We start from the raw sequence: 118,346 nt of genomic DNA, 5'->3' as shown, positions 1-118,346 counted from the left end.
GCCTGGGCCCCTGGCCTCTGTTTTGATCCACCAAGGCAGGGACTGGCACAGAGTTGGGGCTCAGGGCCTGGGGTCTGCTTCAGGTTTGGTGGGAGTTGGTCTTGTGAGAAGAAGACCCAGAAAGTCCCATCCATCCCTGTGGATCTCTGTCCCTTACCCTCCCTTATGTTTGTCTATAGTTCTTATCGCCACCTGACTTGCTGCATATTTGCTCATTAACTAAGATAAATTTGTCTCTCCTGTTAGAATGTAGATGCCATGAGGGCAAGGAGTTTGTTTTGTGCTCCTAGATGCATTGAACATGACCTGCACAGGGAAGGTGCCCAATAAATACTTGTAAAAAAGAAAGAGGAGGAGGACTAATCTTCGGATGGGGAGGGGCTGGCCCAGACCTACCACCGGCTTAAGGCAGAGTCCCCCTGACTGCCTTCTTATCAAACCCAAGCTCATTGTTGGATTGAAGCTAGGGAAGGGGGTTGGCCTGAGCTCAGACTCCCCCCACCAAATCACCCTTAATCTGAAGAGCCATCCTCAGTCCCCTGAGGGAAGCCATGGCATCTGGACCCGTGGGGTGAGGACCAGACAATAGAGCCATTGGTCTCAGGGTCTCCACATCCTTTAATGGACCTTCCAGGCACTGCTGAGAAAACCAGGTTAGTTATTCCCTGGGGTGGCAGTGAGCGGGGCCAGGACTCTCTGCAGACTTGAGAAAGGCTGCAGAGGAGAGGGCTGAGGGGTGGGGTGGAGATGAGGAGAAAAACAGTTATCAGCTGAGTGCCAAGCCCCTGGTCTTTAAATGCCACCTCACTCAGTCCTCCCAGCAGCCGTTGGGGTTGACTTGATGGTACCATTCCAGGGATGATCACACTCAGAGCGTGAAGTGACTGGGCAGTGGCGGGGTCAGCTTTGGCTTTAGGGCCTTGAGCTGGAATGTTCTTGGGATTTGGGTCCCCGCCCTGCTGCTTGCCAGCGCTGGGCTGAGGCAAGTTACTTCCCCTCCTCAATTTCTCGGTTTCCTCATTGGCTGTCTCCGGGGACGACTGTGAGCCGTATATGTGACAGCTGGGGGCACAGGAACTGACCAGAAGGAAGGAGGGACTGCTCCAGGAGTCAGAATTTTCCCAACTCTTGACGGGCCTGCGTGGCGCTCACTGCCTCCTGGGTGAGTGTTCTGGGTCAGTGCCCTGAGGGTGCTGAGTGCCACCCCCTGCCCAGAGCTTGGCACAGGGACCACCTGCAGCCACTTTGGCTCATTGCAGGTCATGAGCCCACTCTCTCATGGAGAGAGAGTGCGAGCGGACTTGGGGGTCTGCCTCCCTTCTTTGGCCTAATTGTGGCTAAAGCTACAGTCTGTGCAGAGCAGAGGGTGGAGGAGACAGCGACGGTGTGGGGACTGGGCTGTGAGGAGGAGTGAACAGTGCGGGCGGGACTGGGGGTCACGCGGGCAGGACTGGGGGTCACACGGGCCTGGTCAGAGGCACTTTCCCTCTCTGGGCCTCAGTTTGTAGAATGGGGGTAACAGTGCTCTCCCCTGAGCTTTGGAAAACTAAGTGTTATATGCTGATGAGCGCCTCTCAGGGCAGAGGCTGTGCCCGCAGGAGTCTGTGGTGGGAAGAGGCTGGGATGGATTAGGACCAGATGGGCATCCACGGAAGAGGCACTTGCCTCCGTGTGACTGGTGAGGAAAGTGAGTCCAGAGTCCTGGTGTGATTTGTTAAAGGGGAGCACAGCAGGGTGAACAAGTGTATCTAGGGGAGCTGGGTTAAAACTTCTCTGGCATTTCTGTTGTCATCCAGCTCCGACAACACCACACGGGGAATGCTGAGCAGCACTGCCCATGGGAAGGGCCCTGGCCTCTGGAAGGTACCAGGGACGCACATCTCTTGGCAGCTCTAGAACGGGTCCGAAGCCAATCCAGGGACAGTCTCTCTACCCGTCTGTATCAGATGATGTGATAAATGAGAAGGCCACTTGCAGACTCTAAAGTGCTGGGCCTCTGATGGTGCATCTGTGTGTGTGTTTGTGCAAGCCCTTGGGTGTGTTTGCATGAGTGAGAATGTGCAGCTTGTGAGTGTGTGTGCACATGTGTGCCTGTACGTGGTCCCCTGACCTGGCTGGGGGGTAACTCCGTGCTGCCCAAGGCTTCCCGTTTGGCTGGCACTTTTCTCCCCTAAACTTTTTCCAGTCTCTTTTTCCATGTTTCCTCATTGCTTTTTAGTTTACTGCCGCCCGTGGTCCAGAAACAGCAGTTGTCTCTGAGCTCACTGACTCTTCTCCCCTCCAGCCCATTCTCATCCCATCCTGCCCCTGGAGGCCCAGCTGCCCAGTCTGGAGGGCTGGCAGCTCACCTGGCTCCTCTGCACAGCCCACCTGCCACCTGCTTTTCCCTCCAAGGCTCTGTGCCAGCCACTCACACATCACTGTCCCTTTGGCTCCTCATAAAACCCCCAGCACCGCCTACCCAGGTACTCTTACTAATTTCATTTTACAGGCAAGGAAATGAAGTCTCAGTGAGGGGAAATGGCTTTCCCAACATTACGCATCCCAACTAGTGGCAACAGGGTTTCAACGCCTACATAACTCCAAAATCTTTATCCTTGACTCTTGCAGCCTACCTAGCAGGAGTGTACTGACTGGTTGACTGAATGAATAAAAGAACAAATGAATAAATCCCTCAGTCAATATTGAGCTGAAAGAGAAGGTTAAGTGGTAATAACAATGGCTATCATTTGTCATGCACCTACTATGTATTAAGTGCTTCACATGAAAGCAAATGCAGCCAAGATTATTGTTACCCCATTCTGAAGTTGAGGAGGCTGAGGTTCAGAGAAATTAAAGTGTCTTGTTCCATGTTGGGCCCAAGATTCTAACTTGTCCTCCCTAGAGGAGGGGTGAGTTAGTGGAGCCTAGTAACAGGTGCCATTACAACAGAGGCCGGTCAAGACTCTCAGGAAGCTGTGTCTGTCGGGCCCTCCCCAGTGACACCCACCCTCACCCCTCTTGTCCTGGAGCCATTTCCCCATTTGTATCTGAAGTGGGTTTCTCTTTCAGTCTGAGGTGGGGATCTGCTGGCTCCGCTCTGACTGTTCCTCTCTGACTGTTGGCACATCTGGTAAGGGCCAGTGCCCTGAGCTGGGCATGTGGAGGTATCTTCCTGTTACCCCTGCCCCAGGTCCAGCCCTGTCGTTAACCACTTCCATGAGAGGGCAGGCCTGGGCAAGATGCAGATATGGGCCTATGGAGATGGCCTAGGCTGGCTCAGTGGCATATGTGCTAAGCCATGTGCTGCATGCCAGGGACCCAAAGGTGAGGAGATCTAGTCTTTGGGTTAAAGAACTCATTGGCTGGGTACTGAAGCCTAGATGAGTTAAATCTGTAGTGGGGGCAGAGCCTGGCATCCTGACTCCTTGTGCAGCACTGATTTTTATGTCCTGGAACAGAGTAGAGGTTGTTCTGTGGCCCCAGGAGAGAGCTGACCTGTGTTGTCTAAGAGGCAGATCTCAGCTCAAAGAGATGACAATAGCTCTGTCAAGTCAGGAGGATGAGAATCAGCCGTTCATTCATTCATAAGTTCTTGAAGGGCCTTCTGTTGGGAGGCAGGGTGGGGGTGGGGGACACTCTGCACAGAGAAAAAAAATCAGATGTTGAAATCAGAGTTGGGTTTGCATCTAGGTACCAGCATTTGCTGGCCATGTGATTTCAGACAAGTCATTTAACTTCTTGGAATCTCAATTTCCCCATTTGTCAAATGGGGGTACTAAAACCTACCTGGCCAGCTCATGGAGTGGACAAAAGAAAATACTGCACATAACATTACTTGTAGGTTCTTAGGGAGATTTGGGGCTTCCCAGGTGATGCTAGTGGTAAAGAACCTGCCTGCCAATGCAGGAGACATAAGAGACACGGGTTCGATCCTTGGGTTGGGAAGATCCCCTGGAAGAGGGCATGGCAACCCACTCCAGTATTCATGCCTGGAGAATCCCATGGACAGAGGAGCCTGCCAGGCTATGGTCCATAGGGTTGCAAAGAGTCAGATACAACTGAAGCGACTTAGCACACACATAGGAAGGTTTAATTCACTTCCTTCCTCATCCTGGAGAGCTCTTTATGAGGGAGGAGATATTCCTTTAAGTAGCAGCGAAACCATCATCAGTCTGATGGTTGAGGCAAGAGACAAGACTTTTAAGGTGTTAGAATGAACCCTCCAGATTGACATACATTGACATTAAGGTGCGCAGTCTCATTTCTCTTGTCACAGAGGGAAAAGAGGAGCACAGAGAGGCTGAGGTTTGAGGCAGCCTAAAATACCTCTGCTGTAGAAAGTAGCTCAAATAAAACAGACAATAGATTAAAAACTGAACAGTCACTAGCCTAGGTCTCCTGACCAACCTGGAAAGCTCCACTGTCAGATTCTCAGACTTAGTGAGTCACTGAGGACCTACTTGTGCCAGGCCCGCACCATGGCTATGTTATAGATTTATCTTTACAGCAACAGCAGCAACCATGAAAGGTTAATACTGTCATCCACATCTAGTCAGTGGGGAAACTGAGACTCAGAGTTTTATATCCCTTGCTCAAGGTCATACAGCTAATATTAATAGAAGCTGAGACAGGATGCAAAACCAGGACAGTCTGGCCCTGAAAACCATGCTTCTCCTACTCTGTGGGGTACTTGTTCCACCAAAGATGTCAGGCCTTAGATCAGAAATACCTGTACTGCAAAGGTAAAATATAAACAATAACCAAAAAGGAGTAATTAGGAAAATGTAAGTCAAGATCACAGTATGAGACTGCTTTATGCCTGCTTGGATGGAAATAAGGAAAAAGACAAGACAGTAACAAGTGTTGGTGAGGACATGGAGAAACTGAAACTCTCATATGTGGCTGATAGGAATGTGAAATGGGGCAGCCACTTTGGAAAATATTATCAGTTCCTCAAAAGTTAGACGTAGGGTTACCGTATGACCCAACAGTTCTCTTCTTAGGTATGTACCCAAGAAAGCAAACATCCACATGGGCACCACCATTGGCTTATCCGTTCTTCCATCCGTGGACATTTAGGCTGTTTCTACCTTTAGGCTGTTGTAAAGAATACTGTTAGGAACACTGGTGTATTGGTATCTGTTTGAGTCTCTGCTTTCCCATCTTTTCACCTAGAAGTGAAACTGCCGGATCTTCTAGTAGTTCTGTGTTTGTTTCTTTCTCTGTTTTGAGGAACTGCCATTACTGTTTTTCACAACTGCACCATTTTACATTCCCACCAGCAATGTCCAGGGGTTCCAGGATCTCCACATCCTTACCAACACTTGCTATTCATGTTTTGTCTTATAATAGCCATCCTGATGGCTGTGAGGTGTGTATCTCCATATGGTTTGCGTTTGCATTTTCCAACTGATTAGTTTTGATGAGCATCTTTTCAAAACACAGGTTTTGAGTGCTTATTAGTCATTTGGATATATTCTTTGGAGAGTATCTATTCAAGTCTTTTACCAATTTTTGAATTGCTTTTTTTTTTGTAGTTGTTGAATTGTAGGAGTGAGTTCTTTATATATTCTGGATACTAATCCCATATCCTATGTATGATTTGCAGTTATTTTCTCCCATTCTATGGGTTGCTTTTTGCTCTGTTGATGGTGTCCTTTAATGCTCAAAAGTTTTCAGTTCTTATGGAATCCAATTTATTTTTCCCTTTGTTGTCTGTGGTTTTGGTGTTACATTGGTTAGGGATGTTTTGATTGCATATGACAAATGCTACCAATTTGAACAGGAACTGTTTTAGTGAATGTAAAGAAAAATTCAGATTCAGAAGTAGACCTAGATCAGATATGGTTAGATCCACCAATTACAATGATGCCATCAGTACTCTCTCTTTTTATATCATTGCTCCTGATTTTCTTTTCTTTTTTAAATTTTTTTTTTTTTGGCTACACCAGGTCTTAGTTGTGACCTGTGGGATCGCAACCCAGACTCCCTGCATTGAGAGTGCAGAGTCTTAACCACTGGACCACCAGGGAAGTTCCTCTCTTGACCTTCTGCTGGATTACTACATTCTCATCCAAGTCCTTTCCAGAAGCACCAGGCTTCCATGGCCCTCATGGCTAATAATCCTGGGAGGGAAACTTTCATGCTGATTCCACCAAAAGCCTGGGGTAGACCCTAATTGGTTCCCCTGAACCAATCACTGGTAAGGGGTCTGGATGGATGCTCTGACTGACCAGCTCTGGGGCAGGTGCCCACTTTGAAAGAACAAGGTTACCATGGAATGGAGGAGGGGGCTCCCCACAGCCAGAGGTGCTTGACAGGCAGGGGGGTCCAGGAATCCAATGCTGGGCTTAGGAGGCTCTGTTTGAAAAGCCATACCTCATCTCTGATTTCCCATGGGGGCTTCTGGAAGTAGAGGGAATCCTTTTAGTTGATTCCTTAAGACTTCCTGGAAGAAGCAGCATTTATGGGGCCCTGTGATTAGTGAGAAGGTGAACCTTAGCAAGCCAGGTTCCAGGCAGGTTGGGCAGAGCAGTGGAGAGGCTGGACTTGCCTGTTACCTGAGAGCCTCCCTACGCCAGCCCTGGTGCACTGTAGGAGCTAAGACTATAGACTCTGATCCATACTGCCTGGGTTCATAGCCCATCACGCCTTCTACCTGTGCTACCTTGGCCAAGTCAACTAACCTCTCTGTGCCTTAGTTTTCCCACTTGAAGTATAAAATGAAAACAATGCCAGTATTGTCTCACAGGTCATGATGAGGATTAAATGGGAGTATTGTGTGTCTGGCACACCGGGCTCAGTGCTCGTATCATTATTGTTATATGTTTGATCCTCTTTTCTGACCACATTTGCTGGTACATTGGCCACTTCAGCTGTGCTCACCGTCCTTCCACGTGCCTCATCCAGTCTCTGCCCTTGCTGTTTTCTCTGTCTGAAACGCCCCGGCCTCTGTGGACACTTGGCCGTTTTGTTGCTGCCTCCTCTATCAAGACTTCCCTACCCCCAGAACCATCCCTTCCTGCCTGGGCTTCCACCAGGCTCTGGAACAGGATGTCTGCCTCGGATTGTGGGTCTTCAGGTACTTGTATGTTCCTTTTCTATGCTGAGCTCCTGAGGGTGGGATCTGGGTCTCCCATGTCATTGAGTTCACAGCCGGAGCCTGCCACCTGCCCTGTGGAGCGACCCAGGGGCACACACAGCACCGACTGGGACACACAGGAGAGCACAGCTGGACTTGGAAGTGAAAATGGGTTGGTGCCCTGTGGGTCATGTGTGAGTGGATGGGCTGCATGTGAGTGCTGAGAACCGAGGGATCAGCAGAGACTAGGCTTGTTCTTATCCTCAGGCACTGGGAAGCCATACAGTGCTTGGACGGAGGAGCCCTGAGGTTAGGTTTTTGCTGAGCAAGGACCTCTCTAGCTGCAGAAAGGGGATGCATTGGCTGGGGAGGTGGAAGACACGGAGCAGGAAGTGGCTGCTGACTAGGCTGAGGCAGGGACCGCAGGATGAGAGGAGGGAACAGCCTGACAGGTGTAAAGATGGAGAACAAGCAGAGCTTGGTGATTAATTTGAAGTGGGGCCTCAGGTTTCCCATCGGGGAAATGCAGTGAGTGGGGCCTTGCCCACCGCCCTCTGCACCAGCCTCTCCTCATGAGACTGGAGGGTAGCCGTCACGTGGCACTGATCACTGTAACCAGTTAGTAACCGTCTCTCCGGTGCAGTCCCATATACCCCCACAGTCCATTCACTGTCCTGGGTAGGGTCAAGGTCAAGCACAAGGCCAGACACGGAGGGGGCTTGGTCAGGTCTGCAGGCTCTAGGGACCAGAGCCAGGCCTCCTCGCCAAGCCCCCAGGAGACCCAGGTGTGCTGATGGGATCATTTGTCCCCTTAGGCAGGGTGGGGCCTGAGATCCTCTGCCAGCCCAGATCCAAACCAGAGACCGCATGGTTTCTTCCCGTTTTGACCTCCTCAGCCGTGCCTCCCAGAGGCTGGTAAGGAAGGGAAGTGCGCCCTAGGAACAGCACTGAAAACAGTGCTGAGCACTGGGGCCAGGCCATAGCCAGGTGCTGTTGCGGGAGGAATTCCACCCCTCCCCAGCTGAGTGTCCTCAGGAATCATGAGTCCAGCCCCTCACAGCAGGGCTGAGACTGGTGGTGATTCAGTTGCTCAGTCGTGTCCGACTCTTGCGAGTCCATGGACTATAGCCCACCAGGCTTCTCTATCCATGAGATTTTCCAGGCAAGAATACTGGAGTGGATTGCCATTTCCTTCTCCAGGACATCTTCCTGACCTAGGGATTGAACCCCGTTCTCCTGCATTGCAGGTGGATTCTTTACCGACTGAGCTTCCAGGGAAGCCCTAGGGCTGAGACTAGGGCCCAGTGTTCAGTCCCCCACATCTGACACTCATTCCAAGGTCCAGAGAGCTGTGTTTATCCCAGGAGATGAATGTCTCTCTTCTCTGGGCCCCAGTTTCCTTAGCTGCCAAAAGGGTGTGAAGGAGAAGAGAGAACTCAGGAAGCTCTAAGACCCCTCTCCCCACTCAGAAATGGGAGGGCCCACATGGGCTGGGCAGTTGTAACAAGTCATCCTTCTGGGCCCCTCTGTGTCCTCATCTACCAAAGCTGCACCCTTGCTTCCCCTGGGAAGAGACTGGGGTGGCAGACTTGGGAACAGGTTCAAGGGCAGAAGACCTCCATAGACTCTACAAGGCTGTAGACCAGGGAAGCCCTAGGGCTGAGCCTAGGGCCCAGTGCTCTGGGCCTTGGGTTCCCATCTGTGATCTGAGGACTGGAATGGGTTATCTCTGAGAACTTAACCCCTCCAGTCTGTCTTCCCATCAAGATGTCTGTCAAAGCTTGTCCAGGGGATGCAGAAGAGGGACGAGAGCCTGCTGTGAGCCAGGCATTCAAGGCCCCTGATTTGGCCCTACCACCAGCTGGCCCTGCAGCCTCCCTTTCCCAGGGCCAGGACCCCTCTTCAGGCCCTGTTGTCTCACATTCAATCCATCCTCCATCCAGCAGCATAAAGAACCTCCTAAATCTCAAATCTGATCACACCTCTGCTCTGCTTTACAAACCATCTAGGGTTCCTTGGTTGGAGCCCATGAGGCAGAGGCCAAATCTATGGCCTGGCAATTGTGTGTTTTTGGTCCCTGTTGGGACCTGGCTCTGATGACCTCTCAGCCTCACCTCCTGCAAACACAAACACTTGTGGATACCTGTGCCTTTATATTGCCAGTAGGTCTCTCGGTGGGGAACACCCTCCCCTTCCTTGTCCATAGTCCACTAAGGAATCACCTCCTCCAGGGAGCCTTCCTTGATAACCCAGGCAGGGATGGGGCCTCCTCTGTCTTCCTAGAGACCCCATCCATCTTTCCATCAGCTGAGGCTTTTCAAGGACAAAAACCAAAGCCCAGTGAAATTCCTGCATATCTTAAGGCTCCCTGCAAATGCATGGCAAATGAATGAGTGAATAAGTGAATGAGTGGGTAGATAAGTAAAGATTGCAAGTGAGGCCATTTCTAAGCTGGCCTGTGATGAAATTATGAGTAAGAAGCACCACTGAGTGAATACCTGCTCGCAGCAGATTCTGGGCTAAGTGTTCTAGACTCATTACTACATTTGAGCCCCAGCAGTGCTGTGAGATGGGCACTGTTGTCTCTATTTTATCATTAAGGACACTGGAGCTCAGAGAGGTAAAGTCACTGTTAATAAGTTGCAGAGCCAGGATGGAAACCAGGTCTGCCAGGTACCAAGATCTGCAGAGGGAGCTGTGATGACTGGCAGAGGGTTGGAGATGCCAGGAATGGACATCTGACTCTAACCTGGACCCCACCCAGGGGTCAGGGTAGGTTTGGCGAAGTATATGGGAGTGATAGGGAGAATCAGAGTAACTGGGCTTGAATAGTTCTGGGTTTTCTAGGGAGCTCTGAGAAGAGACCCATTTGGGATTGGATCCTCGTGTTTTGTATGATCAGGGGTGATACTGGGGGATAGCCGAGTGAGCTTTGTGTCCCCACCCTCACCTGCTCTGTGATCAACAGCCCATCCTAGTCTGTGATACAGACAACTGATGTTTTCTCAAACAAATATCATGAGCTATGTAAAGGTATCAATCCTCTCACCTACCTCCTCCAGAATTCCCCGTTCCCACCTAAACAGACGTTCTGGTCGTACCATGCCTATCCAGAGCCCCACCCCAAATTCCCAGCAGAGTCCAGGCTTTTTCCTGGAAGCCACAGATAAGGCTCCCCTCCCCCCAGCCCTGCACCAGCCTCAGCAGGAGTGACATCAAACAGAAGTCACCTCACAGTGGCCTGTTTTTTCTGAAAGCCTGTGGCATCAAGGTCACTTCTGAGATTGAGATTTCCTTGTGATGGAACTCAGATAGTCACTGGTTCCCAGACCCCGTCTCACCTTGAAAGACAGGGTGCCTACTGCTCTCCCCTGAGCTGGGCCCAAAGACTCCCTGCTTTACCATGCCTGGGGCTCAACTGTATGGGTGTGAGAAATGGGGGCAGAGGGGGCAGAAGTAGAAGCAGGGCAGCAAGGACTCTTCCAGAAGCTTGATTGTGAAGGAGGAAGAAGCACAGCTGGAGAGGCACAGGTCAAGGAAGAGATGTTGCTAAGAGGAGAGCTGAGGATGGAGAGTGTTGTGGGCTGAGGGAAGGAGCTGGCAGGGGTGCAGAAATGCGGTGGTGGGGGGCAGCCTTGTATGTATTTCTGTGACCCAGGGAGTTGAAGGAGGAGCCTCTGAAAGGCGTTCCTTTGCTCTGAAGGATGAGTTGCAGGCTGTTGGGGTTGAGAGAAGGACCAACAAGAAAGATGGGGCGAAGTCTTGGATGAGAAGGGAGAGAGGCTGCTCTGGGACAGGCAGAAGTTTCGGAGCCCAGCCAAGCTGGGTGGCTATCAGTTCCTGGGTCTCAGGGCCCTGGGCTGAGTTACGTCCTTCATCCACATTTGGCTTGGCAATGCGGGGCTGAGCAGGCTGCTTGTGCCAGGGATGAGGGATACAAATGGAGGAGCTGTGATCTCAGGAGTCTGGTGTCCTGCGGTGAAGGGCCAGGCTCGCAGAGGAAGGGAGAGGGGCCAAGAAGATGCTGGCCCAGTGTTGGAGGCCTCCAATTCAGAAGCCCTGGTGCAAAGGGAGCGATGGTGTGTAGGCTGGAGGCTCCTGGGGGAGAGTGGGGTAGAGCTGGGCCAGTGTAGGAGGTGGAGGAGATGGAGACCTTGGACAGGCCGGGAGGAATAAGCAGGCAGCCCAGGCCCACCCAGCCATGTCCTGTTCAGCCTTCTCAGCTGGGATTGCTCACAGCCTGAATCTCAACACACACTGCCAGTTAGGGGCACCTTCATGGGTCTTTATCAGCCCCCAATCCCCAACATACACACACTGCCAAGTACCAACTGCAGCTTGTGATATAAACACAGCCTTGAGTCAAGCTCCCTATGAGCCATCAGATTTCTGTTCCTATGTCTACTCTGTTCTCAAACTAGCCCTAGAAATTCATCCATTCATCCATCCATTCAACAAATATTTGTTGAGTACCTACTATATGTCAGGCACCACCCTAAGCACTGGGGATGCAACAGTGAATAAAACATGAAAATCCCTGCCCTGGTGAAGTTTATGTTCTGATGGGAGGAGATAGACAATAAGCAAACACATAAAATAATACATTTAAAGATAGTATGTGCTCCCCTGTCCAATAAACCATTGATGTCTCAAAAAAAAAAAAAAAAAAAAAAGATGATACACGCCAAGGAGAAAAATACAGCAGGAGAGGAGATGAGTGTGTGCTGGTGGGAGGTTTAGTTTTCACTGGAGTGGAGGGACAGGGCCTCACCAGGAAGATGTCATTTGAGTGACCACCTGAAGGAAGTAAGGTCTGTCCCTATGTTTTTCATGCACACTCCACACACAAAAATGTACTCCACAGCAAGACCCCCTGTGGCACCCAGTGCCCCTCCACTCAATGCCCTGAGCCTGGCAGGTGCCTGACTTTGCTCTCTTCCTCCCAGGCCACCTCTCAGATGCCCACAATGGACTGTTCCTCCCATACTGGGTTGGCCACAGATGGGACCCCAGTCTCACATATGAAGGTGAGGGAAGAGGCCATGCCCCCCTCACAGTCCCCAGGCAGGGAGTGAGACACGATGGAGGCAAAGGGCTTTGTCCTCAGGTTTGGAAATGGTTATGGCCTCCTGACCTCCTGCCTGGTTTCTGGGCTCCACTACTAAGTTCCCTGGGCCTGGACATGAACCCTGGACTTGCTGGTGGGAATGAAGACCAGCTGATGAATAGTCTTGGGACAGTCTCTGCAGGGTGTCCTGAGGGATTGGGGGCAGCCAGCTTCAAGGCCCCAGAGGCAGGTTAGACTGGGGAACGGAAGCAGTGATGGGGGCAGCACTCAGGCTTGGTATGACAAAGCATATGTCTCAGTGAGTTCTCTCAAAGTGAAATGCAGTGACCTGGGAGAACAGGGGGCTTCCTGGTAGCTCAGCTGGTAAAGAATGAGCTCCCTGTCATGGGGAGTATGTGAGCAGGGGCCAGACAAGCCTGTCAAAGAGGCTTCAGGGAGCCCCTTCTCTGATGGGTGGAGGAGAGCTCTGTGTCAGATGCTCTTAAGGCCTCTCTGGCCTAGTGATCCAGAACTCAGAGACTTATCATTGACCCCTGAGCTCTGGGGTCCAGTTGGGTCTTTTGTCTCTGCCAGGTGGGCTCAGGTGCTAGAGATGGTCAGAGTAGGGCCATGCCAGAGGGCTGCCTTTTATGGGTAGTGAGGGGTTCCTCTGAAGTTTTCTCTGCACCCAAACCTTGCCTGTGAGAGTTGGAGACATAGTTACCTACCTTTGGGGCCTCAGTGTCTGTCTGTGAAATGGACAGGACCATAACCTGCAGTAAACATTCAGGCAATGTGGGTGGTCTGCCTTTCCTGAGGGTCAGCGCCTGGGGGACGCAGGTAGGCTCAGAGGTGCTACTCCTGTGGCCATGACCTTAATTCCCCGTGACAAGTCTTCTATGTCATCAGCCAAGATAAAGATTTGATTTGATTGTTTTGTTTTATTTTATTTTGCCAGGCAGCACCAAGGACAGAGCCCTGAGGCTCATCTTTACAGACTGGTCCACTCATCTGACATTTGCCAGTGCCTCTTGGGAGCTGGAGCCTGTGCTAGACTCTGGGGCCACAAAGGGAAAGCAGACCTTGTCCCCAGTTCCTAACGAAGTTAGAGAAATGAGGGTGTCTGGCTAACATTGTCCCTTGAGTTGTTCTTTTCTGCCCTGACTTCCTGGTCTCCATTCCTTTGTCCTATCTCAGGCCACTGAGTTCCCGAGAGACAGGATGGAGTTGTGGATTTACTGTATACTTTGAGAAAATTCCTGATCTCTCTGGCTTCAGTTTTCCTGTAGGGAAAATGTCACCTCTCTTCCTGAGCATAGACTTTATCATTATTCAGATCTGTGTACAACCCCTGGCTCACCTCTGACTCACCATGTCACCTTGGGCAAGTCACCAGTCTTCTCAAAGCCCATTTCCTTGTCTTGTAAAATGTGGATAAACAGCTTACCACACAGGGCTGTCGTAAGAGTGAAAGAGATCCTGCCACAAAAGCACTTAGCTGTGTGGCTGGCACCTTCTGGGTAGCCAAGAAGCTATAGCAGTAAAGTTGTTTGGGAAAATGAGGCTTGGGGAGGTTAAGTGACCTGCCCAGGATCACATAGCAAGTGAGTGATGAGTCTAAGACTAGACCCTGGATTTCTGCCTTTCTAGTTTCCTTCTCAGGAGATATTGAGATGACTGGTCACTCCAGAAGCTGATGGAAGAGGGGCTCTCCTCATGGAAAATGAATTGGGGGGAGCTCCCTGGCTGCCCCCATGGAATCCAAATCCAGGCAGGACCTGACAGTCCCTCAGTCGCTGCCTGCCCCTCTGCTGGTATCCTTCAGGCTCATGGCCAGTTCCAGCCTCCACTGCAGGGATATTAGGATTCTAAGGCCAAAGCTGTAAAGATGGGCTGTTGAGGGCAGCCCATGGGGAGGGGAGGCAGCAGGGTGCAGGACTATAGACTGTAGGTAGGACTCCTGATTTTAAGTAACAATCCTAGGTTAAACAGACTGAAGCATAAAGGGAATGTATTAGCTCATGCCTTCGAAAAGTCAAGTGCAAGGTAAAGCTCCAGGCATAGCTGGAATCAGGTGCTCGATGGTGTTCTCAGGAACACCTCTGTGTGTTCCCACCTCTCAACTCTGTCATCCCTTAGCTTTATTTTGGACAGTCTCCTCCCTAGTAGTAGTATCTTCAGTTTGTAGGATAGTGCCAGGCACATAGCTAACCTGGCTCCAGCAGCTCCAGGCTCACTTCCTACTAGCTTTGCAAACCCACTGGGAGACCTCACTCCTTTCCAGTGTTCTAGCAAACACTCCAGAATTGGAGGCATCCAGTGAAGGTTGCCCATCCACCCCTGAGCTAGTTACAGGGCCTGAGGAGCCCACTCTTGTTTCATTGGCAGATCTAGGTCACAGGCCTTTCACTCCCAGATCCTCAAGGCTCCAGAGAAAGAAGGAGGGGAGGCTGTCATCATGAGAGGGGTCTGGGAATTAGGTGGGAGAAACTACAGAGGGGCAGAACCATGATGGCCTGCAAGACCAGCCAGACAGCTGGACCCGGGCTGTTTCTTCCCCAGTGGACTAGAGCCTGGTGATCTGGGAGGATAAGTGGGTTTTGAAGGTACTAGTGGGGGCTGTCAGCCATGTGCACCTTTGCAGCTGAACAGCAGGGTCCTTCATGAAGGGAGATCCAAGTGGCGCACCTCCATGGGGAGATTTTAAAAGTGGGACAGCCTGGGGGGGTCTAGGCAAGAATAAAAGACACTCCCACACTGGCACTAGGGAAGAGGGCTTACTGAAAGGTCCTGGAATCTCCCAGAACCCTGGTCGGGAGGTGCTGCAGCCCCCATGGGCAAGGACTTGGAAAGTCAGCTGTTATGGACTCTCCTTCTTCTGGCAGGGGTTGTCTGTTGCAGCTGGCTCTCTAGGCTGTGCTCTGTGGCATAGTTCCTCACCCCAAGACTGCCTGTGACTTCTCAGCTCTGTGCCCATCAGGTCACCATGATCTCAGACCTCCTCATACACACACGTGCCTAAGGGAGAACCTCTTGCTAACTTTGCCATGCCTCAGCTTCCTCATCTGCAAAGTGGGGTTGGTAACTGTGAAGAGTAAATGAGATAATGGCATGTGAAGTACTTGTAACTCTGAAGAGTAAATGAGAGAATGGCTTGTGAAGTATTGTTGCACAATAAGAACATCTGTCCAGACTGTGGTGGGGATTACATGAGCTCACTGATGGGCAGCTGGGGCCTGTGCATAGTCGAACTGCAGGAGAGCCAAGTTTCTTCTTTACTCACCCTGTAGAGGCCAGAGAAAGACTAGAAGCAGCAGCTTCAACTCCCCAATTCCCCAAAGCTGTGGCTTCCCCTTCCTTACATTCAAAATGACTATTTCAGTTCCAGCTTTAATCTCTGTTTAGCAGGAGGCGAGAAGGGGAAGTGGGAAAAGAAAAGAGAAATCAAGTTCCCTTCCCTCTGTGTGCCATCCTCCTGACAAGTTTTGCCTGCTTTTAAAGACAGCCTGATCCCACAGGTGAGACCAAAACCCCTCCAGGAGGGGTTGGCTGTGCCCCGGCCCACTGTTCTCTCGGTGCCAGGGAGGAACGGACCTCAGGAACGTAGCCATTTATCTAGTGACAACTCAGGCTCAGAGAGGGTACATGGCTCACTCTGGGTCACACAGCAAGTTGGTGATGGATCCCAGCTTGTCTGACTCCTCAAGGGAAGGAAGCTGGGTCTTGATCTCTGTCATCCTGTGCCCGTGCTGCTAAGCTCACAGACCTGGGGTGGGGGGGACAGGCAGACAAGGGGGGTTTCCAGGTCTTGTTTCCCAGAAGGCAGGCAGGCAGGCCAAGGTTAGGAGGCCTCTTCCCTTGTCCAGCCTGGTCTGAGCTGGCTCCTGGCCGTCTGGCAGGTGGTGACTCAGGCTTCCAGCTCTTGCCTCTGGCCAGCAGGCCGCCTCATCCCTTCCCGATAAGAGGGCCTTGGGGCGAGGTTTGCGATGGGATGAGGCTACAGAGTCATCAAAAGGGGTATCTTGAGACCCCAGGATCCAAGGGGCCCAAGGAGCTTCAACCCACCAGTTTTTTCTTATGTCTAAACTGGATTGCTTCTGCTACAGGCAGAGACCAACCCCAGGCATTGTCGTTTGAACTGAAAGTAGGAAACGGCAGAGATAGTCCCCTCCGAGGGGTGAGGGACTTCAGTGTTTCCACCAATAGCGTACATGGAGTGGAGCTGGGCGGTGAATGCTTGGTGTCTGGGAGACACTCCCTGGGCCTCTTCCTCAGCTGGAGGGCTCAGCCCTGGCCCTGGGCCCTGCCAGTGTCCCCATTGGCTCCTGAGAGTCACCTCACCCAGGTGGGGGATCTGAGAACAAGGCTGGAGCTTGTCCGGGCATGAGTGGGAGAAGGGCTGGGGCATGGGTCAGGAGGAATTGAAGTTGGGAACCAAGTCCTGAGGTTGCTCAGCTCCAGCCCCAGGGGCCAGGCTCCCGCAGTGTGCAGACGTGCCTTCAGCCCTTGTCTTAGGGCAGCTGTCCGAAGGCGGCAGGTTGACTATCCTGGGTAGTCTCCTGGCGCCATCTCCTGGCCAGAGGCCCTCAGTGCTGGGAAGACTGAGGGAATTCTCTGGCGGGACCATCTAAGCCAGGGCTTTGGGCGAACAATGGAAAAGGTGGCTGTATAGTGAGAAAGACCTTGTTGAAATGCCACCAGTCTGGGACATCTTGGAAAACTCACTAGCCTTCCTGAGTCTTAGTTCCTTAATTGGTAAAATGGAGAGAATAATTTTCACCACTACCTGCCCAGAACGGCAGATAGAACATCCAGCACAGGGTGGGCAGTGAAGAAATGAAAGATACCTGGTGCCGATGACCCAGATATCCTTGGAGACTGGGGTGCTCTAAGGGAGCCCAGAGCTGGGCTTGGAATGGATTCATTCCGTTAACAAACGTTTATTAAGTACTTATTGTGTGCTAGGGCCGCTCACATACAGAGTTTCATTTAATTCTTACAACAGCTTGTGTGGTAGGTCCAATGAACACTCCCATTTTACAGATGAGAAAACTATAAGGAAGGATAAGTGGGATGATTCAGAGACAGTGAGTGAAAGTGTCCCAGGCAGAGGAAGCAGCATGCGATGGGCCTAGGGGCTGGAAAGCCTGGTGGGGAAAGCCCTGGTGGTAGCACCTGGGCTCTGCTTGAGGTTTTGTGACAGGCCACCCTTCCTCATTCTTCCCAACTGGTGCCCTCTTCACACAACTTATCCCGTGCTCTGGTTGCAATATTTTTTCTTCATTTCTCACGTCCTGCCTGGGATGCCCTCTTCATTCTGTGTGTCCAGGTCGTCTCCACCCTTTAAAGCCCAGCAGCAGTCATGCCTTCTCCAGAAGCCCTTCCAGGTGGACCCATGACCCCTAAGACCTGAACTCTCCCTCCTAGGCCCACCCAGAGGGCAGGAAGAGACCCAAGCCCTATCCTAGGGCTGACACCTTCAGAAGTCCTTGGAGCTGCTCCCATTCTTGGGACAGACACCCTGGTCTGGGCTGGGGGTGACCGCAGGAGGTCGTCCTGGGAATCCAGCAGTGCTGGACTGAAGGCCAGGCATTGTTACCCTCCTGAGCTCCAGCACAGCACAGATCAGACCAGGACATCCACCCGCTCAGCTGGCACGAGCAACCTCCTAGCACAGACTTGAATAAGCTTGTGCACAACTGACCAAGTGTTTTGTTTTTAAATATCTATTTATTTATTTGGCTGCACTGGGCTTAGTTGCAGTGCGCAGGATCTCCACTGCGGCATGCAGGATCTTTAGCTATGGCACGGGGCTCTCTAGAGCACGCAGGCTCAGTACTTGCTATGCGCCAGCTTAGTTGCCCCATGGCATGTGGAATCTTAGCTCCCCAGTCAGAGGGTCGAACCCACATCCCCTGTGGATTGGAAGGCAGATTCTCAACCACTGGACCACCAGGGAGGTCCCTGAGCAAGTGTTATCGGCAGTTCAAACCTGAATTTCTCCTTTTGGTCTAAACTTTTGGCCCTGCCAGAGTCACACAGTGAATAGGCACCAAGATAGAATGAGAACCTGGACCTCAAACTCCTGAGCAGGGATCGTCCCCTGCACCATTCTGTCCCTGCTCCCCTATTTGCCTCCTCTGCTCCAAATGAAAGCCTGTCTCCTCCAGGTCACCCCCTGAGTACTGTCTCCACCACCAGAGCTGGCCCCCTCGGGACATCAAGGAGCCATAGCTCCTCCTCTGATTGTCCTAATAGCTGGTTCGGTGGTGAGGAGCAGCCAGGGGAGGGCTGGCACAGGCAGGGAGAATGCACCCAGATAAGTTCTTGGGGCATCAACTCTACCCCCACAACCTATACCCCTTACTCCCAAGGAGCTCTGGGCCTATAGTGTTAAAGGGACTAGTGACTGCTACATGGGGGAATGTGGGAGGATCTGATGGCATATAGTCAGTCAATGCATGCTTATGAAGACAGGGAAAGAGGAAGGGAGAAGGTGGCTGAGTAAGTGAGTGCCTAGGTGGATTGTCAGGAGTGAGCTATTGAATGAATGAAGAAAGGGGGGATAAGATTGGGATTGAGCCTATACACTATTGATACTATGTCTAAAATTGGTAACTGATGAGAACATACTGTGTAGCACAAGGAACTCTACCTAACACATTGTGATTACCTGAATGGACGTGAGTCCAAAAGGGAGGAGATACATGTATACATATGGCTGATTCATTTTGCTGTACTGTGGAAACTAACACAACATTGCAAAGCAACTGTACTCTAATAAAAATTAATTTAAAAATCTAAAAATATCACCCCGGCCCCCAAAAAAAAAAGAATGGAGGGATGGGTGGAGGAGTGACCCAAAAGATGAGTCTGGGTATTACAGCTGAAGTGTTAGTCGCTCAGTTGTGTCCAGCTCTTTGCAACCCCATGGACTATAGCCTGCCAGGCTCCTCTGTCCATGGAATTCTCCAGGTAAGAATACCGGAGTGGGTTGCCATGCCCTCCTCCAGGGGGATCTTCCTGACCCAGGAGTTGAACCTGGGTCTCCTGCATTGCAGGCAGACTTTATCTTCTGGGCCAGCAGGGAAACCCCTCTTTAGGGGTTAAAGAGGGCCCGAAAGTTCTGTAATCACTAAACTACTCTTCTGATAGATGAGAAGACTGAGAGAGGGCCGAGGAGAAAGGAAGCTGCCAGATCTGTGGGGCTGGCTTTCCACCAGCAGTCTCTGTCCTCTCCCCCTCTCTCTGCATCCTCATCACCCAGTTTCTTCTGCTGGGGTGAGGAGGGTTCCAGGAAACAGAGCTTTTCTCCGCCTCCCTGCTCCTTAGATTCAGTTTCCATCAGGCTTTGGTGTGGAGGGCGGCAGGGAGGGGGCAGCCCCCGCAGGGGCTATTTCAGTCAGAGACAGACGTGGCAGGAAACAGAGGAAGCTGCCCTTTCGGAGGTGTTACAGCCCAGGCCGAGAGCAGAAGAGTGGAGAGCTTCGTGTCTGGCCTCCCCTTGAGCCAACACACTTGGGGCCACCAAGGCGTGCGTTCAGGGACAGGAGGCTGTATGTGAGTATTGGCACTTCTCAGGGGCCATGGGCCAGGGTGGAGAAGGGAGCGGGCAGGCAGGCTGGGTCCAGCACTGACCTCAAGAAGATCCAAGATTTGGGCAGGGGGGGTGGGCAGAGAGGAAGGGACTCCACCCAACTGGGGGATCAGAAAAAGGAAGAAGTAAGCTTAGATCTGGAGCTTGATGGACACTGGGTTTTGACAGAGATGGGTTAAATGGCATTTTGTGTGGAGGGTACAGCAAAAATGGGGAGGCTGAAGAGGAAGTCTGGATCTGTGGCTGTGGATGGCTATGTGGCGGTCTCGGGCTCTTGAGAACTGTGTGGCAGGAGAGGAAGCCGCAGAGTGAAGCACTTCATCTGGGTGTGGAGGTGAGGTCCTGGTGAGGCTGGAAGGCTCAGCAGGAGCCTAAATGTCAGGACAAGAGCTTGAGTTTTTCTCCAAAGGGCCAAGGGATCCAGAGAAGGCGAGTACCTATTATAAAGCACCACGCACCACACCCCCCCCACACCCCCCCACCCCCCCCCCCCCCGCCACACACACATGTTGCAGACAGAGCAGCTGGAGCCCAGGAAGAGGCTGGGGTGTGGGCTGGTCCAGGGCACACGACCCAAGAGTGAGTGACAGATGTGAGGGCCCAAAAGAGCCTAAGTCAGCCGCTGCCTGGAGGCAGGGACCACACAAGCCCTCCCTGGGGACCAGCTCTTGCCAGGAAGTGGAAGAATCGCTCACCCCGCCCAGGTCCTCAGAGGCCTAGCGGATAAAGAAGCCAAGGTGACAGTCAGGCCCATCTTTCCAGGATCTCCTCAAGCAGCCCCTGCCTCCTTCCAAGAGGACCAGTCTTGCCAGGGAGTGGGAGGCAAAAAACACCCAGAGCAGGAGTGGGATGAACCGGGAGATTGGGACCGACACTACTATATATAAAATAGATAACTACTGAGAACCTACTGTATGACACAGGGAACTCTACTCAGTGCTCTGTGGTGACCTAGATGGGAAGGAAATCCGGAAGAGTAGACTTATGTTTACATATGACTGATTCACTTCACTGTACAGCAAGAAACTAACCCACCATTGTAAAAATTAATTAAACAGGGAAAAAAAACCACGCCTGGAAACTCCAGTCACCTGAGTCAGAAGGCTGTCTCTCAGGGTGGTGTCTGAGGGCAACAGACCTCCCCAAAGAGAGCTCAGGGGCGCAGCACAGTTCCTTCTGCCCAGTTCCTCCTCCTCACCACGACCTTCTGTCCTAGCAGGCTGCCGTCCTCTCGGACTCTGCCTGCTCCCGCTTCCTTCCCACCTAGGGTCACCCCGGGGGCCTCTCACCTCTCTCCACCCATGCAAATCTTCTTCAACCACCAGGGACTTACTCCACCCTTCATCCTTCTCTGGAAATGTCCTCTATCCTATGTCTCACACTGAATCTCCCCCTTCAGATTGATATGTGACTATGAATACGTATATGTGTATGCATGTATCTGTTTCTGTATCCACCTATCTACATCTATACACTGTGCCACATGCAGTGAGCAAGTAGTGAGTACCCATTAAATATCTGGCATGTGAAAACATGAATACTGGAGTGGATAGCCTTTCCCTTCTCCAGGGATCTTCCCAACCCAGGGATCAAACCCGGGTCTCCTGCATTGCAGGCGGATTCTTCACCAGCTGAGCCACAAGGGAAGCCCCATGTGAAAACAGGAGAATGAGAGAATGACCGGAACAAATGAATGAAGAGATGAATGAATGAACTTTCTCTTGCCTGAACTAATCTTGACTTCTTGGCAACAGTGGGGGGACCACTGTACTTTCTCCTCTGGCCTCCGCCTTGTGCTTAACTGGTTAGCTGGGTGCCCCACACTCCCAGCACATGGACTGTAGCCCCAGGAATAATGTTTGATAATTAAAGGTGACGTGGGATACAGACTAGAGAATCCAAGAATCATCATTTTTCAGTTACCCAAAATCTGGGTAACTTTGATTTCATGGAAATCAAATTTTCAGTTCAGTTCAGTCGTTCAGTTGTGTCCGACTCTTTGTGACCCCATGAATCGCAGCATGCCAGGCCTCCCTGTCCATCACCAACTCCCGGAGTTCACTGAGACTCACATCCATCGAGTCAGTGATGCCATCCAGCCATCTCATCCTCTGTCGTCTCCTTCTCCTCCTGCCCCCAATCCCTCCCAGCAAAAGAGTCTTTTCCAATGAGTCAACTCTTCGCATGAGGTGGCCAAAGTACTGGAGTTTCAGCTTTAGCATCATTCCTTACAAAGAAATCCCAGGGCTGATCTCCTTCAGAATGGACTGGTTGGATCTTCTTGCAGTCCAAGGGACTCTAAAGAGTTTTCTCCAACATCACAGTTCAAAAGCATCAATTCTTCGGTGCTCAGCCTTCTTCACTGTCCAACTCTCACATCCATACATCACCACGGGAAAAACCAAAGCCTTGACTAGACGAACCTTTGTGGGCAAAGTAATGTCTCTGCTTTTGAATATGCTATCTAGGTTGGTCATAACTTTCCTTCCAAGGAGTAAGCGTCTTTTAATTTCATGGCTGCAGTCACCATCTGCAGTGATTTTGGAGCCCCCAAAAATAAAGTCTGACACTGTTTCCACTGCTTCCTCATCTATTTCCCATGAAGTGATGGGACCGGATGCCATGATCTTCGTTTTCTGTATGTTGAGCTTTAAGCCAACTTTTTCACTCTCCACTTTCACTTTCATCAAGAGGCTTTTTAGTTCCTCTTCACTTTCTGCCATAAGGGTGGTGTCATCTGCATATCTGAGGTTATTGATATTTCTCCTGGCAATCTTGATTCCAGCTTATGTTTCTTCCAGTCCAGCGTTGGGATAAATTAGTTTGGGGAGTTACATTTTACTCTAATGTAACTTTTAAAAATCTTATAACTTTATTAGGTATATTCACATTAAGAGTAGCTCACACTTACTTGTGCCAGGCACTGATCCTCATGACAAGCCTATGAGGTGGGTCCTGTATTATCCCTTTTTATAGATAGGGAAGCCAAGCACAGGGGTTCACTAATGGGCCTAAGGCCACACAGCTCATATGTGGCAGAGCTTGAATTTGAACCTGGACATCTGGACCAGAGCCCATATGTTTGGCTTCAACCCTCTATTTCTCTCTGAGTGTATTGGCAGGACTTCATGTTTTTTCTGGGCCTCAGTTTCTCTCATCTGTAAAATAGGAAGAGGGGATGATTTGAGTCACTATCCCAAAGGTTTTCCTTTATAGGACCATTGGATTAAAGTTGTGAATTCTCTCTGGACGTCAATAAATATGGAAATGCCATTGGGGAGGTAAGTATCAACAAATCAGACTGATCCCAAAAGGGGACCTCTTAAAACATTTGTGCAGCTGGCTCCCCCAAAACTCAGCCTGAAGGGACGAGTGGAAGGACAAGGTGTAGGATACAAAAGCATGGCATGGCATTTACTAAGCATACCATGTATCAGGTCTATAACAGTTTTACTGACAAGCACACAGGCCCAGCTAAGGCAAGCAACATTCCCTAGGTAGAACAGCATAGAAGTAGAGGAGCCAGGATTTGAACCAGGCCTGCCTATCTCTGAAGCTAGATTTATAAGCTTTCCACTCCACGTCCATGGGTCACGAGAAGTTGCCTCCTCTTAGACAGGCAGTTGGGTTCTGGCTCTGACTCTCCTAACTCTCTGAGATTGAGCAGTCAGTGCCCCTAACTGTGCCTGGGTTTTCCTCTCTGTAAAGTAGCTGTAGACTTGGTAGTTCCCCCAGCCTTTGTGGGGAAGCTCTTTTCTCTGTGGCCACCAGAGGGCACTGTGGCCTCAGTGGCTTCGCCAGACCCACCTTTGTAGCCTCAAGTCCAGTGGAAGGACATAGGGAACTCTTAAATCACCTCCTTTGCGACTGAGCACTCATACACACAGATCACCACCTTCCCCCCCATTTTACAGATAAGTAGACTGCAACCAAAAGAAGGACCATGGATTTGGAAGATGGAGTCCAGCCTGAGAAGGTGAGCACAGCCCTTAGCCCAGAAGTGTGACATTCTGCTAATATTGATTAATTAATTAACAGGGTCTTCCCTGCCCTGGGCCCCAGTTTGGGCTCTCAGACACAGACCTGGCACTTCTCCTCAAGAGCTTTTCAGTCTGTGGGAAAGAGATAGACAGACAGGCCCACCATGACTACCATTCCCAAACTCCAGGGACCCCAGGGAAGCCCTGCCTAGCATGATTTAGCGCCTCTGACTATATGACATCCTGAGAGATGGGTGCGTCATTCCCCCATTTTCAGATGGGAAAACTGAGACTCAGGTAAGGTATTAATATACTGTGTCACTCGACCAAAGTCACATCACTAGTAAGTAGCAGAAAGTGAAAAATGAAAGTGTTAGTCACTCAGTCGTGTCTGACCCTTTGCAACCCCATGGACTATAGCCTGCCAGGCCCCTCTATCCATGGGATTGTTCAGGCAAGGATGGAGTGGGTAGCCATTCCCTTCTCCTGGGGATCTTCCCCACCCAAGGATTGAACCTGAGTCTCCTGAACTGCAAGCGGATTCTTCCCTGTCTGAACCACCAGGGAAGCCCAGTTGGGATTCAAACCAAAGTCTGTTGCTCTCCTCTTACAGAGGAGCCATTTGACTAGCATTTTGAAGGATGAATAGAAAGTCATCAGGAAGGTTGGTGGGAAATGAATATTATGGAAAGAAAATGAATTGGATTTCTCTCAAGTTTGAGCTTTATTGTATTCCGGATTTCATGAAAGTAAGGGCTGTGAGGGGCTTTGGTGGGGTGGTGAGTATCGGAGATGATCCAGGTGGGAAAATCAAGGCCCAGAGAGGGACAGGGGCCTACTGGGTGGTCCACGAGTGTGGTCACTGACCGATCGTGTGTTGCTTCCCCAGCCTCTCTGGATGTAGGAAGCCCAGTTGAACAGGCATGGCATGGGACAATGGCACAGGCCAGGCCCTGGACGCGCCGCCCACCAACTGCGTCTACCGAGAGAACTTCAAGCACCTGCTGCTGCCACCTGTGTACTCGGCGGTGCTGGCAGTGGGCCTGCCCCTGAACGCCTGTGTCATCACCCAGATCTGCACGTCCCGCCGGGCCCTGACCCGCACGGCCGTGTACACCCTGAACCTGGCCCTGGCTGACCTGCTGTATGCCTGCTCCCTGCCCCTGCTCATCTACAACTACGCCCAAGGTGACCATTGGCCCTTCGGAGACCTCACCTGCCGCCTGGTCCGCTTCCTCTTCTATGCCAACCTCCATGGCAGCATCCTCTTTCTCACCTGCATCAGCTTCCAGCGTTACCTAGGCATCTGCCACCCTCTGGCCCCCTGGCACAAGCGTGGGGGCCGCCGGGCTGCCTGGCTAGTGTGTGGAGCTGTATGGCTGGCCGTGACAACCCAGTGCCTGCCCACTGCCCTCTTTGCCTCCACAGGAATCCAGCGGAACCGCACGGTCTGCTATGACCTGAGCCCGCCCGCCCTGGCCACCCGCTACATGCCCTATGGCATGACCCTCACAGTCGTCGGCTTCCTGCTGCCCTTTGTCGCCCTTCTGGCCTGCTACTGCTGCCTGGCCCGTCGTCTGTGCCGCCAGGATGGCCCAGCAGGGCCAGTGGCCCAGGAGCGGCGTGGCAAGGCAGCCCGCATGGCTGTGGTGGTGGCAGCTGCCTTTGCCATCAGCTTCCTGCCTTTCCACATCACCAAGACAGCCTATCTGGCGGTGCGCTCTACACCTGGTGTCTCCTGCCCTGTGCTGGAGGCCTTTGCAGCAGCCTACAAGGGCACACGGCCCTTCGCCAGTGCCAACAGCGTGCTGGATCCCATCCTCTTCTACTTCACCCAGAAGAAGTTCCGCCAGCGGCCACACGAGCTGCTACAGAAACTCACGGCCAAGTGGCAGCGACAGGGTCGCTGAGTCCACCAGGGCAGGACACCTGAGGGCAGGGCAACCATTCTGTTTGCCACTGTGACTGGGGCACCAGAAGCTCCACCAGCTCCAAAGCATGCAGAGAATTAGAGCTTAGCCCAGATGGGCATAGACTGAGGCCCTCACAGACCCCAAAACTTCAACAACTATTTATTAAACCCTTTTGCTGGACCAGGCTCCACGGGTACAGAGAGAGACAAGCCTGGGCCTGGTTCTCCAGAAGGCTCCAAGAAGCCATGGAGAATTCAGAAGTCATGTTAAGCTTCTCACAAAAATACAGTATAACATGTACTATGATTGAGGAGTATGCTGCATACTTTGGAGTCATCAATAAAGGGAGTAAAAGAAGATGGGAGATGGAAGTGAGAGCTTCTGGGAAGGGCCATTTGACTTGGGTTTTGAAGGATGAATATGAGCTCTCTGGGGTATGTGCTATGTTCTATTCATTCAGTATATCTTTACTGACACCTTGTGCTTGGGCCTGATTTGGTTCCAGGCCCCCAGAAGAACCATCTTGAGAAGCTCTCAGTTACTGGAGGTACAGACAGTGATACAGTCATGTCAAGACTGTGACAGAGGGAGGCATGGCTGGGGGGCAGGGGTGCCCAGAAGTTGCCCATGACCCAGTCTAGGAGTCTCTCGAATGGACTTGGGGTGGGGGCATTTGAACCAGATATTGAAGGCTGAGTGGGAGCTCTGAAAATGGAAGTGGGGAGCACTGGTTAGTGCAGCCTGGGCCATCCCTGTGCCAGGCTCTGCCCTGGGCAGATAGGCAGAGAGCTGGAGTGGAGGGCATGTGGCCTCTTGTGTGTGAAGGCTGAGAAAATAAGAGCCGTCTCATGGCCACCCTCCAGACAATGGCAAGAGTGGGGCAAGTGCTCCAGGCTGGGGGGCTCAGCGGAGGAATCAGGGAGCACATTTTAGAAGGGGTGGGGCCTAAACTGGGAGGAATCTAAAAGGCAGAGTGGAGGAGGCTGCATCTGGTAGAAGCACTGTGTCTACAAAACCCAGAGGCAGAGATGTGCCCGGGCCAATTATAAAGTGCCAGTGAGTTGCAGATAAGCCTGGGGTTGGTGTGTGGAGAGGGGTGCCAAGAAATGGAGCTGGGTGGGACTAGGGCATTTAATGAACTCAGATCCCACCTGTCCTACACTCGCCCCTCCAAATGTGCCTCTTTCAGGCTCAGGGTATCCTCGGTGCCTGGGGACACCTCCACCAGGGGCCCCAAGTGAGGGAAAACAGCCCTTAAACACTGCTTCATTCCTTTTTTTTTTCCTGAGCTTTTAATTTTTTTAATTTGTTTTAATTGGAGGCTAATTACTTTACACAGAGAAGGCAATGGCACCCCACTCCAGTACTCTTGCCTGGAAAATCCCATGGATGGAGGAGCCTGGTAGGCTGCAGTCCATGGGGTCGCTAAGAGTCAGACATGACTGAGCAACTTCACTTTCACTTTTCACTTTCATGCATTGGAGAAGGAAATGGCAACCCACTCCAGTATTCTTGCCTGGAGAATCCCAGGGATGAGGGAGCCTGATGGGCTGCCGTCTATGGGGTCGCACAGAGTTGGACACGACTGAATCGACTCAGCAGCAGCAGCAGTACATGTGTTCCCCATCCTGACCCTTCCTCCCACCTCCCTCCCCATCCCATCCCTCGGGGTCATCCCACTGCACCAGCCCTGAGCACCCTGTCTCGTGCATCAAACCTGGACTGGCAATCTATTTCACATATGATAATATACATGTTTCAATGCTATTCTCTCAAATCATCCCACCCTTGCCTTCTCCCACAGAGTCCAAAAGTCTGTTCTTTATATCTGTGTCTCTTTTGCTGTCTCACATATAGGGTCATTGTTACCATCTTTCTAAATTCCATATATATGCATTAACATACTGTATTGGTGTTTTTCTTTCTGACTTACTTTGCTCTGTATGATAGGCTCCAGTTTCATCCAACTCATTAGGACTGATTCAAATGCATTCTTTTTAATAGCTGAGTAATATTCCATTGTGTATATGTACCACAGCTTTCTTATCCATTCGTCTGCTGCTGGATATCTAGGTTGCTTCCATGTCCTGGCTATTATAAACAGTGCTGCGATGAACATTGCGGTACACATGTCTCTTTCAGTTCTGGTTTCCTTGGTGTGTATGCCCAGCAGTGGGATTGCTGGGTCATCAGATCAGATCAGATCAGTCGCTCTGTCGTGTCCAACTCTTTGCGACCCCACGAATTGCAGCACGCCAGGCCTCCCTGTCCATCACCAACTCCCGGAGTTCACTGAGACTCACGTCCATCGAGTCAGTGATGCCATCCAGCCATCTCATCCTCTGTTGTCCCCTTCTCCTCCTGCCCCCAATCCCTCCCAGCATCAGTCTTTTCCAATGAGTCAACTCTTCACATGAGGTGGTCAAAGTACTGGAGTTTCAGCTTTAGCATCAGTCCTTCCAAAGAAATCCCAGGGCTGATCTTCTTCAGAATGGACTGGTTGGACCTCCTTGCAGTCCAAGGGACTCTGAAGAGTCTTCTCCAACACCACAGGTCAAAAGCATCAATTCTTCGGCGCTCAGCCTTCTTCACAGTCCAACTCTCACATCCATACATGACCATAAGGCAGTTCTATTTCCAGGTTTTAAGGTATCTCCACACTGTTCTCCATAGTGGCTGTACTAGTCTGCATTCCCACCAACACTGTAAGAGGGTTCCTTTTTCTCCGCACCCTCTCCAGCATTTGTTTGTAGACTTTTTGATACAACACTACTTCATTCTTAAAGGAGAAGTCAGCAGCTTGAGGAGATGCAGGGCTATCCCCAGGGCCACTAAGAGGCTGCTACATGGAGATTCCGTGACCTGGAGCCTGCAGATCAGCCTTGGGACAGACTGCCTCTTCTAGGTTCTACCCCTGACCTCTCATCTCCATCATTCTGGCCTGTGTGTACCTGGAAGGCTGCCTGGAGGTACCCTCATATCTCAAACACAGAGCCGAGCTTATAAAACCCTGGAAGGGCTTCTGTCTTGCTGTATCTCACTGTTCACTGAACCCAGGGTAGGCAAGGTGGGAGTGGGGAAGCTAGAAGAAAACTCTAGGAGCCATAGGAAGTGCAGGCATTCTTTATTCGCAGCAGCAAGGGAGACCTGCTTCACTCTCTAACGGCTGACACAGCAGCAATGACGACTGTGCAGTTCAACTCCACGTGACTCGCCTCGACTTCACTGGACTCCACTCAACTTGCCCCTGCAAGAGCTTTTCAGGTGGTGCTTATATAGGTTAACAGAACAGAAGTGGCCTGTGGTCAAGGGGGTCACCATGACGTGCATGCACAATGCTATAAGTGATCTCAGCTATTACATAACCATGTATTTACAAACGTGGGGTGAGAGAGCCTGGCCACCGCCATCTTGGCTAATTTGCTCTTTCCCTACAGCATCTTCACTGAAGGTCCCCGAGAAGGCAACAAAGGAGAATTAGACCACACAAAGCCCTTCCAAGTCATCTTCACTTGTTTCCCCCCTGCTCACATCTCTTTCAGGCACTCCTGCTGGCTCCTCATCCTCTCTGCTCCTTGTCCTCATCTCCACAAACACCCACGCTCCACCCCCATTACTCCTCTAGTCCTTATTCCTTTCTCCCAGATCTTAGTTTTCCTCCCATAGAACAGCCTGGCTGGCCCATAGCTGCTGGTACATCACACAGACCCAGTACTGACAGAACTGGTCATGGCAAAGGAAGTGTTCTGCCTTAGAAGGTAGAATGGGGAGAAGGAAGGGCAGAGGGTCAGGCAGGGAGGGGAAGGATGGAATAACTTCTTCAGTATTTTTCCTTTCACCCTAATTTCCAAGGCTGTTCAGCCACAGGGACATTTAGAGAAGGGCTCTGCAGGGGTGAAATGCCACAGTAATGTCAGAGGTGTTCTTACAGCTGGTGGAGGAAGTAGCCCAACCCATCTTGGGAATCCATTCAAAGTGCCCTTGCTGGAGAGGCTGACAGTTTGGACAGAAGGCAGTTTGATTCTTTGGGTCATGGTGAGATGGATGTATGGGGACATCAGAAGACAGAGACTGGTTCTTAGTCCCTATATAATGCAGAGCTGTGCCAAGCAGGCCAGGTGTTATCCATCTTGCTTCTGAGTCTAGGCTCTTCAGCTGCCTGTCACGGGGGGTAGGAGATGGAAGAGCAGAAGGCAGAGGGCCTCCACCAACAGCCAATCCAGTGAGTCCCAGAGGATTGTTCCAGCAACCCACAAGAACTGTGACCCCCTGGTTACTTTTTCAAGAGTGAAAATTGTGGGCCACAGGTAAATCCCATTCCTAGTTTTCCTTGTAAGGCAGAATAGCATAAGGGTTCAGACCCCAGAGCTAGATCGCCTGGGTGTGTATCCTGGCTCTCATTTACTAGCTGTATTACTCTGGACAGGTTATTTAACTTCTTTATACCTTAACTTCCCTAACTGTAAAATGGGAGTAATAATGGCACCTATTTCATAAAACTGTTGTGAGGATTAAATTAACTAATACATGCAAAGCACTTAGAATGACGCCTGGAACACAGTAGGCATGCAGTGAATGTTACTGTATAGTGGTTTCACCTTTTGTGCACACAGCTTCCTCTAGGGTCCATCTCTAAGAATAGGCATAGCAGGTTTCGAAACAAGGAGCTTTAAGCAGAAGATTGCAAGGGTTTTTCTTTCTCCTTTACTAGAAGGCAGCCAGTCTTTAAGGGGAAAAAAAAACCAGCACACTTTTTTGAGAACAAGAGCCATAATCCATGAGCCCTATCTGTTGCTGTAAGAAGGAAAAATCATTCATTACATGCCAGGACTGGGATTCCAAGCACCATTTGGGGGCTTGAATTCCTCCTTCTCTTCTGCTTTTTTTCTTTTTCCTCTTCCCTATCCCCCTTCTTCCCCCTCATTTTAACCCAGAGCATTCTTAGTGATGGAGGGTAGGGGTCAGCATAGGGGCTTACCCTGGGCATGTCTACTCGCTGGAATGGGGACAGAGAAGACACAGACAGGGGTGGAGTGCAGTGAGGGGCATGAGGGACCATGCTGGTTCAGAGGGGTCCAAGGATTCTTCTGTGGGTTAGGGAAGATTTTCTGGGGTTGAAGCAGTGCAGCTGGGTCTTGGGTAGTTGTAATTAGACTGAAGGAAAGGGGATAAGAGTGTTGCTGGTGTAGGGAACAACACAAAGGTATGGAGGCTGCTGGAGGAGGGATAGGAAGGGCTGTGGCCTGATACGAAGCTGGAGAGAAAAAGGCTGCTGGCCAGGGAAGCACTGGGGGCCATGAAGACAGTAATGCACACTGCCGGGATTCCAGGTACCATCAATGTGTTGTACACTCAGTTTCTCGTTTAATCCTTATAATACCTCCTGTTACAGATGGGGAAGCTGGGACTTGAATGTGGGAACTGACTTATGCAGGTCACATAGCCTCTCTCTAACCCAGATACTAGATCCTCCCCAGCTTCACCCTCCCTCCCCTCCCCTTTCCTCTCTTCACCTGCCTTCCAAGTGCCCACTTGCCCCATCCAGTCCTAGTAAGTGGGGACCCCGAGGAAGTTGTGCCAACTATAATGTCAAATCTGTTTTAGTTAGGCACAGTCTCCTAGGGGGCTTCCCAGGTGGTGCTAGTGGTAAAGAACAATGCAGGAGACCCAAGAGATGTGGGTTCCATCCCTGTGCCGGGAAGAGTCCCAGAGGAGGAAATGGCACCCCACTGCAGTATCGAGGTGGGCTGGCTAGAGCCTTTGGACCAGGAATCCCCTTGGTGGAGAGGGAGGGTATTTAAGGATCTAAACTGGGCCTCCACCCAGTGGGAAGCTCACCAATCAGAGAATGGCTTGCCTGCTCACAGCATCTCATGAGTGCTCCATGGACACCTCAAGGCCAAGCTGCACGGTGCTGGAACCTGTGACCTGAGTCTCTGCTCTCCTCCATCAGCTTCCTCATCTGTGATTTGGGAATAAAAACCTCTATCCTCTAATCCAGAAGTGACGTGAAGACAAAACAGGACCAGGTGTGAAAGAGCTTGGAAAATTACAAATTTCAGGACTTTCTTGGGGTCCAGTGGTTAAGTATCCACCTGCCAATGCAGGCGACATAGATTTAATACCTGGTCCAGGAAGATTTCACATGCCGTGGGTCAACAAGCCTGCGAGTCGCAACTGTTGAGCCCTCGACCAACTACTGAAGCCCATGTGCCCTAGAGCCCGTGCTCCTGCAGCAAAAGGAGCCACTGCAAATGAAGCCCACACACCACAACTAGAGAGGAGCCCCCACTCGCTGCAACTAGAGAAAGCCCGCAAGCAGCAACAAAGACCCAGTGCAGCCAAAAATAAGTAAATAAATATATAAAAATGAAATTTAAAAAAATAAAATCACAAATTTCAGATGGCAGGGGCCATCATTATTATTGGAGAGGAGCAGTGACTTCCAGGAAGACGATCCCCGCACCATACCAAAATTTCCTCAAAAGAGTAGAAAGAAAACAATCTACAGGAGACAAGAGTCTGATTTCAAATAGAGACAGAGAAAGGCACCCTTGGGGAAACTTAAACCCACTCCATACTTTTCAGATGAGGCCCAGGGAAGTGAAAGGATTTACCCAACGTCACACAGCAAGGAAAAGGCAGAGAGGTAATAGGCCAGGCAGAGCTCTCTTCCTTACTATCAATTTCCCATTGAAGAGGGAGAGATATGCTGGCCGCTTTGAGGCAGAGCTGAGACAAGGTTGAGGTGAGGGACTTACTGGAGACTGGTCTCAACTCAAAGGGGAAGAGCTTTCTCCCTACAGCCATTTCCTGTAATCCAAGGGAAGCAGCAAGCAGGGCCCTGAGGTCCTCCCAGTCTCATGAGGTAGTCAGGCCATCCCTGAGTGTCTCCCATCCTACACTATGTCCAGCCATACCTGCTCATCTGGATGCACGGGGTGAGCGGTGTGTGTTTGGGGGTGGAGGGGGTTGATGGCAGCCACAGTCCTCTTGGGCTAAGGGGAACATGAGTATCCTCTCTTTCTAGGAAGGCAGAACCCAAGCCCAAGGAGGAGGACAATACTGCTGAGGGCTCATCAGGGATCTGGAATTAGCAAAGGCTGTCTGGAGGAGCATGGTGTCTGAAGCTCCTGAAATCTGAATTCGCCATTGCCATTGCCATTGGCATCCTGAATTTGCCAAGGCTATGGTTTTCCCAGTGGTCATGTATGGAACTGAGAGTTGGACTGTGAAGAAAGCTGAGCGCCGAAGAATTGATGCTTTTGAACTGTGGTGTTGGAGAAGACTCTTGAGAGTCCCTTGGACTGCAAGGAGGTCCAACCAGTCCATTCTGAAGGAGATCAGCCCTGGGATTTCTTTGGAAGGAATAATGCTAAAGCTGAAACTCCAGTACTTTGGCCACCTCATGCGAAGAGTTAACTCACTGGAAAAGACTCTGATGCTGGGAGAGATTGGGGGCAGGAGGAGAAGGAGACGACAGAGGATGAGATGGCTGGATGGCATCACCGACTCGATGGACGTGAGTTTGAGTGAACTCCAGGAGTTGGTGATAGGGAGGCCTGGCGTGCTGCAATTCATGGGGTCGCAGAGTCGAGCATGACTGAGCGACTGAACTGAACTGAACTGAACCATTTCCTGACTTTGACACTGGTCAAAGTTACTTTGCCTTCATGACCCATAGAGAAGGCACAGTGAGATCCACCTTCAAGGGGCGGAGTGAAACAGTAGAAGCCACCCACACCTTGCCTATCAGGAGGGCAGATCGGCCTCAGGTAGGAGTGTAGGTTTTGCAATGGTAAATTGAGGACGTTCCGTCAAAGCGCCTAGTGTGAGTGAAGTCGAAGGAGGGGCAGTGCACTCTGCGAAGGGAATAGGTTTGAAACGGCTCCTGAAAGGACTAGATAACAAGAAGGAAGTAAAGGAAGTGAAGTCTTAATCAGTTCTCGGGGTCTTTTTGTGGTGGGTGTTGCTTTATTCGTTCAAGGTTCCACATGGGTTGAGAGGAGCGGGGTGGGGGGGATTGGGGAAAACCGGCCAGAAGAGGGCGCAAGAACCCCGTACCCCAGAGCGCCGCAGGAGAAGGAGGGGACAAAGGGGCGCAGGGCGTGCCTCTGGAAACGTGGGGGCGTAGTCACAAAGGGTGGGGCTCCTGGAGCTGCTTGGGGCGGATTGGGGGGGCGGTCAGAACTGGATTGGCTACAGAAGTGGGAGGGGCGGGGCGTTTGGGGGCGCCAGGGGCTGGACCCGGTCGTAGTTACAATGGGATTCGCCGCGATAGACCTGATAGGAGGCGTGGCCTGGGGGGGGTTAAGGGGCGGGACGGAGAGCAGCGAGCGCCCAGGTTGGCCTGAGGCGCGCACTGCTCCCCCTGGTGGCGGGTCTCTCGGCTGGCAGAGTGTTTCTCAGAATACCTGTGTCAGTGGTGTTTGTGGGTCTGAGGTTGCCATGTTGGGGGTCCCTGGGGCAGGAGGCGTTTCTGCTCGAAAGCAGTGGGTGCGCCACCCTGACTGTATGCCCGCGGAGCTGACCACACTCGGACGATTCGTGTTGCAGCGAGTTCTGGGGGAGGTAGCTCTGCCCGCCGAGCTCCCAAGGGGCTCATCTGGAGGGCTGCTTCAGCCAGCCTCTGCTCCAGCGGTCTGTCGGCTCCTCCCCGATTCCCTCCCCTCCCCCCCCCCCAACTCCCGATTCCCAGCCTAGCGTGCTCCCGGAGCCCACCCCCTCTTTTGGGCGCGAGGCCCCGCCCCCCACCCCCTTTCCTCTGCCACAAAGTTTATTTGCAACAAAAGGGAGCTAGGAGAGAGCAGCTCAGAGGGAGGGAGCGGGAGCAGAAGCTCAAGGAGAGGCAGGCCGGCCGGCTGAGGAGGGGGCGCAGAGCCGAGGAACTAAGCGTCGGGATCCTGCCGGGACCGGGTTGGGTCGAGATGCTCCGGGCCGCACCGGGCGAGGCGGGGGCTGGGCCCAGGAGTCGACGCTGAGGCGGGAGGGGTCGCGTGGGATGGAGCCGAGGCGGCCCGCGCGCCCAGAAACTTGAGCCGCCGCAGCTAAACCTCTGCTTGGGTCTCTGCACCCTTACCCCGCTAATTGCCTCGCACTGCGACTTGCGAGACCCCGGCCTTGGGACCCCGGCCGCTGCGCTTCTTCGGGACGGGGGCGCAGGGGGGGTTGGCCGCGGCTCCCCGAGGCCAGCCCCCCCAGAGTGAGTCCCGCCACCATGGCGGACGGGGCGCCCCGGCCCCAGCTATATCGCAGCGTCTCGTTCAAGCTCCTGGAGCGCTGGAGCGGCGGGCCCGGGCAGAGGGAAGAGGCCACGGACGCTCCGGGACTGCGGCGCCGCTCCTCGTGCCGACCGGTCGCGGCCGTCCCGGCCCAGCCCTCCCGGCGCGTGTCCAAGCTGGCGTCGGGGCCCCCGGCCGCCCCCGCGCAGCCGCGCCCGCTCCGCAGCCTCTCGCCGTCGGTGCGCCAGCTCTCCCGGCGCTTCGACGCACAGCGTCTGGACGACAACTCCACCGGGGCCCGAGACGGGGGCGTTTCCCCGGCGGCAGCAGAAGAAGCGGCAGAGGGAGCCGCGCGCGGAGCCTGGCCCAGCGTCACGGAGATGCGCAAGCTCTTCGGGGGCCCTGGCTCCAGGCGGCCCAGTGCCGACTCAGAGGCCTCGGGGACGCCCAGCCCTGACGGGGCCGCGTGGGAGCCCGCGACCCGGGAACCCCGACAGCCCCCGACGCCACCTCCTCGGACGTGCTTCCCTTTGGCGGGCCTGCGTTCGGCGCGGCCGCTGCCCGGCCCGGGGATCGAGGGGAGGAGGCGGCGGCAGCAACTGGAGCGAGCGCAGCGTCCGGCGGATGGTTTACATTCTTGGCATAGCTTCTCCCAACCGCAGGCCTGGGCCCGGGCCTCCTCCTCCTCCTCCTCCTCCATCGTTTCCTCCTATCCTGTCAGCCGCAGCCGGGCTGCCAGCTCCAGCGAGGAGGAAGAGGAGGGCCCGCCGCCGCCGCTGCCCGGGGCGCAGAGTCCGGCCTACCACGGCGGCCACTCCTCAGGCAGTGACGAGGACCAAGACGGTGAGGGTGGCCACTGCCGGGGAGGGAGGACGGGACCCAGGCCTGGAAGCTCCTCTTTGGATAAGGACTGTAGGCCGGACAGTTATGGGTTAAATCCGAGCAGCATGGACTCGGCAGGGGGATCTGGGAGCCCCGATCCTCCAACTCCTCCAAGAGCTCCTAGCGAGGAAGGACCCCAAGAGTGGGGTGCTGGCTCTTCCCCCTATGTACCAGGCCCCCAGGAAGGACTTCGGCCCTTGTCAGACACTGTGGGGGGAACGTTCCGCGTGGCCAAGGTGAGCTTTCCCGCGTACCTGGCCAGCCCTGCAGGCTCCCGCGGTAGCAGCCGTTATTCCAGCACAGAGACTCTCAAGGATGAGGAGCTGTGGGCTAGCCGGGGTTCTGGGAACTGGGGTGTGTATCGCTCCCCCAGCTTTGGAGCCGGGGAAGGGCTCGTCAGGCCCCAGGTGCGAAGCCGCACCAAGGGACCTGTGGGCACCATGAGGGTATCGAGGGATGGCGGATTGGACCTAGACAAGAGCCGGCAACGGAAGTCCCTGTCGAATCCAGATATTGCCTCGGAGACCCTGACGCTACTCAGTTTTCTACGTTCAGACCTTTCAGAGCTGAGGATCCGAAAGCCTGGTGGGCGACCTGGAGACCTTGGAAGTGGCCCGGTAGATGGCAGAGATTCACCATCAGCAGATAGCTCGGTGGGGCAACTTGGGCCCATGCCTGCCCCAGCCCCAGCATCATCTGGCACCCGCCCCACACTGAAGGACTTGACAGCCACCCTCCGAAGGGCAAAGTCCTTTACCTGCTCTGAGAAGCCCATGGCCCGCCGCCTATCCCGCACTGGTGTCCTGAAGCCCAGCTCCTCTGAACTCCTGCTGGCAGGCCCAGGTGCCGAGGAGGATCCACTGCCCCTCGTCGTCCAGGATCAGTATGTTCAAGAGGCCCGTCAGGTTTTTGAGAAGATCCAGCGCATGGGTGCCCAGCAGGATGATGGCAATGATGTCCCCTCTGGGAGTCCTGACTGGGCAGGAGACATGACCGGAGGGCAGCGGTCTCAAGAAGAACTCTCCGGCCCTGAGTCGAGTCTAACAGATGAGGGCATTGGAGCGGACCCTGAGCCTTCTGTTTCAGCATTTTGCAGCCTGGGTCCCACAGGAGTTTGGCGACCCCTCTCCTCATCCTCAGCCCAGACCAACCACCATGGCCCTGGGGCTGAAGAGAGTCTGGGAGGGTGGGCCCTGGTGTCCCCTGATACCCCTCCCACACCTGGTGCCCTCCGCCGCAGACGCAAAATCCCACCTTCAGGCCCTGGTGGGACTGAACTGAGCAATGGGGAGGCAGGTGAGGCCTACCGGTCTCTGAGTGACCCAATTCCACAGCGCCACCGGGCCGCCGCCTCTGAGGAGCCCTCTGGGTTCTCTGTGGATAGCAACCTCCTGGGTTCACTGAGCCCCAAGACAGGGCTTCCGACAGCCCTAGCTATGGATGAGGGCTTGACCAGTGGCCACAGTGACTGGTCTGTAGGCAGTGAAGAGAGCAAGGGATACCCCGAGGTTATTCAGAGCATTGTTCAGGGGCCAGGTGCCTTAGGGTATGTGGTGGATGACAGGGTTGCTGGCAAAGCCCCCAAGAAGAAATCTCTGAGTGACCCCAGCCGCCGTGGGGAGCTGGCTGGGCCTGGATTCGAGGGTCCTGGAGGGGAGCCCATCAGAGAGGTCGAGCCCATGTTGCCTCCGTCCAGCAGCGAGCCCATCCTGGCTGAGCGGCGGGCAGAACCAGAAGAGCCCAGTCCTGCCAGGGGCCGGGCACAGTCTGAGAGGGCCCTACCTGAGGCCCCACATGCTTCTTCCACTGCCCACCATGATTTCCACCTTGACCCGAAACTTGCTAACATTCTGTCCCCACGGCTCATTCGCCGTGGTTCCAAGAAGCGCCCAGCCCGGAGCAGTCATCAGGAGCTCTCAAGAGAGGAGGGCAATCAGGACCAGGCTGGCAGCCTGTCTCTGGCCCGACCCTCCTCCAAACACATTCGCCATGCTAGTGTGCCTGCCACCTTCACACCCATCGTGGTGCCTGAGACCCCGACTTCCGTTGGCCCCGCTGTGGCTGTGCCAGAGCCCATGGGCTTCCCTGCCAAAGCCCACCCCACGATGCAGGCACCATCTCTTGAGGACGTCACTAAGCAGTACATGCTGACCCTCCACTCCAGTGGGGTCCCTGCCCCAGTGCCTGTGGATATGCCCTGCCTGACTCCCACCGCACCACCGACTGCGGAGGTCAAGCCCCCTGAGGCAGCCCGGGCTCCAGATGAGCCTGCCCCAGCCAGCAAGTGCTGCAGCAAGCCACAAGTGGTGAGTCTTAGTGGGGGGCCTTCGGGGCAGGGCCGAAAGAGGGCCGTGGTTATGACTTCTGCAGGAGTCTCTTGAGTGTGCTCCTTGGGCAGGTGCCCAGGTGTGAGGGAGCTTCTCAGGTCCTGGAAGTGCCCAGGCGGTTTTAAGAGTGTTAATGACACATGGGTCCTGTCTACTCAGGCCCCAGAGGCTTCTGCTGGTGCTAACTCAGAGGTTCTTATCTGCTCCAGTGTATTCTGGGTGATAATTACAAAGGGTTCTAATCTGGTCCTTTATATGTTTTTCAGGGAATAGTTTTAAAGATTCATATTTGTTTTTTTAATCAATACATGAGGAGCTGTGAGGGTGGTGGAACTTTCTCATGCGCCTCGCTGACCTTCTGTAGGATATTTGAGTTCGGAGGCCCACAGATGACATGGGTTTGCCCTTCCTCATGTGGCTTGCCTGTGGTAGATCAAAATCTGGGTCTCAGCCTGGGCCTGGGAGAATTGAAGAGGTACAAGGCATGACTTTATCTCCATAAAGTGGAGAGGGCTTCATAAGGTACATTGGCAGCCCTGGCTTTTCTCTGTAACTCAACCTCCCCATTCGTAAAAATCGGGGGTTTTGGACAAAGTGGTGCCTCTATCTCCTTCCAGCTGTGCTATACAGATTTGTGGGGAGTCTGTGGCTTGGCACACTCTTTGGACCTGAAATCTGCCAAAGCCTCCTCCAATTAGAATGAGGACCTCTCGGGGAGGGCAGGGTCAACGGAAGGGCTGTCAGCAGACAAGACTTGGGAGCACTTGTCCCCTCATCGTGCAGGTTTGTATCTTCTCCCTGCGCCCCCATTCTGGTGACTCTGAGATGCTTCCTCCTTCCTCTGCCAGACCCCAGGCGCTGGGACTCATTCTCCCAGAGACTACCTCTCTGCCTTCTGTCTAGCTGTTTCTGGAGTTTGGGCTGTTGGGTTCACTTGGGTTCTAGGCAGTGTGATGGCCTGGCATCTCAGTTGGAAGCTAGATTTGAGGCTCTGGCTTTGAGTCTGGAGTGGAAATGGCCTGGGGTTATTTCAACCATGGCTCACAAACCCACTGTGTTCCCTGCAGAGTGAGGAACCTAAAAACCCTGAACCTTGGACTAATTTGGTCACTGCTGGTTCTCAGTGCTCTCACGGCCCACTCTGAACTCTCTCTCTTTGTTTCTCCCTCCTGTCTGTAGTTTTTTCTAGTCCTGGCTCTGGTGTCTCTCACAGAGGCTGCAGTCAGTGGGCAGGGAGAGGGAACATTTGGGCCCTGTCCTTTCTTCTCAGAGCTTGGTAGGGTAGCTCAGGTACCTGTTGTCTTTGTGGGGGTGGGGAGGGATGACAGCAGGGGCAGCTCCTGCCAGGGACCCCCTCCCCAGATTCTTTTCCCATGAAATTATCTCATCTGGGAGCCTTGAGGAGTAAGTTAGGGGAGTGAATCGAGGGACTTGGGGAGACTGCGGGGAGGGGGCCCTACTCCTAGGAAGAGGCAGTGAGAGGAGGTGGGAGTTTTTGCGGAATTGACTCCAGGTCTACTCTCATCACATTGTCCCCCTGCTCTGCCTGGTTTCAGGGAGAAGCTTAACCCCCCTCAGCGCCCCACACGCCCCAAGCTGCCCCCAGAGGTGTATGAGGTGGGACATACCTGCTCATAGCACAGGCTGCTCCCTGTGCTCGGTGGAGGCTCTCTCCAGCCTCCAAGCCTTTGCTCGCTCCAGTCCCCTTCTCTCTCCAGGCCCAGCGTAGTGTCTCCTCTTACCCCTTAGAGAACTGGTGAGTCTGTCGTTGGAAGAGCAGCATTTGAACCCCTGCTCCAGATCCCTGTGTGGCCTAGGGTCAGTCATGTCCCTGATTTTTGCCTCACCTTCGCCTTCTGTTAAGTAATGGTCTCTACCTGGCAGGCTTGTGTATACTGTGCGTGGGTGGTATGATCACACCCTTCCTGGGGGCAGGAGAAAGGGGAAAAAAACAGGGTTCACTGTCCCAGCTGCTTCTCGGTGACCAGCCTTGGCCCCTCCTCCCTGCGCCCTACTGCTTTCTGAGCACAGGACTGGGCATTCTGGCCTCAGTATAACCTGGTGGACTTCAGTCAGCTCAAAAGAGATTCACCATCCCCTGACTCCCCACTCACTCATAAAGCCTGGAAGTTCTCCCATCTGCTAGCCCAAATCCCTCCTGCTGTCCCCTTCCTTCTGGCTCCAGGAAGATGGGGAGCAGCTGTCCAGCCCTCCTTCTGGCCTCCGTGGAGGAGACAAGGTCCCTTTGTTTCAGGCCTGGGGTTCCAGTCACGCTCCCTGGGCTGTGGGTAGAGATGGTGTGATGTGGGCTCCAGAATAAAAAGGGAAGAGGCTGTCATGCTTTGCTGATGAGGCAGAAACCAGTGTGAGCCCAACCAGGGGGCTGGCAGGAGAGGCTCCGGGAACGGAGGGGGCTCCTACCTGACCCTTGGGCTATGAGGAGTCCCTCAAAGTCAGGTCTCTCCCACCCCAAAGTCCGTTTCTGCCTTCTGCTTGGTGCTGCCCCCTCAGCTCCGCTGAGACCTGAACAGAGTCATCTTGGATTTCACAGTTTTCCCATCTGTACAGTGGGCGGTTAGACTGCCTGGTCTTTGAAAGTCTATAGGATGGACTCAGCCTGTAGGGTGGTCAAGGGAAACAGAAGGAGTCAGGATATGGCTGGAAAGGAGAGAAAGGCAGCTCTATGCAACAGCTGTAAGGACCTAGGATCCCAGGGAATAAGGGATCACTCATGGTCACTTTCCATGAACACCTGCTTGCAGATGTACTGGGTGGAGGAGGCCCAGCTGTGGAGCATTTCTGCCCTGCCCCCTTCCACATGCCTTGTCATTTCCATTTAGGCCCACAGTAACCTGAAAGATCAGCAGTTCATCCCAAGGCTGCCCTGTCCTGGCCCTAAAGTACAGAGTTGATCCAACCTTCTGTCCTCAAGTACCTGATACCCATTTAAGAGAAGAGGCAACTCTAGTCCAGAAACAGGAAGTGACTTGTGTCTCAGAATCAGATGGATGGACTCAGAGAACTTTAGCATATTGAAATGGCAGTAACAGCCGCTGACATTTATCAAGTGCATACTATAAAGAATCCGCCTGCCAATGCAGGAGAGGCGGGTTCGATCCCTGGGTCAGGAAGATCCCCTGGAGAAGGAAATGGCAACCCACTCCAGTATTCTTGCCTGGGAAATTCCATGGACAGAGGAACTTGGCGGCTAGAGCCCATGGGGTTGCAAGAGTTGGATATGACTTAGCAACTAAACCACCACCACCATATGCCAGACTCTCTGAATTTTTCAGTCTTCAAAAATCAAAGCTGTGAGACTCTCACAAGGCTGAATTCTTAGAATTGCAGGCTCTTGGATTCCCACTGAATCCTAATTTTGGAGGTGAAGGGGCTTGAGCGTCCCTGTTTCTTTTCTTGATGGAATTGGCCTGCCATCTGAGTAATGGGGTAGGGTCAACGGTTAGTGGGGGCCTTTCCTGCACTCCCAACTGTCTGAACACTTTCATGGTAGTTATTTAATGCTTTGGGGCCAGGGTTTGTGGTGGGAAGAACTTCAAGACTCAGGAGAACGCTGACTTTAAGGTCACGTAGTATGGCAGGGCAGAGCTGGGCTCATGCACCAGCCTGGCCTTGCCCGCACCCCCTGCCCCCAGCAGACATGGCCCCTATCCCCCTCTTGCCCAGATAGCCCCCTACCTTGCAGAGGACTGCCTGGCTACAGCTCTTTGTCACCTTTCTTCTCTCTGTCTCTCCTTGGCAGGGAACCCACAGGGTGGGGGTTCTCTCCTTTCCCTCCTTGGCTCTTCACTCTGATTTTTCCATGGAAACTGCTCTGGGAGGGGAGGCGATTAGGACATTTGGAATTCTGAGCAGTACCAAATATCTATAATTAAATGTCTTGTCACCCAGCAGGAGGAGGTTGGGAAGGGGAGGACAGGCAGAGGGCTGTCCCTTTTGTCTGTTTATTCCCTGTCTTCCCCTCCCCCCCACCCGCAGTACTTTCTAACCGTCCTGGGCTCTTAGGGGAGTGTGGCCCAGGAATGGGTCGTCCAACCCCCACCACAGGGAAGAGCTGGGGGATGGACCAGAGTTGCGTCTGACATTTTCCAGCCTTGAATTTTCAGGACCAGCTGGATTTGGGAGGCTGGGAAGCTGCTGCTAATCCTGTCCCCAGCCCCCTCCCAGTGCCAGGACTTGCCCCTCCTGCTTCCTTCCCGCCCATCTGTGATCTCTCAGGCTACACGTGCTGCCCCGCAGTGGGGTGGAGGCACCGCCAGGCTGCCGAAGCACTCAGAGAAGTCAGGATCTAGTAGCTGACTGGAAGGGGCTGTGGGATGTTGAGGGACTGGCCTGGGTGCTGGCAGGAGACGCTCCCTGGAGGAGGCTCTGTCTGGAGCTTGGCTTTGAATATCCAGAGAAGAAAGGGAGAGGTTCTAGGAGGAGGGCACAGCATGGGCAGAGGCTAGTAGGTAGGAAAGAACAGATTAAACTGTGTGTCCTAGGCATTTGTTTCAGAGACTTGGGTGAACTTTAATAAGGCAATGCATCCACCCTTGCAACAAATGCCTCTGAACCCCTGGATACTCGGGCACTCTTCTAGGCCCTGGGATACAGCTGCAAACAAAACAAAGGCCTGACCTCATGGAGTTTCCAGACTAGTGAGGAGACCGGTCTGTAAATGGATACCTTGTGCTTCAGAGAGAGATGAGGGCTGGGAAGCACAAGAAACCAGGATAAGGGACTAGAGGTTGACAAGAGGAGGGGGGAGGGATATATAAAATTAAGAAATCTGAATAAGGTCTCACTGAGGAGGTGAGACTGGAGAGCAGAGGCTTGCGGGGAGCAAGACAGGCGGCTATCTTTTGGGGAAGAGAGGAACAGCAAGTGCAGAGGCCCTGGGGTAAAAGTCAAGAGGACAGTGTGAATGGAGTTAAGTGGAGATGAGGTCAGAGTTAAGGAAGGGTGGAAGTGGGCTGGGGCCAGATGAGGTAGATTTCAGAGACCAATAGGAGGTCTTCCGTGTTTACTTGAGGTGAGATAGCAGGCCATATTTTGAGGTTCTGAGTTAGAGTAGTGACCTAATCTGACTTAGGCTTTCACAAGTCTGCTGTAGCTACTCTATGGGGGTAGACTGCAGAGGCCCAGGGGAAGGGGCATCAAGAGGCCACTGGAACAGTCTGGGGAAGAGATAAGGGGGCTTGGGCTAGGGCAGAGGCAACAGAGTAGGGGGTTTCTGCTGCAGCTCCTTGTGGCTGTGAGGGGTCACTTAGAGTGGGGAGGGGGAGACTGACAAAGCCCCCGGGGTCACCTGGAGCTGTCGGCTGCACCAGACGCCCCTGTCGACCTCTGTTGGTGTGGCTCAAAGGCTAGGAGGGTGAGGTTCTCAGGGCCCCAGTGGGGCAGGTGACAGTGCCTTATCCCACTGGTGGCTCCTCTGCAGCCGCTGTGACACCTGTCAGCTCCAGCTTGCGTGTTACCTGAGACAGGGAGCTCGCGCCACCCACAGGCAGTGCTGGTCGCCCCTCCCCTCTGGGATGCTAGGGGGGCATCCCAGTACATAGATGAAGCAGGCCCAGGATGGGCAGAGACTTGCCCCAGCTCCTGGGTCTCGAGTGGAATTGGGCCCAAGGTGTCCTGACTCCCAGGCCATACGTTGGCCCCACAGAGTTCCCACTAAGCAGAGCTGGCAGGGATGATGGTAGTAGGGCGGGGGGAAGGGGGAGTCCATGTTTCCCAGAAAGGCTTGCAGCCCTGGCGCACTTATTGGGAAACGTGCCCAGGCTGCCTGGCGCCTTGGCTGGCAGGCCCTGAAACGGGGGCGCTGGGTCTCTTGGGAAGCAGGAGCCTGTTAGGACCATGCTCCCCCATGGGAGTTGATCCTCCAGGCAACCCCCACCCCCACTCCCAGGCCTCTGGGGCATTCCAGGGGTGGACAGAGGCAGAGGAAGACTGCCAGGCTGCCATACTCTGAGCTGAGACTGAGCCCCAGCCCATCACAGGCAGGGGCCTAGGGCCCCAGCCAGGGTATCTGAGCCCCCTCCAGTAGCTTTGGGGCTTATGAGGGATGTCGTGGTATGACATGTGAAAGTTGGCACTAGGCATCAGGAGACCTGGGTTCTAGGCTTGGTCTCTCTGTTTTCCTGCTGTGTGGCCTTAAGTAAGTCCCTTCCCTTCTCTGAGCCATAGATTCCTTCATGTTCTTGGGCACCAGGAAGAACTCCCACTCCTGCTGGGAGAGGTAGCAGCTGTCCTTAGGAGGATCCCAGCTTGTATTAATAGACTGAAGTGCTGGTGGGTGGGATTCACAGTCCCCTTTAGCTTGCTGAGGAGACTGAGGCTCAGAGTGGGGCTGGAACTCACCCAGGCTTGGCCCCCAGGGACCCTATTCCCTACCACCAGCAGCTGCTCTGCACCCTTCCACACATATAGAGGGGGCCTGTCCCCCACACTGGTGGCAGATTGTGGGGCTCACTCTGGGGCCGGCACACAGAAGTGTTGATGCTGCTGCTGTGTGATGTTAGTACTTTCTTTGGGGTTTGGGGCAGTTGTGGAGCTCTGAAATACTCCCGGGGCAGGGAAAAGGGGAGAGGGGAGTCTCCAGAGGTACCTGAGGTGGGAGGAACATGAGCTAATTCCAGGGTCTAGGCTGGCAGATGGGTGGTGTATTAGTTTCCTATTGCTGCTGTAGCAAATTACTACGTATTTAGTGACTTAATACAAGTCTTATTTTATAGTTCTGGAGGTCAGAAAAAATGGGCTTCACTGAGCTAAAATTATGATGTTAGCAGGGCTGAATTCCTTCTGAAACCTTTAGGGAAAAACTGCCCTTTGTCTTCTCCATCACTGGAGGCTGTTGGCTCTTACTGGCTCCTGGCCCCTTCCTCCATTCTCAGAGCTGTCAGTCAGGTGGCACAGTGGTAAAGAATCCACTTGCCAATGCAGGAGACATAAGAGATGTGGGTTCGATCTCTGGGTCGGGAAGATCCCTTGGAGTAGGAAATGGCAACTCGCTCCAGTATTCTTGCTGGGAAAACCCCATGGACAGAGGAGCCTGGCGGCTATAGTGCATGGGGTCACAAAGAGCCAGACACGAATGAGCGGCTCAACAGCAACGTAGTGTCTTCAGATCTCTCTCTCACACTGAACTGAACCTCTTTCCTCCCTTGTAAGGACCGTTGTCATTACTCTGGGCCTATTTGGATCATCCAAGGTAATCTTCCCATCTCAGAATCTGTAATTACGTCCGCAAAGTCCTTCTTGCCATGTAGGATTACATTCACAGGTCCTGGGGATTCAGACCATGTAGGATAACATAGTCACAGGCCTTGGGGATTCAGACGCAGACATCTTTGGCCTTTATTCTGCTTTTGACAGGTGGGCAGATGGGTCAGGCTGTCAACTTCTGGGAGCCAGAGCTCCCAGTAGGTGCTGGTCACTGGGTAGAGCTGGTGAACTCAGGCCCCCTGCATTTATCCTGCACTCATTTCTTTCCCTGATCATTTGTCACTTTCATTTCTCCATTCATTCAACAGTCATTTGTTGAGCCCTTGATGGGCAATAAGAACACACAGGGAAAGTTTGGACATCATCCCTGCTTGTCAGGGGTTCTCAACAAGAGTCTTAGCCTGCTGATGTGGGTGGGGTCCAGAGGGTGGCTGAGCCCTGCTCTGGTGGGAGAGGGACAGAAGAGCCAACGTGTCCCCTGTGGATGGGTTTGGCTTCTAGAGTGGCTGCGTAAAAATTGGGATGAAGTAGCTCCCAAGAAGGCAGTTGGCAGGAGAATGTAGAGCCAGGGCAGAGAGAGAAGAGTGGGATTTAGGGTGGAAATCACATCTCTGCTGGACTGGCCTGGGCTGGCTCAGGGCAGATGGCCAGGAGCTACCCCTCTGCCTGTGCTGGGAGCTCTGTGTCGGGCATTAGAGACCCTGGTACTGTTGGACCAGAGTCAGGCCCTGAAGGGCTGAGGTGCTGTCTGAGGTGGCCCTGAAGGGTGGCACATGGAGGATAAGGAGCATGGTCCGTGTCCCTTCTCAGGCTGGCTTTGGGACCCAGGGCAAGCATTTTCAGACCCCTCTGAATCTGTAAAACAGGTGAATTATCCCCTCACTCCATGAAAGATTATGATTAAGATTGAATGAAATCATGCCAGGAGGGTTTCCTCAAGAAATGTTAGCTCCTCCCCTTGTAACTGAGATGCTAGGATTCTGTGATCCTAAGAGACCCTGATTCCAAAATGCTCAGGTTCTCAGCATCTCTTTCCAGCCATGAGGCAGAGGACAGAGCTCCAGATAGGAGGGGTTGTGGGTTCCAGGCTACGTCCGTAGGGTGGGTGACCCAGCAGCCTGGGCCTTTGGAGGTGGGCAGAGGGGCTGGGCGGTGAGGTGGAGCCAATGCCCACTGACCTGGCTCCTGGCTCCCGCCCCCTCACCCGTTTTGTCACCACCAGCCCCAGTCTAGAAGCCGAGCAAGGTCCCAGACCCATTCGAACCGGCCTGTGAAGTGGATCTCAATCCCCTCTGCTACCCATCCCGGGCTGAGAGACCCTTCAAGGTGGGAAGTCTGAGGTCCATGTGCCTGGTGGGCTTTGGGGTTAGACAGATGAGGGTTGACATCTCAGACCTGACCCTTGTCACACAGCTGGGTGGTATCTAACAAGTCGTTGCACCTCAGCTCTGAGCCACAGTTTGCTGCTCTGCAAAGTGGGAATGCTAAGGAGTTACTGTGAAGGCCAAGAGAAAACTTATGGAACGAATCCTCAGCCCATGAACCCAGGTCTGGAAGCTCTCAGAATTGTGGCCAATTTAAAGTGTATACTTCTGAGATTGCCAGTTCAGACCACAGAATCTCGTGGTTTCAAGATGAAGGAGTCTGAGTTTTGTTTTTTTTTTCTGCAGAAGACATAACTTTTAACTTAATTTTTTCATACATTTGAGATTATTACTTCTTGGTTCTGAGATTCTGGGGCCGGGGAGAAGCGAGGCTGTCTTAGGCCAGTGGGAGAGCACTTGGGGGACTGTGATGGTGGGGGCCAGGCTGAGGGAGCAAGCACCAGGTTGGTGTCTGTTTCCTGTTTATTGGTTCCCAGGGGGTGAGCAGGCCCTGCTCCCCGAGCAGCATGGAGCAGGAGGGAGGGAGGCCTGGGGTCCTGGCTGCCAGCCAGCCCCACAGCCTGGCCTCCTGGGACTGCCGAGACCCCCCTCCCCCAAGCCCCCTTGGACAAACATCCAGTCCTTTCCCAGGACAGGGCATTGGAGGTCAAGGAGCAGATGTGAAGGGAAGGGGCAGAAGGACGGGAAAGGACTCCCACCACTCCCACCAGAAAACCCTACTGGCTCCATCTTTCTTGACTGCCTGTGTCACCGCGGTCTTGCTCCTGGTTCCTCATTGTCCCTGTCTGTCTCTTCCTGTGTCCCTGGGGTGGGACCTGGTGTGAGATGTCCAGCTTCTTGGCAGACCAGGAGGCAGGAGAAGGAAGAGGGACAGGGCCTTGAATGCCGGGATGGCCCACCCAAGAAGACCCTTAGAAACCAGTGTGTCTTCTAATCACCCCTCGCCCCTGCATTATTCAGCAGGGAAACTAAGGCACAGTGAGGGAAGGGGTCTTGCCCAAGACCACACAGTAGAGGACCAGGCCCAGCCATCTGCCGGTGCACCTCACAGCTGGGTGTAAGGGGCCGCGCTGGGGAATTCTTGAGAGGACAAGGGACATAGTCCCTTGGCGTTTTAGAGAATCAGGCTGAACCAGGCAGGAAAGAGAAGCCTCGATGTATGTTTGGGGCCAAGAGGGCAGGGAGATCTCTGACCAGAGCGCATGGGGAGGGGCTGTGTGTGCAGGAGCCAGGTTTAAAGTCTCAAGGCCAAGTGAAACCGCAAAGGCTTTGTCCTGTGGGCAGTGGGGAGCCATGGAAGATAAGGAGCTGAGGAGGAGGAGGAGAGCCAGACGGGCACATTGAAAAGCATTCTCTGCTCATGGGGGGATGATTGGACTGGGGAGCAGGGAGGTTAGAAACCTGAGCTTAGGGGAGCAGGTGATACAGGGGTGGAGAGAAACTTACTGGGGCAGTAATTTGGAGGTAAAACTGAAACTTAAATTCAGAGGCCCTGTCCGAAGCTGGGGTAGGGGGAGTAGGGCCTGCTTTCCTTACTGGAGTTAGAGAATGAGGCAGTGGACAGGGTGCAGGGTCATCTGAATCAACCTCCTGCCTCGGGGCAGAACTTCCTCTGCATTTCTGGAAGGGCGAGGGAGCTCTGAGCCAGCTTGGGTCTCTGCCTCTGTGTTTCATGTGCTTTTCGTCTAACTTTGGATCTTCTTGCTCCACTGGAAGTGCCCTGCTTCTCAGTGGGTTCACCAGAGAACAGCAGAGCTCCAGGCTACACCCCCAGCCAGCTCTTCTGGGAGCAACCTGGGTGGGGAGCGTCTGAGAAGAAAAGGAGCAGGCCTGTGCTCCCTGGCTGGCTAGGACCCAAGACAAGGCACTTGGCCTCAGTCTTCCCGTCTGTAAAGTGGGAGTCCCAGAGGTGGCAGAGCCCAGAAGAGCTCTGGACTCTGCAGGCTCTCGGGAGCTGGGGGAAGAGGAACTGGTAGGTAGACAGGCAGACAGCCTTGCCAGCAGTGCTCACAGTGGGTCCTGTAGTCGCAAAGTATCCTCATGATGTTTGTGTCACAGACCCCAAGACACGTGCTGTTCTGTGGCCCTGCAGTCCTGGAGGCCTTCCTGGAGGAGAGGAGGGCAGAGGCTGTGGGAAGAGGAACTCAGATTTGGGGCCTGCTCCTGAGCTTCAGTTTCCTCATCAGAGCCCTAAGTATCCTTCTAGCTCTCCGCTACTTCTGGGCCCTCCTCTCTGCTCCCGCCTGGACCAGAGCTTCCAGGCTTCTCCCCAAGGCCAGCGGGGGCGTTGCCTGGGGCGGGTGAGGAATTTCCGAGGGAACAGCTAAATTCAGCCCCAGCTAAAAATAGTCTGGGCCTGGCCCAGAGGCTGAAGGAGGAGGAGGAGGAGGAGGGCAGAGCCACGGAGCTGCTCCTCCACTTACCCCGCCTCTTCACCTGGACCCTGGGCTTGGGCTGGGAGGGCCTCCTCCCGCCTCCACCTCTTTCTTCTGCTCACCCCAGGCCTTTCCTCGCTGTGGGCACTGGCTTTCTGTTTGGTGTTCATCCTGCGCTCCTCCCGCGGTCTTGCTCCTCTGTCTCGTGTCTCCTCTGCATCTCCCTGCCTCCAGCAAAGCTGGAGGTGCCCGGCCAGGACCAGGCCTCAGGAAGAGGGCCCTGTATAGGGTGATGTTCCTTTACTGTCCTCGCCTGAGAGTCAGGACCCCTCCCCTACTCAGGACTCAGAGTATGAGTGAAGATGGGGTGGAGCCTCCAGTTTACCCTGTAACTCAGTGCTTGGTTCAGGTCAGGTGACTCGAGCTGTGGCAAGCCCTCCCATCCAGGCCTGTGGTGGGGCATCAGAACACATTAAATGACACAGAGGGAGTGGGGAAGCAGGAGGGGGAGAGCCAGGTGCTGCCCCCGGGGAGCGCCCAGGCTGCTCTGAGCTCTTTCCACCACCCGTCTCCAGCCCTATGTGGGCTCTGCCCTGGGGATCACAGGCCTGAGCAACCAGGCTGTTGGGCAAAGGGTGCTTCCCGAGCCCAAACTGATTGGGGATGAGGGTGGGAACTAGACACTGAGGCCCAGAGTGAGTAAGGTACCAAGCTCGGCTCACAGAGCTCGGGAGTGAGGAATAGAGGCCGACCTCCCTCCAGGAGATGCAGGAGAGAACCTTGTCTAAAGCAGAGAGAACCGGAGGGAAGTGATGGAAAGTCTGAGGAGGTCTAGTCCACAGCACCTGCCTGAATAAGGTGCAGGCGAGGGAGTGGAAAGTCACTAGTCACGGCCGCAGAGCTTGGAAAGCTCTTCCCATGTGCCTGGCACTGGTCTGAGCCCTTTCCACATATTCCCTCATTTAATCCTCACGACCTGTCTTTCGGGAGGGGCTGTTTCCCTGTTTCACAGATGAGGGACCTGAGGCACAAGTTAGGAGTTGGGATCCAAGCCCAGACAGTCTGGTTCCAGAATCTGTGAATATTACTTGGGCTCCTGGATTTCAGGACTGCCAGGGTTGGGGGGTGGTGCCGTCGCCAAGGTGGGTATGTGGGAGGAGAAGGGTGGGTTTCCTCTGGGCATGGGGAGCCCCTGGGACGCACAGGCCACAGTCCTAGGCCTCAGAACTAGCACATAGTAGTTGCTCAGTAAGTATTAGTTGCCTGGCTCAGTTGAATAGGAGAGGTCCTTGGGGACTGAGAGTGGGTGATGTGCAGGCAGAGGGAATGTTTCCTCCTGTCCTGGGCCCAGGAACCTTCTCGGGGTGCTCGAGAGCCGCTGAGGTGGGTACTGGACTCCGGGCTGGTGGAGAAAGCTTGGGCCCAGGAGGTCGGAAGGGTGCCGAGCTGAGCCACAGGCAGGAGAAGGAGGGTGGGGGTGGAGTGCAGGCCCGGCAGGGCTGGCGCAGTCCCGCCTGCAGTATCTGGAAAGCAGATCTCTTGGGCCATGGCCGGCGTGACTCAAATGGAGACAAAAAAACCTTCCATATTTGGACAAAGAGCCCAGAGAGGCCCGGACCCACAGCCAGCCCAGACTGCTTCCCCCACCCCCAGCCTCCTGCCCTGTCTCCCCCTGGGCCCCTAGCCCTGAGCCCTGTCCCACAAGTTTAATTCTTGGTCCTCAGGCAGCACTGTGGCCCCTTCCCCTCTGTCATCAGGCCACCTTCTGCGTGGCCAGGCCTGGGCCGTGTGTGCTGGGGAAGAAACACCCAGTGTTGGTCTCAGCTCCGCCTGGGTGTCCCTGGCAGAGCCTGCGGGCTGGATGGGGGACATAAAACCAATAGTTCCCGTGAGGTGGGGGGTTGACTGTAGACCCCCATCCACCCCAGCGTGAGCATAGCCTGAAGTCACAGCATGTAGACACACACACACACACACACACACACACACACACACACATGCACAATCCCCAGCGGACTTCTGTCCCCACAGACATCTGGGCAGATCATCAAAAGTGAGGACCTAGCCTGAGTACCCCTCCTACCTCGCCTGGAGCAAGGTTTAATGACAGTGAAGTGGGAGTCGATACAGGTGGCCAGGTGTCAACTTAACAAGGGATATGAGTTGGTGTTACCCATCTGGGGAGATGTGAACAGAGCAGGTCTTCTTTGCCCTGGAACCCTGAGTGTCCAACATGGGGCTAAGTTGGACAGTGGACACTGGAACCAGGTGCTTGGGGAGAGGGCCTCAGCTTACCTTCTGCCTGGAGCAGGACCTCGCTCCCAGGGGGAAAGTCCGGCAGTTTGACTGAGGACTGGGTGCTCATTGTCACTGGTGAAGTAACTGAACTGACTGCACAGCTGCTGCTGGCTTTTATAATTAGCCCTGGGTAATTAACTGTGGGATCAGCCTGGTAATGTGCTTGAAGAAAGCCTGGGGTAACCTTTAAAATTCAGTTCCATTTCCATTCACTGTGTCTTGTGCTTGTATATTCAGGGTGAGCATGTGGGAAGGGGTTCCTGCCCTAGGGAGTCCCATCTGAGAACTCAGACTCAGAAGGAGGGTAAGGGAGGCTGATGTGGGGCAGTGGCTAGAGCCTTGAAGAACCAATAGGACCCTGACAGACAGAAATGGGGCCAAGGGCTTTCTCGCAGAAAGAACCAGGAAGGCAGAGGCCTGTGATGGAAAAGCTCTGGTGCATTTGGGGTACCATGAAAGCTCCCTGGTTCTGAAGAAGTCAGGTGGGTCCTGGGGAGTCCGGAATGCCAGCATTAAAAGTCTGGATTTGATCCCAGGGCAGTAATTTCCACGCTTTTAAAAACAGTAGAACCTTTTCTTCTAGGGGAATCTTGACACAGAGCTATAAACTAGGTCAACTTGAAGCCTTGTTGATTTAAGCGAAGGTGGGGGCCATGGCTGCCCTTTGACCGCGTCTTCCTCATGATGTACTTCCATGGAGCCCCCTGGGACTCAGGCAGAAAATCTCTATTTGGGGCAGTGAGGCTCTGGTGTAGGGTTTAGAGCTGAACAACCTCTCCCTTCAGTTTCTCTGCAGGCTCAGAAGTTCAGCACCGCCGCCCACCCCCCCGCCCCCGCCACACACACACAAAAACCCAAGTTTAGCCCAGCCAGGCTCCCTGGGCAGGGACAAACCCCACTGAGAGCCAGCTCTCCAGGGGGAGCCAGGCTGATGGAGCACCCCACCCTGAGGCTCCTGTGAGCAAGCGATTCCCCCCACAGGAGCCTCCAGAGCTGGGTAGGGCTCCACTTGACCAGGAGGATGACCTGTGGGAATGGTGGAAAGACCCCGATTGCCAACTGCTGCTGCGTTGGCAGGAGGTGGGAGCTGGCATGCTGTTTGGCCCGGCTCACTCACTCACCTGGAGTCTGGTGGAGGCAGATCCTCTAGAGGTCCAGGAATCCCACTGGTACCTCTGGGGTAAGGTAATTTAGGTTAGAGTCAGGGAGACTTCCCCAGAGTTGAGAGTGAGTAAAAAGGAAGTGTGAACAGGTGTTGGCAGGAGGAAGCCTGAGCTCTGAGCCTGGCAATTCCAAGGCCTCAGGAGCCAGGCTTGCCCTCCTTGGGCACTGGCCTAACCTGGCCTGACACACAGCCTGCGCTCCCACTTCTTTGGCCACCAGAAACAGGAAATGAGTAGGAAATTGCCAAGCGTAAAGATAGGGGAGGCTGCACCTGGCAGAGAGACTAGCACATGCCGAAGTCTAGGGCATAGAAGAGTGTGATGGGTTGGAGGAAGTACGACAGCCAGAGCATGACGCAGTCACTGTGATACAGTGGGGAATTTGATGCTGGTGGGTCGGTGAGGACCAGGTCACCCAGGAAGTCGGGGGCCAGCCTGAGTGCTCGAACTTGACCCTGCATCCAGTTGTGTTGGTGTAATGGTTAGAACAGATTGGAGCCAGATGGCTAAGGCTCAAATCCTGCTCTTCCTCTTAGCTCTGTGACAATGAACAAGCTGTGGATCAGTTTGTGCATCTGTAAAATGGGGATAATTGTGATGGTACATGTTACAGGGTTTTGGTGAGAAATGTGATAATGTATCTGGTGGTGGGGCTGGACCACTGACCACTGAGGATCAGTAGGAAGTCATAAGGTAGATTGGAAAGAAAAGGGAGGTTAGTAGCCTGGCCTGGCTGAGGAGGGTTCCCAGGGGTGGAGAGAGTGGATGGAGTCACCAGGAATATCCTAGAGGGTCATCTTTGTGGGAGGAGGGAGAAACTGAGTTTCCCAAGAGAGGCTCAGAGTTTGCCCCCAGGCAGCTGCCCTAGGAGCAGAGCTAAGGATCTACCAGAGGTGGGGTGGGATTCTGTGGGCTTGAGGCTCTGCCAGTTTCTCAGTGGCAGAAATCCTCACCCTGCTGTAAAGCTGCCTGGTGCCAACCTCACTTTACAGAGAGTGTCTGTGGCCCAGAGAGGAGCAGGATTGTTCACAGTTGCCCAGAGGGTTCCAGACCCCCGGACCTTAATCCAGGCTGAGGACTTGTTTCCAAACTCTGATTCAATCAAAGCCCAGCCCTGAGGTTGCTCAACCTAAGGAGTGGGTGTGGGTGGGGAGGTGGCCTGTGAAGGAGGAATTTAGCAGTTCTCTGAAGAAAGGACTTTGTCAAGCCCCTGTATGACTACACGGTGGGCAGGGAGAGCATCTTGGAGGAGCTCGCAGGTGGGACTGGAATTGTCCGAGAGACCAATTAGGAGAGCAGAGAGAGAAAGCAAAGACACAGGTTCCAAACCCAGGGTCCAGGGCAGCGCACCATTCTTTCATTCCTTCCTCATTCATCTGGAGCCGCTCTGGACTTGGTGCTGTGTATAGGCGGAAACGCAGGGCTGTGTGCAGACACTCACAGAGACAGTGACCGCAGGGGTGATCAGGGCTGGGACCGAGATGTACAGCAGCTGGGAGCCCAGAGGGTCCCCACCCAGGAGGGAGTGTACAGAAGGGATGGTTCATTAGGAAGAGGCTGAGGCCTCTGATGGGTGAGAAGGAGGATAAGGGCTGCAGAGGCTGTTCAGAACTGAGATGTGAGGCTGGAGCAGGCTTAGGAGCCAGACTGTGAGGGGAAGGATTTTTTTTTTTAATTCAATGTATATATTTGAAAATTTGAATAGATAATATATTCACATGGTTAATAAAAATCAAAATGGGTAAAAAAATCTCCTCCCTACCAATAGCCTCCCTGCCATATCCCGGGAACTGAGTTATTAGATCTTGTGAATCCTTGTATATGCAAATACCAGCAAATGCACTGACTTTGCCCACAGATAGTAGCTCACAGTCCACACTTCTCTCCACTGAATATCACTTGGAAGGCTGCCTCATCAGTGCCCTGAGAGCTTCCGTATTCCCTCTTGTGCCGCCTGGTGTCTCACTGCACAGATTACCAAGCGGTATTTAGCCACATTATAAAGGATATTTCAGTCATTTTCAGTCTTTTGCTGTTACAGATAGTGCTGCGGTGAATGAACTTGTTTGTAGGTTCATTTGTATGGGGCCTGGTGTATGTTTAGCGCAGTTTCTTGGGAGTGGAATTGCTGGAACAGAGCGTACATGTGATTTTAATTTTGATGCTGTCCACAGGGGTCTACTACCTGAAAAAGATACCTCTTCCCCACAGCCTCACCGAGTCAGACCTTTGAGAGTTTTCCCCACTTTGGTGGGTGACATGGTATCTCAATATATTTAATTTACATTTATCTTATAATGAGTGAGGCTGAGCATCTTTCCACTTGTCTAAGACATTTGGATTCTCTTTTCTGTGAACTGTTTGCATCCTTTGCCCATTTTTGTGTTGGGTTATTGGCCTTTTGTTTTTTAAATTACTTGGAACTTTTAAAATATTTGGGAGGTTAGTCCTTTGTCTAGGTTATGGATTACAAATATTTTTTCCTGACTTGTCACTTCACTTTCGACTTTGTTTATGGTATATTTCTGCCATGTAGAAATTTTAATTTTTGTGTGGTCTAATTTATCAAGCTTCTATTTTATGGCTTCTGGGTTGGGAGTCATGGTTAGAAAGGCCTTTCCTTGTCCAGGCTTATAAAGCCATTTTCCCATGTTTTCCTCTGGTATTGATATTTTATGTTTTCTTGTTTTATTTTACATTTACATCTTTGATCCACTTGGAATTCATCCTGTGTAGTGTGAGTTATGGTTCCAACTCGATTTTTCTTCCAGATGGCTGGCATTTTCAACTCAGGCGTTACTTGGTCAGAATGGGAGCATCTTTTTGGAGTGGGAGGGGAACAGGGCTGTGTCTGTTGGGGATCCGTGGCCAAAAGGTGAGGAAGGCTTGGAGAAGCATGGAATAACTTGATGGACAGGTGGAGATGGGGCACAGGCGGACGGCATCGCATCCCCAAATCCTCATCTGTGCTGTGTGACTTTGGACAAGTCCCATCCCTCTCTGGGCCTAGAGTATCATAGATGAAGGGGCCCTGGAGATCACCCTGATCCCAGGGTTGAGTGTAAGGAAGGAGGAAGCCAGCAAGAGAGGGCTGCCTGGAGGCAGGGGCATAGAGGATGGCCATCAGTCCAGCCCCGACTCAGGCTTGGCTGAACTGGAGGGGAGCTGGCAGTAGAATTCACTGTGTTCCTGGAGTGGGCAGGCGGGAAGGTGGAGATGGGCAGGCATCCATTTAAAAATACCCACTACAGCCCGGCACTGCAAGCAGAGGTGGGGGCAGGCCCTTTGCCAGCCCACCAGATCCAGGAATGCAGGGGGTAGCTGGGGGCAGGCACATTGTTGTCTCAGGACTGTGGGCTGAGCCAGTCATAGCCATTCTTAGAGGTTCTCTACCCCCAGACATGAAACAGGCATCCTTGGTCCTCACCAGTAGAGAAACAAGAAAGTCAGAGTGGACAGACACCACCCTCCACCCCAACCCAGGGTCTAGTCTTGGCTCTGCTCTGGACTTACTGTGTTACTGGGGTAGGTCCCTGTTCCCTAGAGTCTCTATCCATCAAAGGGACAACTGACCTTGCTCTGGTTACTCCCCCCACCCCTAGCTCTCACCCAGATTCCAGTTTAGATTAGAGCCGGAAAGAGAGATCTTGAGGTCCATGCCTCTTCCCCTTTACAGATGGGGAAACTGAGGCCATGGAAGGACCTGACCCCTGCCCTGCCTTTGCTCTTCTTGGCTTTCCTGGACCTATGGACCCTCCTCCCTGCCCCCAGCATGGCCTGTACCAACTCCCCACCCCCACTCCTGGGCCCCAGTGGTCAAATTCCAGGGCTCCATTGCCATAGCAACACCCAGCTCACAGGGCCCCTCCTCTTGGGGGTTCTCTGCTAGTCCAGGGAGGAGACAGAGAGGGCCTCTCGCCCCTGGGAGGTGGAGGGGTTGGCGGTGGGGTGGGGGGAGGTCAGACCCAGCTGGCTCTCGTTTGTTTTCCAAAGGAGAAAATGGAAAAGGCACAAAGTGTTGCAGTAAAGGTTTCTCAGTTATCCCAGAGACAGTGGGAGGGACAGAGGTGGTGTCCTGGGCTGGGGACAAGAGAGACACCCAGGAAGCCCCTCCCAACCTTGCTCCTGGAAAATAACCCCATAGCAAGGTCTGAGACCAGAGGATTTAGGATGGGAGATGGACAATCCTTCCCAAGGTCACCACTGTCCAATACTAAGGCCACTCAGGGACTGAGGGACCCAGCCCAGCTTGGCCTTTCCCCTGCACAGACCTGCCCATAGTACAAGGAGCTGCCAGGGGACCCTTGTAAGGGAGCTGCTTGGTTCTGGGGCCGCAAGAAAGGGCTGCCAAGGGCTGCCTGCCCTGGAAGAGGGGCGGTCAAGATTACCTCTGAGATGACCTGCCTTCTAAGCTTCTCTGGTTATTCATAACAGCCAACATTTATTGAGAGCTCTTTGTTCCAGGTCCTATGCCAAGTAAGTCCTTTAAATTCTCTCTTATATAGAGGAAGGAGCTGAGGCACACTTGTGGGCCTCCGAGTGCCCAGGGCAGCCATCAGTGCAGGCTTTTCTCCTTGCATATTCCTATGTATAGTTCATGATGCTGACATGGTGTGCTACGTGTTTCTGGCCTCTTTTGTAAATTTTTATTTATTTATTTTGGCTGCACTGGTCTTCACTGATGTGCACGGACTTCTGGTTGCAGTGAATGGGAGCTACGCCCTAGTTGCGGTGCTTGGGCTTCTCATTGCTGTGGCTGCTTTTGTTGTGGACCATAGCCTGGAGGATGTGCAGACTTCAGTAGTTGCAGCACGCAGGGTCAGTCGTTTGAGCACGGACTTAGTTGTCCTGTGGCATGTGGAATCTTCCTGAGCTCGGAATCAAACCTGTGTCCTCTGCATTAGCAGACAGATTCTTAACCGCTGGACCACCAGGGAAATCCTTGCTTCTTTCATTTAAGATTATACTGAACATTTCTCCATGGCATTTGAAAGAGCTCTGTGGTCAGTCCCCGCCTTGTGAAGAAGGCAGTGTGAGTGTCCTCCTCGTGCTGGGGGCCTGGCCTGCTATCTGAGTTTCTCCATTGGGCCAGAGGGACCCTCTCTCCTGCACTGTGGAATAGGTGTGGATATCCAAACTCCTTGGCTGCCCAGATGCACAAGTCCTGTCTGCTGTGAGACCTTGAGCCAGGCCCTGGACTTCACTGTGCCCACCATCCTTTTGTGTAAAGCAGGAAATAATAGCCCCCCCCCAGGAGGCTGATCTGGAGGCTAAAATAAATACCCATAAGTAGCACATTATGAACCTCTCAAGGGAGATCAAGTCCTGTTTGTATGCCATTGCTCTCTTCCTGTCTTCAGGCACAGTAAGGTTAATCGATTTACCCAAAGACCCACAGCAGTTCAGTGGAAGAGGGGCATTTGCACCCCAGCCCCACAACCTCCTGCTCACAAGAACCTGAGCAAGTTATGGGTCCTCACTGAGCCTCGATCTCCCCACTGAGTTGCTGTGAGGATCTGATGACATTAGGCCCTGCAAGCGTTTTGTAAACTAAAGTGCTGAGTTGGTGTCTCTTATTGTCAGTATCACAATAGTAAGCCCAGAGAAACGCTGAGATTTTAAGGCTGCAACACCAGAGGCCCAAGGAGCTCAGAGAAGGAGCGGGGAGTTGACAGATCTGGGCTGTCAAGACAGCTTCCTAGATGTAATGGTCCTAACTCTGATGCCTTGGGAGAGTGGCTCAGGACCTAGACTTGGCTCAGGCTGACCTTCAGCTATAAATCTTGTTGTGTACTGCAACCACCCCCCACAAACATGTTTGACACACAGACACACACCACACACACAACACATGGTGGGCATTAGGGCTGGTCACCAGTTGCTGACACAGTGCAAAAGGGCTTAGAAGCCATGGCTGCCTCTGGTCAGTCAAGGCAGAGACCACTTTTGTCAGCATGGCCCCAGCCCGGTGACAGCCCCCTTGAGGTAGGGTTGGAGGGATCATTGCGTAGGGTATAGTCACTGTCCCTGAGCATCTCAGCCACCCTTGGTTTGTCTGGTGTGATGGTGGGGTTGGGGTAGGGGGGCGGTGGCACTTCCCTGGTCTCTGGGTTAGGCCAGGGTCAGCGGGGCTCAGGGCTCACTCCAGAGCCAGAGTAACGGATAGAACTTGCTCCTTTCTTGGGAGTGTCCTCTGGGTCCTGGAATAGGGCAGGGGCATAAGAGGTAGGGGCCATGAGGCCTCCCAGCTGGTTGGGTCCCTTTGGATAAGCTGTGGTAGTGGAGCCCCAAGGGCCTGGTTCCGGCCTCAACTGCCTGCTACCCTGGGGGTCAGGAGACACTTTCCTCTCTGGGCCTCAGTGCCCATACGTAAAATGGGAAGGAATAGTCCCTTCCCTGGCTCCCTCCTTCAAGGGAAGATTGGATGTGGACATTCTAAAGGTGCTGTGCACATTCAGTACACTGATACTTGCTTCATTCATCCACTAATTCACACACATGGAGTTTACTGATCATGGGCTGGCTCTGCTCTAGGCATGGTTTGTGAGCTCAGAAGGGAAGGGAGCACCTCTGCCTTCTTCAGTCAGCATCCACGTCTAGAACAGAGGCCAGATTAGTGGGTTTATAGGAGCTGATAGGGGAGAAGGCAATGGCAACCCACTCCAGTACTCTTGCCTGGAAAATCCCATGGATGGAGGAGCCTGGTAGGCTGCAGTCCATGGGGTTGCTAAGAGTCGGACACGACTGAGCGACTTCACTTCCACTTTTCATTTTCATGCATTGGAGAAGGAAATGGCAACCCACTCCAGTGTTCTTGCCTGGAGAATCCCAGGGACTGGGAAGCCTGGTGGGCTGCCATCTATGGGTTGCACAGAGTCGGACACAACTGAAGCGACTTAGCAGCAGCAGCAGCAGGAGCTAATAGACCCTCAAGTTTCCCTGGGCCTTCATTGGTCTGAGTAGAATTTCTGGCACTGTGGGAAGTGGGGAAGATGAGCTCTTCTGGCTGTGGAGCTTTGAGAGCCCCCAGGATGATGTCTATGGCTCAGGCAAGCCCTGCCCCCCCTCCTCCCTGCCTCCTGGCTCCCCAAGGCTCTGGCCTGAGGCTGGCCTGGCCTTTCCCAGGGTGCCTGGCCCACAGCCTAGTGAGTCATCTTCCGCTCTAGAGGCAGGACACCCATCCCACCCCGACAACACACACAAATGGAGGCTTCCCCCCACAACTGTGCCTGGGTTCGAGGGAAGGAGGGAGGGAACAGGATGGGCTGGAAACAGGCACTGGCTAACTTCCGTTCCCACGATCCTTCACCCCAGCCTGCCTGCATGCTGGAGAATGGGTGGAGGTGAGGGAAGCGAGCTCTCCTTTGCAGAGCACTTACTCTGCAATAGATGTTCCCCCTCATTTTAAAAAAAGATTTATTTATTTATGGCTGCTCTGGGTCATCTCTGCTGCACACAGGTCTTTTCCAGTTGTGGTGAGCGGGGGCTACTCTCTAGTTGCGGTGTGCAGGCTTCTCGTTGCAGTGACTTCGCTTGTTGCTGAGCGCAGGCTCTAGAGCTGGGGTTAGTTGCTCAGGCTTAGTCGTCCCACGGCATGTGAGATTTCCCCAACTAGGAATGGAACCCGTGTCTCCTGCACTGGGGAGCGGATTCTTTACCACTGAGCCACCAGGGAAGCCCCACCCTCATTTTTGAAGTGAAAAAAACCAAGGCTGAGGGGAAGGGATATTTGCAACAGCTGAAAGATGGTGGTGCGGGGGCCCAGCACGTATGGGCCCGATACTCTGTGCAGTGTTCTGTGCTGAGCAAGGTTTAAACATTTTGAATGAATAATTTTTAGAGCTGGTAGGGAAGGGCTCTGTAAGCTGACCTCATCCACAAGTTCTGAGCCAGGACTGGGCCAGAGCACTGCTGTGAGCAGCAGTGTGCACAGGGTGGGTGGGTGCATTTCCAGGGAGCTAGGGTTGCTAGATTTAGCAGTTCAATGGACATGAGTTTTAGCAAGCTCCGGGAGGTGGGGAAGGACAGGGAAGCCTGGTGTGCTGCAGTCCATGGGGTCGCAAAGAGTTGGACATGACTGAGGGACTTAACAACAACTTTAAGACTTTGGGGTTCCCAGGTGGTGCAGTGGTAAAAAAATCCACCTGCCAATAGAGGAGACACAAGAAACGGGTTTGAGCCCTGGTTCGGGAACATCCCCTGGAGTAGGAAAATGGCAAGCCACTCTGGTATTCTTACCTGGAAAATCCCATGGACAGCAGAGCTTGGCGGGCAGCAGTCCCTGGGGGTCAAGAAGTCGGACATGACTGAGCCTGCACACGCACTTAAGACTTCATCAGACTCCCAATGGTATTCCTGCCTACTGCCCATCCACCCTCCCAGCACACACACACACACCCCGCATAAGCACACGCACATGCACACGCATCACCACTCAGATATGGGACCCAGAAAATCTGGGTTTTTGTTTCTCTGCCTGTAAAGTGGTGGTGACAGTCACAACCTCTTGGGCCCTGGAGATGAGTTAATTCAGAGTGTACTAGCTCTTCAGGAGATGTTTTTCACATCTGTTGGGGTCTGTCTATTCTCCTACCTCCTAACCTCCACCTCCTGCTTCCGGCCATTATCCATGGTGTTAAGAAACCCTTCCTTCCCAGGCTGGAGGATCCAGCTGTATCTTCTTCAAATTAAGGCGTGGGGGTGTGGTTGTGGGAGAGCCGTGGAAGAAGAAAGGGAAAAAACCCACATGAAACAAGGCTGAAGTTAAATTCAAACCACATGCACCGCAGCCCCATGCCATGTGGGCCTCTGCTGCCACCCATGGGTGTTTGGAGGAAGTGCAGTTCCTGGAGCTCCAACTTCCTCAGTCAAGCAAGAAGACTGGATCCTGGTACTGAAATCAGGGAGAAAGGTCAAACTGTCCACCCACCATCTCCGGGCATGACCTCACTTATCCTCCTCCCTCAGGGAGCCTGGTGAGTTTAGAGTCCACCTGTACCTTCCCTCCTTCCCCATTTGTTTACAGAGGAAGAAGCTGAATCCCAGAAGGAGGAGCAACTTGACAAGTCAGAGCAAGTCAATCAACAGATATGCATGGTGCACCTGTTGTATGTCAGGGACACAGCTGTAAACATAGAGAGGTCTGGTCTCTGCTTCTATGGACATTATCCAGGGGACAGAATAGAGAACACAGCCCATAACCATCTAATTTAAGGTACTCTAGGCCTGGTCCCGGAGAAGGCAATGGCACCCCACTCCAGTACTTTTGCCTGGAAAATCCCATGGACGGAGGACCCTGATGGGCTACAGTCCATGGGGTCGCGAAGACTCAGACACGACTGAGCGACTTCACTTTCAACTTTTCATTTTCATGCATTGGAGAAGGAAATGGCAACCCACTCCAGTGTTCTTGCCTGGAGAATCCCAGGAATGGCAGAGCCGGGTGGGCTGCCATCTATGGGGTCACACAGTCGGACACGACTGACGTGACTTAGCAGCAGCAGCAGGCCTGCTCATTTATGTTTTCTGTGACCCTGGTGAAGTCACACAACTCCTCTGACATGCTGATTATGTGGCATCAGACCCTAGCTTTGCTAAATCCCAGCCAGTTTTGCCACATCCAACTTCATAACCTCAGACAAGTTGCTTCACTTCTCCTCACCTTTGTTTCCTCACCCGTAAGATGGCAAGTTCTTTACCTCTGAGCCACCAGAGAAGCCCGTAAAATGGCAGTAATAGTGATATGTAACTCAGAATTGGTGTGAGGATTACATGAAATAATACATAAGAAACAGTGCCTTACTGGACATGACTTGGAAGTAAAAGTCCCCACCAACGGTATACGGAGTGCATGTCATTCCCTGAGATGAGGGGTCAGGAGTACAGTGGGTGGGGTGTCCCTTCTGGGCTGAAAGGTGGGCAGCGTGGTTGAGCCGCCAGAAGCTGGGCCTGAGTCCCAGCATAGAGAGTGAGAGCTGCCCCCTCAATCCTTTCAGCCATCAGAGGTGGTTTCTGGAAGGGTGGGTAGATTTTCTAGTGCTACAGAGGTTGGGGTCCCAGATGGACCCCTCTGGACCAACAGTAAAATCTGGGTCTGTGCAGAAATCATCCTCTTACTTCATGGCCTCCCATCAGGACATTAAGGACTCTGGGATCTTATCCCAGCTCCGCCACTTACTGACTCCATAACTATGGCTTCTTCACTTCTCTGGGCCTGCTTTCTCAGCTAGGTGGCTCTTACTCGGAATCTTTTGGGCAATCACAGTCAAGTAGTAGCTGGGCTGGACTCACCTTGAAGTCATGCTCATTCACAAATCTGGCAGTTTCTGCTGGTATTTGAGTAGGACCTCATCGGGCTGTCAGCTGGGGTAGCCTGCACATGGCCTCTGCATGTGACCTGGGCTTCCTTACAACGTGGTGCTGGGCTGTAAGAATGGGCTTGACTCGAGAGCAAGGTAGAAGAGCATGGCATGGGTATGGCCTAGCTTTGTTTTTGCCTTTTTTTAAGATTCTTTTTTAATGAGCATTTTTTAAAAGTCTTTATTGAATTTGTTTCAGTATTTCTGTTTTATGTTTTGGTTTTTTGGCTATGAGGCATATGTGGGGTCTTAGTTCCCTGACCAGGGATTGAACTGGCATTCCCTGCATTGGAAGGCAACGTCTTACTCACTGGACCACCTCGCTTTGGATGTCACATAGTATCCCTTCTGCTGGACTCTATTGGTTGGGGCAGTCACAAAGGTCCACCCAGTTTCAAGGGTAGGGAACATAAACCTCATCACTCTGTAGGAAGAGTGTCAGTACCATACTATAAGAAGACCATGTGTCATGGAAGATACTGTGATAGCTATCTGAAAAATGCAAGCTGCCACACTCCCCTGGACTGCTTATGAGGATAAAATGAGACAGTGATGTAAAGTACCTCTCCTTGGCACATGGTGAATGCTCAGCTATAGCTGTTTTTGGTTTTTACTGATGTAGCCCCTTCACTTTCCACCTCTGCCAAGAACCACAGGGATCCCCACGCACAGAGGTGCTGTGCAGTCGCGTGGCCACAGAAGACCGCTGACAGGGACGCACAGACACGTGCATGAGCCTGCAGCTGAAACACGTATTGTCTCTCATAATCCCACCTCCAAGTGCGCACTGTCTGACCTGAGTGGGGCAGTGACCCTGTGGCAGGAAGGACCTGAGGCTCCTTAGGCCCTTGATCTCTCCCCTTCCTGTTCTCAAAGCACATTCCCCAGAATTCTGGGGCCCATCCAGAGCAGCCAGTCCCGAGGGAGTCCTGTGGCTTGGAGACTGCCCTTGCAGCTGCCTGAGGCCTGGGAACTCGGTGGAGCCTTGAGAGGCCCCTCCTCCCAGAAGGGAGGGTCTGTAAGGGACAGGCTGTGACGTGGGAAGGGATGGATGATGGGAGGAAGAGGGAAGGGGTCTCAAACAGGAACAGATGGAGAGACCGAGGCCCCAAGAGGGGAAAGAGTCTTGCTCAAGGTCATATCACCTGGTCGAACCAGGATTTGAGCCCAAACTGTCTGGCTCCACAGTTTGCAGTCCTAATTGCTATGCCCAGAAATCCCTCTTTTGGAACTTTCATTGATGAACCTGAGGACCTGAGAAGGGCAGCAGCCATCAGCGAAATGGATAGCCCATTAGGTTGGGAACATCCAGTACTAACTCCATGCCCGTGGACACTGGTGGGGTCAGGAACGCAGACAGCCCATCTGGGCCATTAGCCAGGGCTCAGTTCCCAGGGAAGAGGCGCCTCCGTGATCCCAGCATTGCCTGTGGATGGACAGCATTTTGTTTTCTATCAATTCCGACCTGGGTCAGGAGAATGTGTCATTGTCTCAGTACAGATGAGGCTGCAGAAAGGCAATTCAGGCAACTAGGGCACCAGGGAGGCAGGTGAGCCCCAGGGGAAGTGGAGGGGGCTCTTCCCAGGGGAGGTGGTGGTTTAAGAGCACGGGCCCTGAAAGCAGCCACCCGAGCTCCACTGCTTACTGTGTAGGTGACTTCCCTGAGTCTCAGGTCCCCTGTTTGTAAACTGCAGGGATAACAGTATCGAAACCCTTTGTGTAGGACTGCCGTGGGGATCAAAAGAGCCAGGGCTTGGAAAGCAGGGGTGGGGTGCTTGGCACCTGAAAAGTGTTTAAATAGCATTAGTGATGGTTAAGAGTGGTGGTTAAGATTCTAAGATTTTGGAGTTCCCAGTGTTCTGATTTGAGCAGCTCTGGGGCCCAGACATTCTGCTGGTAAATACTTATGTATCTGTGCTCATGTGAAAGGCTGGAGACCCCTCCTGGCCTGCGAGAGCCTGATGGGACCCACCACCCCTGAACCTGCATTGTACTTGTCATTTTTGTTTTCAAGTTCCTATCTTCCCACACAGACTGTGGTGCCCAACAGGGCACAGACTTTTTTCTTACCTCTGGGTCTTCACCCAGCACTATGCTTGGTACCTGGAAGGTACTCAATAAATATTTGTTAAACTGTCAACAAATGAATAAAATAAAAACTCAGTTAACTTCTCATCTATTGGATCATGTGTCTATGTGTCCATTTGTGCTCATTTATTGATTCATCCTTCTGTTCTTCCACCCATTTATTTATTCATCCATCATCAATCCATCCTGTTATTTTTTCAGCCATTACTCATTAGCCATCCATTTGTCCATCCATATGTCCTTTTTCATCACTGGTCCCCCAGTTGGCCCAGCTCACATGGCCCTAAGTGGGCTAGAGGTCCGGCAGGTGATTTTGGTGGGGCTCGGGGTGGGAGTGTGTCCAGAGGCAGGCTGGCGAGTTGTGAGACTTCCCTCAGAGCTGGGGAAGCAGTCACAGACTAGGTCAGGGTCGGGAGGATTGGTGTCGCCCAGGGCTGGCAGGGGTGCCCAGCTGGCCTCCTGGAGTGAGGCGGTGCCCTCGTGGATCAGAGCCCTTTCCTACCACTGGAGAGGGTGGTGTATGGGGTGTGGTGGGGTTTAGGGCATGAAGAGGGGGGCTAGATGGGCCTAGTCCAACTACCTGAACAATTAAAAACTATTCTGAGCCAGATTCACTTGAAACAACTGCAGATACCCAAAAGGAAAAGAAATCTGTGCCTGAAATGGGAGCTCAGAGGAGCTCCAACAGAATCCAAGCTGCCCAGGGGTGTCTTCAGCCTCCACCCCAGCTGACTGGACTCTGAGGAGCTCTGATACCTGTGCTGTTATCGGGGAGATGCCTGGACACCCTGATGCAGCAGCTCTGCACTCCTGTTCTTTCTCTCAGCGTCCCTCATCTCCCCACCCCCACTAGCCCCTGTGTTGCCACGGCAATGGGCTTGGATCTAATTAGCCGTCTTTAATGAAGCAGCCACAGCACACAGTGCCGTCAGCACCAGGCCTCACCCCACTCTCCAGGGCGGGGGCCTCTGGTGAACTCTGCCTTCTGGGCACCCACTTGCCTCTGGATCTCTTGACCTTGGGACCTGCCTGGCTCCTCCAGGAAGCCCTCCCTGAATACCCCTCACCCCCATTTCTTGAGGCATGAGTGATTCCCTCTGCTGAGCCCTGTGTGTTGTCTGGGAGCTCCTGGGTGCCAGCCAGAATGGATATATCTCTGCAGGGCCTGGTCCTGCTGGAGGGAATGAGTGCAACTCACTAACAAGCCCCAGCTCTACACTGCCTCGCAGCCACTTAGAGGAAATAAGGCCCAGGTCATATAGCTGGAGAGGGTCAAATAGGGGAGGAGGTGTTCAGAGAGAAAGCCAAATGTGGAGTTAAGTAGCTACAGTGATCAAGCAATGGGCCTGGGGTGAGGCCTTCGGACCACTGGCCCTTTTACTCATGTGGGATTACCTTTGGGACCTGGCTATTTGGACTGGTGTCCATCCTCCTTGCTCAAACCATCACTCAGTTAACTGGTCTGGCTGTTCCCAACCTTCCCTGCAATGTTATGAGCCCAAGAGGAGGAGGAAGAGGAGCAGGCCCTGCCCCTAGGGAAGTCCACAGTCCATCTCACTCAGAAGGTGACAAGTGGGGAGTCTCACTGGTCCCAAACCAGATGCAGAAGAAGGCTTGGGCTCTCCTGGAGCACCCCTGCTTCTGCCTCCTTGGGTGGTGTCAGGGAGGCTGAGAACGCGCATTTCTCACAGGGCCTCAGGAGTTGCACTGCTGCTGCTGCTGCTGCTAAGTCGCTTCAGTCGTGTCCGACTCTGTGCAACCCCATAGACGGCAGCCCACCAGGCTCCTCTGTCCCTGGGATTCTCCAGGCAAGAACACTGGAGTGGGTTGCCATTTCCTTCTCCAATGCATGAAAGTGAAAAGTGAAAGTGAAGTCGCTCAGTCGTGCCCGACTCTTAGCTACCCCATGGACTGGAGCCTACCAGGCTCCTCCGTCCATGGGATTTTCCAGGCAGGAGTACTGGAGTGGGGTGCCAGTGCCTTCTCCAGGAGTTGCACAGGGACGCACTTTGAGAACCACTGCTAGAGAGGGACCAGGATGGGAGTTCATGCAGAGCACCCACTCTTGCCTGCGTTCGTTCTTTCACTCAGCAGACTGGCTCAAGAGTTGCTTAGGGTGGGGCTCTCATGAGACCCAGGAGAGACAGATGGGTTCATCAGTGGTTCTCTCACTATGCAGGGCAGACTTAGCGAGCACCCATCAGGTGTCAGGCTCGGCCACCTGGTGCAGCCTCTGGGAGCACCCCCACCTCTGGGTAGTTAGTGCTCACTGCTCTGGGACCCCTGCCAGGCTCAGGTCACCCCGGTCTTCTCTTGCTACTTTCTTGGAATTCCCTATGCCTGTTTTCATTGTTGGCTACATTTACATTGTTGGGAGTTAAAATTTTAGTGTTGGATATCTGGGGACTCTGAAGATGCTGCTAGAAGATGCTGCTACTGGCCAGGGGTGTGGGGTGTGGACTCACCTTAGTTGAGGGCCAAACAGGGGGATGGGGAGGCAGTGGGGCAGAGCAGGATAGGAGGCTGCAAGGGCCAGCAGGAAGGGTTGATTCTGTGCCATGGGGATGCCAGGAAAGTTTCATGAGCTGGGACCTTCGTGGGCTCTTTGCCTCTGGGTGGGGACTGCTTGGTGTGTGGGGAGAAGGGAGAAGGAAGAATTGCTGGAGTTGTTGTTTCATTAGCCAGCATCTATGTGCAGAGGGCTATGGCTTATGAAAGGGTCGTGTGCCCTGCCCTCAAGGAACTTACAGTCTCTTGGGAAGAGAGGAGCATCAGTCTAGCTCAAATGTATAATTTTAATCTGTGATACCTGAGGCTTAAGAAAAACTGAGGCTCTTGAAAGCATAGAGCAGTTGCACCTGACCTAATCAGAGGTTCAGAGACCGCTTCCCTGAGGTGACATTTGCACTATGACTAGTCTTAAAGGAAAAGAAAAAGCACTTGTAGAGACTTCCCTGGTAGTCCAGTGGCTAAGACTCCATGCTCCCCATGCAGGGGACCTGGGTTTGATCCCTAGTCAGTGAACTAGACCTCCCCCATGCTGCAACGAAGAGTTTTCATGCCGCAACCAAGACCTGGTGCAGCCAAATAAATAAGTTTTAAAAAAGAAAAGCACTTGTAGGCGAGAAAAGAGACATGGGCCAGGGCCCTGGGGTAGGAGAGAGCCTGGTTTGTTTCTCGCAGTTAAGACGGAAGTGGCAGGGGAAGGGGCTCTCAAGCATGGGGGAGCTGTGGGGACTGGGACTGGCTTGGTTGATGGGGTCAGGAGTTCTCCACTGTGCAGGAAACCCAGAGGGAAGCAGGTTTGGGGAGGGAATACGTTAGGAGTGTGGTGAGCGTGGGAGCCTTCAGTATACTAGGGAATTATGAGTTCCCCAGGCAGCTGCAGGGCACATCAGAGCCCCATGGTGAGGTAGAAACTGGTACAAAACCAAGCTCACGTGTACCCCTCATGATTAAATCAGTCTGAAATAGGTTTGGGCACCACCTGGGATTTAGGGAACAGTTTCTGAGGATCCCACCAGGAGGCTTCCTGGAGGACAGTCTGGTGGTGGTGGGGGCTGTGCCTATAAATGCCTGAGCCCCCTACCCGTGGGGGTAGTGGGATGGGGTAGAGAGGAATAGGACTCAAAGCCTCTTGGACTGTCTCAAGCACAGGACACAGATCTACTGGGTGGAGCAGGTGTTGGAGTGACTCAGGGTATGCGGTTCCCTGGTAGTCCCCTCCACGGTCCAAGTGCTGTGTCCCTGGATGGAGGACAGGAGCAGTTTGCAGGGATGTGTATGTGTGCACATCCCTAAATTTGTGTGCCTATTTGTGCCTGGTTATAGTTGCATGAACACAGAAGCACGTGTGGCTGCCTGCAGCACTGGGTCGGTTTCACGTGTGTCAGGGTTCAGGTCTGTATGGGATTATGTTGTGTGTGTCCTTGGCTCTGACCCACGCGTGTATACTAGTCGAGGACCGAGGGCAGGCATCCATGTATGTGGGCTGGTTCTATGTGGGCATTTGCATGCCCCTGCGTGTGCCTCCGTGCGTACAGGTGTGGGAAAAAAGTGTACTCGCCTTTGTCCACGGGCGTGCGCGGACTTGTGTCCACAGAGAGAGATAGATCTGCGACCGGAGGCCGCCGTGTGGCAAAGCTGCGGGGGCGAGGCGGGGCGCCCTTGGCGGGTTGGGAGAGAGGGGCTCGAGTGGAGGAGGCGGGGTGGCCCGGGGGCGGGGGACTCCCTCCTCCCCTCCGCGCTGCCGGCGGCGCCGCGCTGGGCTCGCAGGGCGCACTCGCCCAGCGGAGGAGGCTACAGCGGCGCCGCGGGCCCGGCCGCCGCCATCAGATCGCCGCTGGAACTGATACCGTGCGACCGCCGCCGCGGCCCCGCTGAGCCCCGCGGAGGGAGCTTCGGTGGGAGGGAGGGGGCCCGTCGACTCCCGGCGCCCCCGCCCCGGCGGCGGCGGCGGCGGCGGCGGCTGGCCGGCCGCATGCTACAGATGGTGAAGACCCTGGCCCAGTTCACCATCGCGCTGGAAGACATGCGCGATCTGGGCCCAGCCGCCGCCTCCGGGGAGCCCGCCGTGGGGAGCAACAGCGCTGACCCTGAGGAGCCCGGGGAGGCCCAGGTACGGGGAGGGGGAGGGGCATTGAGGGACCTGGGCCAAGGCTTAGGAGTCTGGCGCCCCGGACTGGGGGAGGCACAGGCAGAGATGCTGGGGCCAAGCAGCTGCCTGGCTGTGGGGCTGGGGACTCAGTGATCAGTGATGGTGGCAGGGAGATGGAGGGTGTGTGAGAAGTCCTGGCAGGGGTGATGTGGCTAGCAAGATGCTGAGGTTTGGTGCCACCAGAATGCAAACTGGGGATGGCAGAAGGGCTGGCAAGCTCAGCTGGGTAGCAGGCCTGCACCCTGAGACCCAGCAGTGCTTGGCAGTCCTGTACTGAGCGCCGATACAGGTCAGCCTGGAGGCTGAGGCTGTCACCAGGGTACCCTGGGTCCACAGGCTTTTGCCAGCCTCTGTCTCAGGATGAACGTATGTGCTGGGGGCTAAGGGCGGTCAGTTTTGCTCCCCTCCTTGCCATCCTCTCCCTGGAGTCACTGGGCCTGGGAGGTGTCATGCTGGGGTGGCAGGGATGGTGTCCCCATTCCTGGCTCAGTGTGCGCTGCCCTGCGGGGGAGGGGGAGGCTTCCACCCGCAGTCTCTGTGCTTTGTGTGCCTCTCTGGGCCTGGACTCTGATTGTTCGCTCTCCTGGGCTCCAGTGGGGGCTGTGGTTTTGTCCTCCTCCCTGTGCTGCATTATGTGTTTCTCTAAGGACCTGGATGCATTCTTTCTCTTTGCGGGGTGTCTGGCCTTACGGCTCTCTCTGTACACATGTCTCTGTCTTCATGCCGCATATGTAGGAGTCTCAGGCTTTGGGTCATGATGTCCCAGTTATACTGGTAGGAGAGCCCCCACGCCCCGTCCTCCTGCTGTATCCCTTGGGCCCCACGTCCCCTCCCCCTTCAGTGCTCCGTGTAGTGAAGGTCTGGGGTTGGGGCTGCTGAGGGGTGAGAGGCTCTGGGGGAGGCTGGGCCTACAGGGTTGTCCCGCCCAGAACAGGTGTGCCTGCTGATCTGGTTGACAGCTGCACCGCCCGTCCCCTGCTTCCCCTGGCCCCCACTGATACTCACACCCGTGTCTGGGCACGTGTGGAAGGGGCGCTCAATGCAGTGACAGGGAGCTGGCCTTGTTTTCCGTACCTCTACCTGACAGCTGAGTGATGGCCTGCTGTGCTTTTGAGCAGGGAGGAGGCTGGAAAGGCGGCTGTTGCAGCGTCAGCCTCGCTGCATGAGTTACTAACCCCAGCTCTGGGCCATCAGGCCCAGCGCCCGCCCTGCCTCCCTCAGGAGGCCTCCCTGCCCATGACCCTCACTGCTGGGCCTGGGGAAGTGCTGGAGGAGGGGGCTGTGCCACCCAGGGCCGAGTCTGGCCTGATCCTACAGTCGGAGCTGCCTGTCCAGCAGGGAGATGGATGTAGATAAGCAGCCTTGCCGAGACACAGTGAGGATGGTCCTTAAAGACCCAGTGTGGGCAGAGAGCTGCCCTGCTCCTCAGGTCCTCACTTTCCCAGCACTGGGAGGGAGGTGTTATTTGTTCCATTTCATAGAGGAAAATGTAGAAGTCCAGGTGGTTAGGTGACCACCCACGGTCACACAGCTGGGAAGGGCCAGGCTGGGGACCCTGTGGCTTATGGCTGGCTGGGCAGTCTGAGTGAGAACTCCGAGTTCTTGGGCCCTAAGACTCAGCATGAGGTGACTGAAGAGACTCGCTTACCCACTCTGCCAGTCACTGGCTGTGTGACCTCCGACAAGTCAGGCCACTTCTCTGACTTGACTTCCTCACCTCTGTATTGGCGATGATATGTCCTGTCATAGAGCTGTGAGTGTGAGGCTGAAGTGAGGCCACATCTGTGACACACTGAGGTGTTTCCCTGCAGGAGGTTGGGCATCTGGGCCTTTCCTTGGGAGGCCCTTCTGGCCCTTGATGCCCTCCCTCCCAAGCTTTCATCCTCGAGGGGCCTAGGTGGTGCTGCCTCCTACTGGAAGCTGCCCTGGTTTTTTAAGGCCTCAGAAGCGCTAGCATAGGTGGTCTGGCTGTAGCTGGGGGCTCTGAGACAGAATCCAGTGCCTTCTTACCCATCAGAGCACAGCGCTGAGGAGGGGGCAAGCCAGCCTCTTCCCCTCCCCCTAGGGGGTGTCATTCACACCCCCACCCCGAGTTCCTAGCATAGAGGCCTGCTTTTTAAAGTATGCCTTGTGGTAGTACAGACTTGGGGACAGGCCTGACCTCTAAGTCCCTGAGTCAGAGGGAGGGGGGGACCTGCGGTGTCTACGAGCAGAGGGGTGAGCAGTGGCTGAATCAGGCCGACTGGGCAAGCCCAGTGCTTAGGCCACTCAGCAGACACAGACTGGTGCACAGTAGTGATCAGCCCTGCTCCACCGGCTGAGTCCCAACCCTGAGAGGCTCCCGGGGTGGGGACTAGAGGGAGGCCACAGACACAGACACCCACCATGGCATCGTCACACACGAAGAGCATCCACGCTGACTGGCAGGCCTTCATGGCTGGAGCCCAAGCTCCTGCTGAGGCCAAGCTGAGGACTGACTGGGAAGGAGAGTGGTGAGGGGAGAATAAGCCCTAGAGATCTGGGGCCCAGCGGAGTTGGGACTTGGCTTAGGACCACTCCAGGAGCTTGGAGGAGGAGACCTCGAGTGGAGTCCTTGCCTGGGGAGAGAAGCTCTTAGAGCTGTGCCATCTGGGAAGGCTTCCTAGAGGAGGAATGGGCCAGAGGCATAGGAACTGGTGGCAAGGGGAGCTGAGTCCCAGGATGGAAAACAGAGAGGGCATCCCTAAACTGACTTCCAGAAGAACCTTGCCAGAGAACAGGGACTGCCCTGTCAGGGATGTGCACCTTCCCCTGAGGGTATGGGTGCGAGTCTCCATAATGCAGATCATCAGAGCCTCGGAATGGAGATATCGCTGCCTGGATCTCCTTAAAATGGGAAGAATAATCACACATACCTCACAGGATGGTCAGAAGGAGAAAATAGTGCACGACATTTAGAATAGTGCCTGGCGTGGAGTAAGGCTCAGTTAACCTCTTTCACTGAGTGAACCAGGACCCAGCCTTGTCTGAGAGGGGCTGAGCCCTGCCCCTGCCTTGCTGTGTGACATTTAGCACTGCCCTTACCTCTCTGGGCCACCTTTTCTTTATTGTAGCAGGAGGTGACAGTTTTGACTTTCTGGGATGATGTGAAGCCCTGGGTAGGGACTGACCCCACAGTACTCAGCCCAGAGGTGGGGTTTTTGGAGTTGGCAGCTGGAGTAGGGGTAGCCTGGAGGCATTGCCCTTCGCAAATGTGAGAAGCTATTGACTTTCTTGAGTCCTTTTCAGGAGTCCAATGGGGAGCCAAGAAGTAAACAGGAGATCTCCAGAGCTGCCAATAGCCCTGGAGAGGGGAGCAGAGGGATGAGAGTTGAGGAGCGCGGTCTGGGGAGGCAGGCTGGGAGTTGCAGGGAGAGGTATTGTCTGCAGGGGGAGCACGCGAGCACAGACCTGGAGAGTGGAGGTCCAAGGTGCTTTGGGGAGGACAGACCTTGAAGACCTAGGAGAGGGCTGGGCCCCTGTGACTGCAGGTGGCGCGTGTGAAAGGAACAAGGCACTGCTCACCCTCTGCCTTCTGTCCCCCCAGGATATGCGGAAACACGTGACCATGACCCTGCTGGACACAGAGCAGTCGTATGTGGAGTCACTGCGCACTCTGATGCAGGTGAGACCTGGGGTGGCCTGGGTCCCTGAACGCAGCTGTTCTGAGTCTGGGTAGCTGTTGGACATGTGGGAACACCAGGGTCCGAGGTTAGAGAGGAATGACCGTGGGGCACACCACCCGTCCGCAGAGGACGCTCCCTCCAGGGCAGGAGTGAATGCAGAGGGGCCATAAGGAGGCCAGACTGGGGCACCAGTGGCAGACGCTCCCTCCTCCTGCTGACCTCCTACCTCTCCTGGCAGTGCTGGGTCTGAGCTTAGGTCTGTGAACCCCCTCTGGTCCCACCCCGCCCCCACCCCACCTTCACTTCATTCACTGACTGGAAAAATGTTGGTTGAATGGAATTAAATGTTAGCATGCGCTATGTGTCAGGCCCTGTTCCAGGTGCAGGAAACACCAGGACAAATAAGAGACAAGCCTATGCTGCAGGAATTGACAGTCCTGCTAGGGACATAGTTGAGTATATGGGCTCTTAAGGCATCAGGTTGGGGTGGGGGGCACTTGGGAGGTAAAGGGTCAAGGAATTTTCCCTGGAGGACTTGCTGGTTTCCTTCTGCCCTGTCTTCTCAGTAGCAGGAACAGCTCGTGCAAGGTGGAGTAAGGAGAGACCTGGCCCTTTCAGGAGTCCATGTGGCCAGCACAGAGCACAGGGGTCAGTCCTGTGGTGATGCTGAGGGAGCCAGCAGAGCTCATGTGGGAGGGACCTTCAGTAGCAGGAGGAGAATTTGGACTCTACCAAGGGTCCTAAGAACTACTGAAAGGCTTTGAGCAGGGGCAGTGTGTAGTCTGACTCACACTTTATAAAATCTATCTGACTGCTGGGAGGAGGGTGCAGAAGAGGAGGCCAGGGCCACTGAGGCCAGGCAAGGGAGAAGAGGCCACCACCCGGGGGGAGACTGCAGAGAGGGGAGTTGGGGACAGATATTTAGGAAGTGGACCAATCAGGCCAGACATGGTAACTGGTTGGGCATTGGGCAAGATGGGGAAGCCCAAGTCATGGTGCCTGGGCTCTGGCCTAGGTGACTAAGGCACTAAAGGAGGCCTCTGTGAAAAAGCAGGGGTGAGATGGCAAGTTGAGGTTCAGACATGGGGGTCTGGAAAGCCCAGGGTCTGGAGCCCAGGATAGAGAGTGTGGGTCTGAGCTAAAGTGGGACCTGGTGGTCATAACTGGGGACAGGTTTTCTCAAACCACCTAGGCAGAGCAAGAGCGAAGGGTGGAAGGGGGAGGCTGGGGAAACATCCCAAGGATTCACTCATTCACTCCACAAACCCACCATGAAGCAGGCAGTGTTCTGCGGAGGGTTCAGCAGTGAATGTGAGTGATGAGGTCCTGTCTCCCAGAGCTCACAGTCTGTGGCAGAGACTGGCAATAACCAGACAGGCTATGCGTGAGGACACATGGTGATGTAAAAGTGCACGGAGAGTATTCTTAAAACAGGATATTGTTCAGCCAAAAAGGAAATTCTGACACATGCTACAACAAGTTCTTGGACATTATGCTAGTGAACTAAGCAGGTCACAAAAGGACAAATACTGAATGATTCCACTTATATGGGGTACCTGGAATGGCCAAGCAAATTCATAAAGACAGAAAGTAGAATGGGGCTGCCGGTGGCTGGGAAGGGGGACATGGGGAGTTGGTATTTAGTGGGTGCAGAGTTTCAGCCAGGGAAGATGAAAAAAAGTTCCAGAGATGAATGGTGGTGATGGTCCATAACATGAATGTACTTTAATGTGGGTATACTGAACCAGTCACTTAAAAATGATTAAAATGGCAAATTTTATGCTATATATATATATATATATTGCACCACAAAAATACATCATTTATATGTGTGTGTGTGTGTGTGTATTTTTTAAGATGCATAGAGTGGTGAGAACACGGAATGGGGGTCTGCCCTAGTGTTGGGGTCAGGGTATGGGGTGTTTAGCTGAGACCTGACGGGTAGGTAGGATTTAAGCAAGGGTAGAGCTTGGAGGGACTTGTTTTAGGTTGAGGACACGGCAGGAACAGGGCTGGGCGGCTGGAGGAAGCCTAGAACAACTAGGAATAGGGAGGTGGCCAGTGTGGCTGCTGGGCAAGGAGCTGACCTTTACTGTGAGCCCAAGGAAGTCACAGGAGGGCCACACCGGAATTCCATTTTTACGAGGTGTCCCTGGCTGCCAGGCAGGAATGGATGTGCAGGGGTCTTGGGGGGTCCTTGGTTGTCCCCCAAGTGGGAGTCAAAGGCGTGGGAATCAGTCCAGGGGTTTAGTCACTTGCTCCCTTCTGGGTGATGCCTAGTCTAATAATCTCGCTCTTCTGAGCCTCTGCGTTTTTGTCCTGTAAATATAACTAATCATGTCCTCCTCTCAGTGTGAAGATTGAAAGGTGATGGGGTGGGCGTGCCCCTCTGCCTCTGAATCTCCGGGCTACCGGGCTGCACATGTGGAGGCTTGCAGGGCCTGCAAGTGGAAGAGCTAAGGGGGGACGGTGCTGAGGACACCGGCTGAGAGTGTGTAGAGGGGAAGGGCGCGAGCAGGAAAGACAGTGTCAGCTGAGACCAGCTCGCTTGACGCAGCCCTGCTGTGTCGAGGACTGAGGTCCCACCCAGGGGTCCAGAGCACAGCTCTGGAGCCATGCCGCTGGTGCTGAAACTTGGCACTACCTCCTCACCAGCCATGTGATCTGGAGCAAGTTATAGATCCAGTCTCTGCCTCTGTTTCCTCGTCTGTTGAGTGGGAACGATAATAAGACCTGTGTCAGGTGCAGAATACGAGATGCATTTTAACATACTGCCTGGCAATTCTGCCTGCATGCATGCATGCGCATTTGTGTGTGTATCTATAAAATCACCTTTAATCCTTGTATTAACCTTGTGAGGCAGATATTATCATAATGCTCTTCCTCATCTGAGGAAATGAAGGCTTAAGGAGGAAGAAACCTGCCCAGAGTCATCTATCTATTAAATGATATCCTAGTCTGTTTGGGGTGCTATAGTAAAAATTCCATTGATAGAGTGACCTAAACAAATAGAAATTTACTTCGCATAGTTTTGGAGGTGGGGAAATGCAAGATCAAAGTGCTGGCAGATTAAGTGCAGATGAGGACCAGCTTCCTGGTCTGTAGACAGCTGTCTTTTCACTGTGTCTTCCATGGTGGAAGGGCTGAGGGAGCTCTCTTTCAAAGGGCACAAATCCCATTTGTGAGAGCTCCACCCTCATGACCTGCTCACCTGCCAAAGGCCCCACCCCGAAATACCACCACATCGGGGCTTATGTTTCAACATATGACTTCTGGAGGGACCATAGCAAGCAGTAATACTAAGAGCTAACATTTATTGGGTGCTTAATATGTGTGCTTTTTATAAGTTAATTCATATAAACCTCACTATAGACCCCTATTTTACAGATGATGAAACTGCTCACAGAGAGGTAAAGCAACTGGTTCAGGTTCACAGTGGGAACGAGTGCCATAGCCCGGGTTGAATCCCTGTCAGTCTCACTCTAGGGTGGAGACTGGACTCTACAGCCCTGGTGATCCCTCGCAGTGACCGCTGCCACTCAAGTTGATTTGTATTATTCCTGAGGGCCAGGAGTTCACAATGAAGGAAGAAGTTAAATGCCAAGGTTAACAGCCAGAAAGAGGTGGGATTTGAACCCAGCTCCTAAGGGTGCACCCTTTCCTCAGTGTCACCGTCACCCTTTGAGTCTTTCTTCAACCTGCAGATCCCCAGCTAACAGCACTGCTTTCCCTGACCGACCGCTCTGTCTCATTTCCCACTGCACTTACTACCTTCTAATGCACTGTAATAATTTTGTCACTTAGGGTGCTGTTGTCTCCCTCCGTCCACTAAATTGTCAGATGTACAAGCACAGGGACTTTTGTCTGCCCGCAGATGCAGCTCGTGCTTAGAAAGCAGGACGCACAGTAGTTGCTCAGCAAGTGTGTGGTGGGTGAGTGCAGGTGTCGGCTCCTAACAGGTTCTGCATCGAGGTCCCTGTCGCTGTTTATTCTTTCCTCCAACTGGTGTGCAGGCTTCTGTGTGAGGCGCTAGGACCTAGAAGTGAGCGGTGTAACTCCCACTCCTCGGGCAACAGACCCTGGCAGAGATCCTGCCGGGGCTCAGACTAGCCTGGGAGCTGTGAGAGAAAGGCTGCGTGTGTCGTCACCCCCGCCCCCTCCGCCTTTCCGGAATCTCAGACCAGGCGAGAGGATTCCGTTGAGCTTTACTTTCTCAAACTTGTTTTAGAACAAGCTTTTTTTTTTTTTTATGTTTGATGTAAATTTGATTGCAGCATTCCATATACTTTTTCCAACAGCCTAGTTTCTTTGGCTTGTAGTTACAGTTTAGGTCAGTAGAGGGCGACATCTACATGAGCCACTAACCACTGAGCAGGGCTATTCAAGCTCAGGAAATACCTCTGAATGCGGATTTGAAGTGAAAAATGGGAGTTTTAGTCACTAATTGACCAGAAGATCTGAAAACAGTGTTTCGGGTATTGTCAAATAAGCCTTCAATAACTTTCCATATACCCTTCCGTACCTCGTACCTCTCTCTACTTTATTTAACCCACAGCAATTATGGTCTTTTAATTTACCACAGGATTTCTGCATGTAATTGATTCTAAGACACATTCTTCACATTTTACCATCTCTGAAATCCAGGTTCATCCCATAGTTGATGGCCTATAATAATTTAATTGACAGCATTTTTTTTTTTTTTGAGGTAAAGAAGAGTACTGATGCATCTTAGATTCGATGATGTGGTTTTTATTTATGTATATATTTAATTTGTGTATTTCATCTGACTAGATTGTAAGCTCAATCTGGGCAGGGATTTTGGCCTTTCTTGTTCACTGCTGTCTCCCAGTTTCTAGAGTAGTACCTGGCACATAGTAAATGCACAATAAAATATTTGCTGAATTAGTGTGTGGAGTCTCCAGGAGCCCAGTCTTCTTGCTTTCCTCACTCTAAGCTCTGTTCATTCACACATCCAGCAAATCTTTCCTAACACCCCTCACGGTTGCTGAGTGAGGGTGATGGGGCTAGATCTTTCCATCGCCCTCCTGGAGCTCCCAGGTTAATGAGGGAGATCCTGGAGGCAGGGCCACTGAGCAGCAGGCCCAGATGATTTTGTGTATACCTGGGCCAGCGGGTTGGGCTGCCATCTCTCTGAGGGGACTGGCACCAACCCTGTGGCCCCTCCAGGGCTATATGCAGCCACTGAAGCAGCCGGAGAACTCCTTGCTCTGTGACCCGTCACTGGTGGATGAGATTTTCGACCAGATCCCGGAGCTCTTGGAGCACCACGAGCAGTTCCTGGAGCAGGTGCGGCACTGTGTGCAGAACTGGCACGCGCAGCAGAAGGTGGGAGACCTGCTTGTCCAGTCGGTGAGTGGCCCTGCCGTCCACTGCTACACCCCCGCCCCACGGCCCTGCCGCTCCGAGAGACTGGATGCGGCCTTGGACCCCACCCCTACCCCCGAGACGGACTCGGATCCCCAATCCAACCTCTAGAGCTTGACGAGACACTGGCACTGACCCCAGACCCTGGGTTGACCTTGACAGCCCAACCCCAGCTAGACACCCTGACCTTGGACCCAGCCCCAGTTGCTGACGGTTTCCCTGGTAGCTCAGTTAGTAAAAAATCCACCTGCAATGCAAAAGACCCAGGTTCGATCCCTGGGTGGGGAAGATCCCCTGGAGAAGGAAATAGCAACCCACTCTAGTATTCTTGCCTGGAAAATCCCATGGACAGAGAAGCCTGGCAGGCTACAGTCCATGGGGTTGCAAAGAGTCGGACACAACTAAACCCCCAAACCAGTTGCTGACACTGACCTGACCCTAGTCCTGACCCTGAGCTGCCACTGACTATGACCCAGACCTCAAATGGATGATGGTAGTGACCTCAACCCCTACTTTAACCTGAATGTAAACAGTTGTCCTGGTCCTGACCCTGGACTTGGGCTTGGTGCTGACACCGGCCTAGTCTTGACTAGCTCTTTTCTCCATCAGGCGTTTTAATAATAATGGCTATTTGACATTTATTATGTGCTAGATATTCTAAATACAGTATATATATCAATGACACTAAGGAGGTAGCTATGATTGATTATTCCCAAGTTTAAAGCTGATGATTCTGGGAATTCCCTGGCGGTCCAGTGGTTAAGACTCCATGCTTTTACAGCTGAGGGCCTGAGTTCAAGCCCTCACCCGAGAAGATCCTGCAAGCTGTGTGGGGCGAGGCCAAAAAAAAAACCCCACAAGCAAAAAATAAAGTTGATGACTCTGCCACATATAGAGAGAAAATAACCTGACCAAAGTGACAGTTAGTAAGGGACTTCCCTGGTGGTCCAATGTCTAAGACTCCATGCTTCCAATATAGGGGGCCCGGGTTCAATCCCTGGTCAGGGAACTAGACCCTGCATGTTGCAACTAAGACCCAGTGCAGCCAAATAAATAAACAAATGATATTTTTTTAAAAACTCACAGTAAGTGGTAGAGGATTCAACCCAAAAAACCTGGTTCCAGCGCCCATGCTCTACCCCACCCCTTGTCCCTTTCACCACAGACAAGACTTCCACCTGCGAGCTTTTTAAAATCCTACAACACTGATTGAGACCTTAGGAAAGGCATTGGCTTCAGAATTTTAAAAGGACTGTAAAAGCGAAACTAATAAACATTCAACTAAATGTCTGCAAAACATAACATGCCATTTTCTTTAATTGTTAAATTTAGTATTCATTTACATGGGTTTAATTACATTTGAAAAAATTTAAGTTACATTTTATTTTGCCAGAATTCCAAAAAAAGCACGATGATGAATGAGAAATCATAGTGAAACACAAACTAAATACTTACTCAGAGCCAAATAATTTCAAAAATAAAACTCTAAAACTCCTTCCAGAAAATTCTACTAGTAAAACTATTTCTATGGGATGTGGGTGTGTTTGCATGTGTTTGTGATGTGATGGGATGGATCTTGGGCTTACTAAGAAGGTCTTGGAAGGTGCCTGCTGACCTGGAAACTGATGTAACAGGAACCTTGGCTTGGCGGTGGTGGGACCCCAGCTTCAGTGCTGACATCTCCAGTCTGTCTCAGCCCTCAGTGTCACTGGCTTTATCCCCTCCCTGTCTGGACCTTGATGTTAACCAAGAGTAGCAGTGGAAGCCCTGGTCCCCCCGGAGTGGGGCATAGGATGTCCTGTCCCAGGATTGGGGGGTGTTCAGGGTAGGCTGTCTTTATCCCTGAGCTGCGTCAGCCTCTGCCCTGCAGCACATCTGATGGGGGGTGGGGATTGGCATTAAGAACCTAGAAACATGGATTTGGAGACCCAGAGGGGACCAGAAACACCACCACAGGTCAGCTAGTCCATCCATGGAGCAGCTGAGACAGGCACTGGGGTGTCCTAATGCCCAGCTGGGGCTTCTGCCGAGAACATCCACATTGAGCCCAGCCATCAGTTGTTAGCTACCGGGCAGAGCACACTGCGAGGGATGGGAGTACCTACTCCCTGGAGCTGGCAGGCTTGCCTTGAGGGGCCAGGGAGGCCAGAGGCCAGGTATAGTTCCAAGCTGAGCCCTCTTCAGGGTAGGAGTGCTTCCTGGAGGTGGCAGAACTGGAGCTCCACCTTGCCAGGGTGGGTGAGATTTGGATGGGGGAGGGGCCTTCCTGGTGGAGGGAATTACATGAGCAAAAGCCAAGCAGCAGGAACAAGTTTGTGTCGCTCAGCTGACAGCAAGGAGGGAGACCTGCCTGGTTGGAGACCGGGGGGTGAAATGCCCCACTGGGAGGGAGAGAGCCTGGTCTGAGTGCACCTGTGTATCTGCACGCACACGCACACGCCTAATCACACAGTCATACATAGACATGTACAGACGTCACAGTAGTAGCACATGCCCCATCCCTTAGAGACCGTGTCATTTTCAGATGGAGGGAAGAGTTAGATGTTGGCTCGTGAATCAGTGGAAACCTGGACAGGGTGAGGTGGGGAGGGGACACCTTGAGGGTCCCAACCTGCCTCTTCATCCACAGTTCTCCAAGGATGTCCTGGTCAACATCTACTCTGCCTACATCGATAACTTTCTCAATGCGAAGGATGCCGTGCGTGTGGCTAAGGAGGCGAGGCCTGCCTTTCTCAAGTTCCTGGAGGTACCTGGGCCAGGCAGGGGGATGGAGGCCACCCTTCTTGGGTCAGCTTTGGGGGTCTCAGGAGCCCCCAGCCTGGACCCCAGAGCCCTAGCTTGTGGGTCAATATCTCCCCTCAGAGCTAGAGGGGCTCACTGGGGACCTGTCCCTGGACGTTTCCATCTTTGCTGGTCATACCTCACTTGGGTGCCCATCAACCCTATTTCGGGTTTCAGCAAAGCATGCGTGAGAACAAGGAGAAGCAGGCACTGTCCGACCTCATGATCAAGCCTGTGCAGCGGATTCCACGCTACGAGCTTCTGGTGAAGGTGGGCATGGGGCTGGGTGGGCAGGAGGGCATGGGGCTGGGTGGGCAGGTGGGTATGGGGCTGGGTGGGCAGGTGGGCATGGGGCTGGGTGGGCAGGAGGGCATGGGGCTGGGTGGGCAGGTGGGCAAAGTCTGGAGGTATGTGGGGATGCAGGGGGCTCAGTGGTCCCCACCTGGTGGAGCCGCAGGGTCCAGATAGGAAAGTTCTCTCTAGAGTCTACCCACAGTCTCTTCTGTTCCAGCAGTCACTGTGGGACCCCAGAGCCTGACAGGGGTGGCTAAACAGGGGTTTACCGCCCATTTCCACCCAGGACCTCCTGAAGCATACGCCTGAGGACCACCCGGACTACCCTCTCCTGCTGGACGCGCAGCGGAACATCAAGCAGGTGGCCGAGCGCATCAACAAGGGTGTCCGAAGTGCCGAGGAAGCAGAGCGGCACGCCCGAGTGCTGCAGGAGATTGAGGCCCACATCGAGGGCATGGAGGATGTGAGTGCCGTCCCGCCTGGCTCCACCCATGCCTATGTCCACATCTCCGGTCACCTGGAACCATGGTCATGGCTGCAGTGTGTTTGCATCCATCTCGGTTTGCATCTGTGTCCTCCCCCATGTCTGTTTCTGGCCATATGTCCCATGGCCTGATGACACAGCATTGAGAGGGTGGACAACGTGTTGCTCCTACCGACTTGGCCCATGAATGGGGCCAAGGGTCACTAGGGTCTGGGGAGGGGAAAGGATTCATAATGAGCCTTCAGGACGCCTTGTCCCTCCTGCCCCACAGCTCCAGGCCCCTCTGCGGCGGTTCCTGAGGCAGGAGATGGTCATTGAAGTGGTAAGAAGTGTCCCATTGTCTGCCCACCTGTCCCCACCTCCCTGCTTGGTTACCTTCTCTGCTCACAGCTGCTGCCCTCTGGCCTCCTGCTCTTCCACCCCAGCAGGAGCCCAGGGTCAAATCCCAGTTTGCCTCTGGGCATCTGGAGGGCCCTCCCCTCCCTCGTCCTGGCTGTCCCCCTTGGGCACGGTGGGCAGGAAGGAGGGCCTCTGGGCCTGAATCCTGTCTCGGGCCCCACAGAAGGCAGTCGGTGGCAAGAAGGACCGGTCCCTCTTCCTGTTCACGGACCTCATCGTCTGCACCACCCTGAAGCGGAAGTCGGGCTCCCTGCGGCGCAGCTCCATGAGCCTGTGAGTGGCCAGGGTGCTTGAGGCCATTGTCCTTCCCTGGGCCCACTCCCCCGCCTTGGCCAGAGCACCCCTGTTGCTCCCCACAGGTACACGGCAGCCAGCGTCATCGACACGGCTAGCAAGTACAAGCTGCTGTGGAAGCTGCCGCTGGACGACGCGGACATCATCAAAGGTGGGGGTGCTGGGTATTAGGGGGTCTTCCTCTGAGAAGCCCACCTGGAGGATTTGAGCCGTGGCCAGGCTGGCTGGCTGTGCACCTGCTCTTCTGCTTTTGGGCCTCGCTTTCTCATTCTGTCCAAGGGTGCTGGCATGCAGGATCTAGTTTGTGTCCCACGGAGCCAGACCGACCACCTTCTGATTGGGCAGGGGCCTGCCGCGGACGGGCAGGGGCACTGGGGCTGCAGTGCTGCAGGGAGCGCAGACACGCCCGTAGCGGTTGATTCGCTGCACAGGTGCACGCACGCACCTCACCTTAGATGATGGCGCACTGTTCTGGCCCCGCAGTTTGGTGCCTGGGGGACAGGCACACTCAACTCAGGCCAATCAAAAGGCTGGCTAGAATGATCCTTTTGTTTGGGGCTGAGACTGTCGGGAGCTGAGGCAGCTTCAAAGTGCTGCTCCTCCTGCTGTGTGAGCGTGTTCCCCCCACCCCACCCCCGCCCGCCCCCTCTGCGCCAGATACTGCTCTCAGCTTCTCGCCTCCTCGTAACTCCCGTGGTCCATCACGGCCTTGTCTGCCTCGTGGCCTTTCTCCCTCAGCTCTCAGCCCCAGTTGCTCCAGGAGGCGCAGTCCACCCTCCTGAGTAGGGTGGTCATTTGGTGGTGAGGGCGACTGGCAGGCAGGTCAGACCCAGTGAGGCAGGAGCTGGTGAACCCAGGCCTGCCCCACACCGGCCCCTACGTAGGAAGGCAAGCTGATTATTGGTTCAATTCATCTCTTCTCACTAAAGAACAGGCTGGTGGATAAAATGAGTACCTCTAGGTCAGGTGTCTACCCCTGGTCCAGTCAGCTGTGGCCAGAGACTGGCAGGGTCATAGGGAAGAAAGCTTGGCTGCCCGGGTGGTAGAGGGTTGTAGGGGGACAGTTTCCCTCAGAAGGAGCAGATGTCCTCAGGCCTCTCTTGTCTAGTCCACTCCACTGCTGTCTACTCAGCCCATTTGTGAACGCTCCTAGCCAGGCAGTGTGGAGTGTGCGGGATGCTGAGCTGGTCTGTGGGGCCCGTACTTGGCAGGGATCAAGTATGGGACAGGACCAGGGAAATCTAGGTCATCAGCCCATTGCCCCCTTTGTGGGGGGAGTTGAGTCCCTGGGTCAGCACATTTGACTGCCTGAGGCTCTGCCTGCCCAGCTGACTTCCCCTGTGGGAGACTGCACCACCACAGCGGCCCAGCATCAGCTGGAGTCTGCATAACCTGGGAGCTGTCTGCAGTTTGTTCTTTGTGCTATTCCAGGGAGTTCTCCAAGAGACTGACACCCTGTGGCCGGTGGCTGTGAATCAGGCCCAGGCCCCTGCTCTCGGGCCTGGAGTTTCTCTCCAAGCTGCCCATTAACTTTGGGGTTGATGCTAACCCGAGGTCCGGCGGTTTACAAGCTCTCAGTTTGTCAGGCTGCTCCCCGCACCCAACTGCAAGTTGGGAGGGGAGGGAAGGAGTGTCTGTCCAAGCCTGACCTTGTCTGTCTCTGGATCTGCCCATGGCCTCCCTCTGTCCCCACTAGGGGCATCTCAAGCTGCCAATCGAGAGAACATCCAGAAGGCGATCAGCCGCTTGGACGAGGACCTGACCACCCTGGGCCAGATGAGCAAGCTCTCGGAGAGCCTCGGTTTCCCCCACCAGGTCTGCTTCTTCTGCCTGAGATTCCCTCACTCGGTCTGAGGGGGAAGGGTACAGCCTCATCCCATCTCTGAAGGAAGTAGTGTTCCAGGCCTGCAGGTTGGAGACACAGCTCCATCCCCAGCTGAGGGAGGCGGGAGGGCCCACCATGTCTGTGCAGGATCCAGGCTACCTCTTGGTCTCTGGGAAGTAGAGTCCCGTTTTCTGTCTGAGGGGAGAGGCAGATGCCCAGTCCCATCCCCAGGGCAGGAGTAGGCTGAGCGGGGAAGGGAGGCCCTGAGGCCTGGACCCTTATCCCTGCAGAGCCTGGATGACGCGCTGCGGGACCTCTCAGCTGCCATGCACCGGGACTTGTCGGAGAAGCAGGCCCTGTGCTACGCCCTCTCCTTCCCTCCTACCAAGCTGGAGCTGTGCACCACGAGGCCCGAGGGCACCGACTCCTTCATTTTCGACTTCCCCCACCCTGATGCCCGCCTTGGCTTCGAGCAGGCCTTTGATGAGGCCAAGAGGAAACTGGGTAAGCCAGGGCCCAGGCTGGTGCCCTCCTCCCAGAACCTTCAAGCAGGGGACAGCATCTTACAGCTGTGTGTGGCATCAGGAGCCAGAAATCTCAGGATTGCCATGTCCTGTGTTCCAGTCCCTGCCAGTGGAAGGGTGGACTGAGACTTCTGCAGAGAAATACAGGACTTCCCCAGGGTTGGGAAGATCCCCTGGAGAAGGGAACTACTACCCACTCCAGTATTCTGGCCTGGAGAATTCAATGGACCATATAGTCCATGGGGTCGCAAAGAGTCAGACAGGACTGAACGACTTTCACTCACTCACTTGGGGGCTCTTTGGCAGGGATTCTGTGGATACGGTCAGCGTAGGGCAGGGGCCCTATCATGGGAGTGGGTGACTAGGACCTCGTACCTCCACCACACACGCAGACAGCAGGCCTGGATCAGGGAGCACTGTTGAACGGGTCCATAGAAAATCCTTAGAGACCTCTGGGTCTACCTCTCATATTGTACAGATGGGAAAATTGAGGCCAAGGACAAGCAGGACATTAACAACCAGTCACCTCATTCTCCCTAGAGAGACCCTGAGGGGCAGGAGAGGAAGGGAAATGGGCAAGGTCAGGACCAGGGTAAGGTGAATGCTAAGCAGTGTCTGTCTGTCCATCCATCTCCACTACAGCCTCCAGCAAAAGCTGTCTAGACCCTGAATTCCTGAAGGCCATCCCCATCATGAAAACCCGCAGTGGCATGCAGGTGTGTATGCACCTGGGTACCTGGGCGCATGTATTCTAAGCCAGCACGTGTTCATGTGTTTTTGTTCTTTGTACAGCATCGTGTACGTCTTGAACATTGCAGTGGTTCCCTGTGTCTTTGAGAGTACAGCTCTCTGCACAAGCACATGGACACTACATATGTGTCATATGTATATGGGTACATCCATGCATTTATGCATCTTTGCATGTGAACAAATGCAAGTGCATTTCACAAAAACTGATGTGCAAGTGTCTAATTCATATGCTTGTATGAGTCTATATACATATGGACAAAGTTACCATTTTTTTCATTTGTTACACATATACATGTATGTGTGACCATATTTGCGGTATATATATGTGTATGGATATCTGTGTACACAGACATATATGAATGTATGTCACAGAAGGATGTGTGCATTTGATGCGTAAAGAGTCACGTGTGCTGTATGTGTGCACGTGTATGCTGAAGGTGTGTTGAGAATCCAGGAGGGCCTGGAGAGCGGTGTGGAGCTGGCAGCAGTTCCTCCATTCACCTTCCCCTGTCCCTTGGCGCCTTCCGCAGTTCTCGTGCGCAGCCCCGACCCTGAGCAGCTGCCCCGAGCCCACCCCCGAGGTGTGGGTGTGCAACAGCGACGGCTACGTGGGCCAGGTGTGTCTGCTGAGCCTGCGCGCTGAGCCCGATGTGGAGGCCTGCATCGCAGTCTGCTCCGCTCGCATCCTCTGCATCGGGGCGGTGCCAGGTCTGCAGCGCTGTTGCCACCGGTGAGGCCCGCCCGGACGGGGGCAGCCGGGGTGGAGGGCGGGGCCTGGAGGGAGAGTCCCGGCCCCTGACCCGGAGGGTGGGCGTGTCCTGTGGATGTGGGCGGGGCCTGGGCGTGAGGACGTGTAGGGCAGATTCTAGCTCCTACTGCTGCTGCTGCTGCTAAGTCGCTTCAGTCGTGTCCCACTCTGTGCGACCCCATAGACGGCAGCCCACCAGGCTCCTCCGTCCCTGGGATTCTCCAGGCAAGAACATTGCCCCTAGTGACACTCATTCCCAACCCTTCGTCTCCCAGGGAACAGACTGCGTCGCTGAGAAACCCCCCAGAGACGGCACCCGAGCCTACCGGGCCAGACCTGGACGTCGAGGCGGCGGACGAGGAAGCAGCGACGGTGGCTGAGCCAGGGCCCCAGCCATGCCTGCACATCTCCATAGCGGGCTCAGGCCTGGAGATGACGCCAGGCCCCGCCGAGGGTGACCCCCGCCCGGAGCTAGTGCCCTTTGACAGCGACTCGGATGATGAGTCTTCGCCCAGCCCCTCGGGGACCCTGCAGAGCCAGGCCAGCCGGTCCACCATCTCCTCTAGCTTTGGCAGTGAGTGCCCAGCTTGGGGCAGGGAGGGGCAGCCCAGCCAGTGCTGATTGAATGAGAGAGAGGATAAGCACAACCATGGCATCCAGTCTCCATAAGATACTAGCGCAGAGAGCGCCAGGGGCCAGCCAGATGGGCAGGGACTGTGACACCAAGGGCCCCAGGGGCAGTGGGTAGTCAGGCTGGATCCTGAGGCCCCTGCAATGGCCAGTTAAGGAAGATGGAGCTGTTGGGGATGGTGGTGACTGGTCCATGGTGGTGGATTGGAGGTGGCCAAGCTGGGACCAGGAGCCTGTAGCACTGAGCTGTCAAGTCATCAGGGTAACAAGGGCTGAACTGATGGTGAAGTCTGGAGGGCAGGGAGAACAGCAGTGGAAGACCTTGACCCAGAAGGGTGCGTTGAGGGGAGAGTAAGGCCTAGAAAGATACCACATCTTGGGCCTGGCAGAGTGAGAGAAAGAGCCTTTTGTCTCCATCAGATGAGGAGACCCCGAGCTCCAAGGAGGCCACAGCAGAGACCACCAGTTCAGAGGAGGAACAGGAGCCTGGCTTCCTGCCACTGTCTGGCTCCTTCGGGCCTGGCGGTCCCTGCGGCACCAGTCCCATGGATGGGAGAGCCCTTCGTCGGTCCAGTCGTGGCTCCTTCACCCGCGGCAGCCTGGAGGACCTGCTGAGCGTTGACCCTGAGGCCTACCAGAGTTCCGTGTGGCTGGGCACCGAGGATGGCTGGTAGGGACACAGGAGAGGCTGGAGTCTTGGTGCCAGAACCTGCAGTCCCTGTTTAAGAAATCATATCGCATCCTAAAGCAGAAGCAGGAGGGCCTTGGGTCAGATCTCAGGGATACTGCCAACCAGGGCTGCCAGAGGGTCTGAAACCCACAGGAAGGCCGTGGGATTTTGGTACCGTGGGGTGGCACCTGCCGTGGAGGAGATGGTGGTCGAGGCAGCTAGGTGGAGGGATTGGTGTGCCCAAGCACTTGTCACAGGTCCACACCACTGATCCACAGTGTCCACGTGTACCAGTCCTCTGACAGCATCCGCGATCGCAGGAACAGCTTGAAGCTCCAGCACTCGGCCTCTGTGACCTGCATTCTGTAAGGCCCCCCAGATGGCTCTTCTGGTTCACACCCTTCTCAGCTATACCGTAGATGTCCTTCTGCTCACCTGCACCCTCTGGGCACAGAGCACACAGGCGTGCCCCAGGCTAACTGTGTCTCCCACACACCGTGTGTCATTGTGCAAGTCACCGCCTCTTCTTAGACTCAGGTGCCCACCACCTAGAGAACAAGGGGTGGGAGGAGGTGATCTTTTGGAAGCCATAGTCATTCTGTCTGATGCCTTGGGCTCAGGGGACCTCCTTTGGCTTCCTGAAACCCCCATGACTCCTTTTCCTTTCCTAGGTATCTGAATAACCAGGTGTTTGTGTCTTTGGCCAATGGAGAGCTCGTAGTCTACCAAAGAGAAGCAGGTGAGTGTCCCCCTCCCCGCTGAGTAGGGTCTCCCTCCTGAGCAAGCTGGGGCCTCCAGACCACAAGTCTGGAGATGTGACTTTTGGTAACTCCCAGGTCTTTTCTGGGGTTTGGTGTCCTCATTGATAAATGAGGTTATTTATTAGCACCTTATTTCAGGGGAGGGTGAGGCTCAAATGCACTATAAGATTGAATCTGCTGTTTTCTTTATCCCACTCCTACTCTAGGCCGTTTCTGGGACCCCCATAACTTCAAATCGGTGACCCTGGGTGCTCAGGGGAGCCCCATCACCAAGATGGTGTCTGTGGGTGGGCGGCTTTGGTGTGGCTGCCAGAACCGAGTCCTTGTCCTGAGCCCTGACACGCTGCAGCTGGAGGTAGTGGGGATGGGGGTGGGGTTGGGGAATTGGTGACTTGGGGTGAGCCAGGCCCATGAGAGAGGAGGTGAGACCACAGGGCTATAAAAAAGCAACCAGCTGAGAGGTCGGGGCTTTCCCCCGACCACTGTGTGAATCTGGGCCAGCCCCTGGCCTTCTCTAATCCTTATTTGCTTCTAGCTGATGAAGGCTACAGGTACATGTAAGTTAGAACTCTTTAGTCCTCTTCCCCCTCCAGCCCTATTTCTCAGCTAAAGTATTGGTGTCTTTGGTGGGTGGACAGAGTTCCTTTCTGATGTCAACATCCCTTATCATCACTCTGGCATTTAGTCCTGAGTTCATTTACATGTGCATCAGTAGCTGTCAGCCTGGTAGTATCCAGGAGTAACTAAGTTCCCTTGATTTCCCTCTCACTGGTCCCACCGTTGGTTGGGTTGGGAGTGAAGAGGTGGAGAACCCGGGTTCAGGCCCAGGTCTATGACTGACTTGCCGATGCCTTTGGACAGGTTCCCTCCCCTTCTAGACTTGTTTCCCAGCTGTACAGGGTGAGGCCAATGATTGCTGTTAAGACTCTTCAGGCTTTGAACTTCTCTGATCATTAACTCACTCAACTTCCTTGGGGAAAGGGCACTGTAATTCCTGAGGTTTAAGTGGGGAGGCTCCAGTGAAGCTAACATTTGAAAGGTTAATCATCCAGGTCAAGGAGCAAGGCTGCCTTTCCAGTGGGCTCTCTGGAGAGATTTGGCATGAGTTGTAAGGAAGGAGGAACGGGCACTGGTGAAGCACAAGGCTGGGAGGGGCCGGTGAGGGCAGGCCTGTCACTCACCCATCTGTTCTCGACCCTCACCCCAGCACACGTTCTCCGTGGGGCAGGATTCCAGTCGCAGCGTGGCTTGCATGGTGGACTCCAGCCTGGGCGTGTGGGTGACATTGAAAGGTAGTGCCCATGTGTGTCTCTACCATCCAGACACGTTTGAGCAGCTGGCAGAGGTAGATGTCACACCTCCTGTGCACAGGATGCTGGCAGGTACTGACCTCAGTCTCCTACTGCCCCTTCCCTTGGAGCTTTTCTGTCCCTGGCAGTGAGGATACTAAGCCAGGGCCAGGACTCAGCCCCAGCGCTGGTCTGTCTCCTACCCCAGGCTCAGACGCCATCATCCGGCAGCACAAGGCTGCCTGCCTGAGGATCACAGCGCTGCTGGTGTGTGAAGAGCTGCTGTGGGTGGGCACCAGTGCCGGCGTGGTGCTCACCATGCCCACCTCACCCAGCACCATCAGCTGTCCACGGGCGCCTCTCAGCCCTGCTGGCCTTGGCCAGGGGCACACTGGCCATGTCCGCTTCTTGGCTGCAGTCCAACTTCCAGACGGCTTCAGCCTGCTCTGCCCAACTCCACCACCTCCCCCAGATGCAGGTGGGTCTACACATCTTATGCCAATCCAGGGACCTGGGCTTTGGGTTTAGGATGCCCCGCTGCCCTGCCAGAGGAGGGTTAAGAGGGAGGGAAAATGTAATACAGATGTGGAAGTGGCGTATATTACAGAAAGTAGGCTATAGAAAACCCAAACTAAAAATCTATTAGGATACTGTGTGTGTGTGTGTGTGTGTAAAATTCTGTCCAGAGAATGTCACGGAGATGAGGAAGTGAACTAAGAATTAGAATATGGCACAGGAAGGGATACATACAACAGGAAATAAAACAGGACTAGAAATGATGTATAGGGCGGAGCGGGAAACAAATAGCACCAGAAAGCAGAGCGTAGAAGGGTCCGTAGGATAGGAAAGGGACTGTGAGGATTAGAAAGTGAATCCTAGTAGGTAACGGTGTACATCAAGGGGGTTGCAGTTGGCCAGGTCTTGCTCTGGCAGGACAGGAAGCCGTACTCCCAAGAGGAAGTGGCTGTGGGCATCAGGAAGCAGGGAGGCCTTGGTCAGGGGTTGTCTGGGTCCAGAGAAGACTCAGCTGCCCACCTGGGAAAGGGCTGTTGGAAGCAGGAGATGAGCACCAAGAGGGCTGTGTTGAGATAGTGCTGCCGCCAGTCACCCCCAGGCTCATGGCTCCTCCCTCTGGCCCCCCAGGCCCCGAGAAGCTGCCCTCACTGGAGCATCGGGACTCCCCTCGGCACCGAGGCCCTGCCTCGGCCAGGCCTAAAATGCTGGTGATCAGTGGAGGCGATGGCTACGAGGACTTCCGACTTAGCAGTGGGGGCGGCGGCAGCAGTGAGACCGTGGGCCGAGACGACAGCACAAACCACCTCCTCCTATGGAGGGTGTGACCCTGTCCACCGTGGCCCAGGACTCGCCCACCCACCCGCCCTCCGCCTGCTTGCCTCTTCCAAGCCCACCGGCAGACCCTCACACGAGTGTCTCACCGGGGCACACCCGTGCCTGCACAGACTGCCTCCCATCCTTGTGGAAGCATTGCCAATGGAGCACCTGCTGGCCAGCGGGGTCTAGGCCTTTCCCAGCCCTCTGGCTGCTCCGGTGCACCCAGTCATGATGGGAGGGTGGAGAGGGGGCATGTGGGCTGCCCAGGACCTCTGTCCCTGGAGCTTCTACCAAAGACACGGCCGGGCCTGGACCCCACAGGGCTGGGGAGGGCCATGTGCAATATTTGGAGGGTTTTCCTGGGGACAGTGGGAGGGCTGGGGGATGGAATCCTTTCCCGTGTACAGTATTTATGTTTCTTTTTAGATGTGTACCTTCCCAAGCACTTATTTATGCAATGACCTGGGGCAGGGAGTGATTGGAGAAAATAACAGAAGAGGGAAAAAAAACCCTGCCCTGGGAGTCACCCTGGGACCCCAACCAGCCTTCCTGGAGGGACCGGTCCCCCTCATTATGTACGCACACACACACTGCATGTTTGGGGCACTGAAACACTGCCCCTTAACATAAACTTTCCACGGCCTTGTCCTGACTGGGTTGCCCTCCAGTATCCAGAGCAAAGGACCAAGTCCCCTCAGTCATCCAGAACAAAGCGATGACCGGGGGGGTGGGCAGTGACTCCCATCCGGGGGGCTTCCCCAGGCTCGGCGTTTCCTTGCTTGTTGGCAGTGCCTTTAGCGGTTTCCGAATGTGGGAACCCTGTCGGGGCCTCGTCCAGGGCCCTCTCCTGGCCTGAGCAGGGAAGGGGCCCTCGCTGTCTGCACATTGCCCCCCAGCCCCTGTGTCTCATGCACTGGCACACATGGTCACCGCAGAGGGTGGGCCTAGAGGCCCCTCACTCTGACCACTGACTCCCTCTCTCCACATCCTCCCCTGGCAGCGGCAGCCCTTCCAAGGACACCCAAAGCTGAGGGGCCACACATGGCCTCCCTGGCTGGGAAGGCCACTCTGGAGACTAGCTTCCTCTGCCCCCACCCCCCCACCCCCAAACCGCAGAAGCCAGTCTGACCCCAGCCCCACGCTTCTTCAGCTGCAGCTCCAAAGGTCTGGTGTCAGATGGGGTTTGTTTGGTTCTGTTTTTGTTTGGGGTGGGTGGGTCATTGCGGTCTTAGATTATGTTTTTCTTGCTACCAAACAGTCATGTATTAACTTTCCTTGGATGATGAAGTTTAAAGAGTCAATAAATAGAAACACCAAACAACTGGTCCCCATCGGCAGCCACAGAGGCCTCCTGCCAGCAACCTCCGAGCTCCCCAGCTGCGTGGGCTCCCCGACAACTACCCACTTGGACAGACAGAGTAGGACTCAGAGACCCAGAAGAGTGCTGCAGTGGCAAGGCGGCCACTGACGTGCTGTGTTATCTCAGGCAGGTCACTGTGTCTCTGTGGGCTGCAGCTTCCGCATCAGGAAAACCAGGAGTTCTGCTAGTCAGATGCTTTATAACCAGGGTGCATTTTAGAGTCCCTTACAGGTTAACATTGTAAATACAAAGCATGATACATAAATTATGTGTATGTAAATACACATTCCCAGGCTCCCCCAGCTCCTGAGTCAGTAGGCCTGGGATAAAGCTTGGGAATCTGAAGCTGACACATGCTACAAGGAAAAACTAGGCAAATGTGAGCCTGTCTACAGCTCCTACAAGAATTGGTGCTCTCCAGCAAAGCCTCAGGAGGCTCAGAATCTGACAGGCCACGGTGAGCAGGGGAGATTCCAAGTCGCTGTGATTTCTGGTCATTAAATCAGACATGAGAATGCAAAGGCTGACTACACAGGACTGTTCCTCGCAGGGGCACAGAGCCCTTTCCACCAGGGCGCACCAGCAAGACGTAAGGTGATGACTTCTAGAAAAAGAACAAATCAGGCTTCAGCTCTCTTGAACACACGTTTGAACATTTTCCAACCCAAACAATTAAGACTTTACAGAAATCATTTGCTAAAGAGGCGTGCAGGCTCACACTTGGCACACTGGTATTCACGTATCTGAGTTCTGCCAAGCCCTTGATGCCATGGGACAGACATGAAACATCTGGCAGCATCACTACTGGGAAGATCTGGAGGAGAGGGGAACAGAAAACAGATACATCACAGAGTAGAAGGCTACATTCACATGGAATTTGATGAAATGGCATAGAAGGAGCACAGGTTTTGAAGCTGAACAGAAACTTAGACTTTGCCACTAATTGGCTATGCAGCTTTGGATGAGTTGTATTCCCTCTGAGCCTCCATCTCATCATCTGAAAATTGGGGTTGATAATCCTTTCCCCCACAGGACTGTTGGTTGGTGTGCACAGATCTTTGGATTGCAAGGAAGAGATTTGTTCTGCCCAGAAATAAAGGGGGCGCTGACTAGTGGAAACGTGAACTAGAATCAAATAGCTGTTAGCACAGTGGCCCATGTACTGCTGCCCCATCTTAAGACCCCTGGACTCTCCACCTTGAGTGTCTGATTCCTGCCTCACCACCAGCCAGCTGCCATTTTCTGCTTCACAACTTCTGCTGCCTGAGGCCCTCTTCTGCCTCTGGACAGACTTCACTTTCAGCACTGGTTATCCAAGGCCAGATCCTCAGCATTTTCCCTAATAAGCCTCAGTAGGAATGGGCCCGGCCCAGCCCGCTGCTCCTTAGAAGGCCACATCCCAGGACACCGGGCAGCCTGTGGAGAGATGAGCAGCCCTGAGCAGGTCAGCTGTGGGCAGGGCGGTCCTGGGATGCACGATCGATCGCTAGGCACCCGGCCTAGGGGAGAACCTAGAAGGATCAGCTCCTCCAAAGCAGTGGTTCTCAATCTTGCCTGCACATTGTAATCACCTGGGGGGTCCAGGTCACATTCCAGACCAATTAGATCAGAATTCTGAGGGTGGGACTGACCCAAGTGTCAGTCATATTTGTAGGAAAACTTTTAAGTGAAGTATAACATTTGTACAGAATGGTACTCAAGTCATTAGTGGGCTGCTAGATAAGTTTATTAATAAACACACCCAGATTAAGAAACCGAACATTCCACCACTTGAAAGCTCCCACGTACCCCCACCTACTCTCCCCTTCTAGGGTAACTACCATGCTGGCTTCTGACACTGTGGTTTAGTTCTGCTAGTGAGGCGGAGAACCACTGTTTTAAAGGGCACAGCCAGGGACTTCCCTAGCAGTCTAGTGGTTGGGACTCTGCACTGCCACTGCCGTGGGCCCAGGTTTGATCCCTGGGTGGGGAAGATCCCACAAGCCATGCCACTGGGGTGGAGGTAGTGGGACTCGGGTTTGATGTGAGGAGTGAAGGAACAGCTTGAGTCAATGCAAAGAAGGGTCAGGAAACCTGGAGCAAGAGGTCTGAGGTGTAGGCCCAGCTGGAGCAGTGGGGAAAGAGGAAAAGGCCAGGGAAGCCAGAATGTGAGCTCTGCAAGGGGGATGTTTGCTCACTGCCCCATCCCCAGGCCACCTGCAGTGCCTGACACAAAGTACGTGCTCAATAAATGTTTAGTTAAATCTAGAGAATTCAGTTGCAGTTTCCCTGTAGGTCTTGAATGTTGCTAAATAATAGCCCCAGCTCCCGTTTATTTATTGCAAGCCAGGAGCTTGGACCATCCAGTTTCATCCTCAGTGGTCCTGGGAGGTTGGTACCATTATCCTTTTTTTCCAATGAGGAAACTGAGGTTCAGAGAGGCCAAACGCCTTCCTCAAGGTTGCCTTCCTACTAAGCAGTAGAGCCGGGATGTGCATGTGATCTGTCTGCTCAGGTCTCTGCCTCATGGAGGAGAATAAGGGCAGTGACATGGGGTGGCTGGAGGACACGAGACAGTCCAAGCAGCCAAAGACACATCCAGCCACTCATGACGTATCTGGCTTATGTTCCTCATACCCAGCCTGGGAAGGACATCCTGACTTCAGAGGAGACAGTCAGGGCCAAAAGCCACCTCTTCTCCCAGGGGGGTTCTCCAGGTGTTTCCTTGGTCTAGATACAAACAGCAGGGTTTAGCTATACATCTGCCTCACAAGGAAGATGAGGTACAGAAAAGGACAGAGATTTACTTGATGTCACACAGCAAGGCAGCACTGAGGCTGAGGGTGGGTGTGGAGGAGAACCGGGCAGGAAGGTTTCCTATGGTCAGAAAAGTAAAAAAAAATGACCCAGGTGACCTCCGAGAGCTCGTCACATCTTTTGCATGCCTGCCAAACACCAAGTCTCTCTTCTGTCCTCACAGACCTGAAGCCACAGGCCAGATTGCAGGAAAGAGCAAGGGGAAGTACTATTTTGGGCCCATTATGGACAACGAGGAGCCTTGCCTGGCAAAGGCAAGTGAAGGGGCTGGGTCAGGGGCAGGATGCAGGGCTAAATGGGGAGGGGGCGATGTCGCAGGTACTGGGGAGAGAGGGCAGAGCCCAGACACTGGGCTGTGGAGAGGACACAGGGCGTGGGGACTAAAGGAGCAGGTTCTGAGCCCGCAGCGTAGAATAAGTTGGTGCCTCCCATGTGGGGTCTCAGCAGATCCTCACAATGCCCTGAGAGTGAATTTGCATTCAGGTGAAGTCACTAGCTTAAGGCCACACAGCCTGACAATGGCTTTAAACCAAGCCTCCCACTGGAGGCTAGAACAGATACAGGAGGACAGCCCGCCTTCTGAGGGATAGAACCTGGCCAGTTAGGGGGTTAGCCAAGTGCAGAGTCTTGAAATTTAAGTCTGAGCCATGACATTTCCTCTTGCTTTGGACAGTCACATTGGAACTTAAGGGTATCCACAGAGGGCGCCACCATTTCTGGTCCATAACCCTGTGCGTGCTACATCGCTTCAGTCCTGTCTGTCTGACTCTTGCCGTAACTTTTCAGGCTCCTCTGTCCCTGGGATTCTCCAGGCAAGAATACTCGAGTGGGTTGCCGTGCCCTCCTCCAGGGGATCTTCCTGACCCAGGGATCGAACCCGGGTCTCATGTCTCCTGCATGGCAAGCAAGTTCCTTACCACTAGTGCCACCTAGGTAGCTCTCATAACCCCAGAGGCAGCTATCTGCTCAGATCCCCTGCAAACAGCCCCTTTTCTCTGATCCTGCAGCCCAGGATCCCCACCCGACCTTAGGCAAAGTCTCAGTGGGTGGGGCCTATGTCCCTGCCCCTGGGTCACCACAGCTCACCCAGCTTCCTGGAGTCTTGTGCTGTGCTGCCTAGGATGAGGTACAGGACTTCTCTGGACTCAGTTCTCTGGCTTCCCTATCAGAGGTTCAACAAGATTGTCTGTCTCTGAGGTGCTTGAGCTCATTAAAATGCTAAGATTCTGAGGACCCATCTGAGATGCCAGGAGTTTTAAAAGCCTGTGATTCTAAGAGTCCTTTGTTTTCCTGAACCTGTGGTTCTCCAAGCTCCATAAAAAGCCGATCTAAATCTTTCCTTTGGCCTCCACAACTCCTTCCCTGTCTCCTCTCTGTAGCAGCTGAATGTTCCCAGACTCTTGGGCAGGATTCCAGGTGCAGCTTGCTGTGGTTCGGAGGACGGGGGGACTGCTCGCCTCCACCATCTCTGGTCATTTCTCCGGGCTCTGGTGGCTGCTCACCCTTCCCACATGGTCAGGTCGGGCCTCCTCACACAGAGCTAGTATGACCTCCAGGCAACATGTTAAGCAGCCTCATTTTCAGATGGGGAAGCTGAACTGGGAAGGGATTTGACCAAAGCCTCACATGGAGCTGGTAGCAGAGACAGGTCCAGACCCTCTCTAGTGGCAGTCCCCTTTGGCACCAGGGACCAGTCTCAAGAAAGACAGTTTTTCCATGGACCAAGGGAGGGGGTGGGAGAGGGGAGGATGGTAATGCCAGGAATGGGGAGGGGCTCTCAATACAGATGAAGTTTCACTCGCTGGCCGGACTCACCTCCTGCTGTGTGGTCCAGAGGTTGGGGATCCCTGCTCTATAGGACGTCTGGTTAATGGTCAGTACTTGACCAAAAAGCATATCCCCATCTGGCCTATTGAGTGCGTGTGAAATGCCACTGTTTGAACTCCAGAACTTGGAACGGGGGACTAGAAGTTCCCCTTACAAAGAAAACATCTGCAGGGATAAGGGCATCCTGGGCTGCTTTAGCTCCTCACTAGGTCCCCAGCATGGACCTTTTTGGGCTCGGATGTGGGATATGTGACCCTGGGACCATCCCTGATCTAGTCCTGGGGGTCTCTGTAGTCATGCGAGGGGCCTGGCTGGGGCTATGATCCTAACATCAGTCATCTGGAGCCTCTTCTGCCCTTCCCCCACAACCTGGGCTTCGCCCAAGGAAATGGAAACTCTTTCCCTGTCCCCCTCCCTCTGCAGGTGTCCAGTTCTCCTCCTTGGATCTCCTGGACCCTGGGGACCTGACCTTTTCCACCCCCTCACCCCATGGCTCAGATTATCTGACTCAATTTATTTAGAATTCTCCACCTCCCCTCACAATCTATCCCTAACAACTTATTTACCTTCCTCCACCTCTGCCATGAGCTGTGATTATCCTAATTCTGGCCAGGCCTCTGCCCCCAGCACAAGGCCCTCCCTACTGTCTGCATCCCCATCCAGCCCCGCTGTCCCGGGAGAGCTGCTGGGGACCCCTGAATGTAACTGAGTTGGGGGAGCCTTGGCGCCTGAGCTGCTGGCCCACCATAAGGCACAGCTCCAAGGGGCACGATTCACAGAGCTAGAAATACAATATGATTAGTGCCCCCTTGCTGGGCACCCCATGGTTGAGGTTGGAAATCTGCAGGGTGGGACGGCTGGCTGTAGGAAACGGAAAGCAGTGTATCACCTGTCCTGCTGGAAGGAGGGACTAACTATCCCGGCGGAGGGTAGCGGGGTGGGAAGTGGAGGCAGGAAAGGCCTCCTGGAGGAAGGAGATTCAGGTCTGGGCCCTGAAGAATGGCAGAAGCCTACCCAGTGGGCCTCCACTATAGATTAACTTTCACCAGGCCTTTTCTCACCAAATGGGAGGGGTGTCTGGAGGCGAGCCTGGGCCTCCTCAGCAAGACAAAGTGAGTTCGTTCACCCTGGTTGCCAATTTCCAGGAGGAAAACGAGACCCAGTGAGGAGCAGCGGTGCCCCGTTTGCACTGGCAATGATGACAGGTCTCAGAGTAGCATCCAAGTCTCCAGTCTATCTTGCAATTCCTTTCTTGGTTTGGAGCCCAGAAGGGGCTGACCCCAGAAGCGGCTGGTCTGGCACAGCCCCTGCAGTTCCTGCGGGACACGAGAGACGGCGACACAGAGCAGCACGGCCGGGCCGCAGAGCGCCAGCTCGCCCCAGAGCAGCCACCAGGGGCGGGGGCCGCGGGCCGGGCTCTGACGTCGGGGGCGGGGCCGGCGGCCGTGACGCGCGGAGGCGGGGCCGTGCGTCTTCCAGGCCGGGGCGGCGATTCATTCAAAAGGCGCGCAGCTTGCGCGGCCGCCCGGGCGCTCACCGACACGGGCCCGGGCACCGCGTCGACCCAGGAGCCGGGCTGCTGGAGGGGGCGACCAGGTAAGCAGGTCGCGCGGAGCCCCAGTCCGGAGTCCGTTCCCCGCGGCAGGCGCCAGAGAGATGCGGAGCCGAGCGGCGCCCCCTGCTTCTCCGCGTCTCTGAGGAAGTTCGCCGGCGCGGCGGATGCCGCAGCCCGGGCCCCGCGCCCCCCCGCCCTCGCGTCCTTTCGTCTCTGAGCCCCCCTGCCCGGGGGCCTGTACGTCCTTCCGCCGCGGCTCCAGGCCCGGCTTGCGCTGTGGGGAAGCGGCGGCGGGACTTGCAGTTTGAGGACCCAGCGGGCCGCGGAAACGCCCCCGGCCCGGGAAACTTGGACGGCGGCACCTCAGTGCGGCTGCAGCGCGGAGCGGCCGGAGGGGGTTCTGAGCGGTGTCAGCCCGTGACTGTGGGCGACACGGCGCGTGAGGCGGCCCAGCCGGGGCGAACGTGTGGCCGGGACACTGGGCGGTGACGCCGGGCCGAGCGGGAGACACAGAGGGGCTCTGTGTGTCTGTGACAGGCAGAGTGTGTGCGTGTGATTGTGTGTGAGACACCCCGGGTCACTGGGGTCACTGAGTGTGTTTGTGTGTGGCCTGGGGCGTGACCAGGGCAGGGCCAGGGCCATCGTTAACGTGAGTGAGCGTGGAATAGAGGGAGAGGGGCCCCAGGTGATTGTGAGAACCAGCCCCCAAAGCCTAGTGTGCTGTGGGTCAAGTTGTGCCGTGTGCGCGCCTGCACCTCAGGGAGATGAGTACGAGGTGGAAAGGAGGGACCTCAAACACCTGCTGTAGCAGATGGGGGGCTGGAGGGAAGGGGGCTCAAGGGAGGGGACAAGAGTCTCTCCAGAAGAGGGCACCCCCTCAGGAGCTCAGTTTAGCGAGGGTGTTGTGTCCTGAGTGACTTGCCCTGGCAGAAGGAGAGGGGCCAAGGCTGAGTGGCATCTCCTGGGGTGCCAAGTCTGGCAGCAGCAGAGGGCCCCTGAGGTAGCCTCAGGCTCCACCCTTTTCTGTCTCTCTCTCTCTCTCTCTCTCTCTCTCTCTCTCTCACACACACACACACACACACACACACGAAGTCTGGGAGGCCTGGCAAAGCTCTGCCCCCGGGTAACCTGTATTCTCACTGGGCCCAGGCATAGTCTTGCTCTCAGATCCCACCCTCACCGGGCCTCAGTCTCCCTGTCTGCACACTGAGGTGCTGGGCTGTGAACAGACTGTGAATCATCACTTTGGGATCGTCTATTGTTTTTGGGTCAACTGTCTCTGTTCTCCCCTACCTCCCTCAGGCGCAAAGACTGCAGTGGGGGATGGGGGGCAGGCAGTCTGCTAGGGACAGAGTGGCTCAGGGGTTGCACCCAGGTGCTGGTGACAGGATTGGAAGCACACCTCCTCGAACAAAGCTGAAACTTCTGAAGCACAGACATGGACTTCTCTGGTCCTGTCTCCCTTCTTCAGTCCCCTTCATGGGGGGAGAGGAGGCAGGTTCCCCGGGAGTGGCCTCTGATTTGGAGAGCTGGAACAGGGCCTCTTCACCATCTGGACTAGACCCTCCTGAGGCCGCCTCCTCCACAAGAGGATCTTTTAGGTCCCTACAAAGTAGAATGGAAATTAGGGGAGGTAAAGGGGTGCCTGGCGAGGGATCTGGAAGTTCTCTCATCTGCTGTCACCCTTTGAAAACGTTGACTGCGTTCTGAGTGGGGGCGAGGGTTCCAGGCGCCATGCTGAGCAGTTTATGGTGTGCTCTCGGTGAATCCTCACAGTGGTTCTGAGGTGCAGTGACTTCCAGGGAAGGAAACAACCTCAGAGAAGCAAAGTGACTTCCCCAAGGTCACGCAGAGTCAGGTCAGTGCCAGGACTGGAATTCAGGCCTCCTACTCCTGAAGCCCTGTGAGATGCTTAGTGAGGGCCACTTCCCTTCACAATAAGCTGCTCGTGGCGCATCTGCGCTTCCTTCTCTCAACCTGGGCTGGCAACGTGGCCTTGGCAGGGTAAATGCCATTGCTAGTTCTGAGTATGGTGTGTATTTGCATACATGTCTAAAACATTATGGGTGGGTAGATTATGTGGCCTTTCTGCTCCTTCTCCTCTTCCCTCCCCCTGGCTCTCAGCCCCTAGCCAGAGGTCACCAGAAAGGCCTGTCTTCTGCCTTCTAGAGCCCGTAACTGGTTTGGGGAGAGTCTGTAGAGCTCTTGAGGAGTGTTGGTAGAGCTCTGAGGAGTGCTGGGCGTCAGCAGCATAGCTCAGGCTCCAAGAGTGGCAGGAGAATGGGAGTCCCACTTGACCTTCACCATACCTGTGAGGACCTATGCCCCATCCAGAGTTGTTCCAAAACCAGCCACATGCTGCAGGAATTGGGGGACAGGCCGGGAGTGACCTTGAGCTTGTGCCTACACTCTCCGGGCCTCAGCCCAGAGACCCCTGCTGCTGTGTGGCTGAGAGCTGGAGCTGGGGATCCGGGTGTCCCTCTGTCCTCTCTGGAACGACTGGAGTTGTGCTTCTTGGGGCTGATCAGAATAGCTGTCTTGGTCTCTTGGGACTGAGCCTGGGTTATTTCCATCCCCAGCAAAGAGGTGGAAATAGCTCAGGGCCTAGGAAGAGGAGGGCGAGGGGAAGGGTTAACCAAGAGTTAACCCCACCCTGTGCCCTGCCCAAGCCAGGCTTTTCTGGGAACTTGGGTTCCCTGAATGACAGGGATGGTGGGGCCAGGCTGGGTTTCCAGTGGGGCCCCAGTTGGGATTGGTGCAACAGTTGCTGGAGGGAGGTGCCTGTTTCTGGCCAAAGAGGGGAAGCTTTCCGTCCCCAGCCACTGCTCACAGGATCAGCCTCATTTTACAAGTGGGAGAGACGGAGGTTCTGAGAACTGCTGGAACTTACCCAAGGCCCCCACCACCCTGATGCTCTGGCTCTCACCCTTCAGGCAGGGGACCTACCTTCTATCCTGCCACATGTTCCCCAGCAGGCTGGACATGGCCCAGGACTGGGAGCAGGCCCAAGACATGCCTTCACAAAACCAGGGCACCTTTTGTGTTCCAGCTCTGGTCTCTCTGCCTCCATTTCCAGTCCCCACCCCTGCCCAGTGCCAGAGTGGCCTCCCTAAGGCAACCTGTACTTTTGGCCAACAAAGTACAGTCCAGACTCATCACCCTGTCATTGAGGTTTTCTTTCCAGGACCTTTTTGAACTTTATATCTTCAGCCTTATCTCTCTCCACCAGATGCTGTGGTTGTGCTCTGCCTTTCCTTCTGCTGGCTCCCCTTTCTAGAACCCTCCTGATCATTCAGGGTGCAGCCCCACCCCCAGCCCCTCTCCCAGGAACCCTCCCAGCCCAGTGTTAGTCCTTCTTCGTTGTGTGGTCCCCGTGCTACCTGCCCCGCTTCTCGCTTCTAGGAATAGGTCCAGGGGTGGAGCCTCACGGGCACCGCACGCCCAGAGGGTGGGGCCAGCCTGGCCCTTATCCTCTCTTCTCCCGTGGTCGTATCTGTGTTGGCCAGGCAGGAAGGAATGGCAGCCACTGTAGGCCGAGGGCCTACTGTGTGCCAAGATGCACAGGGAGGTTTGTCCCCAGGGTTTTCAGTGCTCCCCGGTGTGTGCTGGGGTTGGGGGTGAATCCTCAAGGTCACCCCTGTGTGTAGGGGCAAGTCTGGTGCTTGCTGTGGGCTCCTCAGGCAAGGGTCTCATCCCGGGCCAGCAGAGGAGGCTCCCCGCTGAGGCCTTGCTGTGTGCCAGGCCCTGGGTGCAGGGCTCCTGACAGCGGCACTGACAACACGTTCCCTTGCTCCCCAGGCTGCTCTGGGAGCCCAGACTCTGAGGGCAGAGGGCTCCAGTCTGAGTTTGAGTCACACAGCGGCTGGTGCTCGAGTCTGGCACTCCAGGTCCCGCCCAACCCCCAGCCCCATCTCTGCCAGACCAAGCTGAGGGTTGTCTGACAACTCTGGCCTCGGTTTTCAAAGAAGGACCAGGCACCTGTAAGGGGAGCAGGGAGTGGCGGTGCTGCTGCCCAGCCCCTGGCCTGGCTGGGCAAGGCCCACTCCCTCCTGTGGGGCAGCCCGTCTACCAGGTAGGCCGTGAGGGTGGGCCAGAGGGAGAGAAATCTTGCCGGAGGACAGCAGCGGGGCCCCCCACTCAGGATTGGGGGTGCTGGAATGTGATCCCTGGCAGAGCTTAGCGCCCAGCTGGGGATGGGGTGGCAGGGAGGACGGTGGAGTCAGTGCTGCGTTGCAGCTGTATGTTCGGCCCTGGGCAGGACCCTGAGGCCCATCAACGCCCCCTCCAGGTACTGGCCTGGAAAAGAGGGTCCGGGCCAGGGAAGCGACGGGCAGGATTCCAGTGTCACTGAGATCCTAACCCAGGTCTGCTTGCTGGAAGACCAGAGCTCTTTCCCAGGCCTCCCTGGGAAAGATGAGGGCTCTGTGAATAAGCTGCCCATGTGGCCATGAACGTGTACCCTGGTTGCTTGGCACAGGAGAGAGATGGAAGGGTTTTCTGCAGGCTGTAGAATCAGAGTCTGAGTGTGTGGGTAGAGACAGAAGGAAGGAGGGCTTCCAGAAGCAGAGACCTGACTTGGACCTCACCCTCACAGTGAGAAGGAGTGATGAGCACAGGGATGGAGCCGTGCCCCACCTCCTGGAGCACCCGCTGCCTTTCTCCCTGATGGAGACATGACCAATGATGGCTGAGGGGGCCAGGAGAGGCATGGGGAGGCTGGGAAAGTTTCCTGCAGGAGGTGGCACCTGGAGTGAGGCCTGATCGTAAGAAGAGCCACTGTTCCCTGATGACCGTGGATCCTCCAGCCATGCCAAGCGGTCAGCTGGACAGGCACAGTTGTCCCAAATTACAGAGGAAGCAGGCTTGGGGATGTAGGGCTGGGTCGTGACTACTCAGCCCCCTCTCCTTCTGTGACTTCAGCAGGTGTGGGAGCGGGTGGACACCGGCCTGTGTAATGGCTGGGAAATGGGCACCCAGGGTCCACCTGGGGAGTCCAAGACTCGTCACCCTTGCTGTTGGGACTGATGTCGGGTTCCCCAAGCCCCCAGGCCTGCTCCCGAGTCACTGGGTGACCTCGGTTGGATGTCGCTGTGTTCTGAGCTTGTCTCCTCCTCTGGCTCATGTGGGCTGTTGAGAACTGGTACTCAGGAGAGGTCTGGTCAGCCCAGGCCCTGGCCAGTACTACCCACAGTGGCTCCATTTATCTCCTCAGCATCCCTGGAGACAGGGACCAGAACCCCTATCTGCAGGGGAGGACCCTGGAGCTCAGGAAGGGTAATTGCCCAAAGTCACAGAGCTCCTAAGCGATGAGCTAGAGCTTGAACCCAGGTGTGACTGCTCTGGGCCCAGCCTCCTGTGATCTCCATCCTCAGGCTCTGTTGGTTGGGGCCTGACTGGGATTGCTCGGGGCAGGGAGGCTCTTTCCTCCAGCCCCTTGAGTCTGGAGGAGCTGGAGGACAGGGCCGGTTGGGCCTGTGGTCTCCCCTTGGTTCTCGAAGCCTTGCCCGAGTCAGCCTGGTCAGGGTGACAGGGCAGGGCCTGCAGGCCGTCCTGGGACAGTAGTGATTGGTACAGATGCGCGAGAGCTGGTGGGCGTGGGGCTGGGCTGGAGCAGGGTGCTTGGGCGCAGGGGACTGCCAGGTCTGGGGCGGCCAGAGCAGGGGCTGCCCACCGCCTGTCCCCACTGCTCACAGGGAGACCTGTCTCCTTGGAGACCAGGTGGTGATGGGGCGCTTCCAGCCTCTCTGCCCTGCAGCTTCCTCATTTGTGAAGCCTGGAACCCTGTCTTGGAGGCCTGGTAAGGGAATGGGCAAGTCAGTCAGCTCAGTTGCTCAGTTGTGTCCGACTCTTTGCTACCCCATGAATTGCAGCACGCCAGGCCTCCCTGTCCATCACCAACTCTCGGAGTGTACGCAAACTCATGACCATTGAGTCGGTGATGCCATCCAGCCATCTCATCCTCTGTCGTCCCCTTCTCCTCCTGTCTTCAATCTTTCCCAGCATCAGGGTCTTCCTGGTAAGGGAATGGGCATGCAGTAGGTTCTTAGTAGCAGGCAGGGGAGCCCCAGCTCTGCTTCAGGAGGACTGTCTCATTTGGGCCCCAGGCTCAGCCCAGGGAGGGGGCAGGGATTGCTTCTGCACTCAGACTGGGAGGGGCGGGTGGGCCCTGTCTGGCTGTCTCAGCCCTTTTCTTATCCTCAAGGGCCAATTAGCCACCCCCGCCCCCACCCTACCTCCCCACCCCATGCCCCTGAGCCTCCCAGGGGCGGGCCAGGGCGCAGCTGCTGCCTGGTGGGCACTGGGGCAGGATTGGGGGGTCTGCATGGTCTGGTGTCCTCACCCAAGGGTTGTGACCTGGGAGAGGCTTGGCTGCCTGAGGCTGGGGTGGGGGTGGACATGGGGGCACCCTTCTCACTGAGTGGCCCCTTCATCAGTCCTGAGGAGCTGGCTCCTCCCTGGGCTCTTCCTCGCCCCCCGGGAATCCCCAGGCTTTCCTGGGCTTCCTGCTTCCCACAGGTCCCAGCGCCTTTTCCTACTAGAGCTGGTGCAGACGAGGGCAGTAGGCGAGTCTCTGCAGGAAAGCTGAGAGGCCCCCACTGGGGCCGCAGCTCCTTGCCGGGGGCCCTCCCGGGTGCTTCGAGATGGGCTTTCAGTTGAACCGCCCCTGTGTGCTGCCAGCTCCCTAGCCTCTGCCGCTAGGTTGGCAAACCCTCAGAACATCTGTCTTATACTGGGCCCTGGGCCAGAGAGGTGTGGGAACCTGGCCTCCATCTCTGCTTTACTACTCCCTGGCTGGGTGGGGTGACCCACGCTGGTGACTTCCTGCAGCCTCAGATTCCTTAGGGATGAAAGAGGCGTGCTCACCTCTCTTGTGAGGAGTGGAGGCAACCCCGGATGAGGGCCTGGCCCGAGGGAATGAGGGTCTGTCCCCTTCCCTATGAGGGCGGAGGATGAAAAGGAGACAGCGCCTAGCTGTGGGCACTGCCCTACTTCAGCCCCAGTTGCCAGGGAACCACTGGGTTCCTTGCTAACCTGGATTTCTCTATCGATGGGAAGCCTTTGTCTTCCTGCTTGGGCGCAGCCGTTGCCGAGAGAGGCCTGTGCCCAGCTGTGTTTCCAGGCAGCTCTAGCCTCTGGAGGCTGCAGGAGGTCACAGGCCATAAAGCCACTGTCGAGGAAACAAATACCTGTCTCCCACCCCCTGCTCCAGGTGGGAACCTGCCTCCCACCTCCATCTCTCCAGCCCTGCCTCACTTGGCCAGCAGCCCAGCAAGCCCTCCAAGACTTGAGTTGTTCCATGCCTTTCGCTCCCCTGCTCACCCTTCAAGGCTCCCGTAGGCCCCGAGGGCGGGGGTGGGGGGTGGAAACAAAGGCTTCTCAGCTCCTGCCTAGACTTAATGTGACCTGGGCTCTGCCCACCAACCTTTCCTCTCCCTTCCTGCACTCCCCACCCCCCCAGATAGTCAGTGTGTCTAATGGAGCACCTCCTGTGTACCAGGCTCCGTGCCAAGCATTGTACATGAGTGTAAGAGAATCTCATTTGTACCTCGCACATCAGGTGTGTGCCATAGCCCCCTCCACAGTGTACACTGGAAACGGAGGCATGGTGAATGCTTACTGAGAGCTTGTTCTATGTCAGGCTCTGTGCTGAGTATTTTTTTTTAAGAGGATTGGTTGATTTATTAGTTTTTGGCTATGCTGGGTCGTCTTGCTGCACGCGGGCTTTCTCTAGTTGTGGCGAGCGGGGGCTGCTCTTCGCTGTGGGCGCGGACTTGTTGCGATGGCTTGTTACCTGTCCCACTGTGGAGCACGGGCTTCGGTAGCTGTGGTGCTGGGCTCAGTAGTTGCGGATAGCTGGCTCTCAAGCCCCAGCACACGGGCTTGGCTGCTTCGAGGCATGTGGCGTCTTCCCGGACCAGGATGGAACCCGTGTCCCCTGCACGAGTCTGTTGGTGCGCAGACTCTTAACTGCTGGTGCCCCTGGGAAGCCCTGTGCCGAGTGTTTAACGTGAATTCTCTCTTGTCCTCACAGCAGCCCTCTGAGAGATGGGGAGCTGGGTGGGGTCCACAGCCGCACAGCCAGTGAAGAGCAGAGCAGGAAGGCTGGTTCTCCCTGAGTTAGGCAAGGGGTTCAAATCTGGGTTCAGTGCCCCCCACCCCAGCCCCACCCCCTGGGCCCCGTAGCCGTCGGCCTGCGCTCTGGCCCTCTTGACCATGGGAGAAGCTGGCCCCGCTCCTGAGCACCTCTTCTGATCCCCTGGTTTGGCACATGCCTCTTCGGGTGCTGGGTGCCGGGCATGGGGGTGGGGGGCAGCACGGCAGTGGGGAAGGGGCTGGGTAAACAGGATGGTCACACCCAGTGCGACAAACCCAGGCACAGGTCGGTGGTGGTTGGGGCCTTCCAGGGGGATGCGGCTTCCAGCGAAGCTCTGAAGGGCGGGTGTCGGGTGATGGGAGAGGGTTCTGGGCAGAGGAAGCAGCAGGTCCCAGTGCCAGGGAGAGAGGCAGGTGTGGGGACAGAAGGTAGCTCAGAGCGGCTGGCGCTGTGGGGAGGCACAGGCCCAGCCCTCGGTGTTGAGACACCTAAGCTGCAGGTCTGCCGCACCAGAGGCCACTGTGGGGCGGGGTGGGGGTGCGGGGGACTGTGAGAGGAGCCTCCGTGGAGGCGGGGAGGCGGCGCCTGCCAGCCGGTGACCCCATGAGCTTCAATTCTGGGAAAGGGGAAGCTGCTGGGGCCTGAGGAGGCTGGGTGGGGACACAGCTTCCTCTTTCTCCGAGGCCTGCAGGGCTACGCTGCTCTGGGGCTCTGGCACCTCCTGCGAGGGGCCCTGGTCGCAGCTTTCCTCCTTGGCTTGCTTCCAGGGAATTTCTGGTCCTAATTGTTTGGGCCTTTTTAGGAGGGTGGGGACGGGCCGTGTGTGAGAACCCTCTCCCCTCACCCCCCAATATCGCCATGTTTCATGGAGGCCTCCGGCTCTAGATGCTGGCCGGGGAGGGGGTTTTGTGGTGAACGAGACAGACGCCCCTGCCCTTGCTGCTGTCTGTGGGGGGCAGACAGTAAACAAGTGAGCAAACAAATAATTACAAACCCTGGCGGGAGGCGCAGAGGCAAAGAGGGAGGGAGTCACAGGACCCACGTCAGGTTACCTCATCTAAACCTCAGGGCAGCCCTGCTCTGGGGACGAGCAGCTCCCACTTCCAGATGAGGAGACTGAGACCCATCGAGGTGAAGCAGGGGCTCAGGTCTTGCAGGGAGCTGGGGACTGTGGGGAACAGGCGCCAGGCTGGCTTCTGGGAGGAGTGGCCTCTAAGCTAACTTCCTTTTGTGCCCCTGGGGCCCTGGGGGTGGTTCTCCTCTGCCAGGAACCCTGGGGCCAGAGAGGACCACCGTACCAGCTGCCACCCCTTTCAGGGCCTCAGTCTGCCCATCTCTGACAGCCCTCCCCCCAGGAAGCCCTCGGGAGGTGCCCTGAGGTGCTGGGCTTTGGAAGGTCCCTGATTGCCCTGCCTGCTGGAAGGCAGGGTGGGGGGGTGGAGGCTTCACCCACCGCCCCCCCTCCGCCCACCCAGCCAAGGGCTTGATGGGAACTTGCTCTTCAGTCAGCGTTCCAGGGCTCCCAGCATAGGTGCTGGAGGCCTGGTGGGGAGAAAGCTCAGAGGGGAGTCAGAGCAGCAGGTGTCCGCGTGTGCAGGGGGTTCTGGGTGGCGGCCAGCAGCTGCCTGACTGGACAGGTCCGCCGGGGGCTCAGGCTGAGTGTGGGGTCCCGGGGAGCTGCTAGTAAGCAGAGACTCGGGGCGGTCAGACTGGAGTAAGTGCTGGTTTGGGGTAATTAGAAGGCTCATAATTAGAAGGCGTCAGGCGCGAGTGTCTGTGAATGTGCCAGAGGGGGCCCTCGCTGCCTTTGAGTCTGGGCCCTTGGACCCCACTTTCCTCCTGGAAGTCTCGAGATCAGAGCTCCCCATCCATCTGGAGGTCAGCAGCTTCACAGCCCCTGCCTGCAGACACAGGTCACCCAGCAGGTGCCAGTCACGGGGTGGGACTCGGGCCAGGCTGGGGGGACCTTTCCTCTGTGGCCAACCAGCCTCTGACTTTCCATACCTCTCCCAGCCCTCTGGGCCTACCCTGGGGATACAGAGGGGCGCTGGGGTTGGACGGGGCTGCGGGGCTGGCATTGAGGCCTTGGGACTCAGGGTCGCCTGTGGGTGAGCTCCGTGACGAACAAAGGAGGGAACCATGGAGAGATGGGCTGAGTGGGAGCGGGGCCTGGGAAGGGGAGGGGCACGTGTCACCGCGCTGGAGGAGGCGCCAGTGGAGGCTGGGTCAGAGGATGCCCCCCGTCAGGTGCTGACGGCCAGGCTGCGGCGTTCACTGTGCTCCGTGGCCGAACCTTCTGTCCTGGGTTTTCCCTTGAGCTGGCCTTGGGCCGAGAGCCCCCGCCAGTGACCTGGAGAGTCCCGAGGTTGGTGTAACTCAAACCCCTGGTCCCACGAGGTCCGTGCCAGGCCAGGCCCACAGCACGGCCAGGTCAGTTTCCTCTGCCTCCCCCTTCGAGTGGGAAGTCCTGGCTGCTTGTAGGCCGAGGGGCCCTCCTGTGGCCTGGGCTTTACCGCGGGCAGTGCTTCTTCAGCCAGGCTGCCCGTCGGACTCCGAGGCTCCAGGCAGGGCCCCTCCAGGTGCTGGGCTTGGCTGCCCGAGGCTGCCCCGCGGTGGTCACCAGCTGCCCGAGACGCTCTCCCTCCCTCCCGAGCCTGGAGCGTGGCCTCCTGGGGGGGCGTCACGGGACTCCCTGGCTCTGCCGCTTGTCCCTTTTGTCGTCTAAGCCAAATCCTCCTCCCTGCTCTTCAGCCTTGTCTGCCAGCTGGAGACTTTTCCCCCGGCGTGGCCAGTGCCCACCACACTCCGTGCCCTCATGTGCCACGCTTGGTGTCTTGGCCCTTCCCTCTGCCCGGCACGGTTAATCTGTTGGTCGTAGGTCTTCCTGGGGTGTGAACTCCCTGAGGACAAGGGGCGGAGTACACAGGAAGCGCCTGGGAGAAGACGGAAGGCTTGAGTGCGGGCTGCCGCGACCACCCTGTCCCCCGTCCCTGCAGGTCTGCCCAGGGCTCTGAGGGGCAGGCCCGGCGCTCTGGAGAAGCCGGCCAAGGGTGGACGGTGGGCCTGCGGGAGGACCGGGGCTGTGGTGGGGTCGGGCTGGGGGAGGCCACACGCAGGCGGTTTGGGGGAAAGGACATCTAGAAGGGCCTCTGGCACGAGAGGCCTTAATGTTGGGCTTTGAAGTGTGGCGGAGCAGGCCTTCCTTGGAGCAGAAACAGCAAGAGTGAAGGCAGGCAAGCAGAGAGGTGGGCTTGCCTGTGGCCCCCAGAGTTCTGAGAGGCGGGAGCCCTGAGAGCTGGGGATGTGAACGGAGAGGCCCCTCGTTCCTCCCACCCCCACCCCAAGCTGTCGGTCCCTTCTTCCCACGCTTCCCTGCTTGGCCTGGGGCAGCTGGCTGTTCGTGGACGAGGCCGGAAGCCCCCCAAGCCCGTGCTGCCCTGCGAGGCTGCCTCAGCCTTCTGCCTGCCCACACCATCTCCCCACCTTCCCTCCTGTCCAGCCCCGTCCGGGAACACACGTGGGAACACAGCGGCCGCCTCTTCCGTCTCCACCTGCTGGGGCCTGAGGATGAAGCTGAGCCCGCCGCCCTGGCCCCTGTCCTGTCTGCTCGTGGTAAGTGGGGATGGGACAGGGGGAGGTGTGACCTGAGCCCTCAGGAGCCTCGTGCCGAGGTGGGTTATGCAGCCCTTCCTTTGAAGAGCAGAGACAGTCTGGCCTGCGCCTCTCCTGGTGCCCCTGGCCTCCCAGTGCTTGGCACAAGCTGGAACCAGGTCTGGAGCCTGAGGAGGTTCCTCGCACCCCCCATGTGACATTCCCTCTGCCCATCAGGGTAGCTGGCTCGACCCTGCACCTGTCCCAAGCTGGGGCCCCATCAGAGGACTGGAGGAGGGGGATTCAGGGCAGATAGTTCACACCTGGAATGGGAAAAGAGGGCGCTCCAAGAGGAATGGGTGGGATGCAAATTGAGAAGATCCTTCCCTTGGGACCTGTCATGCCCTCTGTGGGTGCCAGGCTGTGAATGGGCCGGCCTTGCATGGCAGGGAGGTCACAGAAGAGGATATGGTCCCAGAGCCTTGGCCAAGGGCCAGAAACACCACCTGTAGACTCGGCCCGAGGGATGATGAAATGAGGCTGGTTAATGATGTTTTCAGCCGTGATGTGGGGGCCAAGGCAGCAAGCAGGAAGTGGGGCGGAACTTGAGAGAGGAATTTGGAAGAATGTCCTCTTTATTGTCCAGGTTAGCTCCAAGGGTGTGGCTCAAAGACCCAAGGGTTCGAGAGCCTGTCCTGGCCCTGTCGGGGGCTTTCTGGCACTTTCCAGAAGCAGATGTGTTCCCTCCTTGCCTGGGCAGTGGCAATGCAGCAGGGCTGAGGCAGGCAGGTTGGACTTGTGCACAAGGGATTGCGGCTCGAGGGTGTCCCCGAAGCCTGGGGGCGGCCTAGGAACCGGAGGCCCCTGTGCCTGGGGCGGCGGGCGGCGGGTCGGAGGGCCCAACGCTGCCATGCCCCAGTGCTTTCTGCCCCCTGAGTGTGTCCTTCCCTGTGTCCTTCCAGCTGCTGCCCTGGCCTCTGGCCACTACCACACCGACAGCCCCTCAGCAGTGCCCACCTGGGCAGGAGCCCAACCTGGTGAGCTCGCCCTGCCCGTCGGCCTCTCCTGGGAAGACTGAGGGCTGGGGTAGGGAGCCCAGGCCTGGCTTCTGGCTCTGTTCTCACTCTTTCCCTCCTGCAGGAACCAGGGCAGGGCACATTATGTAGGTCCTGCCCCCCAGGCACCTTCTCGGCTTCCTGGGGCTCTCACCCTTGCCAGCCGCACTCACACTGCAGCCCTCGAGGGAGGCTAGAGGCCCAGGTGGGCACAGCAACACAAGACGCACTATGTGGAGACTGCCAGCCTGGGTGAGCCATGGGGTGGAGCGAGGGGGTTCATGACCAGGTGGCCAGGACTTGAGATCCTGGGGTCCCAGCCTCACTTACCCCTTGAGTGGGCCTCAGACTTCCCATCTGTGAAATGGGGTGGGTCGGGACTGGTGAGGGTGCCCGTGGGGAAGGTCCAGCCTCTCTAAGGACGGCCTTTGGGCTTCAGTAACATCTTCCCTCCTGCAGGTGGTTTTCCCCTGCAGAGGGCCCCGGTGTTCCCTGCCGGCCATGCTCCCGGACCCCTCTGGGTGGCCGCAGCTGTTTCGGTGAGTGCAGACGGGGGCTAGGACTGGTGGCGATGTGTGGGAAGGGGTCTGGCGAGCTTGAGCCCGAGGGCCCTTCTGTGTCCATCTGGGGCAGTGGGATCCTCACTCCCCTAGCCCAGGGTATCCAGCAGGACGTGGTCACTTGGTCCGCTGGCTGTCCCTTCTCTCTCCATCTCCGAGGGACAGAGACTGTCACAGCTAGGGGCTCACGTCCCAACCCGTCTCCTGTCCTTCCTTCTCCCCCTCAAAACGACCCACATGGACGAGTGTGAGCATACCCCTCACACACGGGCACCTCCTCTCACCCGTGGAGTTGGTCACTTTCTGAGGAAACCAACTGATGGGCCAGGCTTGTGGAGAGGCAGGGTCTAGTGTCCCTGTGCCCAGGCACGTGTGCACCATTGCGTTTTGCTTACCCCTCTGGCCTAGATGGGGGGCTCAGGGTCTGGCCATCCTGATGGTCAAGTGGCCAAAAAGGAGGGGGCTGAGCTGGCCTTGGCTTCCCCAGCGTGGTGGACAGTGGGTGGCTGTGGGCCTGTCAGTACCACAAACCCCACCCCTGCCCCGTGACTCAGCCCTGGGCCTCGCTGAGTGTCTGCCTCTCTGCCTGTCCTGCCTCCGTCCTCCATGGTGCTCAGAACGGGGGCGACGGGCCCGACGTGGCGTGGAGGGGGCCGCAGGGGCCGGCGGTGCAGGGGAGATGCGGCAGCCTGGGAACAGCACGCGGGCGGGCAGCCCCGAGGAGACGGCTGCCCAGTACGCAGTGATCGCCATCGTGCCCATCTTCTGTCTCATGGGGCTGCTGGGCATCCTGGTGTGCAACCTGCTCAAGCGGAAAGGCTACCACTGCACGGCCCAGAAGGAGGTCGGGCCTGGCCCCGGAGGCGGAGGCAGCGGTGAGGCCCAGCCGGGGGTCGAGTGGGAGGCCAGAGGGCCCGGGTTGGCCCAGCCTAGCTCAGCTTGGGGTCACCTGAGGCAATCTACTTGGCCTGGAAGGGTGATCAGGAGACTTTCCTGGAGGTGTGGCACATGGGCAAACTGATAAAGTGGAAGGAAGGCTGAGATGGCCCAAGGTGGCAACTGGGGCAGAACAGGCAGAGAGGAGGTCAAGGGGCTGCAGCGGGATTCCCTCCCAGCTGGAGGAGTCTGGACCCCTTTGGGGCTGCTGCTGTGTGTGTAGTTAAAGGTTAGACTGCCTCCTGGGTACTCAGGGTGACCTCTGGCCTCTGGCCTGAAGGGCTGGCAGGGCAGCTGACCTGGACAGGCACCATGAGAGGCTCCGGTTTCAGCTCCAGGCTGTGGTTGGAGTTACAAGCCCTGGAACCAGAGGGAAAGACATGTTCCTCCTGCCCCTCCCCTAGGGCCTTAGAGCCCTTTTCTTTTTTTCCCTTACCCCTCCTTGGCCGAGTCAAGATTGAATGGTACCTCCCATGCCAGTCCCCTTTCCAGCCCCTGTCTCTGCAAGGCCAGGAGGGGGACAGGACAGGAACTTTGGGCAGGCCACTTAGCCTGGAACCACACATGTTTTCCTAGGACTCCCTTTAACTTGCTGGCTGCTGCCTGGGTGCAAGTCCTAGGAGCTCTGCTGCTGGCCCAGGATTGGTTGTATGGCCCATTCTCGTGCCCTTGAGGTCTGGGCCCTTGGTTAGTTACAAAGAAGACAGGGCGGTGTGCAGGGCGTGACAGGCCCAGAACGGCAGAGTGTGCTGGGGCTGGCGGGGGTTCTGGGCAGAGAGGCCATACACAGCTCCCTGAGGCTGAGGAGAGGGCAGGCCCTGGGAGAGGCTGGCCCCCCACCCCACACACTCTGTGCAGGATGGTGGAGTTCAGATGGCCCTGAAACTGCTCAGCACCTGGGGCTGCCAGGTGCAGGGAGCGGTGGTGCTGAGCAGTGAAGGTGGTAACAGCTCAGAGCCGGAGCTGAGGCCCTAGACGCGCACACTCCCGGGCCTGGGGCGCCCTCTGCTGCCAAATCCTGGCGTAGCGGCGAGCAGCAGCGTGTCCCACCTGCTTCTTCCCTGGAGTCGTGGTGGTTCTCTCTCCTCCAGGGACCAACCCTGCCTGCCGGCCTGAGGATGCCAGTGAGGACACCATTGGGGTTTTGGTGCGCCTGATCACAGAGAAGAAAGGTGAGGAGGGAGGTCTGGCCCCATCCCCATGCCAGAGCGCTGCTCTGCCCCTCCCGCTGGCGCACCTCAGGCAGCCTGGCCCTCTGACCGTGTGGCTGGCCGTGCTGCCCCCTTTCTTGCTCGGTGAGCGGGGGAGGAAAAGGCACACGGCTGGTGCTGGGGAGGGGTGAGTGGGCAGGGGACCGGTGCAGGGGCGGGTCCTCCCTGGCTGCCCAGAGCCAGGTTCTGAGAGCAGCTGCCCACAGAGAATGCTGCGGCGCTGGAGGAGCTGCTGAAGGAGTACCACAGCCGACAGCTGGTGCAGACCAGCCACCAGCCTCTGCCCAGGTGAGCGGGCAGGCGGGCTCCCGACAGCAGGTACTCGGCCTGCCTCGTGGGGACTCGGCCCTGGGGTGCGTTTCCCCTCCTGTCACCCCGGGGTCTCCTGGGCCTGCCCCGCCCCATGACCCTCCCGCCTGTGTTCCCCACAGGCTGCCGCCGGGCCCACCCAGCATGCCGCACGTCTGCCCGCATCGCCAGCACCTCCACACCGTGCAGGGCCTGGCCTCGCTCTCGGGCCCCTGCTGCTCCCGTTGTAGCCAGAAGAAGTGGCCCGAGGTGCTGCTGTCCCCTGAGGCCGCAGCTGCCACCACTCCTGCTCCCAGACTCCTGCCCAACCCAGCCAGGACCCCCAAGGCCGGGGCCAAGGCTGGACGCCAGGGCGAGATCACCATCTTGTCTGTGGGCAGGTGAGGGCACAGACCACAGGTGACCCCTGACGGCTGTGGGGGAGGCAGGGCTGGAGGTCGATCCGAGAGCAGCAGGTTTGGTGGCAGCCCCACCCTTCCTGGCCTCAGTGAGCCTCTCTTTGCAGTGGGGGTGGCCAGGGTCCTTGCCCCGATAACACCTGGGCCCCCATAACACCTAAGAGCCTGGCCACACGCAGCCTAGAGTTGGGAGCCCGGCAGTGGGCGAGAAGACATGGGGAGGGCTCAGGCTCTGATCCAAGAACTTGCTGTGTGACCCTGGTGGGTGCTGCGCTCCTCACACCTGGGGATCCCCCTCTAACGGGGGAAGATGGCATCGCCGCTCCTCACAGGTTCCGTGTGGCCCGAATTCCCGAGCAGCGCGTGAGTTCGGTGGGCTCCGAGGTGAAGACCATCACGGAGGCTGGGCCCTCAGGGGGTGAGCTCCCCAACTCCCCACGACCTGGCCTCCCCAGTGAGCAGCGGGCACTTCTAGGAAGTGGTGGAAGCCATGCTAAGTGGCCGAAGCCCCCAGCAGAGAACAAGGCTGAGGTGAGGACCCGAGTGGGAAGGGGTCTTGTCAGCACCTGGGCCACTTCCATGGCGGACAAGGCAGGGGTGGAGGTCCACAGGGCACTGGGCAGGGGCTGCTTTCTTGGAGCCAGAAGCCCCCTAACAGCTCTGATCCCTCACCGCTGTCTCCCAGGAGAACCGCTATGTGGTCCGGCTAAGTGAGAGCAACCTGGTCATCTGAGGGGCTGTCCCGTCTGAGGACCCTGCAGCCCTGCCCTGGGTGGTTCCGAGGGCTTCCTGGAGGAGGGGGAGCTGCAGCTGGGCCCATAAGGATCCAGAAACGCCAGCAGACAAAACCGCCAAGGCCTGGAGGTGGGAGTGTCCACCCCGGTGAGGAGACAGGAGGCCGGCCGTCAGGTGCTGTGTGCAGGAGCAGGTGGAGGCCCCCTCCCGTCCCTGCCACCCATTTCCCTCCTGCAGGTCCCTGAGCCTGTGCCCTCCTGCCCTGACCTCTGCTCCACCGGGCAGCTAGGCCTTGTGGTGGGGAAGGGCCCTCTGCCTGGCACCCCTGGCCCCCCCCTTGCCCCTGTAGGGGGGACCACTCCCTCCTTTTCTGACAGGTCCTATAAAGGACCTGGGCTGGGAGCTGAGTTCTGGGCTCTCGTCTAGGGCAAGCCCCTGGCCATTATTGGGTCCCAGTTCTTTCGGCTGTGAAGTGGGAGTAGCAGCGTCGCGGCGCACAGGGCCTTCCCGCCTCGCAGGCTCTGGGCTGGGTCGTGGGGGTGGAGAGCTCGACTCCACACTGCCCCTCCCACTAGTAGCTTTATCTGACCCCATTTTTGCTGCTTCAGGCCCTCCGCCTTCAAGTCTCCCCCAGGGCTGCCTGAATGTGGCTCTGCATACATAAGGGGCCTAATGCATGTGCCTGCCTCTGCCCCTGCTGTTTTTATTGAAACTGAAGAAACAGACTTGACCTGGGCAGGACTGTGGTGCAGAGCCCCAGCCACTCCCAAGATCTCAGGCGCTTCGGAGGGAAGTGGTGTGTGCGACGGGGCTGGGAAGGGGCCTCTGGCCTCGGTGGTTTGTGTCCCTGCAGTGTTGGTGTCTGTCCCCTGGCCTGGGCAGTGCGGGCGACTGCCCCACCTCCGTCTCCACACTGGCTCAGCAGTCTTGTTATTTATGTGGGGCTGTGCAGGCACGGGCCCACGGCAGTCCCCGTTTCTCTTATTTATTGAAACTTGGCTGTTGTCCATCCTTGTGTCTCCATACCCATCCATTGTTGAATAATAAAAATGTGGGAAAGTAGCATCAGGAGGAGCTGCTTGTCCTTGTGCCTCTCCCCAGGTTGCCCGTTCACTGCATAGTTCTGTGTCAGGCCGTGTGTGTGGACATGCCATCCCTCCCCTGGCAGTGTCTGCTGTTTGGCAGGTGGGACACCAGATGAAGTGGGGCCAGAGGTGGCCTCGCAGGTCATCTGGCCTTATCTGCCCTTGGGTAAGGAAGAGCTGCAGTCCAACCATAGGTACAGGCTTCAGGGAGAGGGGGTTTTTAGTTAATTCCAGGTTCTTCTGGTGTTTTGTTTTGGAGGAAGGAGACGTATTTAAACACTAATGGCAAAGAGGCTCAAGGAGAGGCTGAAGAACCAAGAAGTGATGCCTGGTGGAATCCGGGGTGGGGGTGGAAGGGGACACCCTGGGAAGGCTCAGGCTTGCTGCACCTGGGAGATGGCAGTGGCCACGCTGGGCATATGCCTGAAGCCTGACTTCACATGGGGCATAAGCCATGGTGGGGCCCGGCCTGGCTGTCCTGAGGGGAGGCTGGGCAGATTCAAGTGGAGACTCAACCTTTCCCTTCCTCTCACCTCTCTAGAGCACAGGCTTCTCTCTGCAGCTTCTCAGGTGGGCAGGAAAGGGAGGGCACCTCTGAGGATCCAGGAGACAAAGTATCACCTGCTCTCAAGAGGGGAGGGAAGGATACAGGCTGGACATCAGGAGGAATTTTTTGGAGCATCAGAGGTTCAGCATCATCTAGAGATTGAGAGTCTAGAACAGTGTTGTAGGGGACCCAAGGGCACCAGTGCACCTAAGGAATGTTCCCTGGGGCCACCGTGGTGCTGCTGGTGTCCCTACTCGCCAGGGTGTGGCTTCTTAGACTTGGCTGCCCCGAGCCAACCAGCCCCACTTCACTGAGTGCCTGGACGACACCCTGAGATGAGGACGAGATAGTGCCCTGGGTCAAAGGTGAGGCTGACCCTCCCACCCTCTGGTGGAGACTGAGGCTGGGTCTGAGCTTCCCAGGTGAGGTAGTGGACACCCATCTCAGTGCTGGCCCCTGGGGTAATAGGCACTGGTCACCTCCAGACCATGCCTGCCACCCCAATTTCCTGCTTGCTGGAAGGTAAGAAAAAGGAATGGCTCTGGCCCCAGTCTCTTCACTTGATCCTTGGGGATACTGAAGCCACCTCCCAAAAGAGGGAGATGAGCTGAGGACCAGCTAGGGGTGCATCTGATGCGGTTGACCTTGAGGACCCCCTTCTCACCTGGAAGCTTTCCTGGCTCTAAAACCTACTTTTGAGCTGAAGGTAGGCCGAGGCTGCTGGCAGGGTGGGAGCTAGAGGACAAGGTGGGGCCCTGGGTGGCCAATGAGGACAGTTCTGAGCTTGATCTCTTCTCACTCCGCCGCCCCTCCTCCGTGGGCTAGAATGGTGGGTGCCGCGGCCCAGGTCTCCGCCTCCCACCTGCTCCTGGAGCCAAGTCCCTGGACAAAGTCCCCT

General features: G+C 55.2%; 3 protein-coding genes and 1 long non-coding RNA gene across 10 annotated transcripts; 3 read left to right on the top strand and 1 right to left on the bottom strand.

The window, feature by feature from the left end:
• Positions 1–1,012: 1,012 nt before the first annotated feature.
• On the top strand, positions 1,013–25,957 carry P2RY6 (pyrimidinergic receptor P2Y6). 4 transcript variants are annotated; one of them, XM_006064680.4, is made up of 4 exons: positions 1,013–1,162; positions 22,924–22,988; positions 23,622–23,683; positions 24,577–25,957. In XM_006064680.4, exon 4 carries the CDS (start codon positions 24,611–24,613, stop codon positions 25,595–25,597), a length of 987 nt encoding a protein of 328 aa, XP_006064742.1. In that variant the 5' UTR covers positions 1,013–1,162; positions 22,924–22,988; positions 23,622–23,683; positions 24,577–24,610; the 3' UTR covers positions 25,598–25,957. The 4 variants fall into 4 exon arrangements, with proteins under 4 accessions (XP_006064742.1, XP_044785324.1, XP_025122235.1 ...); XM_006064678.4 differs by lacking the exon at positions 1,013–1,162 and adding an exon at positions 19,213–19,670; XM_044929389.2 differs by lacking the exon at positions 22,924–22,988 and having other exon boundaries at positions 1,021–1,162.
• Positions 25,958–33,993: 8,036 nt separating this feature from the next.
• On the top strand, positions 33,994–95,000 carry ARHGEF17 (Rho guanine nucleotide exchange factor 17). The gene is made up of 21 exons (XM_006064677.4): positions 33,994–38,009; positions 73,144–73,221; positions 78,410–78,592; positions 81,237–81,353; positions 81,566–81,658; positions 81,969–82,145; positions 82,438–82,488; positions 82,729–82,838; positions 82,925–83,010; positions 84,556–84,674; positions 84,975–85,188; positions 85,851–85,924; positions 86,489–86,688; positions 86,982–87,280; positions 87,757–88,006; positions 88,285–88,371; positions 88,678–88,745; positions 88,974–89,122; positions 89,975–90,149; positions 90,265–90,534; positions 91,200–95,000. Exons 1-21 carry the CDS (start codon positions 34,818–34,820, stop codon positions 91,394–91,396), a joined length of 6,189 nt encoding a protein of 2,062 aa, XP_006064739.2. The 5' UTR covers positions 33,994–34,817; the 3' UTR covers positions 91,397–95,000.
• LOC123465006 lies at positions 59,884–61,192 on the bottom strand. 2 transcript variants are annotated; one of them, XR_006640090.1, is made up of 3 exons: positions 61,069–61,192; positions 60,714–60,756; positions 59,884–60,113 (listed from the first exon to the last, which is right to left on the bottom strand). It is a non-coding gene; the product is annotated as an uncharacterized LOC123465006 (long non-coding RNA). The 2 variants fall into 2 exon arrangements; XR_006640091.1 differs by having other exon boundaries at positions 59,884–60,108.
• A 3,604-nt stretch (positions 95,001–98,604) lies between the features above and the next one.
• RELT (RELT TNF receptor) lies at positions 98,605–116,878 on the top strand. 3 transcript variants are annotated; one of them, XM_006064675.3, is made up of 12 exons: positions 98,819–98,967; positions 109,900–110,017; positions 110,521–110,633; positions 111,575–111,649; positions 111,753–111,919; positions 112,127–112,206; positions 112,845–113,102; positions 114,255–114,335; positions 114,581–114,662; positions 114,806–115,063; positions 115,414–115,612; positions 115,767–116,878. In XM_006064675.3, the coding sequence occupies exons 3-12, from the start codon at positions 110,589–110,591 to the stop codon at positions 115,812–115,814; spliced, it is 1,293 nt and encodes a 430-aa protein (XP_006064737.1). In that variant the 5' UTR covers positions 98,819–98,967; positions 109,900–110,017; positions 110,521–110,588; the 3' UTR covers positions 115,815–116,878. The 3 variants fall into 3 exon arrangements, with proteins under 3 accessions (XP_006064736.1, XP_006064737.1, XP_044785322.1); XM_044929387.1 differs by having other exon boundaries at positions 109,900–110,078; XM_006064674.3 differs by lacking the exon at positions 109,900–110,017 and having other exon boundaries at positions 98,605–98,967.
• Positions 116,879–118,346: the final 1,468 nt, after the last annotated feature.

This window comes from Bubalus bubalis, chromosome 16 (assembly GCF_019923935.1).
Source record: "Bubalus bubalis isolate 160015118507 breed Murrah chromosome 16, NDDB_SH_1, whole genome shotgun sequence".
NCBI classification, from domain to species: domain Eukaryota; kingdom Metazoa; phylum Chordata; class Mammalia; order Artiodactyla; family Bovidae; genus Bubalus; species Bubalus bubalis.
The sequence above is the reverse complement of the archived record's forward strand: the minus strand, read 5'-3'. Positions and strand labels throughout refer to the sequence as shown.

Bases quoted from the DNA above. Each gene is read 5' to 3' on its own strand.
- P2RY6 (XM_006064680.4), top strand. From the start codon at position 24,611: ATGGCATGGGACAATGGCACAGGCCAGGCCCTGGACGCGCCGCCCACC.
- ARHGEF17 (XM_006064677.4), top strand. From the start codon at position 34,818: ATGGCGGACGGGGCGCCCCGGCCCCAGCTATATCGCAGCGTCTCGTTC. The intron at 81,354-81,565 runs GTACCTGGGCCA...TTCGGGTTTCAG, and splicing joins CCTTTCTCAAGTTCCTGGAG to CAAAGCATGCGTGAGAACAA. The intron at 89,123-89,974 runs GTAGTGGGGATG...CCCTCACCCCAG, and splicing joins CTGACACGCTGCAGCTGGAG to CACACGTTCTCCGTGGGGCA.
- RELT (XM_006064674.3), top strand. From the start codon at position 110,589: ATGAAGCTGAGCCCGCCGCCCTGGCCCCTGTCCTGTCTGCTCGTG. The intron at 113,103-114,254 runs GTGAGGCCCAGC...TCTCTCCTCCAG, and splicing joins CCCCGGAGGCGGAGGCAGCG to GGACCAACCCTGCCTGCCGG. The intron at 114,336-114,580 runs GTGAGGAGGGAG...AGCTGCCCACAG, and splicing joins CCTGATCACAGAGAAGAAAG to AGAATGCTGCGGCGCTGGAG.